At 43.7% G+C, this 143,658-nt stretch overlaps 3 protein-coding genes across 5 annotated transcripts in view; 2 read left to right on the plus strand and 1 right to left on the minus strand.

Moving 5' to 3' along the window:
• The first annotated feature begins 4,530 nt into the window (after positions 1–4,530).
• On the plus strand, positions 4,531–68,184 carry RBM20 (RNA binding motif protein 20). The gene is made up of 14 exons (XM_027113084.1): positions 4,531–4,604; positions 7,091–8,177; positions 9,575–9,636; positions 11,503–11,594; positions 12,402–12,499; positions 24,172–24,306; positions 29,055–29,186; positions 37,906–37,985; positions 40,195–40,843; positions 47,457–47,561; positions 48,949–49,609; positions 51,155–51,289; positions 63,670–63,791; positions 67,747–68,184. The coding sequence occupies exons 1-14, from the start codon at positions 4,531–4,533 to the stop codon at positions 67,855–67,857; spliced, it is 3,543 nt and encodes a 1,180-aa protein (XP_026968885.1). The 3' UTR covers positions 67,858–68,184.
• Positions 68,185–100,738: 32,554 nt separating this feature from the next.
• Positions 100,739–129,342, plus strand: PDCD4 (programmed cell death 4). Of its 2 annotated transcripts, none has more exons than XM_027112563.1 (12): positions 100,739–100,899; positions 106,154–106,261; positions 110,878–111,138; positions 112,727–112,821; positions 113,900–114,013; positions 116,105–116,326; positions 117,878–117,975; positions 118,912–119,026; positions 121,556–121,663; positions 123,047–123,157; positions 123,842–123,981; positions 128,612–129,342. In XM_027112563.1, exons 2-12 carry the CDS (start codon positions 106,219–106,221, stop codon positions 128,670–128,672), a joined length of 1,368 nt encoding a protein of 455 aa, XP_026968364.1. In that variant the 5' UTR covers positions 100,739–100,899; positions 106,154–106,218; the 3' UTR covers positions 128,673–129,342. The 2 variants fall into 2 exon arrangements, with proteins under 2 accessions (XP_026968364.1, XP_026968363.1); XM_027112562.1 differs by having other exon boundaries at positions 100,740–100,899; positions 110,836–111,138.
• A 1,218-nt stretch (positions 129,343–130,560) lies between these two features.
• Positions 130,561–143,658, minus strand: part of BBIP1 (BBSome interacting protein 1) — a 16,822-nt gene continuing 3,724 nt past the window's right edge. Inside the window, exons 2-3 of one of the 2 annotated variants that reach the window (XM_027112572.1) lie at positions 135,465–135,535; positions 130,561–131,004 (exon numbers count right to left, since the gene is read on the minus strand). In XM_027112572.1, coding sequence (XP_026968373.1) covers positions 130,838–131,004; positions 135,465–135,510 — 213 coding nt within the window. In that variant the 5' untranslated portion in view covers positions 135,511–135,535 and the 3' untranslated portion in view covers positions 130,561–130,837. The remainder of the gene's footprint in view (positions 131,005–135,464; positions 135,536–143,658) is intronic. The other variant, XM_027112570.1, reaches the window with a different exon arrangement.

The raw sequence follows: 143,658 nt of genomic DNA on the forward strand, positions 1-143,658 counted from the left end.
GTTGTCCACTGTGACTCAGTTGACAAGCGCTGAGTTACGACTGGAACCCAGGATGCCTGATTTCCCACCCTGGTTTGTACAGGGCAGCCCACAGCCCAATATGTACACTTACCTCTCCTCCAAGTGAAAGAAGACCAGAGAACCATCATATCTGTAATAAGGAACTTTTCCTCCTGGGGGATAAATGAATGCCTTGCATAATAAAGCCAGTTCTTAGTACAACAAAAAGTGGCTTGTTAGGTGCTGAGGAATGAAAGGCGTGGCTTAGAAACTGCTCCCAGGTGAGGGCCGAGGCATTATGTCCCCTCGCACGGGAGCACCTGTGTGGCCAGAGCCGGCTCTCCAAACCTGTAGAAAGTCCTGCAGCCCACACCCTTGCGGGGCCTCTCCCCTGGCACCCTATTCATACGTGGCCTCGTGACCACGGTGCGGGGCCCTTAGTCCACGGAGGATGGAGGAGCGTTCTGTTTCCCGAACCTCCAGGAAGCACGTCTCTCTGGTCAGCAGATACACCAAAGTACCTGCCCGAGCGTCCCCTGAGTAACCCCTCGCCTCCAGCCGCTGGGTCCGTATGGTCATTCTGCTCTGCAGAAGGAGCTGGGGCGTGACAGGGAGCTCTTGAGTCAACGTGAGGCCATGGAGGGAACCGTCTGAATTCCATGCAGGTGGTTCAAGGAGGTTGGCTTTCTTTTTACATTGTTATTTTTATTAAGCACATAAAGGAAATGCATTGGCTCATGGAAAGAAAAGTCCAAGCAGATCCAGGGGAAGCCGGCATGAGGTATCCCTATGCAGACATTTAGGAGTGGCCTGTGCCCCTGTCTCCAGGCCAGTGTCTTTGGGTGGGCTTTATTCTCAGGCATCCTTAAGTGGTGGCTTAACTTCTGCCAGTTGAGCAACCTGGCCGTGGCCTGACAAGAAGACAAGTGTCCCTCTCTTGACAGCTCCAGCAGTATCCAGGAGTGTCCATTCCTGAGCCAGTCACTGTGGCCAGGGGCTCTGACTGTCCAGGACTGGGTCACATTGGGTGGGCATTACTATTCTTCTTGCATAGATGAGAAAATTCTGAGGGTTGGAAAAATTAAGCGACTTTCCCTCATCATACAACCAGTAACGGGCAGACGGAAGCCGGGTCTCTGACCACAACTCACCCTATTGCTGCCTTTCACCAACAGCTGATGCATCTTTGCATCTGTACGTTGATTAATAAACCCAGAATGTTTGCAAGTTTTTGTTCAGAGTTCAGGGAAGGCCCTTGAGTTGGCCTTTTCTTTCACTTGTTACATTTCTGTGAAATGTCTGAGGCTTGAACCACTTCCTGGTGTACCTTACTGTTTTGTGCTTACCTCGGAACATTCATCCTCTCTGTGTTGACCTGTCTCCCCTGTGGTTTCGGGAAGATTTCTCTTTTTTCCATCTCTAGCACCTTTGCCTGGCACAGAATAGATGCTCAGTCCCTGTGGGCTGAATCAAACTCGTGAAGCCCCGTTGGCCCCTTTGCTGGAGTCTGTTTCAGAGCAGAGGCCCTGCGGCCCGTCTGTGTCATGGGTACCCTCCCTTCCTTTCAGAACAGGATGGATTATGTCACAAAACTCTTGCTGAATTTCCAGCACCCCGACTCAAACTGAAGAAGGACAGTGCCTCACTTCTTGTGCCCAAATACTAATCCATCATGACATCCTGCTGGGGACTCAGAATAAAATGTGAAAGAGCTTTGGGACAAAGAGTGAGGGTTAGAGACAGATGTTGGCTGTCCCAGGGGGTGCAATATGTCACACATCCATCTGACACTATGGGATTAAACCATTAGAAACAGTGTTCATCTGGAGTTCCTAAATCTCCCAGTATTATAAAGGCAACTCGTTCTCCTTTATGTTGTATTTTATTTCTAAAACTCTTGAGAGAAATTCTGCTTTAACTGAAAAACAAAACCAAAAAACAAACAAAAAACCCAACTTTCTAAGTGAGCAGGAAACCAAAGTTTTTAATGTAATTACTCGCTGTGAATTCCTTTTTTTTTTTTGCACTGTGAATTCTTTGTTACAATTAACGGCTCAGGAAAGGAAAAGAAACCTCAGCCCTGGGGGAAGTGAGCCTCATGGAGGCCTGGATGGATCAGAGCGGCTGTGCTGTTTCTTTTGCAAATGTGGACCAGCCCTCTGTGGGGTTGTGTGGTAGGTATTCTAGCTCTGTGCCGGATGCCCAGGTCATGTGCTTGACTGGGCTGCACTCCCTCCTGCCGAGAGATGAGGTTTGACCATATGACTGCAAACAGAGCTGCTGCACAAGACCTAGAAGAAGAGAGGATGTGGCAGGTGCATAGAACCCTGCCCCCCACCTGTTCCCCAGACAAGGGGGCATCCCTGCTCTCACTTCTGGAGCTGACAGGGGTTCCAGAAAGGGCCTGTATCTCTGCACCTCCCCAGGGCTCAGCAAGTGCCTTGCATATGGAAGGTAGTCAGCATCTCACTGAACAGAGGGGAGGACCACAGGGAAATATGGGTGGAGATGATAATTTGGTGATGAAATAGATAGTTCTGGAACTTAAGGCTTTTGGAGGCAAGGCTATTCTGTCAGGCGCTAGAAGCTGGTTTGAAAGCTCTGGGTTTTCATTGAGGTTTTACTGCCACCCAACTGTGTGCCTTTGGGCAAGTCACTTTCTTTGTTAATGAGAGGGGTGGATGACTTGATCGCTAAGGGTCTGTAATTCTCCCAGGGTGCCATTGCTCCAGCTGCTTAGAGAAATGTGACTCGGAAAAGGAAGAGACTTCTGGGTTTTTCTGGCTCTTGGCTAAGTTCCCAGAGGGTGTTCAGATCCTGGGTCAGATGGTCTGTGCTCCCCAGGATCTCTGGGGGCAAGAGTTCATACCAGAAAGATCCAGCCAATGTCCCCACACCCACTGCTGCCTCTCTGAGTGGAAGCCTCTTTTGCATCTAATTTTCTTGGTGGATTTTATAAATTTCCTATTGCTTCTGTAACATGTTACCACAAATTTAGTAATTTACAGTTAAATTTAAATTTCTTACAGTTCTGGGGATCAGAAGTCCGAAATCAGTCTCACGGGGCCAAAGTCAGGGTGTCAGCAAGGCTGGTTCCTTCTGGAGGCTCGAGGGGAAATTTTGTTTCCTTGTCTTTTCCAGTTTCTAGAGACCACTTGCATTTCCGTGGCTCACGGCCCCTCCCCCTATCTTCCAAGCCAGCAGCATAGCATCTTTTCTCCTCTCTGACTCTGCTTCCATCCTTACATCTTCTCTCTCTGACTCTGATCCCCCTGCCTCTATTTTATAAGGACTCTTGTGATTACATTGGGTCAACTCAGATAATCCAGGATAATCTCTCCATCTCAAGATCCTTAATTTAATCACATCTGTACAGTCCCCTTTACCATTTTAGGTAAGATTCACAGGTTCTGGGGATTAGGATGTAGAGATATTTTTTTTGTGGGGGGGTGTTCATTATTCAGCCTACCACAGGGATTATCCATTTGATTTCAAAACCTAGATTTGGACAGGGAGTGAAAGTATTGGAACTCTTGCTTTGGAATGGGGAATTGTAGACAGCTCCCTAGGCCGGTGGCTCTGTACCTGAGTGAAGTGTAAGCTGTATACAACAGCAAAATCCATTTGTTTTCTGCATATATTTAGATTCTCCTTCCTATAATGCATCCATTATCTTCCTTCTTCATTCTGTTCGTGGCGGTTACCAAGTACCCACCAAGTGCGAGGCAGTGTGCCCGGAAAATGCGAGAATCTCCGAGACGTGCTCCCTGCCCTGGTGGAGCTTACGTTTAGTGGAGGGAGAGAGGCACATAAGCAGTTATTTTCAATATAAGGCAGTGATGTGACAGTGAAAAACCAAGGAAGACAGGAGGGTGACCTCTGTTCTACCCTTTAGGGTAGACATGCCCCAATTTTTGGCTCAGAAGTATGATTGTTATATGCACCTGAATTTTAAGTTATTAATGCTGATAGGCTAAGAATTTTAAGGCTTTTTATAAGTAGGATAAAGTGCCTTTTCTTTTTTATCGAAGGGTCTTTGGTTCATAAAGTTATCTAGCTCTGATGATTCCTGTGAAATCACTTCCATTCAAGGTTGATTCAAGTTAAGGACAATAGGAATTTGCTAGGCAAAGCAGAAGTTGGAAAGACGGCTCTTCCTTGCGTGTCCTTTCAGAGGCAAAGGGGAAACTCCAGCAAGAGCTCCCTCCAGCCCAGAACACAGTTTTAGAAAACACAGTTGACTTCTCTGGGAAAAACGGAACCAACCTTGTCCTACTCTCTCATGGAAACCAAGTTGGCACCTCATCATTGCCTTGTTAGCAAGGACAGGCTGCGTTGCAGGACAGCCCTGGTAGGAAGGGTTGGCACTGTGTGGGCAGGGTTTTGAGTTAAGCTTAATTGCTCCTCCAAAGCTCAGCTACTTAATACTACACAAGTAGAAACCTATCACCAGACTCTAGAGCATCCTCCCTTTCCTTTCATATTCTTGCCTACGTGGACAGTTAGCACTTCCGCAACTCTGCTGCTGCCATGGTTTGTGCCCGGGCCACACTGGGGCCACCAAGGCTTGGCTGCAACCAGCACAACTACCCAGAGGAGAAAAGGTCTGTCACGACCTTTAACCAGCCCCCCAGTATCTTAAAACGCAGCCAGCCTGTGTTGTCCTTGGAGCACAGCAGGGCTGCCGGCTGGGTGAAGGTCCTGTCTCTTTAATGACTTACAGCAAATTCTTGATCTCTCATAGAATGAGAAAGAGTAAGACAAAGTCGTTTTTGTCTGGCTGCGAAGTGTGTTTTGTACTTGAATTTGAATGTGGGTGTGCCTAATGTTCTGAGAACTCACTTCAGGCAAAACAGTGAAGCAGGCCATGAAGAAGTCCTCGGGGAGGGCTGAGGAGCTGTGTACTTAACCACTTGTGCCCCTTCTCTTCTTTGCAAAGCCTGGCTGGGGTTTGACTCCCTGGTCTGTACTCACCAACAATGGGTATTCGTTAAGTAGATCACCTAATCTCTCTGAGCTTTAGGTTCTTGCCCTGCAAAACTGGGGTGAGGTTACCCATAGCCCATAGGACTAATGGCGAGATCCCATGAGATAACATAGGCAAAGCACTGGCCACACAGTGTCGCAGTAAATGTGAGAATCTCTCACACTCACCTGCCTCCCCCACCTGCCTCCCCTCATTCTCTCGGACCAATGTAACGCGCCAACCCAAAGTGGGAGAGGAGTGACATGCCACATACCTCCCTTTTTTCCCTCGCCTGTCCCTACCTCTGGCCCTTCTCCTTTGTTTCATTGTCATCAGACTTGTATGGGACAGAGCATGTGACAGTGGACACCTTGTCTAAAGTGTCCCAGCTTTGCAGTTTCTATCCCACACTGCCGTAGACATGCTGAACGTGCAGCCTGGGCTGTCCATGGCAATCCCAATCTCAATTGCACGGTCCCATTCTTCCCATTAAAATGTCCTGAGAATTCCAGTTTATCAACATCCCGAACACATTTCCTGATTGCACCCACTCCTCGGAAGGGGACTTTAAGACCAGGAAATATAGGGTCTTACAAAAGAGCCATGACAATGGTAACCACGTGTCCCAGATTTTCTGGGAAAGTCTGTTCCCTTTCCAGTCCACGGGTCCTGATTTTTGGTCTAGAAAACACCGTAACCAACCAACAGGGGTCACGTGAAAGGCACGTGTCAGACAGAACACCCCCGAAATAAGATTCTGTGAGAGCCCACCACTGCCTGTGATCTCAAATTCAGATTCTTCACTTGTAATTTTTTGATTTTTTCCTGTGCTAGTTGGGTTTGAGAGTGAACTGAAGGGCACATGATTCTTGTTGCTTTTGGATGTGAAATGAGGACAAGGATGAAAATGTGTTAGGCAGAAATATACACACACGATTCACTCTGTGTGCAATTTTGAAGACTACTTTTTTCATTTAACATTAGAGTCTATGGATTTTTCTCGTGTCACTAATTTTTTTTTCCTTTGTAAACGATGACCTTACCAAATTCAAAATGGAGCCTATGACCGGCAAGGATGAGTGTGGGATGAGGATGGGAGAGCAGATACCCAAGGAGGACTTAGTGTGGTGGCATGTTTTCTGTCTTAAGCTCGGTGATGGGAACACTTTTTTGTTTGTTTTGGGCTTTTTTGCGTTACGCGGGCCTCTCACTGCCGTGGCCCCTCCCGTCGCGGAGCACAGGCTCTGGACGCTCAGGCCCAGCGGCCATGGCTCACGGGCCCAGCCGCTCCGCGGCATGTGGGATCTTCCCGGACCAGGGCATGAACCCGTGTCCCCCGCATCAGCAGGCGGACTCCCAACCACTGTGCCACCAGGGAAGCCCGGGAACACTTTTTTGAATGTCTTAAATATTACATAATACAATAGAAATGTACGCACCGGTAGTGAATGGTTACTGAACATTGCATGCTATAAATATGTTATAATTTACTCACTTTAAAACTCCCCTCCCTACTATTATCAGTTATTTGTAACTTTCAACGTTGGACTCTTAAATAATGTAGTATCATTAAACATCTTTGGGTATCAAGTTTTGTCTGCATTTTAGCTCATTTTCTTAGGCTAGATTTATAGAATTGAATTATTGGGTCAAAGAGTATGGCTGTAATGAATGCATTACAGCCAGACTACCTTTGGACAAAGTCGCACGAGTTTAGACTATCATTGATATCGTATCCATTCTGCTTTATCTCACCAGCACTGAGTACTGTGAGATATATATATGGCTATATAGTTATATATACGTGTGTGTGTATATATATATATATATATATATATTTGTACTTCGCTAGGCAAATATTTGTTTCTAATGGTTTAACTTGTATCTCTTTGATTACCAGTGAGATTGAACATTATACCATATAAGAATTTTTCTGTTGGAGTTTTAAAATAATTGTTTAATTGATGTGTATGAGTATAGGTTTTTGCAGACTCGATTACATGTGGGGCCTGTGTGGGAGGGTCTTGTTTGTATGGGAGGGGCGACCACGGATGAGCAAACAAACAGCCTGTTGTCCCCCTGGGTGGAAAACAGCTGTGCATCTAGGCCTTTGTCTCCCTGCAGTGCCGCCAAGCTCCTGGACAAGACCCCGTTCTCGGTCAGTAACGCAAACCCGCTGCTTCCTTCGCCCGCGAGCCTCCAGCTGGCTCAGCTGCAAGCTCAGCTCACCCTCCACCGGCTAAAGCTGGCACAGACGGCCGTCACCAACAACACCGCGGCCGCCACCGTCCTGAACCAAGTCCTCTCCAAAGTGGCCATGTCCCAGCCTCTCTTCAACCAGTTGAGGCATCCGTCCATGATCAGCTCCCCCCATGGCCACACCGGGGTGCCCCAACACGCAGCAACCATGCCCAGTTCCCGGTTTCCCTCTAATGCAATTGCCTTCTCGCCCCAGGGCCAGACACGAGGCCCAGGGCCCTCTGTGAGTCTCCCCAGCCAGCCCCCCAATGCCATTGTGATGCACCCTTTCAGCGGGGTCATGCCTCAGACCCCTGCCCAGCCAGCAGTCATCTTGGACATCGGCAAGACTGGGCCCGCCCCTGCTGCAGCGGGATTCTACGAGTATGGTAAAGCCAACTCGGGCCAGGCATATGGCTCTGAAACTGATGGTCAGCCCAGTTTCCTGCCAGCCTCGGCCTCTACCTCGGGCGGCGTGACCTATGAAGGGCACTACAGCCACTCAGGGCAAGATGGCCAAGCCGCCTTTCCCACGGACTTCTACGGACCCAACGCCCAAGGGTCACAGGTGGCAGGTGGATTTGCGGCTGAGCCGGCCGGGGGCTTGAAAGGCGAGGTAGGTCCGCTGCTGCAGGGTCCGAACAGCCAGTGGGAGAGCCCCCATGGATTCTCTGGCCAAAGCAAGCCCGACCTTAGAGCAGTCCCCAACCTGTGGCCTCCAGCCCCCAGCCAGCCCTATGAGCTGTATGACCCCGAGGAGCCCACCCCAGACAGGACCCCTCCTTCCTTTGGGGGTCGGCTCAACAACAGCAAACAGGGTTTCAGCGGAGCCTGGCGGCAGGCCACGGAGGAGCAGGCGATGCTGTCTGTGCAGCCCTTGCAGGCGCACGAGCTGAATGACTTTCACGGTGTGACCCCCCTCCACCTGCCCCACGTCTGTAGCATCTGCGACAAGAAGGTGTTTGATTTGAAGGTGAGTCATCCAGGACCGGCTGGGAGCCACAGCGGAGCCTTGTGGGCTCTCCACCACAGCCCAACTCCTGCTGCTCACGGGCAAGGAACTGTGACATTTGGGGACTGGGTAACAGAATTTTGCCATCAGTACCCTTGACGAAAAGCCTAGGTATTAGAACCAGAAGGAATTTCAGAAATGTATCAGGGCCAGTCCCTTGCTTTAAGGCAAATAAGAGATTCTTACCCATGGTTATAGGTGAGAGATGAGGGTGAGTGGAGCACCAAGTGACCCCACTTGGGTTATGGAAAAGAGACTCAGGAATTAGCCTCTGCTTCCTTGCCTACATTCCTTGAGAACGTATACTGTACTGAGTACAAAAGGGGGAAAGTGTTAGCAGAATTTTGAGTTGGGCAAGGGAGTAATTCTCAGGTGGGACCTAGACAAATTGTTATAGAGGCCTCAGCTTCTGCATCTGCAAAATGGAGGTAGAGCCTTATTACACCTTTTCAGTGGTTGTAAAGTGCTTTGGGCCCCTGCAAACAAAAGTCCATGGTAGTATAAATTTTCCCCCAAGATGTATTGATGATGCAGTAAAATATTCCAAAGCAAGAATAATTGCAGTTAGCAGATATTAAACCCTTCCTCTGTGTCAGCGGTAACTCTCCAAGGTAGATACTATTATTATACTCATTTTACAGATGCAGAAACTGAGGCCCAGAGAGATGAAATGACTTGTCCAGGGCCCCATAGCCAGAAAGTGGTGGAGTGGAGATTCAAACGTGGGTCTGACCCTCCCAGAGCCTGTGCCTCTTATCACTGAGCTGTACGGCCTCTTGTCTCTCATCTTGTCTGCAGAGCACAGTAATCCTTGTTTAGCGGGCAACACACCACAGTGTGTCATTCACCCCTGCTTGGGTTATGTCATGCAAACGCATCCCTGTCACTTGGGTGGACCATACCCTCTCATCTCCTGTCTCAGGAGGGGGCCGGCTAACGTGGGAGTTGATAGAGGATTTTGTCTCTCATAAGTCTTTTCTAAGGCTTTGCAACTCCCTGGGAGTCCACCTGCCAGATTCTCATATGTACATCGGAGGTGTGGTGGGACCAGGGGCCCCCTGAGAGGGGAAGAGGAAATCAGACTTGTGAATCTGGGCTCCTGTCCAAGATAGGCATGGGATGTGCAGGTGGAGGCCGATGATGATGATGATGATGATGACAGTGACGGCTGGTTAGGGAGGCAGGAACGGGGGAGGAGCCTGGATGGGAGGGGAGCAGGGGAGGGAGAGGCATCAGCAGGGCTGGTCCAGCATCTGGGCACTCTGCCCTCCCTGCCCTTAGGAGGAAATCTGTACTCATCCACTGCCTTCCTGGGGGCTCAGTTCTCCTTCGGTCATTTTTCTCTCCTTCTGGCCTAGGACTGGGAGCTGCATGTAAAAGGGAAACTCCATGCTCAGAAATGCCTGCTCTTCTCTGAAAAGTAAGTGCTGTCCAGGAGGACAGGTTCATGCATGCACTCAGCGCACGTTCACTGAGCACTTACTGTGCGCCTTGCTTTGTTCTTGCTGGGGAAAGAGCAGAGGACAAAACAAGCAAATCCCTGTTCTCAAGGAGCTTTACACTTAATGGCAGGGGGGTGGGGCAGTGTCAGATGATAAACTAGTGAACTCTATAGCATCTCTGGTGGTAAACGCTAAGCAGAAAATGGCATCAGGGCAGAGGCAGGAAGTGTGTGTGTGTGTGTGTGTGTGTGTGTGCACACTCAGAGGGGCTGGTGGTGGGAAGGCCTCACTGAGGACATCCCAGGAGGGCATGGAATGAACCGTGGCCGTCTGGGGGACATGCACTCCCAGCAGAAGGAACGGCGAGTTTGAGAGCCCTGGCGTGGTCCAAGGATGCTCCGGCAGCATCAGTGTGAGCAGTGCGGAGTACCTGGGGGGAGGAGCCAGGGAAGTAGTGGGGCTGCATCCTGAGCACTGGGGCTTGTGGAGAGGACTTTCACTTTTGATTTGAATGGGACTGGAGCCCTGGAGGGCTGAGCAGAGAAGGGATGTGCTCTGGCTTCACTGACTGGGACCCTGGCTGCCATGCTGAGAATAGGTGGTGGGGGCAAAGGCAGACTCGGGGAGACCAGTGAGGAAGGGGTTCCAGATACCCACACAGAAGAGAGGAGCCTGGGCCCAGGGATGTAGAACAGAGGATGGGGTTAAGTGTTTTGAAATGAGCTCATCCAAAAGGCCTCCCTTCCTTATTTACAGTAACCAACAGGTAGAAGCAACCCAAATGTCCAGGCCAGGTGAATAGATAAACACATGTGGTCTGTGTTTACAGTGCGATATTATTCAGCCTTCAAAAGGAAGGAATTTCTGACACAGGCAACAACATGGGTGAACCTTGAGGACGTTACTCTAAGTGAGATAAGCCAGTCACAAAAGGACAAATGCTGTGTGATTCCACTTCCAGGAAGTACTGAGAGTCGTCAGATTCATAGAGACAGAAAGTAGAAGGGTGGCTGCCAGGGGCGGGGAGAAGGGGCTGGGGAGGTAGTACAGAGCTTCCGTTTTACAAGATGGGAAAGAGTTCTTCGGAAGATGGAGGGTAGCGATGGTTGCCGAACAGTGTGAATGTACTCAATGCCACCGAACCGTACACTTAAAAATGGTTAAGATGGTAAGTTTTATGTTATGTGTATTTTACCACAATTTAAAAAAGTGATTTTAAAAAGGCATTTCTTTTCTGGCTCCCCATTTTTTTATTGTGATAAGACTCACCATGTTAACCACTTTAAGGTGTACAGTTCAATGGTATTTAGCACATTCACAAGGTTTTGCAAATACTACCAGTCTCTAGTTCCAGAACATTTTCATCACCCCCAGAGGAAACTTATATCCATTAGGCAGTCACTCCCCATTCCCCCTCCCTACCCCCCGCCCCTGGCAACCACTACTCTGCTTTCTGTCTTCATGGATTTGCTTCTTCTGAGCATTGAATATGAATAGAATCATATAACATGTGACCTTTTGTGACTGGCTTTTTCACTTAGCATATTTTCAAGGTTCACCCACATTGTAGCGTATGTAGCCATTTTATGGCTGAATAATATTTTTATATATATATATATATATATATATATATAAACATTGTGTTTATCCATTCATCTTTTGATCTGTATTTGGGGTGTTTCTACCTTTTGGTTATTATGAATAGGGCTGCTGTGAACATCTCTGTTTGAACATTTATTTTCTGCTATTTGGGGTCTAAGCCTTGGAGTGGAATTTCTGGGTCACATGGCAATTCTTTGTTTAACTTATTGAGTAACTGGTTCCCCTTTTTCACCCCTCTCCAGCGCCGCTGTCCGGTGTGTACTCGGTTCTGCAGAGGGAACACTGTGTGCCTCTCCCAACAGCACAGCCGTTTATAACCCTGCTGGGAACGAAGGTGAGAAAGGGCCCCACAGATCAGCAGCTTGAAGCAGAAATCAGTTTTCCAAAGGCTTCTTACTCCCCACCTTTATTTATTTATTTTTTTAACATCTTTATTGGAGTGTAATTGCTTTACAATGTTGTGTTAGTTTCTGCTTTATAACAAAGTGAATCAGCTCTACATATACATATATCCCCATATCTCCTGCCTCTTGCGTCTCCCTCCCACCCTCCCTATCCCACCCCTCTAGGTGGACACACAGCACCGAGCTGATCTCCCTGTGCTATGCGGCTGCTTCCCACTAGCTATCTGTTTGACATTTACTCCCCATCTTTAATAACCAAATGTCCCCGATGTGCCTTTGTGGACACATCTATAAAGCAAACAGATCCCAAGATGCTAAAATGCATTGGGTCTGCTCTCTGGCCTCCTCAGTGTTTTCTACGTGTTTTAGACGTAAAGCTTTGCTGGTTATCAACATGCCCAGAAGTATAATCATGCCAATCACTAATCACTGTGTTAAAATGGAATTTTCACTTTTCTCTTCCCACTTCTCTCCTAATAATGACTTTATTTTGGGGGGCTTAAACCAGTTATTTTATTATGTTTGCCTTACGACTTTTAAACATTTATGAGAAAGAATGATTTATTTCAAGAAAGAAAAGCTAAATTTAATATTTTTTTAAAAGAACATTTAGTAAAATGTCATTTTTAGTTTTAAATAGGAGGAACATTACTCTTGCACATATCCATAAATAATGACTTCTGAAGGTCAAGGAAATGACTAGGTTTTCACCCAGTTTTGTGTAATTTACCGTCTAGATTACTCCTCAAATCTTGGAACATCATATGCGGCCATTCCTGCGAGGTCATTTACTCAGTCAAATCCCGCATTCCCTTCAGCTTCCCCAGGGACAAATGTGAGTACAGAAGCATTTTCTCCGCTGTCATTTGTCATCATCAACGCATTTGTATCACCTGCTCTGCCTGGGTGTAGAGGTACAGAAGGGGCTAGGGTGAAGCTGGCACAGATGGGGCTTAGTGCAGAGCAGGAAAGCAGAGGTCAAGAGTTGTTTACTTCAGGGTTTTCCCTGGTGGTCCACAGGCTGGGGCTCCACGCTCCCAGTGCAGGGGGCCTGGGTTCAGTCCCTGGTCAGGGAACTGGATCCTGTGTGCCACAGCTGGGAGTTTGCATGCCGCAACTGGAGATCCCACATGCCACAACTGGGACCCGGCACAGCCAAATAAATAAATAAATGGATGAATATTTTTTTTAAAAAAGAGTTGTTTAATTCAGTCCAGCTGGTGTTGAAACACATAGATTAAAAAGCTGACATAATTTCTTAAAATTGAAAGCACTCAAAGATTTTCTAGCATTCAGCACTGGTTTAGAAAAAAATAAGTATGAGGGTTTTGTGTGTGTGTGTGTATATATGTGTGTGTGTGTGTGTGTGTGTGTGTGTGCTGTGTGTTTTCTAAGACTTGGACATTTTATTGAAGTGGACCATTTCCTGTGAGTGGGTAATTCTGAAACTTGAACAGAAAGAGAAAATGTGTTTGAAAAGTACGGACCGTGCACTAGTGGTATTTTTGACCCCTTGGGGAAATGGTGACGTCTGCATAATATCAATACTTCGTTTTTAGTTGTGTTTGTGTTCCTTCCTCTCTACAACGGGCACTTTCGTCCCCCAAAGCTCTAAAGATTCATTCCTCCTTTTTCCAGCAATTGTGACAACTCGCTCTCCCCACCTCAGTTTTCCCCCTGCGTGTAGCCTGGTCCCCCAGGAGCTGCCCAGCTTCTCTTCCTCCCTGGCAAATGTGGGGAAGGGGGTGGGAGCCGCAGAGCCACCTGTAAAGCAAACTGTGTTTGACTGAACCCTGCTCGAGGGCGCGTGTCTGTGTGGTTTTGCCTGTGCCTGTATTTTTCCAATTCGTGATGTGAGCAGCTGCAGGCTCTTTCTTCTTGCGCTCAGCAGAGCGGGCCTCCACGTGCCGTCCCTTCCACGTGTCTGTCGGGGCATTTGAGCAAAACTCAGGAAGAGCAAGCAGAGAAGTGTAGGTTTTAGACCCTGGGGGCTGAGTGAGTGGGGAGGCGAAGAGGTTCATGATGAGAAGTGAGGCCTGTCTGGGCCGAGATTTCCATTTGTTTGTGTCTGTTTATTTGTGTTTCGGGGAGACGTGCTTCAAGAGGGAGCCCCTGTCTGCAAGCCCGTGTGTGAAGGAATGTTGTGGTTTCCCTCTTCAGTCTTCAGGCTGAGAGCCACGGCCCGTCAGTGACAGCTTGGGGTCAGTCCTAGGAGAGCAGAATGGCTGGGTTCAGTGAACCTGGCATTTGTCTTGGAGTCAGACGCCCGATGACTTGACCTTGTGTCCCATGGGGGCGCTGTCCGCTCCAGCACCACCTACCCCAGGGCCTGTTTCCCACACTGTGGACCACGGAGCCAGTTCTGAGACCCCAGCACTGAGCGGAAAGGGGCTGTGACCCAGACAGGGGAGGCAGGGCTGGGTGCCAGATGGGCCAGGGGTCTGGGCACGGGAAAGAGAGCCCGTGTCAACTGAGTCCCTTTATGAAGGGGCAGGGGCTGAGGGAGCGAGGAGAGGCAAGGGCAGGGTGACTCTGTGTCTGTCTGTGCCTCAACTGCGTCCTCCGGCACTGACCAGTGAACCAGAGGCCCTTTGCTGTGGATAGGGAGGCAAGAGGCCCTAAGTTCATGTCCCAGTTCCGGATCCTGCAGCTGAGAGGCCTTGGGCAAATGGCTTTACTTCTCTGAGGCTCTATTTCCTTAAATGGGGAAAATACTCTCCTAATAATGACTTTTGAAGTTAGGTTTTCACTTGGCTTTGATCCTTCTGATCATGCCTCTAATCTCGGAACATCTTATGTGGCCATTTGAGCACAGTCTCCTGATTCGATGGTCTGAGGGTAGACCAGCATTGTCCTGCCCTCGTGAGGGTCAAATGAGACCATGTAGGTGACAATGCTTTGTGAACCGTGCAGTGTGTAAGAAGTAATAACGGCTATTTTTGTGTAACGAGTCCGTTTAGCCTGCTGTGGGGAACCTATGCTAAGGCCAGCTCTGTCCGCTGGTCATGTGATTTGGGGCCAGTCTCAGTGTCAGCGTTCCTCCTGTGCGAATCTGTCTGGGAATCCCTGTAGTCATGTCTGCCCTCCCCAGCCCGAGAGATGCTGAGAGGCTCCCACGGAAGGGCTTTACTTAGGTGAGGGGCAGGCACGAGCGATCTGCTGACACGTGACCATTCACGAGTACAGTTTCCCCCAGACGCCTAGAGATGGGCATTCACCTGGCTTGAGCCTGAGAAGCAACACAAGGAACATTTTGCTTTCAGCACTGGCAGCAGCAGGAAGATGATGGAGAGCCCAGAAATTGTCGGATATGATCATAATAGCACATTTACATAGTGCCCAACACATGCTTAGCACTTTTTTGTATGTATTAGCTCATTTAATCCTCCAGACAACTCTGTGAGGGGAGGAAACTGAGGCACAGAGACACTAAGTAACCTGCCTAAGGTCACACAGCTGGTAAATGGCAGCACTGGGATTTGAACCCAGGGAACCCGGCTCTATCTAGAAGCCTCATTTTTAACCGCTAAGTGCTGCTACCCAGCTCTGAGGGTCTCTGACTTCTCTCCCTCGTGATGATTCTCTCATTAGTAAGTTCCCTCCTCCCCTACTCCCACTCCACAAGCTGCTTAGCAGGCTCTGAGGCTGCCTGGGGCGATGAGGACTTCTCAGGCTTTGGCCAGCAGCCGTGGAGCAAAAGGTGAAAAGGCCATCAGACCCAGCAGCCGAATTCTCCTGTACCGTGACAGTGTCTCCCAAGATGAACCCGACATTTGGAGGCATTTCTATATACCCATTGGAGGTGAAGAGCTCTCATCTGACTGGTTTTATCGTTACAAGTGCTGCGAAGCCTTGCTGGTCACGTGAGCTTCCCAAGGATAATCTGGGGGATGAGGACACAGTTTGCCCCAGCCACTCCCTGCATCATCAGTGCCTAGATGTTCACATCCTTCTGTCGGCTTCTGGTCCTCTTGTTGCCATTTCTGGCAAATGCTATCGAACGTGGGTATGTCACTTTGGAAAAACCTGAAATCCAAAAATATTGACCTCTGGAGAAGAGCCGAGAAATGAAGAGCTGATGAATCTGCTACGATGCTCTGCGAGGCTCCTTTAAGTAGCAGGAGAGTTCCTCAGAAAAATTATTGGGTTTTTTTCTGCCTACAAATGCTGACCTACCAAGATAAGTAGATACATCAAGGGGTGGTTACTGTGTTACCAGAGGATGCTTTTCTGGGCTCCACGAGTGGCCAGCGAGCTCCTTTTGCATTCTGTTGGTTTTTTCTGTTTACATATTTATGCTTTTTGTGAAAATTCAAACAGAAAAGAAATATTTAAGGAGGACAGTGAAATTCCTCCCACTTCCCCCCTTCCAGCTACTATAGAGAACCCATAAAGGCTTTGATGCCTTTTCCTCCAGGAGTGTGTTCCAGTCCAGTGCCAGGGCTTTTTCTGCCTGATTCCGTTTACATGAGTCTTTTCAGAAACACATTTCGTTGAGTAAAAGCTGGAACAGCCAGGACTCAGCCATTGTCATATCACTATTGTTTATGGAGCAAAGAGCAGTTTTTCCTTCTAAAGCCCTCTGTTTTTAAGCAGGGGAACACAGTGACAGGGTGCTCCGTGTCATGACTGAGGCTTCAGAGGGTATCTGAACTGCCACGACATCTATAATGACCACATGACGCATCTACGGCCTCCCCCAAGCCCAGGCTTGGCTGAATTTACATTTGTCTCAGCTCGGTGGGAACGCAAGCCCTTTGTTTCCATGTTTATTTCTGACAGAGATGGGGGCACTGAAGTGACAGTCGTGTGCTGCATTTGCCGAGGGTGGGTGCTTTGTGTCTGTCCCCTCCAACCCCAGGGTCCTCCAGCCCCAGGGTCCTGGGAGAGGAGCATTCACTTTCACTTAAGCTTCTGCCATTTGACAGAGCAGACGCACTTTATCCTTTGCTGCCTGAGTTGTCATAAACAGAGTAATCAGGTTTCTAGAAGGGGCCATAGGGGCCTTCTCAGGCTGTAAATCGTTTTCTTGCGCCTGCCTGAGATGCACTTTGCCTGCTGGCTGTCCCCGGAAAACCGCCTTGTAGTTTTCACAGCCACCTTGGAGTTTATTTAGTGCTGGTGCCTCAGATGGGGCCTCCCTGGCCTGGGACAATACACATTGTTTTCATGGTTTCTTTCTCTCCAGGACCCTGCACACCAGAAAACGTGTATAAATAAGGAAACTGAGGCACAGGAAAATAGAAATGTTTTTGAAAGACCAGAGGTTTAAGTCATACGTTGTCCCTCAGATTGCTGGCTGTTTCTTGAACATCTGTCTGTCCAGCTTGGCCTTCTGGGTCCGTGGCTCAGAGCACTCTGGTCTCCTGACCGCCAAAGAGCATGGAGAGTTCTTAACTGATGTGGCACCCTCCCTCACCATTCCAGCTCTGTCCTCGCTCTTGTCCCCTGGGCAGGGGTCACCTTGTACATTTTCGAAAAGAGCAACGAGTGGGGAAACAGGAGACCTGGGTAGGTTTTGTTTTCTGGGTTTTTTCCTTTTCTTTTTACAAATCTGAATTATTTTTTCTTGTTGCAAAGCCAGTAAAATGATGTAAAAAATTTTAAACGGTAACAGAGATATAAAAAATAGAAACTCTAACCCTGCAGAGAAAGCCAAAGGTAAATGTCTTTGCCTATAGCTATCTATCTCTAGCTAGTGTACATGTGCATGTTCATTTACTAAAAGTATATATTTTGGGGAAAGTCAGATTACCCCATATCATCTGTTGTGCAACTTGGTTTTTTTTCACTAAACATAAACTCTCAAGACATATTTTAATTGATTTATAGACATCTTTTCACATCTGAACATAAAACACTCTCAGATGTTGTAACACCGTCTATTGTGTACGTTTACCGTAATTTATCAAGTCTGTGATTGATTGGTTTTTCAGTGAGAGTTGTTATCACACATCTACCCCTACTTCATTGCCCACAGATTAAGTTCCTTACCTTCTCCCAGGCATCAGTGTCTGCATACACATTGATGAGTGTGGACCAGATGACCTCCTGGTTTTAAGGTTCCATGACTCTAAAGTTTACAGTAACGTTGAAGTTGCTCATCACATGAGCCACCCAAGACCCGTAGGCAATCCGGCACCAATAAAAGTAGATTTTCTCTAAGTCAAAGGTAATATACTTTATAAAATATTTGAAAGTATCAATAAAGACATCTTTCTATCCTCCAAGTTACACCAAGGTCCATAGCTTTGGAACTCATGCCCATTCAATCTCTGCATAGTATGTTCGAAATCAACATCATGAGAAATAAACATTTGCCCTGTGTCTGTCCTCAGGTTTGTTTAGCACAAACCCAGCAGAGGCCCACAGACTGTGTGCCAGAGGAAATTAGGTCACATCTAAAGGAGATCAGGCTGGAGCAGAGAAAATTGTTTATTGTTTACTGAAGATCGAATCTACATTTCGTAGAAGCACTTAGAAGCTCTAAGAAGCACTTTGAGAGACTTCTCTCACCCCGCAGGCCTCTTGCCCTGAGCCACATTTTTATTGCAGCTCTGTGAGTTATTTGAACTGGTGCTGTTCTTTGAACTCATCTGCGAAGCCCGTTCCCACCTGCGTCGGAGGGCATTGAAAGGTCTCAGAATCTTCCTACACAAGTCTGCTCTTTTCACATTTCCACCCATCTATAAAAGATTTGTGGGTGACTTGAGAGGTCTTGGACTCGGCTGCATGAACCATTGGAAGCAGCATCTGGTTTTAAATGAGTGACCCCAGCCTGTGAAAATGTACAGCCCAGGCGCCTGATTGCACGTAGGCGCATTTGGGTCGTGCTGGTCTACGAGCTGACTGAAGTGTCCTCCGGGCTGGTGAAGGACAATTGTCCCCTTAGGTTAGTAATGAGGGCTTCAGTTACAGCCCAGACGCCTTAGCTCTCTTAGAGATTTGACCTTGGACTGGGAAGTTCCAAATGCACTGTTGCATGTGTGCCTCCTGGGAGCTCAGCAGGCAGACCGTCAGGTGGGATGTTAGCGGAGCTCATCAACACCAGGTCTCACAATTCTCTCTAAACCCAGCTGCTCTTCTGCCCCAGAGCACATCTTTTAAAATTTATTTTAGTAACTTTTAATTTTAATATAATTCAGACTTACAGAAAAGTTGCAAGAAAGGTATAAGGAACACTCCCCCCACATATACCTTTTGCCTAGATTTACTACTGTTTTTACATTTTGGCCCATTTACTTCATCATTCTCTCTCTGTGTCTCTTCTGTCTCTGTCTCTTTATCATCTGTCTCTCCAACCATCTCTATCTTTATCTGTTCATCCATCCATCCATTCATCCATCCATCCATCCATCTAATGATCTATGCGTATTTCTCCTGAACCATTGGAGACATGGTACCTCTTCACTCCTAACTACCTCAGCATGAATTTCCTAAGAACACAGACTTTCTCTTACATAATCACAGTACAGTTACTTTTTTTTCCCCAGTCCAGGAGCATCATAGCACATCCTTTAACCATTGGAGGAAAGAAGGAGACAAATATTTATTTATGGAAGCCTGCTGATGCCAGGCCTTGCACAAAGGCACTTTACATACATTGTGGCATTTTTGTCTTCTAAACGGTCCTGTGGAATCAATGTTTATTTTCCCTGGTTTATAGACAAACAAACTCAGGCTTGGAGAAATTCAGTAACTTGCCCACGGTAGTCACTGGGGAGCAGGGACACAGACCCAGGTCTGTCTGATATTCCCACTGGCCTGGCACTGGTGCCTGAAGACCGTGAGGCGGCACACACCTGATGTGTGTCTGTCCTCAGAGAGGCAGCGTTCCCACGTGTCTTTAGTTTATCTCGGTATATGATCTCAACTCCCCTCGTTCATTCAGGGAGCAGAGTCTTTCTCAGGGCAGAGCACATTGGCAAGGTGCTCACTGCTTGGAGCTTATCTTCAGCCCTGTAAAGATGAAACCAGCACCAGCACATACAGGCCTGTCTGAACAGTGGCCGTGCTTGTGCACATATGCATGCATGCTGAAACGGCTGAGCACACAGAGTGGGAGGACAAACATTACATTCATTGGGACAGGGAGTGGGAAAAACACAGACTTCCTGTTTTTGCCCAACACAGTTGGGGAAACTTATCATTAACCTGGATCTTAGGGTTTAGCTTGGCAAGGCTTCTGAGAGGAGTGGAATTTTAGAACTTTGAGCCACATAAGCATGGATATTTTACATCTGGAGAGGACTTAAGACGTATAGACTAACTTCCTCATTCCAGACACTGGGGAACTAAGGCCCAGAAAGGAAAACTGGTTTGTCCTTGTCGTGTACCTAATCGGTCGCTGAGCTGGGACTGAAACCCAGCCCTCTGTCTTCCAAGATCAGGTTCTTTCACTACATCAGGAAGTCTTGTGCTTTTTACAGCCCAAACCGTTTTCGGTTATTACTCCTACCTCGAGCAGCACCTGTCCTGCATTTCATGTTTGGCAAAAGTACTGTTATCTGCCAAAGTACTTACATTAGTGAGTAATTAACTAGCTCCCCATTTTTATGAATCGAAAAACACAGACACACCGAACAAACTTTCTCATCAGGGTAAGGATCTAACCAAGATTAGCATCTCAGTAAAGAAACTCAAAGTATGATCTCGACTCAGGTTCTTTTGTTTGTTTGTTTTTAAAGTTTTTAAAGTCTTTATTGAATTTGTTACAATATTGCTTCTGTTTTGTGTTTTGGCCGCCGGGCATGTGGGATCTTAGCTCCCTGACCAGGGATGAAACCCACACCCCCTGCATTGGAAGGCAAAGTCTGAACCACTGGACCGCCAGGGAAGTCCCTCAACTCCGGTTTTTTAAATGTCAAAAATAACAATTCTTCCTTGATATATTACCTTCAAAGACCCTTCAGGACTTGGACTTCTTAGAGAACCCAGGTTGGGAATTAGCATAAGGCATCATGCTGTCTGCTCCAAGGCACTCAGGATCGTCTGTGACCCCAGTGGACAGATTTTACTCTAGAAGAGTACCACCTAGACCGTATTCTGCGTCCTCTCACCCCTTCTCCCCCATCGTCCAGAGTTCCCATAGGATGTAAGGCAAATAATAGCCATGTTTATATGAACTGTTCAAGGATAGAGTGATTATACATATAACCCCACACCCTTTATGAATCAAATATGATTTTGAACCTAGTTGAGTTTAACAAAAAGATACTTTAGTTCAGTGACAGAAAGGAAAGTAGACTGAACTACCCTAACTCAAATATTTGCAAAAGAATACCACACATAAAAAATGTTTCTAACTGGTTAAGATTTCTCACATGCCCTGACACCAGACACAGCACAGATTTTTGATGGGCAAGATTTTCATTTCATGGGTCCCTTAGAAAATGATACACTGAAGGGAACTGGTTAAAGTGAAGAAGCTGCTTGTGGCCACTGGAGGTGCTTTGCCCCAAGGGGCCAGTATCTTGGCATACCTGTAACCCATCTGCAGTTCACCAGTGGAGAAACTCCAGATTAATATGATTAATTGGAAGATTACTAAAAATCTCATGAGTATTTTAAGTGACGACAAGGGTGTCAATAAAATCCAATTTCTATTGCTGATTAAAATCTTGGGAGGAAAAAGAGCCAATGAAATGTACTTTTTTTTCTATGTAAATAGATACTTTTTTTTTTAGTTTTTCAAAACAAACAACTTTCTATTGAAGTAGAGTTGATTTACATGCTGTATTAGTTTCAGGTGTACAGCAAAATGATTCAGTTATACATATATATGTCTATTCTTTTTCAGATTCTTTTCCATTATAGTTTATTACAAGATATTGAATATAGTTCCCTCTGCCATATAGTAGGTCCTTGTTGTTTATTTGTTTTATATATAGTAGTGTGTATCTGCTAATCCCAAACTCCTAATTTATCCCCACCCCCTTTCCCCTTTGGTCACCGTAAGTTTGTTTTCTATGTCTGAGTCTGTTTCTGTTTTGTAAATAAGTTCATTTGTATCATTTTTTTTAGATTGCACATAGAAGTGATATCATATGATATTTGTCTTTCTCTGACTTACTTCACTTAGTGTCACAATCCTCTAGGTCCATCCATGTTGCTGCAATGTACTTTTAAAATTTAAATGAAAATCTTAATTTAGACTCACTCATTTTAGCACCTTTCTAACTTGTCTGCAGTGTGACTTCATATCATTCTTTGGTGACCAGCAGCGGTGAGGGTGTTTATTCCTCGGGAGGCATGCTCTGCTCTCAGCAGTACTTGCTACACTTACACTTGGATAAAAGCCTCTTGAGTTGCTCTTTCAGTCTGGAGGACACAATGAGAGAGGCGCTGGCCCTCGTGCCCAGTCACTAGGCAACGGGACAGGCAAGGAGCAGGGTCGGTCCAGAACTACCCTGCGTGTCTGCTCTGTTGTCCAAGCACGCGTGAGCCCGGGCCGGCCACAGCAGAGTCACATGGGCAGAAACGTGCCTGGCTCAGAGGAGCCAGCAGAGCACCCAGCCTCAGCCCTCCTGTTGATGAACTCAGAGGACTGGCCACTTTGCCCAGCCCGAGAGCTCAGTGGGGTCTGCGTTTTTGTGTGACCCCTCACCCTAATGAGAGGCAAAGATCCTGCCTCTTAGCCCTCCTCCTGTCTTCCCTGGAGAAGGGCTCGGTCCTCCTTAGCCAGGTTCGTACTCAAAGTCTCCCAGCTGATGGAGAGCACCATTTGCACTTTAGGGAGGTGTGGGCATGCTCTGGGAGCGGCCTGGGCCACACACTGGAGACTGTTTCCCTTTGGGAAAGTGCTTGACGTCTGGACACAGTAGAGAGGGAGGTCTGCAAGGGGCACTTGGGTTTCTCCAATTCAGGGCTGAACCATCCAAGGAAATTCTTATTGACTCTTACTGTCCTCAGCCCAGATGAGACAAACGAGGGCTTTTCATGGTAGAATTACCCAATTATTAGCCCTTGTAAGGGATGAGACCTCAGACTTTCCCACTGTATTACTATAGCAGAGTAGGACCCACATCAAATGTAATTAGATGTTGAAGTTCACTTTATCATAGAAAGAAGATAGTGATTATGCAAATGTGGGCTATGCTATTAGTATGGGTTTAGAAAATTGCATCCTTCTCTTCCACATTGGGTTGGCTTATGGCTACTAACTCTTGAACCTCCTGGAGACTCCAGTCTGATTAAGGTTTGCACAGACCAAACAGACACACTTCCTCCCTCCAGGAGCTTTGATTAGGCCCGGGTCTTCATTTCTAAACTGTGTTCCTTAGAGATGCCTTTGGGACTGCTGGATGGGGGGTGGTGGCAGGGTGTTGGATCGCAAGGTTTGTCTAGAGCAGCACCTCTTTATTTGTTGAATATGTTGGGCTGGTGGGCAAGCTTTTGTTTGAAGAAAGGATTTCAAGGCTAACAAAAGTTTTGGAAACCACTGCCCTAGACCAAAGGTTGTCGCTGTGAATGTCTATGTATATGTATTAAGTTCACAAATCCTTTCTATGTTCATTTTCTTTATTGGGTTTTTAAAAAATTATAAGTCAAACAATATGAGACATACAAGAAATAGGTTAAACATCTCCCCTTACTCCCTTCCAGTTCTACCCTTTGAAGATAACCAGTACTGATAGGTTGATATGTATTGTCCCATACCTTTCTGTGTCTGTGCTGATATCCCTTAAAATGTTTCCATTGTGAAAAATTTCAAACATACAGAACAGTAGAGACAAGTGTAATTAACCCCTGTGTACTCATCCCCCAATTCCAATAATTATCAAAATTTTACATTTGCTTCATCTTTTTCTTATATTTTTTTGGATTTTTGCTTTGTTTTACAAGAATAGCATCATATTACACCTGTACTTGGCAACCTGCTTTTTACTTTATCTTAAAAATGTTTTCCTGATCAGCTCATTTACCACCTTCTTTCAATGGCTACATCGTTTTCCTTTGTAGGTGTGAACCATCAATTACTCAATCATTATCCTATGCTTGGACATTCAGGCTGTTTCCAAAACTTTTTGCAGTAAATTATAAATTTATTATAATAAATTAACTGCAATAAATGTCCTTGTACATAAGTATTTACATATTGGTGTATTTATTTCTGTAGGCTAGATTTCCAAAAATGGCTTGGCAGGATCCTGTGCTATATATATTTTAAGTTTTATTCAATATGCTAAAGTATCTTCTCAGAAGATTGTAGATACACAACCTCCCACCAGCAACATATGTTATGCCCATTTCCTTATCTCTTCGACAGCCCTGGATGTGATTTCTCGTTAAAATTGTTACGAATCTTTTGTGTAAGGAGATGGCATAAAATCAATGTTTTGTATATCTCTGCAAATGGATTATTTTTCTGCATTCATTTTGTAAATTATAGTTTTTTGATCATTATTTGGGGGAAGATAGCCAATAGGAGCATCTAGAATAGATAGAGGGCAAGGAGGAGATGTCTTTTGAAGACCAAACCACTGCTCTTTGTTCCCGTTTGCGCAGCGGAAAACGGGTGCTGGCCGCGTGGTACACATCTGCAATCTGCCGGAGGGAAGCTGCACGGAGAATGACGTCATTAACCTGGGGCTGCCCTTTGGAAAGGTCACTAATTACATCCTCATGAAGTCTACTAATCAGGTAGGTCTGGGCACTTTCACACTGGTATGTACCAGATAGACCACACATTGGTGGAGGGAAACTACATAATTTTTTTAAAAAGCAGCTGTTCATAACATAAAGGGGTAATACACAGCTGGCCTCCTGCTGGTACAGCACAGAGGTTTTCATTGATGATGGTGTTTTGTTTCCTCTTGTTTCACCTGACCCTTCTTGTGATGGATCCAGGCCTTTGTGAGTTACCTAGAAGTGAGGATGTGCTTTGGAATGAGGTGCTCATTATCACAGAAAAGCTAGCAGGTCCCTAAAACAGAAATCCATGCACTTGAGTCTTTTCACTGTGTTACCCACCCCCTGAGCTAATGCCACTGTCTTTCTTACCTTCTGAGTTTCTCATCTCTGAGGGTATGGATTTTTGAGCCAGCCAACAACTGACGGGGAACAGGTTATTTTCACTGATCCTTGGTGTTAGCAACTGAGGTTCTTGGTTCTCAGAGCAGAAGAGTAGGTGGGAATTAATGGATGCCTGGTGAATCTACAGAACTAAGAACCCTTAACCTATGAGGATTGACTGAACCTTTGGGGGTTAATATGTTTGTCTTCATTTCTAAAGTCAAAGGGGGTAGTTTATACAGTGACTGGTCAGAAGTAACAATATTTAGTCTTTATTTTTAATAAATATTTTAACTTCAGGAATCAGGAACAGGCATAGGAGAAATTCTTTTCTTAATTAAGGCCTGAACTTTGGAGACTCAAAGCCACCTTGGATCATCAGTGGTCTTCCTCTGTCAACCTGGGCTTAGACTACCCATTTAGTCTCTTCATTCCTCCTTCTCAGAATTCTATTTTGGGCAAATTTCCAAAATTCAGCTTGCAACATGAATGCAGTGAGATTCACTGAATTTGTTTCATTCCCATGTGACCAGTGAGAGCTTGAGGTGCTAAAATGTTTGCATGAAGAAACAGGCACTTAGAGTCAGACAGAGAAAGATAAATACTGTATGATATCACTTATACTGTGGAATCTAAAATATACAAGAAACTAATGAATATAACATAAAAGAAGCAGACTCACAGATATAGAGAAAAAACTAGTGGTTACAAGTGGGGCAGGGGAAGGGGCAATATAGGGGTGGGCAAGTGGGAGGTACAAACTATTGGGTGTACAATAGGCTCAAGGATGTATTGTACAACACGGGAAATACAGCCAATATTTTGTAATAACTAAATGGAAAGTAACCTTTAAAAATTGTATAAAAATAAAAAATTTAAGGATTTTTAAAAAAGAAAGAGGCACCTAGAAAGCTGAGTGGCGGAATTTGAAAGAACCCTGACTTTTTATTTTTTAAACATCTTTATTGGAGTATAATTGCTTTACAATGTTGTGTTAGTTTCTGCTGTATAACAAAGTGAATCAGCCATACATATACATATATCCCCATATCCCCTCCTTCTTGAGTCTCCCTCCCACCCTCCCTATCCCACCTCTCTAGGTGGTCACAAAGCACCAAGCTGATCTCCCTGTGCGATGCGGCTGCTTCCCACTAGCTATCTTTTTTACATTTGGTATATATGTCAATACTACTCTCTCACTTCGTCCCAGCTTACCCTTCCCCCTCCCCATGTCCTCAAGTCCATTCTCTACCTCTGCGTCTTTATTCCTGTCCGGCCCCTAGGTTCATCAGAACCATTTTTTTTTTTCTAGATTCCATATATATGTGTTAGCATATGGTATTTGTTTTTCTCTTTTTGACTTACTTCTCTCTGTATGACAGACTCTAGGTCCATCCAGCTCACTACAAATAACTCAATTTCGTTTCTTTTTATGGCTGAGTAAAATTCCATTGTATATATGTGCCACATCTTTATCCATTCATCTGTCGATGGACACTTAGGTTGCTTTCATGTCCTGGCTAGTGTAAATAGTGCTGCAGTGAACACTGTGGTACATGACTCTTTTTGAATTATGGTTTTCTCAGGGTATATGCCCAGCAGTGGGATTGCTGGGTCCTATGGTAGTTCTATTTTTAGTTTTTTAAGGAACCTCAATACTGTTCTCCATAGTGGCTATACCAATTTACATTCCCACCAACAGTGCAGGAGGGTTCCCTTTTCTCCACACCCTCTCCAGCATTTATTGTTTGTAAACTTTTTGACGATGGCCATTCTGACAGGTGTGAGGTGATACCTCATTGTAGTTTTGATTTGCATTTCTCTAATGACTAGTGGTGTTGAGCATCCTTTCATGTGTTTGTTGGCAATCTGTATATCTTCTTTGGAGAAATGTCCATTTAGGTCTTCTGCCTATTTTTGGATTGGGTTGTTTGTTTTTTTGATATTGAGCTGCCTGAGCTGCTTGTATACTTGGGAGATTAATCCTTTGTCAGTTGCTTCATTTGCAAATATTTTCTCCCATTCTGAGGGTTATCTTTTCGTCTTGTTTATGGTTTCCTTTGCTGTGCAAAAGCTTTTAAGTTTCATTAGGTCCCATTTGTTTATTTTTGTTTTTATTTCCATTTCTCTAGGAGGTGAGTCAAAAAGGATCTTGCTGTGATTTATGTCTTAGAGTGTTCTGCCTATGTTTGCCTCTAAGAGTTTGATAGTGTCTGGCCTTACATTTTGGTCTTTAATCCATTTTGAGTTTATTTTTGTGGATGGTGTTAGGGAGTGTTCTAATTTCATTCTTTTACATGTAGCTGTCCAGTTTTCCTAGCACCACTCATTGAAGAGACTGTCTTTTCTCCATTGTATATTCTTGCCTCCTTTATCAAAGATAAGGTGACCATATGCGTGTGGGTTTATCTCTGGGCTTTCTGTCCTGTTCCATTGATCTATATTTCTATTTTTGTGCCAGTACCATACTATCTTGATTACTGTAGCTTTGTAGTATAGTTGAAGTCCAGGAGCCTGATTTCTCCCACTCCGTTTTTCTTTCTCTTTCTCTCTCTTTCTCTTTTCTTTTTCTTTGGCTATTCAGGGTCTTTTGTGTTTCCATATAAATTGTGAAATTTTTTGTTCTAGTTCTGTGAAAAATGCCATTGGTAGTTTGATGGAGATTGCATTGAGTCTGTAGATTGCTTTGGGTAGTATAGTCATTTTCACAGTGTTGATTCTTTCAATCCAAGAACATGGTATATCTCTCCATCTGTTTGTATGGTCTTTAATTGCTTTCATTTGTGTCTTATAGTTTTCTGCATACAGGTCTTTTTTCTCCTTAGGTAGGTTTATTCCTAGGTATTTTATTCTTTTTGTTGCAATGGTAAATGGGAGTATTTCCTTAATTTGTCTTTCAGATTTTTCATCATTAGTGTATAGGAATGCAAGAGACTTCTGTGCATTAATTTTGTATCCTGCTACTTTACCAAATTCATTGATTAGCTCTAGTAGTTTTCTGGTAGCATCTTTAGGATTCTCTATGTATAGTATCATGTTATCTGCAAACAATGACAGTTTTACTTCTTCTTTTCTGATTTGGATTCCTTTTATTTCTTTTTCTTCTCTGATTGCTGTGGCTAAAACTTCCAAAACTATGTTGAATAATAGTGGTGATAGTGGGCAACCTTGTCTTGTTCCTGATCTTAGAGTAAAAGAACCCTCACTTTTTGTTTTCCCGGGCTTCTGGCATAGACTGTGACAGCACGGAGAAAGGCATGTCTGAAATTCAAAAGCACATGTGAGGGAAGGAGGGAGGATGAGCTTGTTAAGCCCATGCAGTTCAAGGAAATGGGAGATGAGGGCCCACAGCAAGGGCTCCCTTACCACAAACCATGTTTCCTTTTCAACACTGAGGGACCAGATCATTGCAGCATCAGTATAGTACAAATCCAACAAATCTAAGACAATAACAGTGACGAATCTGCCACAGCGGCTCCTGGGGTCAACTGACAGGTCAGTCAAAACAGGCTATTTAGAAACTCCCTGTAGGCACTGACTGAGTGGAAAACCCGTTTCTTTGTAAGGGTTTTTATCAGAAAAGTTAAAGAGGAGAGATGCTGTGGAAACGTAACTGAGGGTCTCCTCTCTCTCCATCTTACAAAGACATGGCCTTCTTTCAAGCCTAGGGAGCCCCCTAGTTTTTTAGCGTATTTCTTTCTTTGCAAAGAAATTGAGAGCTCAGGTACCCAGGGCTTGTGTCTGTCTCCTGTCATCACCACCACCGAATAGCAAGTTTTTCAGGGATGAGCCCAAGGTCACTTGTGCAGCAGACTCACTCCCCCACACCCCCTTCCCTCGGGGGAACTGTGGGTTAATGGACCCTCCCATCCAGAGGGACTCCTGTGGCATGATGTAGCCCAGGATGGACATATGTAATTAAGAATAATGTTTGGTAACCAGGGGGATCAGGAGAGGGGCCATCTTATAATGAGCTCTTTTGCTGAAGTTAATAAATAAGTCTCTTTGAACAGATGGGATCAAAGAAAGTTCTTCCTTGTACTGAATTTTTTCCTTTTTATGGAGGTATAAAACACATACTCTAAAATGCACTCGTCTTAAATGTACTCCATTAATTTTTTACATGTGTACACCTATGTATTTGCTATGCAGGTCAAGATATAGAACATTTCCAGAACCCCAGAAGGTTTCCTCTTTTCCCTTCCCAGTCAGTATCTCACCCCCAAGCCCGAGGGAAGCTCAGCTCTAACTTTTACCACCATCAGTTTGTTTTGCCTAATTCTTGAACTTCATATACATGGAGTCATACCTTGAACAGAATTTTCTTTAAGACCATTCAAGTCAAGTCCAATGTCTGTCCTTCCTTTCTTTCCTAGGCCTTTTTAGAGATGGCTTACACAGAGGCTGCCCAGGCCATGGTCCAGTATTACCAAGAAAAATCTGCCATGATCAATGGTGAGAAGTTGCTCATTCGGATGTCCAAGAGATACAAGGAATTGCAGCTGAAGGTAAAGCATTCTCTCCTTCATTCAGTCATTCAACAAGCAACAGCTAAGTGTCTCCTCCTTGTCAGCCACTTGCCTAAGTGCTGGTGGGAAGGAGAGCACAGGAAAAGATCCAAAAATTACCCACTGCCTTTGAGGATATCACATGGAAAGGCAAACCCATTATAACATGGCAAGAAAAGTGCTCATTGAGGTAAGTACAAGATGCAAAGGGGTGCTTGGGGCAAGGTGACTACCTACCTGGGACCCAAGGAGGATTTTAAGAGAAGTCTTGAAAGATGAAGAAAGAAGGGAAAGGTGGTTGCTTTTCAGAGGTGAGAGTTCCAAGCATAAACCCCTGAATGAAACCCAGACAGGTCTTCAGTAACTTTTTCTTCATCTGTCGCCCCCTTGATCTTTTATTCTCTCCTCCATCCTCTCTATGTTTATTGTCTTAAGCCCCATAGAAAGCCTTCTATGCAGCACATGACTGAGTTGGCCATTGTCCGAAATAAGGATTGAATTGAGGTAATTCCAAACAGGGCTTTTGTTTTCGTTTTAGCTTGCTCTACCATTCTCTTCTTTTTTGTTTTATCGTGAAGTATAACATACAGACAGAAAAGTGACTAATTTTGTATTGCACAGTTGAAAAAGTAATAATGGGTGAACTCCCATAAGTCCCACAAAACCACCACCAAAGTCAAGAAATAGGACACGGACAGCACCAAGAAGATTTGTAAGTCCCTTCTTGTGCTCAACCCCTCCCTCTCCACTCTCCTGACCCTGAGATAACCATTTCCTTGCTTTTCCTTATTATTCTACCCCCTCTCTATGCCTTTTTTAACATTATAGTTTAGTTTTACCTATTTTTGAACTTTATGTGAATGGAATCATACTGTGTTCTTTCATTCAACGTTATGCCATCTATGTTGGGTGCATCTTTATTTTCATTGTTATATAAATTTCCATTGTGTGACTATAAATTTGTTTAGCCATTCCACTGTTGATGGACATTTGGGTTGTTCCAGTTTTAGGGTATTAGAGACACGGCTACTATGAACATTTTCAAACATGTTATCCCAGTACCCATGTACATGTGCGTATAACCAGGGAATGTACATAACTAGAAGTAGAATTGCTGGATCACAAGGCATGCTTACCCTCAACTGTACTAGATGATAGCATTCCTACTAGTAGTGTCTGAGAGTTTTCAATAGCTCACCTTCTTGCTAGCACTTTGTCTTGTCCAACTTTAAAATTTTTGCCTCTCTGGAGAGAGTGTAATGGTTTATCATGATTTTATTTTTTATTTTCTATATTAATTGAGGTTGAGCAGTTTTTCATGTGTTTGTTGGTTATTCCATCTAGGTCTTCTCCAGTGGGAAATTTCTTTTTAAGCCATTTGCCCATGCTTTTCTTTTGGATTGTATCTTCCTATTGGTTTGCAGGAGTTCTCTTGGCTGGAGCCATGAGTCCGTTTGGATTTATTGTATTTAGTGCCACATTTGTGGTTAAATCTAACTTCTTATTTTGTGCTTTCTACTGTCCTAGTTAATGGGATTTTCCAGTTGACTTCAGCTCATTCCATATTTAGTTAGGGTCCATTTTGTTCAAGGCTCACAGCTCTTAATCTGCCTTCAAGGTTCAAGTCAGAAGACAAAGCCTCAGTGGTTGTTTCTAGCTAGGACTAGCATTCTGACAAGTCTACAGATGTAGATAGGTAATATGTCAACCAGTTGTCAAAGTCCTGATTCTGCTTTGCTTGCATTATTGCTTCTGAAGTTCGTTTGTCAACAGTTCTGCTTCAGGCAGAACCTGGCACTTTTTTTTTTCCAGCTCATGAAAGCCTGTTGCTTTTCTCAGAGGAGTCAACGATCCCACCCCATTCTGTACCCAAAGTTCTTGTTCTCCTGGATTCTGCCCTGGGGCTTAGAATTGAATTACTGTACTGAATTCCCAGGGGAGCTTTGGTCTCCAAATGAGATGTTGTCATAAGGTTCTAATTAGGATTAACTGCAGTACTCTCCTTCTTAAAGTACCAAGGTGTTTGTAGTCCCTTATCAAGAGAGGTCCTTTGGGGTGGTGCCAAAACTGTGGGTTAAAGAGGTCAGATGGTCAAAGTTTGCATTCAGCAAATGTTCAGTGAGTGCTCACTGTGGGTGGGAACTGGGCCAGGCCCCACGGATTTGGAGGTAGCAAGTCTGGGGAGGTAGAACACATAACATAGAACCATCAACAGCTATGTGACCTACGCTAGATTGTAGAGTGCTAGCGCCAGCCTAGCCTCTATGCCTTCCCTCTTTGATGACCTTGGGCAAATTGCTTGACCTCTGTGAACCTCAGTTTCCAGATCAGTAAAGGACTATAACTTGTGTTCTTTGATTTTAAGCATTTTTTTTCATACATGGTCTCTCTGAGGCTCACAATCACTCTCCCCTATGAGGTGTGTAGGGTGGATAATAACAGTAATTAAAATAGTACAACAATAATAACAAGAATATATACCTTTCATTGAGTCCTGGGTCAAGTAATGTGCCAAGCACTTCAATACATTATCTACTGCGATCCTGGCGTCAGTACTGTCAGACACGTATTATTATCTCAGTTTTACAGATGAGGAAACTGAGCCTCATAGAAGTTCAGTAACTTGCCCAAGATCATAGTTACTGGAAGAGCCATGATTAAAACCTAGGACTGCTTTGGTTTTGCACTGTATTTGCATCTCTATATTGTGTTTTTATAATCTCTATTGTCCATGTGAAAAACAGAGAAATCAGGTAATTTGCTTACAGTCATCCAGTCAGTAAGCAGCAGAGATGGTATTCTAATAGAGCTTATCAGACTTCAGTGTGCGTACAAATCACTTATGGATCTCATTAAAATTTCTGAATCAGTAGGTCTGAGGCAGGGTGGTGATTCTGCGTTTCTCACAAGCTCCCAGGAGATGCTGTTGTTTCTGGTCCTCAGAGCACACTTTGAGTGGCTAGAAAACATTTTTCCTGACCTTTAGTAAGGATTTTCTGCTTCCCAAGCAGTCACACTGCCTCTATGTGCAGGCATCTCAAGGCATGTTTCCACTGCATAGAAATATGTGCCTTGTGGTCCCTATGTTGACCTGAGTCAGCTAGAACTTTAGCATAATGGCTAAAGTAAAAAAAGAAATGTTTTCACTCACGTAACTAAAAAGACCAGGAGTAGCCCTGGCTGCAGGCAGGGCTGCTTTCAGGGCCCAAATGCTCTCATGAGGACTTGGTTTCTCTCCACTCTGCTTTCGGTTCGCTTGGCTTTGTCATTGGGGTCTCCCCGCGGTGGCCCCTGACAGCCCCCGGCTCTCTCCTCTAGGCGGCGCGATGGCTTCAGTGATTCCAGCAGCTCTGGCGCCTCAGCCTCCCATTTCCTTCACCAAGAGAAAGCTGGAGTTTTTCCTAGTAGCTCCCACAGAAGTCCCGAAAGTCATTCCAATCAGGCTAGCTTTGGACACATGCTCTTCCCGGAGCCAGTCTCTGTGGCCATGCTGTGACTGGCCAGGCCTGTGTCACCTGCTATGTCCTGGGAGCAGGCTGCAGAAGAGAGGATGGTTCCTGGGGAGGCAGACAGCGAAGCGCTGTATCCACATGTGTCACTGTATCCTCATGTGTCTCTGGGCCAAAGGGCTACCACATGGGGTCCCGCCAGGGCTTGCAGAGGTGGGGGACATTTTGGTGGGTCTGTGTCCTGGAACTTTACCTTTTGCTCACCAGGCAAAGTGGAGGGAGAAGAAGGAGAGATTTTAAGGCATTTTCTCCTCTCCTCTCTTGAATATTTCCTCATGCCAGTAATCTTGTCTCACTCTTTGTGGCAGAGATTTTATTCCTCAGGGCGTTTGGGGCAGAAACTTTCACGTAATAGGTGTCCAACAAATGTGTGAAATGAATGAGAAAGAGAAAATCTGAAGGAACAGTAAAAAAGTGAGTGTTTTCCTGCCTGCAGACCTGCGTGACAAGATTGGTTATTCTATAGAGACTTCCCCAGAGTCACAGTGTCTTACCGGCAGAAGGGAACTTGGAATAGTTTAAATCTGTGTGTTCCAGTCACTCCATCAGAAAACTGTCAGGGGAGTTTTCAAGTCCTCTTGCCCAGATGTTCTCATTTAGTGGATTGGGGTGGGACTGAAGCTCCCAGGTGGTCTGGGGACAGCGGGCCTGGTTTCAGTGTCACTGGTAAGTTGCCAGCCCTCCTGGCCACAGAGATGGTCCCTGGCCCTGGGAAGCAGTCTTGTGAGTGGTCCATGATGCTCTTGGTTAGGAAGAATAAATCAGCAAATGATGATTGAGGGTCTTTTCCATATAACATGTGGTGCCGAGAGCTACAATGAATATGAGAATAGTCCTCACTTGGGGAAAGTTTGCTGTCTCACTTGTGATTATTTTCCCAATCACAGAACAGCCTCCTGGGGCCCCTGTCAGCCCAGCGCCCCCCGAAGTTCCTTTTGTTCAGGTCGCACGGCCCCGGTGAGTCAAGGAATGGGGTTATTGATCGCAGCCGTTAGTGGCACAGGGCCCCGCATGGAATGAGCACTCCACGATGACTGGCTGGAGAGATGGAGGGATGGGCTGACGAGAAAGATCATGACAGTCTACAAATACTATATGCTGGGGTTGGCGGAGATAAACTGGGGAGATAAACAATTCTCGTGATTTCAACCTGAGTGCGTACGTGTGGAGCTCCTAGAAGTTCAGTGGCAAAAGGCAGTGTGACTTGCTTGTGTAAAGAAGGGAGAGATTCCTGAGTAGGGCCTTGAAGGGTGAGGCAACTTAATGAAACAGAGAGGGGGTTTCTGGGCAGCAGTCGGGTGAGAAGAGATGTAGAGCCTGGAAAGCACACTCATGTCAGAAACAGTCAGGGCTGCTGGGACAGGATCTGGCTCTGACAAGTTCAGGGCTCATCTGGAAGGTTTCAGCATCTTCCTGGGACTCTGGAGACATGTAGAACAGCCGCGGAGGGGTCCGGAGGCACAAAACTCTCTGGCAGCTTCCTTTATGCTGGCCCAGCATCTGCCTCCCTCTGAGGGCACACTTTCCTGGGACTGTATGGGGCTTGGAAGCTCACCCTTGTCCTAAAGTAGCAAGATGTGTTGACCAAGAGCACTGTGGATGGTCCCCTGGGGGCTTGTTGACAGTGGAAATGGATTCACCGTGGGTGGCGGGGGGGGGGGGTTCAATATACAATTCTGTCTACTTTTGTGTGTGTTTGAAATGTTCTGCAATAAAAAGGTACCCCCAAACATCATCGCAGACCTACTCCGTTCTCTTCCGTTTCTACTCCCCTGCAGCGAGTACAGCTTTATTGTACCTGCCTCCTTTATACCTTTAACCACAGGATAACGAGGCCAGGCCTGAAGAGGAAGATGGGGAGGATTTTCTTAGAGTGAAAAGTTGATTCTGTTATTTGAAAATCTTTGGCCACTTCTGACTCCTTCTCAGATGGCAGCTGGCAGGGTGTTTGGGCCAGAGAGTGCCAACAATTTGGAATTATCACTTAAAAGAGAGAAACTGACCTCTGGTCCTCAGAGGGGGGTCACAGTGCCTGTGACCGCCAGCCCCAGCGTATAGCATTTGCAGATCGTCATGTCCTTTCTCGTCAGCCCATCCCTCCATCTCTCCAGCCAGTCATCGTGGAGTGCTCATTCCATGCGGGGCCCTGTGCCATTAACGGCTGCGATCCATAACCCCATTCCCTGCCTCACTGGGGCCGTGTGACCTGAACAGAAGGAACTTCAGGGGGTGCTGGGCTGACAATGGCCCCAGGAGGCTGTTCTGTGATTGGGAAAATAAGGGGCAAGGAAATAGTTAAGCCCAGAAGAGGCTCTTCTAGCCCCCAAAGAACTCTGGATGCATCTCTTTGACCCCCAGGGGACCACATTGGGCCACTAGAGGGTGTTTCCATCTGTGGTGCTTGACTGGCTGCTCTGCCCTCATCAGGCGGCACCCGGAGGGGAAGGGTCCGAGGGGCTGCTGTCTGTGGTGGTGGAGATGCAGAAGGCACCATGAGCTCCTAGAACACCTCTGGCTCTGACCCTGGCCTGACCTGCCCGTCCCTGCAGGTCTTAACCCCACCACCCATGCTACCCCTGGGTAACCGGCAGAACCTCAGCTGCTCCCTGACCAGGCCCCCTCCTCTCACCCCAGGCTCTCCTGGATCTGGACTGGAAGGAACAGTCACGAGGATATGAGATTCCAGAGAGCAGAAGAAAAGTGTTGGGGACTCTGGGGACTCTTTTTTGCCACAGAAAGTCCCTGATCCAACCCCCTCAGGGAATTTGTGTGCTCTGAAAAGTCGCCATGGTACATTGTACCCAGCTTGGAGGCACATTCTTTAGCCTTCGCCTGTTCCAGCTTGGCAGGATGAGGACAGATTTGGGACTTGGGATGTGGCCTCCCCGGTGCCAGGAGATCTTATCACACGTCCCTGCACTGGATCCTGATGGCTCCCTCCGGCTTTCCCAAGCTGGCCCGCATGGAGGCAGTGCTGCAGTGGGTCTCCTGCGGACCAGCCATCCCAGGCGGGCCTCTCCCATGATGGTGCAGTAGGCAACTTCCACCTTGTGGCCCAAGGTGGGGAGGCAGAAGGAAGACCCACTCAGTGGAATCACCTCCACGTGAACCTTCTTGTTCTACCCACAGGTGGTGACCAACAACGCTGGTGGGAGGACAGATGGTCTCGGGTGGGGTGGAAGGAAGCATCCTGGGCAGTAGCCTTCTTCTCCGCCCAGGCCCACAGCCCCAGCTCTTTTGTTGCTTGGCCTTCGGTCTCTGCTTCTGGTCCAGTTTAAGCAGCTCAGGTGCTAGTTGACAGTGCAGGGCTTGGGTGATCTTGTTACTTGTAGGTGACACTTCCATGTGCTTACAGAGGGTCAACCTTTATAGCTACAGTCAGATGAAAGGGACCATTTGCCAAAAGTGTGAGGCTCCTTTCGGGTGGGTATCCTGACCAGTGCTCAGTTCCTGGGCCTTTTCTTGAACGGGGATTGACTACCTTCTTGACCTCCTCCTTCTTCACAACCACAGGGCTAGCAGTCACTTCCTTCTCTTTGACGTTCTCTCCTCTTGCATTTCGAGTTGACAAGAGATCCCTCCCTGGCTTGAACATTTTACATCCTTTCCCTAAGTCCGAGCTCTGACTTCTCCCCTGAACCCACAGGCAGCTCCTCCTTTATTCTCTCCTGAACTGTTTTCCCAGCCCGAGCTTCAATCTTAACAATAACACAGATAAGCAGCTGTGCACTAAGAGGACTACAGAATTCTAGTCCCAGCTAATCACAGAGCTCAATTCATATCTCTGGTCCTGGGTTTCACACCTATAAAATGAGATATTTGATGGTACCTAACATTTGTGTAGCTCTAAGATTTCATGATCCTTTGTTAAGTACGTAGGAAAAAAAATTGAGGATAAAAAGAGCAGTTGATTAAGTTTCTTAATAAAATTCTTTGTCAAAAGTTGACATCACCAGGCTTCCCTGGTGGCGCAGTGGTCGAGGGTCCGCCTGCCGATGCAGGGGACGCGGGTTCGTGCCCCGGTCCGGGAGGATCCCACATGCCGCAGAGCGGCTGGGCCCGTGAGCCATGGCCGCTGAGCCTGCGCGTCCGGAGCCTGTGCTCCACAACGGGAGAGGCCGCAACAGTGAGGGGCCCGCATACCGCAAAAAAAAAAAAAAAAAGTTGACATCATAGACTGAGGGTTTTTAGGTCTTTTTTTAACCTCAGTATTACTGAGATATAATTCACATACCATAAATTCAGCCTGTTCCATACACTTTAATTGGATGAATTTTGTGTAGTCTTTTGGAAAATGCTTCCATCCTTCTGTGCTCATGAATTTCTTTTTTTAATCATTTATTTTTTATTGTTTTGTTAATGTTTGGCCAGTGTGGGTTTAGGAAAGGGCTTGGGTTGGGATTTGGGAGCTGGCGTGGTCCTGTCCTGGCACAGTCATCCCATAGTAACTTCTGGGAAGGGCAGAGCCTTTGGGTGCCTGGCCTCCTCAGCTGGGAAGCCTGGCTCACAGCCTGCGCTGCCCACCTTGCAGGTTTACGTTGAGCACCAAATGACCCCTGTGGATCCCCGCACTGAAGTCAGGAGTTGCAGGAAGCATGGGGCATAGAAAGGACCTTGGAGTTAAAATGCCTGTTGTCAGGTCCTGATTTTCTAATGATCTCTGTGACCTTGAATGTGTTCCTTAACACAGCACAACCCCAGGAGTCACCGTAGAACACAATGTGGCTGGCGGCTGGAACTGTGCCAGGCAGAACTCTGCCTCAATGACCTCTCTGGGTCTCAGTTTCCTCAGGTGTAAAATGTGGAGGCTGCATGTTAGTGATCTTCAAGTCTCTTTCCAAGTTATAATGCCTTCCTCCCTCCCGCCCTCTTTCCCTTCCTTCCTTTCACATTTTAGATATTTGCTTTTATTTGGAAGGAGGTGGGAGGTGGGTATTAACAAATGCTGCTTTTTCCCAGCATGTGGGTGGTGAGCCTCAGGCTCCTTCCTTCCCAGCTCAAGGGATGCCACGTGCCCTGGACCACGCAGCCCCACCACCATTCAGCATTATGGTCATACTCTTCATCCTCTGGATTAAACTTTTTCTTCCCCTAAAAAGGCACTTTTCCCCCTTTGGTGGACAGGGCAATGAACCCAAGTCCTAGCTGCTTCCTTCTGGTGTTTGCAAGACCATCTCTGGTCTGATGGTGACCCCTCTGACTTTGCCTAGAAACCTGGGAAAGCCGTGGCTGCCATCATCCAGGACATCCATTCCCAGAGGGAGAGGGACATGTTCCGGGAAGCAGACAGGTGAGGCCCGGTCTCAGGTCTCAGGGCAGATTCTGCGTCATTGGAACATTCTCCCCTTTCTCTTTCTCAGGGGTATTTGAGTCACTCTGTGCTCTGCCCTTGCCTCTGCCCTGTCCATCAGCCTCTCTGGGCCCTATATTTCCATGTGCCTGATGGAACGCATCAGTCCAGTCCAGTGCTCAGGTTAAACCTCAGAAAAGTTCAAGATGCTAAGCTTCCCCTCAGCTGCGCCTCCTTTGTTGTCAAGGAGTATAGGAGGGGATCTGCTGATATACAGCTCTCAAGGGCAAATGTACACTCTGCTAAAACAGCCTGAAAGTGTGTCTGTGTGTTGTGTGTGTTGTGCATGTGTGTTTGGTGTGTGTTGTGGTTGTACTGTGTTTGTGGTGTGTTGTGTGTGTGTGTGGTGTGTGGTTGTACTGTGTGTGTGTTGTGTTTGGTGTGTGTGTGTGTTTGTATTGTGTGTTGTGTGGTTGTATTGTGTATGTGGTGTGTTTGTGTGTGGTGTGTTCTGTGTGTGTTTAGTGTGTGTAGTGTGGCTGTATTGTGTGTGTGTTGTGTTTGGGGTGTGTGTGTTTGGTGTGTGTTGTGTGGTTGTATTGTGCGTGTGGTGTGTGTAGTGTGTTGTGTTTGGTGTGTGTGGTGTGTGGTTGTATTGTGTGGTGTGTGTGTTTGGTGTGTGTTGTGTTGTAGTGTGTGTGGTGTGTGTATGTGGTACATATGTGGGTGTATGTGTGGTGTGTATGTGTGGTGTGTATGTGTGGTGTGGGTGTATGTGTGGTGTGTATGTGTGGTGTGTATGTGTGGTGTGGGTGTATGTGTGTGGTGTGTATGTGTGGTGTGTATGTGTGGTGTGGGTGTATGTGTGTGGTGTGTATGTGTGGTGTGTATGTGTGGTGTAGGTGTATGTGTGGTGTATGTGTGTGGTGTGTATGTGTGGTGTGTGTGTCTTCTGTTTAGAGCCAGCCCTTGATTTTTCTTGAGCTGAATGTAGGTGTAGAAACATCCATGACCTGACCAGTCATTTACTCTGAACATCGAGTGCAGTCACATTTCCAACTCATTTCTCCCAGCTGAAGTTGTGACCCTGCCAAGCCCGGGCTACAAGTTCACCACTGTCACTGCCCTATGGAGACAGTCCCTGCAGAGGCCACTGTGGAAAAAGCAGGAGCGGCACCTGGCCGGCACATTCTGTGGCTCTTACCCAGGGCTGCCGCAGATGGCACCCTAACCTCGCTGCAGAGGGCCCGGCCCAGGCTGCTTCCCCAGTGGAGGTCAAGGCTGGTCCCAGTGAGCCACGTCTCTTGTCCCCTGGTCAGTGAGGACTGCATGGTTTTCCTGTATTTGGGAACCAAATGAAAGTTGCCTGTCCTTTTAGAATGTCAGGTGGATGACTCAGTTGACCTGCTTAATAACAACCTGTGTGTGTGTGTGTGTGTGTATGTGTATCTTTGTATATAGCTGTTTCAAGTTTGGGATTTTTGTTCGTCTGTTTGTTTTTAATATTATAGTTGTTTGGGTTTTTAAAAGACTGTGAAGCCACACCGTGACCCTGCAGTTCTGTGGTAGAGTCGGGGTGCAGGTGACCAAGAGGTCTTGCTCTGAACCCTATACAGGCTGGGGTCTTTTTCTGTGTTTCTGTTTCTTCATCTGATACATGAGCAGGTCAGGGCTCTAAGGATTCTTCCAACCCCAAAATGCCTTCCTAGAAAAATGGAACCCAATAGGTGGCCTTTATTTCGGTAGAGGCCAGGTGGAGGGGCGGCTTCAGTCTCATAGTCAAGAGGTCGGCTGATTGAACCCCGGGGTTAGGCAGTCTTGCCTACCAGGCTGGACCAGGGCAACTCGGCGCACCCCGCCCCCGCCCACCAGGAGAGTCTCCTCCTCCCTGAGCGTAGCTCATTTCCAAGAGGAAGAGAACTGGGGTGAGCCAGAACAGGCCAATTTTTCATCCCAGTTCCCAGGAGCAGAATGAGTAAAGGGGCAGAAAGCCCCCAGGACTGTGCTCAGGGAAAATCCCTCCCAGAAGCCTGGAGGGAGGAAAAGCTTGTTCCTGGACCTTTCTGTGCGCTCTGCGCAGTTGTGGTGAAGCGTGTTATGGCCAGGTGGGGTCACGCGCACAGTATGTCTGTTGCAGAGACGGGGTGTATCTGGGGATGGAGGCTGAGGAAGGTGCAGATTCTAAAACGGCTCCTTTGCTCCCTCACAGATACGGCCCAGAAAGGCCGAGATCTCGAAGTCCGGTGAGCCGGTCATTGTCCCCGAGGTCCCACACTCCGAGCTTCACCTCTTGCAGCTCTTCTCACAGCCCCCCAGGCCCCTCTCGGGCTGACTGGGGCAGCGGCCGAGACTCGTGGGAGCACTCACCCTACACCAGGAGGGAGGAAGAGCGAGGCCCGGTCCCCTGGAGGGAGAACGGGGAGGACAAGAGGGACAGGATGGACACGTGGGCGCATGACCGCAAACAGTACCCCCGGCAACTGGACAAGGCCGAGTTAGATGAACGGCTGGAAGGAGGGAGGGGCTACCGAGAAAGGCACCCGAGGTCTGGGTCCCCCAACCTGCTCCACTCCGCGTCGGGATACAAAAGCCGAGAAGACGGCTACTACCGCAAAGAGTCCAAGGGCAAATCGGACAAGTATCTGAAGCAGCAGCAGGATGTCCCTGGGAGGTCCAGGAGGAAAGATGAGGCCAGGCTGCGGGAAGGCAGACACGCCCCCCCTGACGGCTCGGGCAGGGAAGACGGGCTGGAACCGAAGGGCACCAAGTCGAAGCAGAGTGAGAAAACCAGAACCAAGAGACCTGATAGAGACCAAGACGGAGCTGATAGTAAAGAAAGCAAAATGGCAGAGAATGAGGTAATAATGTAATCCCTTCCGCCAGGTAAGGAGAGGCAGGTCCCACGGGAGAATACTATTAATAGAATGGTATGAACGTTTATTGAGTGAATGAAAGATTTACTGAATGTTTACTCTGTACCAGGCACTGTGCTAAACACTTTATCTCAATTTAATCCTCACGGCAAGCCTATGAGGTAATACTAGTAATGATACTATCATTGCTATAGATGAGGAAACCGAGGCACAGAGAGTTTAAGTTAGTTGCCCAAGGACACACAGTCAGGAAATGGTGGAGCTGGAATGGTGATCTGGCTCCACAGCACCCTGCTGCCTTTACTAGAAATTAGGCAGCGACGTGATGCAAAGTCCTTCTATTTTGTCTGTTTGTCTAGAGTGGAACGGCCCTGAGGTGTTTGTACCCACAGACCGTGCCGGGGGAGATTAGACCTTTGGTTCGCTCCATCCTCTCTCCTGCCGAAAACGTCTACCAGTGTTGGAGCTTTGATGAGAGGTGGTAAAGGAGAAGCAGCCACCACCCATTCAGTGATACTGGGCACCCAGGGCTTGATGTGTTTCTCTAGACCCAGTCCACAGTGTTTTCCTTCCACTGGAATAAAAATGCTCAGTTGCTGGCTGGCACCTTTCATCCAAGTGCTTCAGCCAGGGCTCACAACGTGCTGCACGACTTCAGTTCACACAGGGGGTCACAAGGAGGACTCTGGGTACCAGGTTTATACTCTAGTTTGGCTTGCGCTTCTTTCTTGCCAGAGCCGCCTGCATTTAAGTAGGAGTGGGATGGTGGAGGTTGGCGAGGAGGTGGGGGTGGCCTGCATAAAGAATCCACTTAAAAAATCCTACATGCGGGCTTCCCTGGTGGCGCAGTGGTTGAGAGTCTGCCTGCCGATGCAGGGGACACGGGTTCGTGCCCCGGTCCGGGAAGATCCCACATGCCGTGGAGCAGCTGGGCCCGTGAGCTGTGCGTCTGGAGCCTGTGCTCCGTAACGGGAGAGGCCACAACAGTGAGAGGCCCGCGTACCGCAAAAAGAAAAAAAAAATCCTACGTGCATATCTTCTAGTCTGACCCAGGAGCTGTTGACAATGACTAAGTCCGAATAAGAATCCCAGGCCTCAACTCCATGAACACTGAAGGGCCGTGCTTTGGCCACGACTTTATTCCTACATGCGTTGCCGGGGGGGTGTGCTAGGCACAGGGGTTCAAAGATGAGTAGGAAGTAGTCATGTTATGGCAGAGATTAAGTTCTAGTGGTGGAAGCTAACCTACAAAAATAATTTACGTACAGTGGGGCCCCTGCTGGAGTCAAGTGGACAGTCAGCTCTGCACAGGAGAGAAGGAGAGCTGCACAGAGGAGGTGGCATTTGAGCTGGACATTGAAAGTGGGGAAAAAGGCAGTATGGGAAGCAGCAAGGGCAAAAGTGAGAAAGGAAGACTTTTTTTATTGCTGATTTATAATATATTAGTTTCAGGTTTACAACGTAGTGATTTGCTATTTTATAGATTACACTTCATTTAAAGTTATTATAAAATATTGGCTGTATTCCCTGTGCTTTACAATATATCCTTGTTGCTTACTTATTTTATACATAGCAGTTTATACCCCTTAATCCCCTACCCCTATCTTGACCCTCCCACCTTCCCAGTCCCTACTGGTAACTACTCTTTTGTTCTCTGTATCTGTGAGTTCTTTTCTGTTTTGTTATATTCATTCATTTTATTTTTTAGATTCCACATATAAGTGATAACATACACTACTTGTCTTTCTCTGTCTGACTTATTTCACTAAACATAATTCTCCCCGGGTCTATCTATGTTGTTGCAAATGGCGTTATTTCATTCTTTTTTACGGCCGAGTAATACTCCAGGTTCTTCATAACAGGGAAGACTGTTTTGAAGAACCTGGAGATACTCAACGTGGCTGTACCTTTAGGGCATATTAAAGGGTAATGTTTTTAAGAAGTAAAATCATGGCTCTCATACAAACATAAAATGAATACATGTCAAAGGTATTGTTTAACTCATTAATTAATGAGGGAACCAGTAAGATGTGAAAGGCTGTTCAGAGGAGAATCCAAAGAGCAGGCATATAGAGGCACTCAGTAATGCTGAGGTGAATTTGCTAATAGATGTGAAACTGGCCTGTTCTGTGGGAATCAGTGGCATCTCCAGCAGATAAAGTTCCTTCGCGTCTCTATGAACAAGAATCATTTGTACTATTATCACATTTCTGCAGTTTACAAAGTTGTGAAATAGCTCAGTTCAAGCTAATGAAAGGTGCAGACTCCGATAGAATCAAGTACCCTGGAAGGGTGCCGGACAAATGCCCAGCCTTCCATTGGAAGGACTCCCAGCAACCTTTTTTGCCCATCTCAACGTCTGCCACAACTTCCCCTGGCAGAGCAGGGGAAGCACAGCAGATGAGATTAGGGAAGTGGGTGGGGTGGGCCCATGAAGGACCTCTTGTTTGTACTTGAACTGGATCCAGAGAAGCTGTGAACTAGTGGATGTTTTTAAGAAGAGTGTCTATGCTCAGAGGTGTCCAAGGGGCTGGTGATGGGTCAGTACCTTGAGAAAAGAAGGAAAGAGAGTGAGAGTTAGCAGGGCCTCAAGGCCTCATACACATACCACCAGTCTGGAACCCTCTGTCCCCCATGGCAAAGGGGCGGAGCTGCCCCTTTGCCCTCCTACCCACACTTCTGAGACTCTTTGGTAACTTCTCCTATTGTACCCACCCTACTTTCACTGGTTTGCACAACATTGCTCATTCATGGTGACGCATGCTGTGGACCATCCCAAGAGCCCCTGATGCAAAAAAAGCTTCCCAGAAAGGCCCCGTGGGTTTCCCCACAATTCTGTCCTTCTAGTAGGTTCCGCCTCTAATAGCCCTAGAGTGGGATCAGTAGGGACTTGTTGGGGTCCCCAGCAGATTGTTTCTGTGGGTTTGGAGCCAGGCAGCCAATACCATTTGATGGAATAACAGCAGAACAAAGAGTTTTCCTCACTGATCTCAAACTTCTCATCACAATCTTGAAAACAACCTAGAACCCACAGGGTTGCTCCAGGAGTCCGAGAACAGGCAGTGACTAAACTTGGGGAATGAAGGCAGCAGGGCTGCGGACAGGGTCCCTGCCTTTCTTATGATATACCAGGCACCTCCCACCACAGGGCCTTTGCACATGTTCCCCTGCCTGGGAGCTCCTCCCCCACCAAAGTCCATGTGGCTCCCTCCTCACTGTCGCAGTCTCCAACGTTTATTCTTGGCCACCACATAAAATCACAACATCCCAACCCACTTCTTTTCCTTCCCTGCTTTCTTTTTCTCGGTGGCATCTGTCTCCTTCTGACCTATCCCCTAATGTCTTTATTTATTTTATTTAGAGTCTGCTCTCCCTCCCAACCCTCCCCTACCCCCATCCCCCATGTAACCTCCATGAGGGCAGGAATTTTTGTCTGCTGTGCTCACTGCCCTGCCCCCAGCTCCTAGATTAGAGTTTGGCCCAGAGTGGGCATTCAATAAGTATTTGTTGAAGGAATGAATGACTGAACCCAGACTCTGGAGGTAGAGGCCTGGCATCTGAGAACCAAGTCACACCCTGTTCTTCTCAGCCTCAGTTTTCTTGTTTGTGAAATGGGTGTGATCACAAGGCTACTGTAGGACTTTAACAAGCTTGTGCTCACGGGAAACCCTGGGAGATTCTGGAGAGAGTGCCCAGTGCTGGGGAAGCCAGTGTGTGCACTGCTCAGTGTTTCTGGGTGGCCACAGCCAGACATGAGGCCCAGCCCTGACCATGAGACCAGAGGTAAAAGAAAGAAGTCAAGTCACTGAATAGGGAGACTTGGAAAGAAGCGCTCCCCCACTTTCCTGGAAGGGGCATCAGGGTTTACAGAACCAGGTGCCTAGAGAAGGGAAGCCAGGCAGCATGATTGAAGCCAAGGTGGAGAGCTGGGACCGTGGTGGACCAAGCAGGAGGTACCTGTCTGCTGGGGCAGCCACTGATCAGCTCCATTCTGTGGCTGCCATTCAGGCACAGCTGCCCTGTGTTGTCAGATTTCCCATTTCTTAGAGCAAGACCAAAGTCCAGATGCAGGTATCTGTATGAAATTTCCCACGTTTTAGAAACTGTATAGAACAAAACATGTCTGTGGGCCAGATGGAGCCCCAGGTGTCCCCAGAATGCAGCCCCCAGTATAAACAATCCCTAGGAGACAGAAATAGCAAACCCACTTATGTTCAGTTCAAAGCCCAGACAGAGACCCAAGCATGCTGGGAGGCAGGTGTGTACTTGTTATTCACTCCACCCTCTCCTACCTGTCTCCATTCTTGTACTGACCAGTGTTCGTGGAGCACCTAGCACTGGGGCTGCAGTTGTGAGCCAAAGCTAAAATGACTCTTGATCTCATGGAGCTCATGGTCTAATGAAAAGCATGCTAATCAAATAATTCCTTAAATGAGTACACGAGTGTGAGTGTGAAGTGCTAAGGAGATGGAGGATACAGTGCTCTTAGTGCCGGTAAGCAGGGGTCCCCTAACCTCTGGTTAGGAACCCGGCTGCACAGCAGGAGGTGAGTGGCGGGCAGGCGAGCAAAGCTTCACCTGCGGCTCCCGTCACTGGTGTTACTGCCTGAGCCATCCCCCGCCCCCCCCATCCCTCCCCGTCCATGGAAAAACTGTCTTCCACGAAACCAGTCCCTGGTGCCAAAAAGGTTGGGGACCACTGCCTGTAACGAATCAGAGGCTCTCCTTGGTTAGGATGTGCGGCTGCTGGGATTGAAAGGAAAGGCGGGTCTTTACTGGGTGAAGCAAAGGGGAAGAGAACGAAATGTTCAAGCAAGAAGGTGCCGTGAGGATAGGATAGATTTTGCACTTTGGAGTCGTCATTCCTCATCGCCTCGGGGAGAATACACTTGGGAGGGGGCTACAGAGCAGAAGTGGAAGACCACCTAGGAGGTGGTTTAGCAGTAACCCCGGCCCTGTGGTGGCAGCCCTGCTTGCAGCAGTTGGGACCTAACACATTGCTCCCTGAGCTGCTTGGTGGCGGGATGGGATGAGTGCCTTGGTTGCATTTGTCTGTTCCCTGTAAGCTGCTGTCACCTGGAAATGCTCCCAGGGCCAGGGGTGCGCTGAAAGGCACTGCTCTATCTCCTTTGCCTGCAGGGAGGGAGAGCAGGTCCGCCTGGCGGGGGGCTTTTGGCGACCAGGCTGTCCCTGCCTCTCCCAGCTTGAACTGGAGGGAGTCTCTTTACTGTGTTGACCTGGGCATGTGCTGCCGGAAGTGCCTGGGAAGGGTAAGGGCTATTTATTTTGACAAGGGAGGGCCATGGATAATTTATTCAGGAAGACAAAAATAAAGAAAAGGGGTCCCCTGTTGGTAGAAGCTCTGGATTCTGAGGGCTAAAAAGGCATTTGGAGCTGCTTTGAGCTCAGGTCGGCTCAGAAGGCTGGAGCAGAGCTTCCGCTCTGAACACCGGAAAGAGCAAAGACTCGAGGATTTAAACCGTCTTCTCCTGTCCCATAACAACTGGTTAAACCCGTCAGCCCTGAGCTCCTGCCCCGGCTGCCTCCTTGTCGGCAAAGACGGGTGTGTCTTCTCTTAAGAAATCAGAGCGAGAGTGGTTTACTTTGAGCCAACCTCGGCCAAAATTGTCGAGTAAATGCAACTTCCTCCCAAGAATGCCCAGGAACAGTGACTGATTTGGTGGCCAGAGTTTGTCGTGGGAGAACGTCCTCCTCAACCTTCTGAAATGGGAATTGGCAAACTTTTTCTACAAAACACCAGAGAGTAACTATTTTAGGCATATGGGCCACGAGGCAAAATTGAGGATATTATGTAGCTAATATAATATAAGCATTTAACATACAGCCATTTAGAGACATGAGAAGCATTGTTAATTCGCAGACTGTACAAAAAAGAGGAACTGAATCAGATTTGGCTTGAGGACTATAGTTGGCTGACCCCTGTTTTCAAGGCTGGTCAGAGACCCTAATTCTCAAAGCAAACATCTGCTTTCAGTTGTTCAATTTCCCAGACATGAGTACTAGTGTGAGGGACTTAATCTGAGGGAGGGAATAGGAGGAAGGAAGACGGGGCGGGATTGCTAGTTGGGGCTATAGCTCTACGACAGAGATAAGGCAAAAGAGAGGTGAGAGGGGCCCTGATTGGGTGACAACACCCTTCCTACCCATAAGTGGCCTGGAGGTGATTTTTTTTATGGCTAAGACTGATCTGTTGGTGAGGTGTCACCATGATGGTTGTGAACCCCAGGGTCGGTTCCCCCTTGGCCCCTTTACTCACCCTCACTGTCTACAGATTATACAGCTGCAAAAAGTACCCAGTTTGCCAGGGACGTTTGCCTCCCTAAAGCTGTGAAGACATTTCTGTGCCTCCGTTTGTGTGACCTTGAACAAGTTACTTAACCTCTCTGAGCCTCAGTTTCCCCATCTGTATAATGAAGATGATAATAGCACCTGCCTCTGAGGGGTTCTGTGAGGATAAAGGAAGTGATGTGTGTGAAACACACCCGACAGCATTAGCTGTGCTCAGTAGTGTTGTTTTCCTCGTGGCGTGCCCTCTGCCACTTCTCACTGTTGATTTGTTCTGCTCTTCCTTTGGTAAGGCTGAAAAAGAGGAACAGGACAGCATGGAAGAGAGCCCCCTGCATCTGGGCAGGCAGGAGAAAGAAACAGAGTCCTCTGATGCAGCGAACACAAAGGCAAGGAAGGTAAAGTTTGTCCCAGATGCTGGCAGTGTAGCCGCATCAACACAGCTGCCACCGGGCTCCAAGTCACAGGCATCCCCATCCTGCCGGGTGATGACCTGCTTGCTGCATGGGATGTGCATGAGACCCCACCAGCGGGTCTGTGAATGAAGCCAGCACTTCTTGGAGGAATGGCTTTGCCTGGGATCTTTGCACAGTCTTTATTGAGGAAATCTTTACCACATGCCTGGGCTCTGCCTCAGTCTTCAGTAACTTGGCCGCGCTTATAAGAGAAAACATGTGCCCAAAAAAGACTCAGGCTTCAGAGCCAGGCTCCCAAAATAGGCAGCTGCCTTGGGAGGGGCTGGAGGAGGAAGGGGGCTTTGGGTACTCAAGCTGGGGTCCTGAACCTCAGCAGGCCCTGACCCTGGGATTAACAAAACATCTACCGTGCTTGTAAAGATTATTTTACTTAATTAAAATGAAAAACCCAGTTACAGGGCTGGGGCTGCCACAGCAAAAAGAAGTGTCCTTGGAACGTGGCCAGCTTCGTGCCTTTCCGGCCAGGAGAGGCAGAGAGATGAGCATCGCTGGCAGGGAAACTGATCTCCTAAAGCTGGCTGCTGGGTCCATGGGCTGCTGGGGAAGCAAGGGGAAAGTTTCAGGAGGGGCCAAGTTTGAGCCATGGCTACGGAGGGTTGCACCCTTGCTGGGAGAGGTTGTTTGGGAGAATTTTGTAGGGACTTTGCTGCACTTAACATTTAGTGGTGCCCTACTTGCAAGGAAATAGCTCCAGAAAGTTGATGCGTGTAGCGCTTACAACTCAATCATTCATTTGTTCAAAAACTATTTATTTTTCAGAATTAAAAAAAATAAAATTTCCAGAAATTGATCAGAAAAAGATGAGCAGAGATTGAGATCTATTATTAGGAAGCAGGCTAAGTAACTTTCATTGGAATCCTACATGGGCATTAACAGTTAAGGTGTAGATGTAGGTCCGATGATATAGAAACACCTCTAAGCCACATTCCTGAATAAAAATGGGTTGCCCACAACTAAAAAAACAACTAAACAAAACAAAAGAAAAAAACTATTTATTGAGCACCTACTATATACCAGGAGTTGAAATTCTTTGTCCACTTGGTGGGTTAAACATTAAGGGCTTATTCCAACTCCTGTGCTGTTCGGAGCCTCATCCTAGGGATAAATCAATGATGAGAGACTTCTCATCACTCATCACAGTGATTTACAGCTCCTAATTACCCAGTAAATTTTCCCAGGTAGGAGTAAGATTGCTCAGCATCTTTCTGGTTTGAGGGGTCCTGTGGTCAAGGTTTGCACCCTCTTCTGGTTAAATACCAAGACCCATTCCTCAGCCACCCTCTGACCTCCATTCCTCATTTGTATTCAGGAGCAAGATTCGGAAAGTGGAAGTGAGGCAGAGGGGGAGAGCTGGTGCCCCACGAACATGGAGGAGCTGGTTACAGTGGACGAGGTGGGGGAGGAAGAAGATTTTATCATGGAACCGGACATCCCAGAACTGGAGGAAACTGTGCCCATCGAACAGAAGGACACAATCTGTCCAGAGATATGTCCCTGTGTGACAACCACCTTAGACCTGGACTTAACCAAAGAGTTCACCAAGGAGGGAGTCAAGACCGTAGGTAAGGAGGCTGTGGAAATCAGCCTCGAGTCGCCCAAAGAACTGCCGTCTGCTTCCGTGAGCTGCCCGAGTGACGTGGACGTGGAAACGCCTGGCCTAAATCTGGATGTTGAGCGGAAGCCAGCTGAACGCGAGACGGGCCTCGCACTGGAGGGCTCAGATTGCTACGAGATGCAGGCAAAGGGAGCAGAGAGCTCAGATGTTCGTCTGGCCCCTACACTCCAGCAAATGTCTTCCCCCAGGCCAGCAGAGGAGAGGGCCTGGCAGCCTGGCCCCTTTCTTGATGACTGTAAGGCCAGGGGGACCCTGGAAGATGGGGCTGGTGAAGGCAGCCCCTTGGAGGAGAAAGCCAGCCCCCTCACCGAAACAGACCTCCAAAGCCAGGCTTGCCACGGAGTGTCGACCCAGGGTAACTACCTCCTTTTTCTCCTGTGCGGTTGGGTTGATCGGATCACTGCTTCCCTAGAGCAGCGTAGGGGTGTGTGCAGGCTGGAACGAACAGAAGTAAGGTTTCAGCCAGCCTGAAAGCTGGTGCAGAAGGCAAGCTTAACAGCCTGGCTAAATTGTTAGAACTTTTAGGCAATTGGTGTAAAGGAAGTCGGATGGGTGGCCACACGTTTCTGAGAAGCAAGCTCAGATAGGACGGACTTCTCTGAATTTACGGGATCCCAGATGGACTGTGCCAACTAAATTAGCAAATGTTTGGAGTTATCAAAGGAGCTTTGGTTCCTAAGGATCGGCAAGCAGCCTCTCTTGCCTGCACCACCGAGGACCACCCAGGCCGTTGTTTCTGTGAGGCCTGAGTGAGGGGGCGGCGAGCGTGGGAGGCTGAGAAAGGAACGGGCAGAGGGAAGAATGAGGGGCTCACGAAGGGGCATGGCCGGTTCCCATTCTCACCACCTCAGACCCACTTTTCTCCAGCGTCTGACAGTGAAGCAAGACTTGTCCCGGGAGCTCCTCCACCTCCAGTGGAGGTGATGTGTGTCTGTGCCTGGCACTGTGACATCATGAAAGACAGAGTTTAAAATAGGCTAAGCCCTGTCTTCTGTGCCAAGTGGAAACTAAACATCCATCAAGGACTGTGGGGGAGGGGAGAGTAGTCCCTAATTTTCTCTCAATGAAAATAGCTAGAAATGCATTTTGCAGAAAGCCTGCAGCATTCCAGAGTTTGAAGTCAGGGGGATAAGAGTCGAGGGCAGAAAATATAGAGGAAAGGCTTAAAAATAAACATGTCAACCCAGTGCTCTGTGGCTGGCACGAGCTGGTAGGCGGGCTTGGACTTCCCTCCATGTCAAGCTGACCTGAGCTATTTTTCACCTGTGTGGATCGGAGTCTCCATGGAAACGCTGCTGTGAGCCGCCTTGTTGCTAGAGAAACACTGAGGCCTGGGCTGTGTCTACAGAAGGCAAGAATAAAGGAGCGAAGTGTTGTTCACCTTGCTCTGATCGAACCCCTTGTATTTTGCGGTATAGGTCTCGACGTGCACTGGTGTTAATGGCTTATTAGCTTAGCCAGCGTTTGGAGTTCATATTTAATAACACTGCTCGACAGGCTTGGGGTGAGAATGGCATTGCCTTTTCTGCCCGCCTCAGTGCTTCTGTGGACATCAGCACAATTTTTGCACTTCAATAATTCTTCTGCCTGCAGAGATGGAGTTGTTACTGAACCGGGGACACGGGGATAGATCATCCCAACCGAAGGCAGCAGCAGCCCATCCCCCCACAGACCTGATGCTGCTGCTTGCCAAGTTTTCTTGCGTGTGGCATTCTTTTGGCAGCGGAAGAAGCTCTTTGTTATAGCACTTTGGTTCTAATTAGCAGCCCTGGCCTAGTCTCACGTTATTAAGCAGCACAAGGGACTGTTTCCCATCACACAGTGCAAGGAGTACAATTGCAGGGATTGTTTGAGGCATGTTGTGTTTCATTACCGCTTTGCCCTGGCTCATGTTTTGCAGATAACTCCAGGTACATGGAAGTGAAATCTCTGGACGTAAGGTCACTGGAATACGCTGAAGTGGAGCTGAAACAGCCCCTTTCTTTGCCTTCCTGGGAACCTGAGGATGTGTTCAGTGAACTTAGCATTCCTCTAGGTGGGTGAAATACACAGTCCTTCCTGAGAATTTGGCTCCAGGAAAGGATAGTCCTGTAGTAACATCTAAGAGCTTGAGAGGGCTTTTTGTCATTTTGTTGTCTTTCGTGTCTGATGCAATTACCTAGATGTGCGTGCTGCCTTAAAGTTTCTTGAAATTTCAGTCTCCCACGGTAGACCAGATACCTCATGGGGCCAGACGGCACTGCCCTGGGAGCCAGAGCAGAGCCTTGTTTTCCCTGTGAGGAAATGCTTTATTCCTGACCATACAGCCCTTATTCAGCCAGGGAAGCAGGGGCCAGCAGCTGCCATAAAGCCAATAGCTGACTCACTTTGTTATACAGCAGAAACCAACACAACATTGTAAAGCAATTATACTCCAATAAAGATGTTAAAAAAAAAAGAAACGCACCTCTTCTCCTAAGGTCTTCCCTGCCCTCCTGGTCCCAGCCCTTCTCAAAACAACGCTGCATTGTTTTCTCTTTGAGAGACCGGCTTCTCTGAGCCATAGATGCTGAATAGACTGCGTCTTGGGCAGACCCTATATAGTTGATAGAAGAGCACTGAACAGAGATGTGGGCCCCTGTCCTTGCCATGCTGGGTAACTGCATGTCCTCAAACAAGTAATACCCAGGAATGTTTTGGGGTTTTTTTTTTTCCAGTCACTGCAAGTCCTTTATTAACAAGTCAATTAGCCTCCGATGGGCTAGTCAACATGGAGGCTCACCCTTTCCATCAAGTTTCCTTTTCATCTGCTTTTAAAAATTTCGTTCTGTTTCCAATCCTCCAAGTGCGCCATTTAGTCAGATTCGAAGAGCAAACTTTCTTTTTTTTTAAAGGATGAGTTTGCTGCATAGCGTCCAGTATGCTCCAGGACAAAAACTAAAAAAAGCAAATACACACTGACCTTAGAATGAACTAAGATGATTGCCAGAAGGCCCTGGGTTTTTTTGATGTTGGAAAATAGTTGCAAAGGCTGCCTTTCAGGAAAAAGGTGCCAGACAGTTCATTTATGCACTCACTTAGTCAGCAGCCCCTCCTGGATAACGTGGCACTCCGTGAGACACTCAGGGGGAACTGAAAAATGGAACACAAGTCTCTTGGCATCTAGGAACTTAGAAATCTGTATGACACACACAGGCAAAAATTAAGAATAAATTCTCCTACCTTATAATTCATGTTTTATTTTATTTTTTATTATAAAAAGTGTGAAAGATTATTATAACCAATTTTAAAAACCATATGAAGTAAATATTAAATGTTGTATCTCTTCCCTCCAGTCTCTCCCCCTCGCCAGAGGTAGCCACTGTCATACCCACAGATAGTTCTTCTCCCACAAAAATAGGATCAAACTATACACGTGATGTTGTGCAATTTGCTTTTATAACGTGACAGTGGGTCTTAGAGATCTCTTCACGTCAGTACATAGAGAATGCATTCTTCTTAACCACTGCAAATATTCCATCTTAAAAGCTGTACCATACATTCTCGATCCATTCGTCTACCAATGAACATTATGTTTTCTTTCTTTTTTCCATTATTAAAATGCTATAATAGTTAGGCTTTTACCATTTACCATGTAGGCGCCACTTCTAGTATTCTTCTCATTGAACTCTCAAAACACCTGTGAGGTAAGTAATATTTTTATCCCTAGATCACAGATAAGAAATGAGATGCAGGGTTGCAAAGCTAACGAACAGCCCAGACTGGAGTCAGGATTCAAACCCCAGCACGTAGAGTCCCTGTGCCAGCTGCCTCTGAGCTTGGTTGCCTTCCAAACGCATTGTCACCTTTGTGTGTGAACCAGGATTTCTGGAGGATAACGTCCTGGCCCGGGGGAGGGGGGATGTCCATATATATTTGTATTTCATATTTTCATAATTGCCACTAAATTGTTCCCCAAAAAGATTATACCAGTTTTCAGTGCTACCTCAAGTGAGAGTACTCATTCCCCACATCCTCGCCAACTTTGGATCTTATCAGTTTTTAATCTTTACCAACATGTTAGGAGGAAAATGGTAGCTCATTTTAGTTTTTAAAACACAGCTCTATTGAGGTATAATTGATGTTAATGAAGTGCACATAAGGTGCACAATTTGATGAATTTTGACACATGTATACACCTGTGAGACCATCACCACAACCAACGTAGTGAACATATTCCTCACCCCCCATATTTCCTGATACTCCTTTGTAATCCCTCGCTCCCACCCGCAGTCCCCAAGTAACCACTGCCCTCCTTCCTGTCACTAAATATTAGTTTGCATTCTAGAATTTTATGTAAAGGGAATTATACTGTATGTACTCTTGTTGCCTGGCTTTTTTCACTCAATAATTATTCTGAGATTCATCCAAATTGTTGGGTGTGTGGATAGTTGGCTTCTATTTATTGTTGAGGAGTATTGCATTGTGGTTATGGGTTGATCACATTTTGTTTATTCATTCAGCTGTTGATGGGCATTTGGGTTGTTTCTGGCTTGGGGGCTATTACATATTGTACTTTTATTCTTGATTATAGTCTCCGATTAGATTTTTTTTTAACAACTTTATCGGAGTGTAATTGCTTTACAATGTCATGTTAGTTTCTGCTGTATAACAAAGTGAATCAGCTATATGTATACATATCCCCATAACCCCTCCCTTTTACGTCTCCCTCCCACTCTCCTTATCCCACCTCTCTAGGTGGTCACAGAGCACCAAGCTGATCTCCCTGAGCTATGCAGCTGCTTCCCACTAGCTAGCTATTTTACATTTGGGAGTGTATATATGTCAATGCTACTGTTACTTCATCCCAGCTTCCCCTTCCCCTTCCCCAAGTCCTCTAGTCCATTCTCTACATCTGCGTCTTTATTCCTGTCCTACCCCTAGGTTCATCAGAACCATTTTTTTTTAGATTCCATATATATGTGTTAGCATACGGTATTTGTTTTTCTCTTTCTGACTTACTTCTCTCTGTATGACAGACTCTAGGTCCATCCAGCTCACTACAAATAACTCAATTTCGCTTCTTTTTATGGCTAATATTCCACTGTATATATGTGCCACATCTTCTTTATCCATTCATCTGTCGATGGACACTTAGATTGCTTCCATGTCCTGGCTAGTGTAAATAGTGCTTCAGTGAACACTGTGGTACATGACTCTTTTTGAATTATGGTTTTCTCAGGCTATATGCCCAGTAGTGGGATTGCTGGGTCCTATGGTAGTTCTATTTTTAGTTTTTTAAGGAACCTCCGTACTGTTCTCCATAGTGGCTGTATCAATTTACATTCCCACCAACAGTGCAAGAGGGTTCCCTTTTCCCCACACCCTCTCCAGCATTTATTGTTTGTAGACTTTTTGATGATGGCCATTCTAACTGGTGTGAGGTGATACCTCATTGTAGTTTTGATTTGCATTTCTCTAATGATGGGTGATGTTGAGCATCTTTTCATGTGTTTGTTGGCCATCTGTATGTCTCCTTTGGAGAAATGTCTGTTTAGGTCTTCTGCCCATTTTTGGATTGGGTTGTTTGTTTTTTTGATGTTGAGCTGTATGAGCTGCTTGTATATTTGGGAGATTAATCCTTTGTCAGTTGCTTCGTTTGCAAATATTTTCGCCCATTCTGAGGGTTGTCTTTTTGTCTCGTTTATGGTTTCCTTTGCTGTGCAAAAGCTTTTAAGTTTCATTAGGTCCTATTCATTAATTTTGCTTTTATTTCCATTTCTCTAGGAGGTGGATCGAAAGGGTCTTGCTGTGATTTATGTCATAGAGTGTTCTGCCTATGTTATCCTCTAAGAGTTTTATAGTGTCTGGCCTTACATTTAGGTCTCTAATCCATTTTGAGTTTATTTTTGTGGATGGTGTTAGGGAGTGTTCTAATTTCATTCTTTTACATGTAGTTGTCCAGTTTCCCAGCACCACTTATTGAAGAGGCTGTCTTTTCTCCATTGTATATTCTTGCTTCCTTTATCAAAGATAAGGTGACCGTATGTGCATGGGTTTATCTCTGGGCTTTCTATCCTGTTCCATTATCTATATTTCTGTTTTTGTGCCAGTACCATACTGTCTTGATTACTGTAGCTTTGTAGTATAGTCTGAAGTCAGGGAGTCTGATTCCTCCAGCTCCGTTTTTCTTTCTCAGGATTGCTTTGGCTATTCAGGGTCTTTTGTGTTTCCATACAAATTGTAAAGTGTTTTGTTCTAGTTCTGTGAAAAATGCCATTGGTAGTTTGATAGGGATTGCATTGAGTCTGTAGATTGCTTTGGGTAGTATAGTCATTTTCTCAATGTGGATTCTTCCAATCCAAGAACATGGTATATCTCTCCGTCTGTTTGTATCGTCTTTAATTTCTTTCATCAGTGTCTTATAGTTTTCTGCATACAGGACTTTTGTCTCCTTGGGTAGGTTTATTCCTAGGTATTTTATTCCTTTTGTTGCAGTGGTAAATGGGAGTGTTCCCTTAATTTCTCTTTCAGATATTTCATCCATTAGTGTATACGAATGTAAGAGATTTCTGTGCATTAATTTTGTATCTTGTTACTTTACCAAATTCACTGATTAGCTCTAGTAATTTTCTGGTAGCAGCTTTAGAATCCTCTATGTATAGTATCATGTCATCTGCAAACAGTGACAGTTTTACTTCTTCTTTTCCGATTTGTATTCCTTTTATTTCTTTTTCTTCTCTGATTGCCATGGCTAAAGCTTCCAAAACTATGTTGAATAATAGCAATGAGAGTGGGCAATGTTGTCTTGTGCCTGATCTTAGTGGAAATGGTTTCAATTTTTCACCATTGAGAATGATGTTGGCTGTGGGTTTATTATATATGGCCTTTATTATGTTGAGGTAGGTTCCCTCTATGCTTACTTTCTGTAGATTTTTTATCATAAATGTGTGTTGAATTTTTTCCAAAGCTTTTTCTGCATCTATTGATTTATCATATGGTTTTTATCCTTCAATTTGTTAATATGGTGTATCACATTGACTGAATTGCGTATATTGAAGAATCCTTGCATTCCTGGGATAAACCCCACTTGATCATGGTATATGATCCTTTTAATGTGCTGTTGGATTCTGTTTGCTAGTATTTTGTTGAGGATTTTTGCATCTATGTTCATCAGTGATATTGGCCTGTAGTTTTCTTTTTTTGTGACATATTTGTCTGGTTTTGGTATCAGGGTGATGGTGACCCCGTAGAATGAGTTTCAGAATGTTCCTCCCTCTGCTATATTTTGGAAGAGTTTGAGAAGGATAGGTGTTAGCTTTTCTCTAAATGTTTGATAAAATTCACCTGTGAAGCCATCTCTTCCTGGGCTTTTGTTTGTTGGAAGATTTTTAATCACAGTTTCAATTTCAGTGCTTATGATTGGTCTGTTCATATTTTCTATTTCTTCATGGTTCAGCCTTGGAAGGTTGTACTTTTCTAAGAATTTGTCCATTTCTTCCAGGTTGTCCATTTTATTGGCATATAGTTGCTTGTAGTAATCTCTCATGATCCTTTGTATTTTTGCAGTGTCAGTTATTTCTTTTTCATTTCTAATTCTGTTGATTTGAGTCTTCTCCCTTTTTTTCTTGATGAGTCTGGCTAGTGGTTTATCAATTTTGTTTTTCTTCTCAAAGAACCAGCTTTTAGTTTTATTGATCTTTGCTATCATTTCCTTCATTTCTTTTTCATTTATTTCAGATCTTATCTTTATGATTTCTTTCCTTCTGCTAACTGTGGCGTGTTTTTTGTTCTTCTTTCTCTAATTGCTTTAGGTGTGAGTTTAGGTTGTTTATTTGAGATTTTTCTTGTTTCTTGAGGTTGGGTTTTATTGCTATAAACTTCCCTCTTAGAACTGCTTTTGCTGTATCCCATAGATTTTGGGTCGTTGTTTTTTCATTGTCATTTGTTTCTAGGTATTTTTGATTTCCTCTTTGATTTCTTCAGTGATCTCTTGGTTATTTGGTAGCGTATTGTTCAGCCTCCATATGTTTGTATTTTTTACAGTTTTTTTCCTGTAATTGATATCTAGTGTCATAGTGTAGTAGTCAGAAAAGATACTTGATACAATTTCAGTTTTCTTAAGTTTACCAAGGCTTGATTTGTAACCCAAGATATGATCTATCCTGGAGAATGTTCCATGTGCACTTGAGAGGAAAGTGTATTCTGTTGTTTTTGGATGGAGTGTCCTATAAATATCAATTAAGTCCATCTGGTCTAATGTGCCATTTAAAGCTGTGTTTCCTTATTTATTTTCATTCTGTATCATCTGTCCATCGGTGAAAGTGAAGTGTTAAAGTCCCCTACTCTTACTGTGTTACTGTCGATTTCTCTTTTTATGGCTGTTAGCATTTGCCTTATGTATTGAGGTGCTTCTATGTTGGGTGCATAAATATTTGCAATTGTTATATCTTCTTCTTGGATTGATCTCTTGATCATTATGTAGTGTCCTTCTTTGTCTCTTGTAATAGTCTTTATTTTAAAGTCTGTTTTGTCTGATATGAGTATTGCTACTCCAGCTTTCTTTTGATTTCCATTTGCATGGAATGTCTTTTTCCATCCCCTCACTTTCAGTCTGTACATGTCCCTAGGTCTGAAGTGGGTCTCTTGTAGACAGCATATATATGGGTCTTGTTTTTGTATCCATTCAGCCAGTCTATGTCTTTTGGTTGGAGAATTTAATCCATTTACATTTAAGGTAATTATCGATATGTATGTTCTTATTAACATTTTCTTAATTGTTTTGGGTTTGTTTTTGTAGGTCTTTTCTTTCTCTTGTGTTTCCTGCCTGCAGACGTTCCTTTAGCATTTGTTGTAAATCAGGTTTGGCGGTGCTGAATTCTCTTAACTTTTGCTTGTCTGTAAAGGTTTTAATTTCTCTGTTGAATCTGAATGAGATGCTTGCTGGGTGGAGTAATCTTGGTTGTAGGTTTTTCCCTTTCATCACTGTAAATGTGTCCTGCCACTCCCTTTTGGCTTGCAGAGTTTCTGCTGAAAGATCAGCTGTTAATCTTATGGGGATTCCCTTGTATGTTATTTGTTGCTTTTCCCTTGCTGCTTTTAATATTTTTCTTTGTATGTAATTTTTGATAGATTGATTAATATGTGTCTTGGCGTGTTTCTCCTTGGATTTATCCTGCATAGGACTCTGTGCTTCCTGGACCTGACTATTTCCTTTCCCACGTTAGGGAAGCTTTCAACTATAATCTCTTTCAATATTTTCTCAGACGCTTTCTCTTCTCTTCTTCTTCTGGGACTCCTATTATTCGAATGTTGGTACATTTAGTGTTGTCCCAGAGTCTCTAAGACTGTCCTCAATTCTTTTCATTCTTTTTTCTTTTTTTTGCTCTGTGGCAGTTATTTCCACTATTTTATCTTCCTGGTCACTTATCCATTCTTCTGCCTCAGTTATTCTGCTATTGATTCCTTCTAGAGAATTTTTAATTTCATTTATTGTGTTGTTTATCATTGTTTGTTTGCTCTTTAGTTCTTCTAGGTTCTTGTTAAACGTTTCTTGTTTTTTCTCCATTCTATTCCCAAGATTTTGGATCATCTTTACTATCATTACTCTGAATTCTTTTTCAGGTAGACTGCCTATTTCCTCCTCATTTGTTTGGTCTGGTGGGTTTTTACATTGCTCCTTGACGTGCTGCATATTTCTCTGTCTTCTGTTTTTGTTTAACTTACTGTGTTTGAGGTCTTCTTTTTGCAGGCTGCAGGTTCATAGTTCCCATTGTTTTTGGTGTCTGCCCCCAGTGGGTAAGGTTGGTTCAGTGGCTTGTGTAGGCTTCCTGCTGGAGGGGACGGGTGCCTGTTTTCTGGTGGGTGGGGCTGGATCTTGTCCTTCTGGTGGGCAGGGCCACGTCCAGTGGCGTGTTTTGGGGTGTCTGTAAACTTAGTATGACTTCAGGCAGCCTCTCTGCTAATGGATGGGGTTGTGTTCCTGTCTTGCTAGTTGTTTGGCATGGGGCATCCAGCACTGGAGCGTGCTGGCCATTGGGTGGAGCTGGGTCTTAGTGTTGAGACAGAGATCTCTGGGAGAGCTCTCGCTGATTGATATTACATGGGGCTGGGAGGTCTCTGGTGGTCCAGTCTTCTGGGCTCGGCTCTCCCACCTCTGAGGCTCAGGCCTGACACCCAGCTGGAGCACCAAGACCCTGCCAGCCACACAGCTTGGAATAAAAGGAAGAAAAAAATAGGAGAAAAAAAAATGAACAGATAGAACCCCCAAAAAAATGGTAAAAGCAAAACTAAACAGACAAAATCACACAAAGAATCATATACACACACACTCATAAAAAGAAAACAAACAAACAACAACAAAAAAAAACCCCAAACAGTTAGAACCCTAGGACAAATGGTAAGAGCAAATCTAAACAGATAAAACAACACAAAGAAACATATACATACACACTCACAAAAAGAGAAAAAATGGAAAAAATAATAGTAATTTTTAAAAAAAGAAGAAGAGAGCAACCAAACCAATAAACAAATCCACCAATGATGACAAGCACTAAAAACTAAACTAAGAGGAACATAAAAACCAGAAACAAATCAGACACAGAAAGCAAACCCCAAGTCTACAGTTGCTCCCAAAGTCCACCGCCTCAATTCTGGGAACATTTGTTGTCCATTCAGGTATTCCGCAGATGCGGGTTTCATCAAGTTGATTGTGGAGATTTAATCTGCTGCTCCTGAGGCTGCACCAGAAAATTTCCCTTTCTCTTCTTTGTTCGCACAGCACCTGGGGTTCAGCTTTGGTTTGGCCCCGCCTCTGCATGTAGGCCGCCCTCAGGTGTCTGTTCGCTTTTGGGAAGTCTGAGGTCTTCTGCCAGCGTTCAGTAGGTGTTCTATAGGAGTTGTTCCACATGTAGATGTATTTGTGGGGAGGAAGGTGATCTCCAGGTCTTACTCCTCCCGCATCTTGAAGGTCTCCCCTCTGATTAGCTTTGAGACCTATTGTCTCATCCCTCTCAGTAGCGGGCATACGGTACTATTTTCTGCATTTGACAGGTGAGGAAACTGAAGCCCAGAGACTTTCTTACCTAAGATCACACAGCAAGCTCATGTCAGAACTGAGGATTCCTAATTGGAGACCCTCTTGTTCCTCCAGTTCAGGCAGCACAGTGGAGGAAAGGCAATTGGGTGCAGTGGTTAAGAGCACAGACTGTGGAATCTGACTCCCTGGGTTCAAATCCCAGCTGGCTGCGGGACAAAAACCTGCTTATTTAACCTCTCTCCTTGGCTTTCTTCATCTCTAAATAAGGGCTGGTAATAGATGCCTACCATGTAGGGTTATTTTGAGGATTAGCTGAATGAGTACTGGTAAGGTCTCAGTGTCTTCCAGTAGAAGGTACTTAATACACATTGTCTATTGTTACTCATTTATGAAATAGTTATTGAGACCTACTATGCTTCCTCTCACTGGGGCTACATAACTCTTCACCCTCCATGGTCTGTTCCTAGCAGAGAGACTTCTGGGCGTGGGGGAACAACTCAGGCTTGGTCCCTGTGGAGAGCAGAGGGGAAGAATGAGGAGGAGAGGGGGGCAGAGTCCTGCTGCTTAGGGGCTGGCCTGGGCATGGGGGTGGGGAAGGGCACCCTATGTGTTTCAGGCCAGCTCTGGGTGACCCCAGCCAGTGTGAGCCTGCCAAGGCCTGCTCTTCCCAGAACCAAAGGGCATTGCCTGCAAAATGCAAGCTCCCCCGCCACCCATCCCAGGCTTTGCTGGGATGACAGAGTTGTAATTACCAGTGCCAGGAGCTATTACTAGAAGGCAGACGTAGCTTTAGTTATTGTACTTAGTAGAAGCTGAAAAATGGGAGGACCAGGTCGCTCCAGAACTCACTGGGACCGTGGCAGTTTTTTCTTGACGCTGCTGCTTCCCCTGGCCCTCACATTCCAGAGGCATCCCAAGGCAGTGTTGGTATCCTAGTGCCCGTGCAACTGCCGGTTACTCAAGGGTGAGTTCCCAGGTGTTTGGGGATCCTGTCCCAGCTTCTCCTTCCTCAGAGCTGTCTCTGACCACCTGCCCAACGAGCCCCAGAGGCCAGTGGAGGCAGGGAGGAGAGTTGCTGGCAGCCGTGGAGTCTGGGTTCTCCAGGCGGCTCTGGTGAAAGGCTGGAGGGCCTTTTGGCCCCTGTGCAGAAAGGTTTAACATGTGTCTGGAAACTAATATTCTTTTAATGCTTTTTTAAAAACTTTATTTAAAAAAAAAAAAAACTTTATTTTTATTTATTTATTTTTGGCCGCATTGGGTCTTCATTACTGCACGTGGGCTTTCTCTAGTGGCGACGAGCGGGGGCTACCCTTTGTTGCGGCACACGGACTTCTCACTACAGTGGCTTCTCTTGTTGCAGAGCATGGGCTCTAGGCACGCGGACTTTAGCAGTTGCAGCACGTGGGCTCAGTAGTTGTGGCTTACAGGCTCTAGAGCGCAGGCTCAGTAGTTGTGGCTCACGGGCCTAGTTGCTCCACGGCATGTGGGATCTTCCCAGACCAGGGCTCGAACCCATATCCCCTGCATTGGCAAGCAGATTCTCAACCACTACACCACCAGGGAAGGCCCTGATAAATGGCTCTTTTGCAATGGAAAAAAAAAGTTATTACAAGTCTAAGCTGCTCCTCTATGACAGGGTCTCCTGTGCACTTAGCTCTGTCTGTCAGGAGGCAGGAGAAGGAAAGTGAAGCAAGGCCCAGGCTTGTGGTCACACGTAGTGCCTTGGCTTGTTCCCCTCTCTGCAAGAAGCCGCTCTGGCCCTGGTGTGCCGCTCACAGCCCCGCTCTCCTTGCCACCCCTTGAGGCCAGATCTCCAACCTTCCCCTACCCCCAGCAGAACCAACCAGATGGGCAGCAGCAAAGCCCAGCTGAAGTGTGTCAGCACGCAGGGAGCGGCCCCAGTCTGAAGGCGGGATCTGGGTGTCCTGAGTGGCCACAGCCCCTTTCCTTTAGTGCCGCAGTGGGTCCTGCTCATCATGGCCCTCACACCCTGTTCTTTAGCTGGTGCTTCACGATCAGGTGCCTGAGGAAACTGAGACCCAGGAGGGGTTCAGCCAGCTCTCCCCAGGCTACACAGATTCTTAGCCTCTGGTCTGTGCCTTCTCAGACCTGGGCTCTTTCCAGTCTGCTGTCTGTGTCTTCAAGAGGAGAACTGTGACGCTCAAACACCTTGGTGGAGGCTGGAGTGGCCACCGTCCCACTTCAAAGACGAATCCTCTGGGCTGTGACACTGTCACTTGTCTGGCTGTTGGGCCACCATTTCCCTTCCTCAGAATCAAAACGCCTCCCAGAATCCTGGGACTTTTATTTAACGCATCATAAATAAAATGCTACCAATTAATGGTTCAGATGTAAAGACTGGAGAAAGATGGAAAAATGTTTATGATAGATCATCACATGAAAAAAGGAGGAGATAGGATTACACTTAGGGTGTGATTAAAAATGTCCCCCTCCCCCCAAAAAAGGCTCTCTATGTAGATAGTGTGGAAGAAAGTATTTTGATTGGAATGACTCTGGGTGATTTTTCCTCAATTTTATCTTTAAAATTTTTCTTTAATGAACATAATTCTAAAATAAGCAAACAAAAATGAGAGCATTTTTGGACTTCCCTGGTGGCACCGTGGTTAAGAATCCGCCTGCCAATGCAGGGGACATGGGTTCAAGCCCTGGTCCGGAAAGATCCCACATGCCACAGAGCAGCTAAGCTCGTGCGCCACAACTACTGAGCCCGCGCTCTAGAGCCCACGAGCCACAGCTACTGAGCCCACGTGCCACAACTACTGAAGCCCACGCGCCTAGAGCCCGTGCTCCGCAACAAGAGAAGCCACCGCAATGAGAAGCCTGTGCACCACAACGAAGAGTAGCCACCGCTCGCTGCAACCAGAGAAAGCCCGGGTGCAGCAACGAAGACACAACACAACCAAAAATAAATTAATTAAATAAATTAAAAAAAAACACCATTCACTTTATTAAAAAAAAAGAGAGAGAGCATTCTTCCAGAGTCCTGGCCACAACAGCTGCAGAGAGGGGTACAGTGTGGAGAAACAAAATCCACCCAGGGAAATGTAAGAAACCTCCTTCCTTCTCCTTTCCCTGGAAATAGGCTGATTGTAGTAGAGCCTGGACCTACTTCCCAAAGGCAGGTGCAGAGCATATAATTGCTAAGCCCTCCATCACACTTCAGGGAATACATCCCTCACATTCACAGCAGCCTGTGAATGAAGTTGATGCTATTTTCTTCCTGCCTGTTTTGCAAATGAGGCAACTGAGGCCTGAAGAAACTGGGTAACCAGCCAAAGTCCACAGTAATCAAGGGCTGGAGTGCACTGCTCCTGTTACCACCTGACTGCTGTCTGGACACCGGGGGCCTCCCTCCACCTTCCTAATTGCCTACCTGTCCACCTCCAATCCTTCTGCAGGGGTGGAGTTCGTGGTGCCCAGGACCGGCTTTTATTGCAAACTGTGTGGGCTGTTCTACACGAGCGAGGAGATGGCAAAGATGAGCCACTGTCGCAGTGCTGTCCACTACCGGAACTTACAGGTAACCGTCGGCCTTCCTTGCCTAGCGCCCGGGGAGGGTGTGGGGAGTACTCCCTGGTCTCAGTTTCTGTGCGTTGCTGTCTCCTTCCGTTTCATGGAAAACTCCTCCTGTTGTCTCTGTCCTGACTCCACCAGGTGGCTCCGTATGGTAGCTGCTTCCCACGTGCTCTCAGAGCATCTGTCTCCACCTTGGTACAAAGCATTCTGTTTGGCTTGGGTTTTTTTTGTAACTGCCTCTCCCTCTAGACCGAATGACGTGTTAGTGTTCACCTGACCCCTGGTTGGGTCTGGTCCCTTTTCACCTGGATGTTCCAGATGCAGATGTTTCTCTATGTTTCTCTTCCCCTGTGCACTATCCTTGTTTGCTAGAATAAAACCCACTATTATGTTCTATTGAAATGTCCGTCCATACTGCAGCTATTATCACAGGCATACCATGGACCAGGCACTATTCTAGGCACTGGATAGACAACAACAAAAAAAGCAGACAGTAATCCCTGCCCTCATGGACCTTCCATCTAGCGTAGGAGATAAGCAAAAAATAAAATAAGTACGTTTCATAGTATATTAACTGTGGCATGTAAAAAATACCCTATATACCATATTTTATCTAATCTAACGTGCCATCAGTGGTAAGACACATCACTATTTTTTGATATCAACAAGCAAAAACATGTTACAAATTAAACGGTGAGACTCCATCAACTGTAAAACGCATCTCAATTTCAGAACTGTTAATGTGTGGAAAAAACACTTCTTAAAATCACAAGATATAGCAATATATCCTATAATATTTACCTATACAATATATAGCATATTAGAATGTGATTTTCATATAACTTCTGGTATAAGCTGGGGATTAGTAATGTAATACAAACCATGGAAGATCAGACACTCAGGGGTAAGTATATCAAGGCACCTCCTGTTTTTACTACAAGGAATCAAACTACATTTTTGAGGCACAAGGCCTTGACATTAGAACACCCTTGTGGTAGCAGCATGCCGTAATTCCAGAGCAGGCATTATTATCAGTTTAATTGTTAAAGAATGGCTGCTCTGGTGGTTCTTGGGATATGAACCAAAATCCCTAGACAGTGTTTCAAAAGTATTTATACTACTTAGGCCAGGTGTTCAGTAGAATTTGAGAACTTTCTCAAATATGTAATTTGAGAAATTTCTCCAAATGATTTGAATGTGTACCCCAGTTAAGAAAACTCGGATATGGGCCAGTTCTCTTGTTTTATAATTGAGGAAACTGGGGCCCAGAGAAGCCAAGGATTCGTCCAAGCTTTGGATTTGTCCAAGGCCATGTAGATGGTGAGTTACTAGGCCTGGGGCCAGATTGCCTAATTCTTAATCCCTTTCCTCTTCTCACTCTACTAAGCTGGTCTTGCAAACTGAGACCCATGTCATGGCCTGGGTCACCATCTGCAAGGGACTGTCCTTGGCTATGCCCAAACTCAGGTCATTTAAGCCTCTTGATTTCCCCCTGGAAAGCAGCTCTTCTATGACCAAGGAAGCCACGAGGTCTGGGGCCCAGGTCCCAGCCTCTCCTGGGGGCAGGCAGTGACTTGGCCAGGCCAAGGGTTCAGAATGGGCTACCCGGCACCAGCCGAGGGCAGCTGTCTACCCTGAAGACATCATCATCCCTCACCCCCAAGAAGATTAAACCTCTAGAACGGCACGGCTGGATGGGGTCTTGAAGATCATCAGGTCCTGATTTTCCCAAACCTTGGTCTTCACACCAGCTGGAATCTTTTTAAAATGTAGCTTCTTGGACCTACCCTATACTTGCTTATTCATTCTCTCTCTAGCGTGGGGCCTGAGAATCTGCATTTTAAAAAGTCTTTCCAGCAGATTATGATACTTCAACATGAGAACCTGTGATCTCATCCGGCATTCTCGGCTGGATTGTGTAGCCCCCAGGGAGACACACAGCTCAAGGTCAACCAGGAAGGTAGGAAGAGTGAGTGCAGACTTGCCAGGGCCTTGAATTCTAAACCCTGTGCTTTTTGCAGGGCAGCCAACTGCACTATGTTCAGGGCCTCCGGGCCAAACCCCCAGGCAGACTCGCCTCCCCACAGCAGACCATTCCTGTGGTCCCAGGCATGTCAGATCCAGATGCTGGCTAAGCCCCTTACGCCCGCCAACTGCAGTTCAGGTTGCCCTGGCGCACCTGTCCTGAAGATGGGAGCCTCCATTGCAGGCTACCCAGATAGGGTTTCTTCCTATCTGGGAAGTGGCCTTGACAGAATGTCTCTGTCCACACAGTCACACCTACTGCACCGCACTCCGTGTTACACGTGTGAAAAGGGAGGAATTCAGCCCCAAGTAGCAGGTGCTGGCTGACACCTAAGTCAGGCAACTTGTAAACCTAGCATCCCCAGGAGGCCTTGAAGTAGGAGTTGGGTTGTTCTTTGAGGCAAGGTAGAAGTATCCTTCGTTTTCTCTCTGCAATCCCGGCTGTGCCCACTGCTGGGCAATGCTCTGAGAGAACCCACCAGAGTGATCGGAATAGCAGGTGGAGTCAGTGCTAGATGGGAAAACTAGACGCCTGCTCGGTCCATTGGTGGTACGCCCACCCGCATGCCTTTCCTGAGACGAGGTGGAGGAGAAACCCGGCCCTCCATCAGCAGCCTGGCCCAGAGAGATCCACGGTCTGCCCTTCTCCCCGTCAGTCTCACCCACCACTCAAAGCCAACCACAGTCTCTCCTAAAGAAAGCAGGTCAACCCCGTCACCTCAAGCACATCATCTTGTCTGACCCTCAAAATCAACCCTGGAGGAGGAAGGAGGAAGATATCATTTCTCCCATTCAACGGTTTCGGGTCTGAAGCTGGGAAAAGATGAGTGACTTTCCCCAAATCAGACAGCTGGTGCCACTCACGATAAAGGGCAACATTGCTGAGTGTTTATTCCATGCCAGGCAGTGTGCCCAATCCTTTATGGTACCTCTCTTGGACTTCACAGCAACCTTATGCAGTAGTTACTATATTACTCACACTTTACAGTCGAAGATATTGGAGAACTTGCCTGCTGAGAGGTAGCATTTGAACCGGGGTCATCTGATGGCAAAGCCCACACACCTGACCACTGCAGGGGACTTAACCCTGCTGACTCTTAATCCAGTGCTCTTTGCACCGCCCTTGGCTGTCCCAGCCATCAGAGGATATGCAGCTGGGGCGCCAGGCATTTTCCGGTTCCACCTCACTGCGTTGAATCCAGACTCCCAGGAGCAGCCCGACAGGCTCGCCGAGTTGGGCTGGGGGCCGGCGGGAGCAGTGAGTGCTGTGGGGCGGGGCGGAGGTAGGCCCCCACCATGGAACCTCCGAGACACTGAGCCTGCCAGCCTGTCTGCTGGAGTCTCCAACATCAGGCTGCGGTTTTGTCTTTCACAGTCGCTATAGGACAGAGCTACTGCCGTCCCCACACTTCCAGCCTCCCTCTCGTCACTCTGCCTTTTACACGTGATGTGCTGCCTGGAACCCAAACCTTGGTCTTCACACCAGCTGGAATCTTTTAAAAATGTAGCTTCTTGGGCCTACCCTATACTTGCTTATTCATTCTCTCTCTAGCATGGGGCCTGAGAATCTGGAACTAGAACTAGAAATCTTTCTGGAAAACAAGTAGAGTTGTTGTGGGCATTAAATGAGTTTATAGAAGAAAAGCAGTTAGAACAGCACTTGGTCTGGGGTAAGGCCTGTGGATGTGTTTGCTATGGTTAGGATCTATACTTTCTACCTTCTCTATGGGTCATTTAGTAGTAATGTTAGTAAACTAACATAAAGGGGGCGGAGCTCACCACTCAGCATGGGTCCTGGAGCCCTGGAAGGATCTGGGGAGGAAGAAGAGGGGTCCCACCCGCTGGGCAAGGTGATAGGAGAGGGGGCCGAGGCACACCTCCCTTCCTCTCCCGCCAGCTCACCACTCTCTCTGCCCCCCGTCTTTGTCCCACAGAAGTACTTGTCCCAGCTGGCCCAGGAGGGCCTGATGGAGACCGAGGGGGCAGGCAGCCCTCGGCCCGAGGACAGCGGAATCGTGCCGCACTTTGAAAGGAAAAAGCTCTGACATCCCTGCCACTGCTGCAAGCGGGGAGAGGAGGGTCTGAGAGGTGGGGCCTTCCCACCCTCCGGGACAGGAACTAAGGCCAGAGAGGAAGGAAGACCAGGCAGGCCACGTGGCCTGGGTCCGTCCTCAGAGACTCACGAGATGCCCCTGCAGTGCCTGCCGGAGGCCTCACCGCGGTGTGTCCAGTCTGCTGAGGGGCACCCACTCGCTCCCTGTCGACTCCTGTTTCCTTCAGTCTTTCAGTTTGCTTCTCTCTTCCTCCCCATCCCACCCCCTCCTTCTGTGCCCAGTGTCATTTCCTTTTCATAAAATCCAACTTCTCAGGGATTTTTACAGTGTTCCGATTCTTGATGGGATAGGACAGGTCAAGCCAGGCTGAGTCTTCCAAAAAAAAAAAAAAGATTTCACGGAGACTCCTGGGTTGAGAACCACGCCAGTGAACCTGGAGCCGTTTCTCTGCCTGGCATCCTGTGTGTGCGGGGAGCTGAGTCGGGTCCTGCAGTCCTGGAGGGGGGGACCCTAGACAGTCAGTGGGGCAGAAGCTGGGAGTTCCTCCAGCTGGACCACCTTTCTGAAAAGCCCTGATTTTCATAACTCTTTCATCCTCTCTGTCGTTCTAGAAGCCCACCAGATTCATGCCTTAGAATAAAATTTGAGGAGGAAAAGAGCCCTTCATTTTGGAAGCTCTGATAAGTTCCCCCCAAATGTATTTCCTTCCTCTTGATTTCAGGAGATGCCAGGGTTTGTTCTACTCTGGACATTGAATTTGGTCTAGACTCACTTTAAGTAAAAATGAAAACAGAAGCGTCTTCCCCCTCCGGTTAAAACAGCAGAAGGTCAGGGCTTCCGTTGAAGGTTGGCCTCCCAGCCGTAAATGGTTGGCTTGGGAGACACCAAAACGAGGAAGTGGCATCTGCCCTTGACTCGCCCTTTGGAGCCTACACTCTGGGCCCCAGCAGCCTCATAGTGGGATGGTTTTTAAATGGTCTCTTGGAGGCAGGGGACACAAATGAGAGAGAAGACTGCAGGACTGCGGAGCATTTGAGGGTTGCCAGGTGTTTGTAGGTGGACCCTTTCCAACTGGGCAGAAGGTTAAGGGCATCTGAGAGTTGACCCCGTGTGCAGACTTTGATATTAAATGTTAACGCAGCACAGGGCTCCTTCCCACCAGGCTCTGCGATACTGAAAGGTCAGTGGCTTCAGGCCCCAGACAGAAAAAGCTGCAGGGTCTGCCATCCATTGGAAGGGTCTGGGGAAAGGTGCTGGGGGAAAATGAGGCTCAGCTGCAGCCCTGGAGAAACCCTTGAGAAGGTCAGAGGGGAGCCTGGTGCTATTGCCTCAAGCTGAGACACTTGCCCGGAGGCGGCCGCCCCAGCTCTGCCCCTGGAAGACCGTTCCTGTTCTATTCCTGACCACAGGCAGGTAGACTGGGTCGAGATTGTGTGTTTTATTTTAATTTTTTGCTTTTTTCTTTCAATGGTAGATAAGACTATACTGCGCATTCTGTCCTCCGCACTAAAGGCAGAAGGGTAGAGAGATTATCTGAGTTGGACACTAATGTTTTATCAGTGAGGGAACTGAGGCGCAGAAAGTAAGGAAAAACAGAACATAAGAGGATCACGTGTAAAGCTTGGGGCAAGTGGTCGCTGGCAAGGAGACAACTGTTGGGGACCTGTGAGAGGGAAGAGTTCAGGCGAGCACCAGAGGCAAACAGACCAGCTTGGACAGGTATAGGGAGAGGCTGGAGGCAGCAGGGAACCTGAACTTGGCATCAAGCAGCTGGGGGCCTCAGCAAGGTGAGTGTCTCAAAGAGAGTAGAGTTTGAAAGCGGTGACTCAGCCCAGACCTGGTCCCCGGGCTGACTCCTGTTTTTTTTTACCTGGTGCTCTGGAAACCCACCTCCTCCAGTTTTCGGAAACCTCTGACCCTGTGTGTCTTCCTTCCCACTGGTGGGAAGTCAGGAGACAGCTCTCTGGCCTCCTTTACTGAACCTTGCTGGGAAAAACCTAAAGGCTAAAACTGCATTTTCAGAGATGCTGGCAGTCTTTTCTCCCAGCAAAGTGGAAGCTGACCCTGCCAGCTCATCCCCCCAAGCAGCGTTTCCATGGAAATCTGGATGGCTGTTCCAACAGCTGAATTCCCTAGTAATGTAACTTCTCCCTTGCTGATAGGCTGACCTTCCCCATATTTTACAGCTGGAGAATGGCCCTGTGAAGGAGAGAGAAGAGGCTCTTTGCGGTCAATCAGAACCTTTAGTTTAAAAAATCATCTAAGATCCTTTTTTTGTGTGTATATATATATATTTATTTTTATTTATTTTTATACAATTCCATTGGCATAGTTTCACCCACTCTATAATTTGCACTTTTTATTCCGTGTGTCATACACAGCGCAGTATTGAAAGCAACCAGGAAAATACTGATTTTTTTTTTTTAAAGCTTTTCTTCAGTGTTTGTTAACCATTTCAAAATGTCTCCCTGAAAAGGTCGTTCAAGAGCAACTGCTGCAACAAATGTATTCGTACCCGGGGGTTAACATAACAAAAGGCCTATATACTGTCTCTTACCGTAAACACCTGAAATAAAGTGTATCCACAGAGTATTCCCAAAGAATTTGGTAAATTTGATGTTGTTGTGAGCAGCAGCTGTTAGTATCAGGGTTTCCTTTGACACTGAGGCTGTGATCTGTTAGATTATACTTGAACTGGACCAGAGTTTGACTTTTGAGCTTATGAAAAAAAGAAAAACATTAGTTCACTTAAGTTTGAATTTGTAAAGTATTGGAATTTGCTGAGTGTCCCATAAATCGTCACCACTTTTCCCAATCTATATAACTGACAGCAAGTGTTCGTTTTTACAAAAGGAAAAAAAAAGATTTTTAATAAAGGGAATTTGAAAGCTCTTGAGTGAGTAGCCCTCTGTCACACAGGGATCCCTCAACCTTTGGCTGGGGGATGCTCAGCGAGCACGGAAGTTGGGATTTGGTCCCTCTCTGAATCTAGAATGTTTCTGAAGAGTGGAAAAAAGAGGACACAAGAGGTTCCACTCAGGCCTCGGGGGATCAGAGCTTCTCAGGGGTGAACCTCCAGGAGGGTTGAGTGCGGGAAAGTGGGGAGCTGCTGTTCCCCACCCCAGAAGGGTCAGATAGAAAAACCTCTTGGCCTCTTATACCCCCCGGCCCTTCTACCCAGCACTCTCGGATCTTCTAGTGGCCAAACTTCGTTGTCCTACACCAGGGTCAGGCTGTTTCTGGAGGTTCCATCATTGTGAAGTGGTCAGCGCCTAGCTTGGGCACTTGTTAGCTCTGTGGCTTCCGAATTCCCGCTTGCTTGGGTGTAAGGGCAGGTAATGGTATTAATCACCTCTCTGGTTGTTTCAGGGTTAAGATGATTGCTGGTGAAAGCACTTGCTCTGCTGCACAGCCCTGAATCTTTTTTGTTTCGGGAGTCTGTGCTCAGGACAACAACTCTCCAATTTTCAGTGGTTCTTAAGTTCTTTCTCAACCATTTCTTCTAGCAAAACAATGCCAATCTCCTGGGACCAGTTAGCAAGTCCTTTGAATGGCCTGGAACCTTCTCTGGGCCTTCCCCTCCAGTTGGCAGTGCTCCTGAGTCAATGGGGAGGGGCTGGGCAGTCTGGCCCCAGAGGGCAGAGTGACTGGGGCTGCCTGTAATTAGTGGGAGCAGATTGGTCCATCTGAGGTAAGTTCCCGTCAAGCCTGCTGCTGCCACCCCTCCCCCGCCCCACCCACCTATTGTGGCCATGGGAGGGCTGAGCTCAGGCCTCCAGTTCCCAACCAGGAGGGGTGGAGAAACATCCTTCCCCGCAAGTGCTGGCTGCGCCCTAGCAGGCCAAGGCAGTGGGTGGGCCTGGAGCTCGTCCTGCTGCCCTAAGTTCAGGATCCAGAATGGCTGGCGGTACCCTGGTGCCTGGTCCCAGCGCGTCCCTCCACGTGGCCCAACTCTTGGGGGCACGACGCACGTTGTATTCTGAGATGACCCGCCCCCCGGAGCTGTGCAATGGAGCATCCTGCCAGGGGCCTCCCTGAATTGCAGTTCCTTGCCATGCCTGGGGGTTCCCGTTTGCTGTCTCGGGTTCCTAAGGGCCTGAGAGCCAGGTTCTGATCCAGTCTACCAGGCCGGAGCCCTGACATTCAGACCCATTCTCCAGGCTCCCTCCTTCCCCCAAGGATCGGCACCAGACCGCCCCAGCCTGACTCTGCCACGGCCCTCGCAGGCCAGGCCGCTTAGGGACTGACCTTGGCCCTCATCTGGCCTGAGATCTCTGTGCCCCTCTGAACATCAACAGCAACTGTTGACTATCCCCCAAGGCAGTCATGGGACATCTGGGCTCACCCTCAACAGCTCCCCATTCTCCTTTCCCACCACACTGACCCTACAAAGCAGCCTAACCCAAGTGGATTTCCAAACATGTTAGAGCAGGATGGCCCCAGAGACCCCCAAGTCCTGGCCCTTCCTTTTACAGATGAGAAAACAGGCCCAGAGAGGGGAAGTGACTTGTTTAAGGTAACACCACTTATTGGTATAAGGTAAGAATGGAATCCAGATGTCCTGGGAGGTCCTACTGGGAACACATGGGGAGCTTGGATTTTTTCAGCCAAATGATTTCATCAATTTTCTAGGTCTAGCCCTAGCTGGACTCCAGCAATCAGCAAGGACTCAAAACAAACCCTTGATTTTTGTGCTTTGCGTGGATCTGAATCACCTGGGGAACCTCGTTAGAACTAGAGATTCCCTGCCTCCTGCGCGGAGATTCCGCCTCACGCTAGGTCATGGGGGCTGGGGCGAGGCATTTGCATCTCAGCAAGCCTCCTGGGTGATTCAGTGCAGGTGGAGTCCACTGCTGGCGCTTTTAAAAAACGCTGCCCTAGATGTCAACCGGGGACTTCCCCAGCAGCTCCTGGAATAGAAGGGACATTTATTTTGCTGGGGGGAAGGGCAGAACAGAAGTGAATGGAAAGCATTCAAGGTAGGGAAGACTCCAGTGTGGAAAAGGCTTCAAGATGGGAGACAGAGCGGGGAGGAGGTACGGTCTCGCCATGGCAGATGGAGATGGTGGAAGCTGGTGGTGGGAGGGGGCTGGGTTTGGAGCATGTGTCAGGATTTTTTTCAGTTGAATTCATACTTACTGTGGTTAGGCAAAAGTCTTCCAAAGGTCTCTTTACCCTCGTTAATGGCTGAACGCACTGTGATTATTAAGAAGACTCCTGGTGATAGGCTGGCCCCCTCAGGGCAGAGCGTTGTGCAGTCAGCAGGCCTTTTGAGGAGACTGGAGTCACAGGCAGCAGGGGAGTTCCCCAGGGCCTTGTCACTGCCGGCGGGGAACCCTGGGGTCACACACTGTCCCACGCTCCATGAGCCACCACGAATACCAGTATTAGCCCTGCAGATTATTAAGCCTGTCTGCACGCCACACGCAGTGTGCACTCTGTAGGGACACTGTCTCTCAGCTTCTTTACAACGTTGAGAGACAGGCACCGTTATTCTCCCATCTCACAGATGGGGAAAATGAGGCTCAGAGACACAAGGTGGTTTGCCCAGGGACCGGCAGCCAGTAAGTGGCAGAGTTGGGATTCAAACCCAGGTCCACGTGACTCTCAAACAATGCTTTTAATCAGTATTCTCTACCGCCCTTCTCAGGGCTGGGGTCTTCTCTTGTTCCTGCTTCTTGGCTGAAACCTCTAGACCCTGGGTGGGCCAGGAATAGCTGGCTTGGGAGGATTACAGAGCCAAATTTAGCTAGACTCAGGTGCTTATGACTGACCTCCTGATGGTTAAATTCCTGAAACTGATCTCCTCAATACCTCCTCTCCTTAGAATGTAGCTAAAGAAAGACCTCCACCCACGCACTGCAGGAAAACAGGCAGGAAGGCTGAAGGTGCCAGAGAAACACTGCTGCTTCCTTCTCCCTACTCAGGAGCTTCCACCCGGGGAGCTGGATCCACGGCGTGAGGGATGGGGGAGGGCCGGGTGCTGGGGGTGCTGCTTCTGCTTCAGGCAGGGGAGGAAAGTGCCTTGTTTTGTGTTCCTGGGGAATTTCGGGGTATAAGGTCTGTGATCAGAAGGGGATTTCCCACTGCCCCAAAATGCGGGCAGGCTTTGCACTTTTAACCCTTCTTTCCTGAGGGGAACCTCTTAACAGCAAGGAGCTGAGATAATATACAACACAGGCCATGTGTGACCACATTAAGCGGAGAGAAGATATTTTAAGTGAGGATTGAGGAAACCTGGAGGCAGCAAGTGTGTGAGCAGTAAGGGCTGATGCGGTGGTGGTGAAGAAGCATGAAATGTGACTGGGAGCCTCCTGGGAGCCAAGGCAAAAAGAGCAAGCATGCTCCCTTACTTGGCTCTCCTTCTTAGAATAGAGAGAGCATGCCAGTTAATCTGGGGAAATTGTTCTACTCAATTCCATACTCCAGAAGAATTCTCCTTTGAGACTGTACATGGTATGGGCAGAGGCACTAAGAGGCTTGGAGATTATCCTTAGGTAGCTGGCAGCCTGAAGTTGGAAAAGAACACAGTGGCGGCCCCTCTGGAGGGGACATTAGGATGGTCCCTGGTCTGTGTGAAGTGGTTCCTGATGTGACAGTTAGGCCTCCCAAGTGTCCAAATGCCTGACCTTTGCTCATGCCTGCCTAGCCCACGTAAGCCAGTGTGCTGGTTTGAGTTGATGTGTTTCAGCTTTTTTTCCAAACTTTTTCACATTTCTCTTGTTACTTGGCTGAGCTCCACAGGACAAGGAGGCCACTGTCATCGCTACCATCTGACTGCTCAGCACACCCACCTGAGAACAGAACACTCTGGGTGGGGACCCTGCCAGTCTGGGTTCTGGGAAAATCTCGAGGGCATTTACTCTTTGCGGCTCCCCCAGGGGCTGACCTCAGCCAGGAGGGAACCCAGCCATACTGGGAAGCACTGATGCCCTCAGTGCTGAGCCTGGAAGCCACCTCAAACCTGCCTGACAAGGACCAGCCCTGGGGAGGAGGGGCGCAGAGGACCCGCCTGTGAGAGCTCTCATGCTGCCGTCTGCAAGGCCGGGAGGGAGGGAGGGAACTTTCTGGTTCAGGAGCCGCTCCCTGTGCCAGGCCTCAGGGCCTTGAGCCCCTGTGTCAGATCCACAGTGAACTCACTCAAGCTTGGGCGAATGCGGACGTCCCGCCACCTCAGTCTTCCCGTCTGCGCTTGATGGCTGTCTTGAGCTTGCCCGAGGTTGTTGAAGGGAAAGTGGGACTTGAGCGGGACTCGAGGCCAGTCACAAGGGGCGGTGGTCGCCTCTGTCCCTGCACTTCCCCCAGCCCCAGTGCTGCGTGCCACAGGGCTGCCGGGAGATCTGGTCCTGTTACCGTCTTCCCATCCCTGCTGGGGTGGTCCACCGTCTGCGGGGGACAGGTCCCTCTCAGGAGCAAACATGGGTGCGTCTGCGGGGCAGGCTGACTCCTGTGCCATCCTGGCCTCTGGGCTCTGGATCCTCATGTGCCTCCGCTGGCATCGCTGAAGCTACTCACTGCCTGCCTCGTCTCCACCCGCTTTCTCACCGCCACAGCCTGTACTTGTGGTCTGGCCATGCTCAGTGCTGCATCGGTCCCCAAATAGGCCCCTTCTCAGCTCCTCGGTTTTGCGCCTGGTCCACTGCGTGGATGCCCTTCTCCCTTCTATTTGGAAACTATGACCTTCTTTAGCATTCATTCTAAGTAAGCGTTACCTTCTTTATGAAGCCGCCTTTGACCCTCTTTTTTCTCCCCACAGGTGTTACTTCTCCTGCACTGTGTCCCAGGACACAGTCCCGCATCACACACACACACACACACACACACACACACACACACACGCCTCGCTTTTATAGCCCTTATCAGGTTGCCCTGTGATCTGTTTATAGGTTTGTCTCTGCATGAGCCATTGAGTCTGCAAGGGCAGGGAGTGTGTCCTGCTGCCCTGTGCCTGCCACAGAACAGGCACCAGTGACTGTTAGTTGAAGGGCTAAGCAGCCCCCTTGCCCATCCCTGGGACTGGCTGCAGCAACAGATGCCTGAGCCCCGGATCTCTGCCCAGCCACCAGCTGCGCTGTAGGAACACAGTATGTCCTTGGAGTGGTGCCAGGGAGCACCCACCTCCCACTTCCCCGCCCTGGCCCTGTCCATCCTTTCCTTCCGGGTTCCCACTTACCGAGGACTTGGGGCTCTGACAGTTGGTGACACAAACCCTGCTTGTGTTGCCCAAAGCTTGTCCTTTTAACAGATTCTTCTGCAGCCACAGGGCTGGGCTTCCTGTGCCAGCTTCATTTCTCTGTGCCCCCAGGGGCATCCCCTCTCCAAACCCATCTGTCCTCACTCTGCATCCGCACCTAGTCAGGCCCACCCAGTTCTCAGGGACCTTCCCGGGTAGAGCTGGGAACAAAGCACGGTTTATGACAGTTGTGTCAACACTGCGTAGATGGCCTCAGTTCATCCTGCATCTTGGAAACCACGCCTGCCAGCTGCTTGGTGCCCACACCTAATCAATGCCTCCTAACGACCCAGGGGCTGCAGGGAGGCGCCTCACACCCTCCTCTCCTAGCATCTGGAAAGCTAGGAGAGCTGGGGAGTGGGGATGTCACAGCTCAGGAAGAGAGAGACCTTGGTCTAGGCTGAATAGGCTGGTCAGATGATTAATAACAGGTCATCTGACCTGTTCCCAGCTAACACATCCGAGCCAGGAATCAGCAGAGATGAGGGGTAGAGAAGGAGGCCTGGAAGCTCAGCATGGGCCCAGCTCCAACCACCCGGGGGTTTGGGAGAGTCTTAGGGCTTCTCCTCACCTACCTAAGGTCCTACAAGTCCACCTCCCAAATAAATATTTCCTGACTTTTCCCACAGGCTCTGAGCTCTGGGCAGGCCTTGGGCAATTCCTAGACTGCAGCCAGCCTGGGTGGCCCTCTCCGGAGGGAGGGGTGGTGGTGGTGGAATTTGCAGATCAGATTGGACTTGCGCTCCACCTTTGTTGACACTTGATTTCCTCAACTCCATCTTGACTTCTGCAGCCTCTCCCCTCTCTTATTTATACTCCCGCTGCCCAGAGCTCTACAAAGGGCAGGGTACACTGGGCACCTTGTCTGATCCTGGCACGGGAAAAGCATTCAGCTCAGGGAGGTGGGAGCCAGTCAGCCGGGTTGCATTCTGCCCTCGTCACTGGGGGCCTCCTAAGTTCTCCCAACAGTCCTTCTCTGGCCACGAGAACCCCGAGACTCTGGGTGCCTGCTGGGCAACTTGGAAGCTGAGGACCCACATACCAGGGCTCAGCTAGGTGGCCAAAGCGGGGCCCACTCATTCCCTCCCCTGTTGCAGATCATCCTTATAGTTTGTCCCCTATTTTTTCCAAGGTCCTAAGGAAGCATGATCTCCCCAGAGGCCACCTTCCCCCCGCCATCCTTCCTCCTTCCTGCTCTGCATCTCCCCAGAGCTAAGAGGCCTTTCCCGCCCAGTGGAGGCCACTCTTTTAGTACATTGTCCAGCCTTTTGTGGTTAGTTTCTATTTGGACTAGGTGGGGAGAAGTGGGCTTTCCAGCTGCCGTGGTGCTCTGGCCTTAAGCCAGACAGCCTAACCTCTGTCCCTGGGCCTCCTCAACCCCGGGAGGGCAGGCAGTCATCCTCACCCCACCTTCCTCCCTCCTGGTGCTTTGTGAGGTGGGACAGAAAGGCCTCAGTCTGTTATTTAAGCACACGTGCGCATGTGTCTGTGCTTCCCTGCACGCATGTGTGATACATGTACGTGAAGCTTCTGAAGAACAGTGCTCACAGTTGGAGGTCTTAAAATCTGAGCCTTCCCAGGTTGCCCCATCTTAGGGATCACTCCAAGCCTGCCCCTTGCTGCGGCCCAGGGCACCCACCTCTGTTTTAACCAACACTGAGATCTGCCTGTTCTCTCACTCCTGAATTATTTCTGTGGGATTAGTCAAAGCCTCTTTGCCTTTCCCCTTCCTTGCTAAAGAAAATTTTAACTGCCAAGCATCTGCCCCTCCCTCTCTTTCTTAGTAGCTAAAACAGGTCAATCTGCCAGGCTGGGGAGGAAACAGAGGAGTGAGCCTGGGGTGATGTCCTTTGAAGACAGCTGAGGCTGACTCTCAGAAGAGGGGAGGGAGGGAGGGAGAGAGAGCAGGAGGGAGAGGAAGAAAGAGGATGCACTCTCTGGGGAAGATGTCAAGGAGGTTTCATCGTGTTTTGGTGGAGAGCAAGGAGTTTGGGATGGAAAGAGACGCTTCTGGGCAGCTGTAGGTATTTGAGAGTTGGAAACCAAAAGAAAGCAGGGATTTCAGGACACGTTGCCGTGGATTACAAATTTGATCTTAAAGTTCTTTGAGAGACCCAAATAATATTTTTCGTCTTATCTAAGACAGCATCAATTATCAATTTTATCTTTATTTTTTGTACAACTAGGAAAGAAAAAACACTGCCAATTAAATTCTAACACATGTATTCTTATCAAATCGTTTGTTAGATGCAACCTGACTTTAAGGAATGTTAAAATGTGAAAAATTGTGTGTATTAAAATACATGAATACAGTACTTTTACTTTAGATTCTTTAAAATGCAACAACATGCAGGGGCTAGGCAGTGCCAGGCTCTTAAATTTATTCTGATACAGTCCTGCATTTGTTAGTCTCCCCAGTGCTAACCCATCCCTTGGAGGGACACTGACTCTTTCACCCTGTAACCTTCACAACATTTACTGCGTGAGCCTGGCACATCGTAGGAACCCATTTACTCAATTAAATTTTATGGAGCAATCATACATTCCCAGGGGGCTGCAGTTCCTCTCCTATATGTATTTTTCACTTAAGTGACAGTCTGAGAGATGGATAGACAGACACATACACACATACACCACAGTCTGAACATCTGGATGATCCGGTGACCTGATTTCAGTCCTCCTTTGTATGTGTGGGTTTATGATGGCCTTGGTGCCAGCAGCGTACCAATTGCTCTGATTATCCCAGGCCCTTGAGGAAAGTATAGATAGGGGCTTCGCACACAAAGAACGTGTGTGTGCCTGCTGAAGGGATGAGGGGGTGGTTTTAAGAAAGAAATTGGCGGTAATTGAGAGCACAGGGACAGATCACGTTGCCTACAGAGAAGAAAGGAGGTTTTCTGGCAGAGCCCCCAAAGACTACCATCATTGAAGGGATGTGCAAAGGAGTCTGAGAAAAAGCAGCCATAGAATTAGGAGGAAACCTGGGAGAATATGACATCAAGGAGACCCAAGTAAGAAAGTCTTTCAAAAGGGACGTACTGGTCACCAGAGCTGAATGGTTGAATTGATAGTGTATAACCCTGGTAGATTATATTAGATGAGTGCCTCTGAGCATAAACAAGTAGAAGAGGCAGAGTATGAAATGGTAAATGTGAAACAGCCTAGACAGGTAGCATTGCATTTGAGCAAATGCCATTTTAGAACTGCGATGTCTGACATGATATGACTTCCATTGACTTAAAACTTTCTTCTTTTCTTCAGCCTAGTCGAGTTGGGGTTCTGTCACTTGCAAACAAGCGTTCTGACAATAGCCCCATCTGCCTGATGAGCTGGCCCAGGGTTCTCTGTCCTTGGCTCATGCCTAAACTGGACGCCCTCTGGACATTGTACTTTTTGTTGATTTTAATTGATAAAGGTTTAATTTTTAAATGCCTACAAAATGTGACATATGTCAACCAGTCTCATATAATTCAACCCATCTTGTATGTAGATATATACATTTTGTTTCAATGTGGAATTGTTAGAATGTGGATTAGGACCTCTAAAGCCAGGGAACCCTTAAAACATCCACCAAAATGATCCTCTTGATCTGTCACCATTGACTTTCTCATGGGCCTGTATACTTGCCCTCCACTCCATTTGCCCTGACACCATCCTCATCCCAGTACAAACTTTAATGTGCATGTGAATCACTTAGGGATCTTTTAAAATGCGATAGGTCTGGGATGGTACCTGAGATTGTTCATTTTTAACAAGTTCCTAGGTGATACCCATACTTCTGGTCCGTGGGTAGCACTTGAAGTACTGAGGCAATAAACGCTTATTATTCTCAGGTTTGACATCCAGAGTGTGTACTCTTCCCTGGAAGTCCCAAAGGTCCAGAATGTGCAGTGATTTGTCATTTTATTAATCCATGAACTTTAATTAGGCAAGCTTTGAAACTGACAAATAGTATAAGCTGCTTAGCCAGTGACAACCTGGTTAACAGCCTACCAACTGCATTTTAAAAAACCGAAGTAATGTATACACTTAACACAAAAAAATCAAATTGCACTAAAAGGCTTATTAAAGAAATGACAGTTCCCTGTGTTGCCTGCTTAGCCATCCACAACCTACAACCAGCTTCTAACCACTCCCCACTGTTTCAGCTATTTCTTCTATTTTCCTCCTTCTTTCTCTCTCTCTCTTTCTTTCTTTCCTTCCTTCCTTCTTTCTTGCTGCATTGGGTCTCTGTTGCTGCACACGGGCTTTCTCTAGTTGTGGCGAGTGGGGGCTACTCTTCATTATGGTGCACAGGCATCTCCTTGTGGTGGCTTCTCTTGTTGCGGAGCATGGGCTCTAGGTGTGCGGGCTTCAGTAGTTTTCTGCATGGGGGCTCAGTAGTTGTGGCTCGTGGGCTGTAGAGCACAGGCTCAGTAGTTGTGGTACACGGGCTTAGTTGCTCCACGGAATGTGGGATCTTCCCAGACCAGGACTTGAACCTGTGTCCCCTGCATTGGCAGTCAGATTCTTAACTGCTGCACCACTAGGGAAGTCCTCCATGTTTCTAAATAATATGCATACAATGCATTCGCTCTTGCTGAATGAGTTTTAGACATTCTCTACTGACTTCTTGGTATGGTAGAGGAAAATTTTAGCTTGCTTACACTACCCCTTCCCAACCTCCCTCCCTCCCATTCTAAATTGATATTTGTGTTTTTATTATTATAGCTAAATAGATATGAATCACTCCCGAGCCAAGTAGAAAGCTGTGATCACACTGTCTTTCTTACACTTTTTTTTTTCTTGGTTAATAATTACCTCTTTTTGTTGTTGTTGTCGTCGTTAGTGTCCTTTGAACCCAGTTCTGTAAATAGAATTATCCACAGGGTCAGTAATCTTTTGGTTCCTTTCTTTTCTTTTCTTTTTCTCTCTTTTTTTTTTTTTTGCCTGGATCTTCTCTGTAGGACTCTTTCCCCACTTCTGTCTGTCACCCAGTTTCAGTAGGAGCCAGTTATCCTCCAGACTTACCATGAAGTTGTTGTCCTTAGACGGTCACTGCCATCATCCTAGATGCCCTTTGCATCTCTCCTGTGTTGTATCTCTTACTTCCTGGAGCCCATACCTTTCTCTTTCTTTATTTACTTTTGTTTTCAGTAGAGCATATATTCAAATAATTCCTGAAAAGCATGGGAAGTAATAGTTTTGAGGTTTTTCAGCTCTTGAAATGTCTTTATTCTACTCTCAAAATTGATTTGGAGCCTGGCCAGGTAGAGATTTCTGGGTGGAAAATCATTTTCATTTGGAATACTAAAAACATTGCTGCATTGTCTTCTAGTTTCCAGTGTTGCTTTTGAGAACTCCCATACCATTCTTATAATTGTTTCTTTGTGACCTGATTTTTCTTTCCCCTCTGGAAGTTTTTGGGGTCGTCTTTATATCCTCAGAGTTTTACACATCACCGTATTGTACCTTGGTGTGGTCCTTTTTTAAAACAATTCATTCTGCTGGTTGCTTTCTACCCAGAGACTCACATGAATGTTGTGCTTCGACCTTCCCTAAGGCTATCTCTGCAGCTAGGTCAGTTTTCCCAGCTCCTGAGTACTGTGCTTGGCCTGTTTTGTGAGAAAGAGCCAAGTGGCAGGTAGCTGAGTGATAGCCATATGAACCCTCTGTTACCCATGCTTTGCCCTGTGGTTACAGAGATCAGGTCCACTGTCATAAAACTCCAGGGCACCATGGACTGGTAGTCTATGTGAGTGGTCCCACTGAAGCTGTTCAGTGCACACCCTACATGGTCATACCCAGCGGTCCTAAGAGCCATAGCTTTTCAAACTATGTTCCATTTGACTCTGATGCCACAATATGCAACTCACAAAAAGGATGCCATAGTTGAATAAGATTGGGAAGGCTGCATTTTATATACCCCTCTCTTGGAGATTCTCAGTGGAAATCTGCATACTAAAGGTTCTGAGGTCTTACAGTAAGGTCACCTGGTTGACTTGACTTAATCCCTTCTTTCCCCAACTATTTTACCATGCAATCACTCTAATTCAGAGGATACTTAGTAATATGCCATGCAATACTGGACTTTAGCAAATGCCATTGAACAATACTGTAAATTCCATGAGAGCAGAAACTATGGGAAGTCTTATTTTCTGCAGTATGCCAGGACCTAATACAGTGCCGGGCACATAGTAGACCCTAGAAAATTATTTGTTGAATAAATCAATGAGTCAGTGAATGATTGATGCTTTCACAAGTCCCTGATCTCCTTGGTACTCTCTATATGGACAAAAAGTGAGGTCCTTTTAGTGCATTATTTATTTTGTTTTGCTCGCATTTAATTCTGTTCTGCGGTCAGTCGTCTTTTCCAAATGATACGTTTTTCAGGATGCAGTGAGATTTTAGGCATTTAGATTTGTTCCCTCTGTGCACGGGGCTGGGCAAGCACAACTGTTTCCCATTAATCCAGCCACTCTGAGGCCTCCCTTCTCTCTGTGGTTTGGGCTGGAGAAGAAGCACAAGCAGGCCCTTCCCAGTGGTTTTTTGTGTGGTTGGCAACAAGCTAACGCCAGCCTTGGAGAAGGAAGGGCATGCAGCCTCTCTGACTTCACTCTGTGCTTCTGGGGCCCTTGGGCAATAACGAAACTCCCAGAACCCCTTCTGGGGAGTTGCCAGGCTCAGCCTGTGTGTTCCTTGAGAAGGAAAGGCGTGAAAGTGTCTCAGAAACCCCAAGGTCTAGGAAATGTAGGATTTGGGGGCTGAGGTAAGAGCGAGAATGAAAATATTCTCCTCGGTTTTACCCTCAAGTGCGAGAGTTAATAAACTACAGCCTGAAGCCGAACCCACCCCACTGCCTCTTTTTGTACTGCTGTGAGCTGAGCTTCATTGAAAACAAAGCGAAAAGAGTAATATTTTATGACACGTGAAAATTATATGAAATTCAACTTTCAGAGATGAAATACATAAAATCTCATTACACATCAGCATTAACAGATGAATATTTGCAATAGCTTTTGAAGACAGAGGCACTGACTTTGAACTCCAGTTAAGTGAAATGTTACTCCTCCAAAAAGAATGTTATTCTTCTCATCGGGAGACCTGTATTATTAAAAAAAATACTGTACTCTATTATCATTATTATATTTTGAACTCATCATTAAAAATATCATAGACATTTGTTTTCTCTTTTGCTTTTTAAGAGATACATAATAGTCCTGATTTTGCCTCTTGCCTACAAAGTCTAAACTATTTACTCTCCGACCCTTGGCAGAAAATGTTTTCTGACCCCTGCTTAAGCGGATTATCTGCTGTGTTGGGCTGACTTAAACTGCCACACGTGGCGGGGAGAAGGGAGTTTAAGTTGATTCATCCAGTTTTCATTCAATCAACAAGTTCTCACGGGGACCTTGTAGCTACTAGGTCCTGAGTGTATAGAATTGGTGTTCAAAGTCGTCTTGGTTCCTGCCATCAGGGAACTGACAATCCAGGGTCAGGTCATTGGAAATTCACCAGCCTGTGTGTGCCGGTCTATAGGATAAGTCAAAATGACAACGAACAACTCTGGAGTTTTAAATGTGTCAGCTTGACAGTGGGTCACCTTGGCCAGGGCATGGCTGCCCAGAAGCGCTCTGAGAAGTTCCAGAAGGGTGTGTGAGGAAGGTAGGATCAGGTGAGTACCATGAGGCCAGCAGGAGAGAAGCCAAGTCCAGGAACGTCAACCAGGATAGGGTTGCTCTGTCCTATTGGTTCAGGCAAGAGGCCAGAGAGTTTAGCCAAAAGCAGCACCAGAGGATGAAAAGGAGGTGAGCCGCGTCTGGAGCACGGCTGCCTGCGCTGAGGGCTCTTTTATGTTCTCCGCAGAGCGTGGCTAGGAGGGTGGCAAGCCTTAGACTCCGTGGGCTCAGGGCTCCTGAGCACAGCGAGGACACAGGGGTTGTCCTCCTGGGAGGCTGAGCAATTCACAGACTCACTCCTTCCTTTAGGTCCAGAATTTCTCTTTTCTTCCGGCTGCGGGGTCCTTGCTGGGTCCACAAGTACGCACGTTGAAAGTGCTCGCCTTAGATGCCGCCGAATCACCTTCCTCCCGAAGTTGTGCCGATTTACACTTGCACTCGCGGTGGACGAGAGTACTCACTTCTACATACCCTTGCAAGCACTGGGTTCTAATAATTGGAAAAATTTCGCATTTTTTCCACAGCAGTGAGGTTGAACCTCTTTTAATGTTTATTGGCCACCTGCCTTTCTTCTGTGAATTCTTTGTTTATATTCCTTGCCCATTTTTCTGTTTGAATGTTTGAGTTGTTCTTAGCTGTAGGCACTCTTTGTACATTAACCATGGACATCTGTTGGTAGGAAGAAAAAACACTATATTTTGTGTTTTAAAATGTTTTAAAAATTTTTATTTTTTATACAGCAGGTTCTTATTAGTTATCCATTTTATACATATTAGTGTCTACATGTCAATCCCAATCTCCCGATTCATCACACCACCACTCCCCCACCACACTTTCCCCCCTTGGTGTCCATACGTTCGTTCTCTACATCTAAAACAACTATACTTTGAAGCACCTATGGGTGGCGGTGGGCCACCTGGAGCAGGTACTGAGGTGCCAGAAGTCTTTGTTTGACATTAGGGATATTAATCCTCTGTCTGTTAAACGCTGCAAATATTTTACCCAAGTCTGCTACTTGCTTTTAAACTTTATCTATGCTGCCTCCTATGTAAGAGTTTTAAATGTTTAAATGTTTCAGTATTCAAACCTGTCTTTTTTTTCTTTCTGGCTTCTGGGTTTCCTGTCTTGCTTAAGAAGTCTTCTCCATCCTCATATTACATAATTGGTCTACTCTCTTTTCTTGTAATGCTTTTCTGGCTTCACTTATTTATATTCTTTTTTTTTTTTTTTTGTGGTACGCGGGCCTCTCACTGTTGTGGCCTCTCCCGTTGCGGAGCACAGGCTCCGGACGCGCAGGCTCAGCGGCCACGGCTCACGGGCCCAGCCGCTCTGCGGCATGTGGGATCTTCCTGGACCGGGGCACGAACCCGTGTCCCCTGCATCGGCAGGCAGACTCTCAACCACTGCGCCACCAGGGAAACCCCTACATTCATATCTTTAATATTACAGGAATTTCTATCTGGAGTAGATGAGGAATTTATGTTCCCAGCATAGATGCTATGTTTCTGAGATTTTCTTCTCTCAACTCTCTGAATGCATGAAGGGACCCATAATTTTTTAAGTAAAAAAGACCCGTGTGCAGTGTGATCCTATTCATGCACTCATTCATATGAACAATTCTATAGCTTGTTAATGCTGGTTATTAATACAAACGTTAATATTGGTTATTTCTGTGTGATGGGATTGAAGATGCTTTTAATTTTTCTCTCTTCTCATCTGTATTTTCTTGTTTTGCTACATAAACAACTATTATCTGTGCACTGAAGTGTATTTAAAGAAAGAAGTATCAGGAAGAGTGCAGTTAACCTAATATCTCCCATTGACCTAGGCCCCATCCTTGAAAAGCAACAAGTCTATAAGCTTCTTGAGGGCAGCCCCATGTTTCTTGGGTGCCCCTCCCACGCACCTAGCACGGGGCCTGACCAGCAGCAGAAGGTGCAGCTCCATCGGTTAAATTTCTGTACAAGCCCACAGTGTCCACACAGATGTGAAGACCATGGCTTGGCTCGTTGAAAAAGATGTTTCTTCTGGACAGAAACTGTATTTCCTGGTTCCTCCCTCCCTCCCTCCTCCCACAGTGGGCTTGCCACATACCCTGGGAAGAGTCCACACTCTAAACAGTAGCCAAGGCAAAACAAATGAACATTCCAGGCCAACTCTTCAACCAGCATGCCTGTTAGGATCATTCCTAGACAGTCTTCAAGAACAATTCAAAACCAAGGGACTGCCCCTCACTATCCCAGTGGTCACTCTGGATAGTGTCTGATACCTTTTCAATAGTTTCTCCATTCCCATTATTTGATTTTTGATCCTTGGGCCAAACACTAGTGTGCAGAGAACATGTATGACTGTGCCCTCCAGAGCACTCGTGGAATATGTATGTCTTTCCCGATGTCTGATGGTTCAGGATATTGGAGAATTTCCACTTTAAGCACCCAAACATTATTTATTTGAAACACTTGCAAGGAAATCCTTCTAAAATAATATTCTGTAAAGCCCTGCCTTGCTAAACAGTAGAAATAGAGTGCGGTCATTTGAAATGTCCTTGGAAAGTCCTTGAAGGGTCAATTATCACACTAGGCTTCTAGGTGTGATGGCCTTTGGAGCTATTGACATGTGTAACCGTATTCACTCGAGTACTACATGGCTTGTGTTGCTTTCAAAGATCTTGTTTCTGCCCAACAATTTGTTTTTTCTCTTTCCTTTTGGTTGCCTTTCTCTTGCTCTTTTGGTTGCCTTTTGTGTCTGTCAGTCACCCGTATGCCTATCTCTAGCAGACCAGCTCCCTGCTAATCAATTGTTTGTCAACTGTGGTCAGCCAGGAAGCAAGAAAACCAAGCATATTCTCATCATATGTGAACTAAAAAAACATAGGCTCCGAGAGAGGGGCAAAGGCAAGTTTTCTCTGAGCAAAGAACGAGATAGACGGACAGGTGGATTCATTTCTTAATTTGTTTTGATTACTCAGGAGCCTTTGGGATGTTCTTCCTGGTTTTCACATTGATGAAAGCATTAGTCCCACTTTACAGATGAGGAAACAAAATGCCACTGAGACAAGGTGACTTGGTCAAGGTCACAGTGGTAGCTGAGAGGCAGAACAAGCACTAAAGCCTGGGGGTCTTCCTCAGCCCCATGGGTGTCGGGCCCAGCCCTGGACGTGCTTTCTTTGATGAAGCAAGTGGCAGGATTCATCACTGCAGAATTCAGCATCGCCTCTTCTGTGTTTCCCACCAGAAGAGTGGGCCAGCTGTAGACCCTTGCCTCCCTGGGAGGCTTCACCAAACCTAGGTTCCATCTGGATCCCTTTTGCTAACGAAGCAGGCCCCTTCATCATTAGAAATGAGAGCCTGGCGAACAGCTGTGTTTACATCTTAAGGGCTTGTTGATCACTGCTCGGTCCTAGAGGGTATAGTTCCAGCTTATCGTCTCTAGATAGCAATGTGCTGAGGGCTGCACAGTTCTGACCCAGATTGATATCAACTGCAAAACACGTAGTTCTGAACACACGCACACACACTTCTCAGGCAACGTAAGCCAGTTGCAGCTCAGTGACACATCCTTTCTTCAACAGGCTAACTCCTTCCCAGAAGGCTGTAAGCTGAGCCCAGGCAAGCGGGCAGGGCGGCAGAGGTCCCAGGACACTTTGTCTGTTGAGCCAGGACCGTTTCCCTGAGCTGGGTGCCGGCCTCCTGCCCCATATGCCTCATTCTCACGTCTTTCATGCAGGGAGGTGGCTGGGTAAGAGGGCACAGAGGAGAGAGTGGGCATCGGGCTGTGGAACATTCAAGACCAGGGACAAAGGGCAGCTTTTAACCCCTGCACATTTTATGCAAATCCTGAACTACTGTATTCAGGAAATAAAGCCCTTGTAAAAATGGTGGAAGCTGAGCCTTTCTCTTTTAGGAATTCCACAGTCTGGTTTTTCCAGGTGGTAGAGGACTAATAAAACTCTCCGGTCGCCATGGCTCTGATCTGCCCCCTGCCCTAGTCAACAGCCTCTAACAGCTTCCAACAGTCTGGCCCCCTAAAGTCCAAACTACCATTCAAGACCCTTCTTGGACTAGCCACAGCTTTATTTCCCTCCCAGCCTAGAATCACCTTCTTTCTGCCCTCAGCCTTCATAGTCTTTTATCTGTACCCCTCCTAGTACACTTATCACTTTGCACTGCATATTATACTTGTTTTTATGGGTCTTATCACTCCTACTGGTCTAGTCTATGAGCTCCTGAAGGGTAGGGCCTACGCTTATCTTTGTACCCTGAGTCCTTAAAACGGTACAGATTGCTGTGGGGTGCTCAGTAAGAACTGTTGAATTTAACTGAAAACTCTCCCCCAGGGCTGAGTTCACCTTGAGAGACACAGCAAGACATCAAATTCTCCACTGTCCCATGAGCAGAAAGGACACGTTCAACCCAGCCTGATGGAGCGCATTTTACACAGAAACCTCAAGGTCGTGAGGCCCAACCCTTCCCTTGCATTTTAGAGACGGGGAGACTGAGACCCAAGCATAGGGCTAGGGGCAGTGGATATTATTTGTTTCCTTTATAGCTGAGAGAGCTGAGGTTCAGCCAGCAGAAGCCACTTTCCCAAAGTCAGACAGGTAGAAGTTGGTAGAGCTGGGATTGACACCTGGGTCTGCCTGAGCCCAAAACCTATTTTCTGTTGTGAAAGGGCCCCCTGCCTCAGCCCCTGTACATCCAGCTGTCCTGCTGGTTTCCCAGAAGGGGGCTCTGGCTGACCAAGGCCAGGGAGGGTTTAGGCACTGAGGCAGGCAGCACCTGGCTCCAGTCTAGTCTGAGCTTTGTGGCTGGAGAAGCTGTTTATGAACTCTGCCTGTCCCAGACCTGGCAGCCCAGCCACCCCAGATGAGTCTTTTCACAGAAAACCCATCAGGCAGGTATTAGAACATCACACAGAACCTTTGGCCGGAGGGCACAGTGTTTTCCAATGAGAAGTTTGCCTTGGCCATGATGAAGGGGGCAAGGGAAGTAGAGGCCTCCAGCCTTCTGCCTTCAGGGCACTGCGCCAAGAAGGCAAAGCCTGCTGCTCCTAGAGGGAGGAGGGCAGAGAGGAGAAGAGAGAGCTTGGGCCAAGAGGGACCCAAGTTAGAAACTTGGGAGGGAAACAGCCTGGGTGGTATCAGGGCCGTGGAGTAGGAACTCCTCAAGGGCTCCAACTGGGTTTTGTGTTGCCAGGCTGCAGTGGGCAGTGGAAACAGCTCAGGCTTATAGGTCCTCAGGTTCAAATCCTGCCCCTTACTGCTTGGAAGGACTTGGGCAATTTAAAAAATCTTTCTGAGCCTCAGTTTTCTTATCTGGTGTGTAAGGGGATAACAGAAGTGTTTCGCTGGCTGTGTTGAGGATCAGACGCCATGAATACACCCACGCACACAGTAGTCACTCAATAAATGGTGGGATCTAGGAATTTTTGGAAGCATTCCCTCAGTTCCCAGGTTTATAAACTAATAAAAAGACAGAGCTATGGAGAACACCTGGGTTAGTGGTGTCGCATGACTGTTGACCGAGAAAAGGAAACAAAATCACCATGAGTAGACCCACATTTAGAGGAACTCTGCCCCAGAAACAGCTGGGCAGAAAGACGACCTGTTTCCATTTAGGGAGCAGCCAATGGAAGAGCTGTGAAATTTGGAGTTGTTGATTCATGAATGTTTTAAACTTAGCAGGAGTATGTGTGTGGTGTATGATGTATATGTTTGTTGTATGTGTACACGGTTTGTATAGGTGTGTGTGGTGTGTGTGTATGGTGTGTATGTGTATAGTATATGTACACGGTGTGTATATGTGTGTGTGGTGTGTATGTGTATAGTATATGTACACGGTGTGTATAGGTGTGTGTGGTGTGTATGTGTATAGTATATGTACATGGTGTGTATAGGTGTGTGTGGTGTATGTGTGCGTGTGGTGTGTATGTGTATAGTATATGTACATTGTGTGTATAGGTGTGTGTGGTGTATATGTGTGTGTGTGTGGTGTGTATGTATGTGGTGTATGTGTATGTTGTGCGTAGTGTGTGTGTTATCTCTAGAATAAGATTTCATCTTCTTACTGGAAACCTTGTCTTTCACCTTCAATAGTGCTCTATAGTGAAGGAAGGAAACATATTTATTATGTAAATGCTTAATCCTTTAGTATATGTTTTTGGCTTAAGTCTCCCAAAGGCTCTGGAAAATAAGGCTCAGAGAGGCCACTTGTCTAAGCTCAGCCATCTGGTAGGTGGCAGAGGCCAGCCCTAGACCCTGATCTGCCTGACAACAGTAGGTGTTGTTGACTTGACTCTTGAAAAGAAGAAACACCCAGATGCACATCAAGTGAAGGTGTTGTACGCTCTGACCTCCAGGCAGCTTTCTTGTGGTGTGTCACCCGAGTACCTGTGCTCTGCTCTGGCTCCCAGACCTGCAACTTCCTGAGCAGCACTTCAGCACTCTGGTTTTATTTTTGTCAGCTGTTCCTCTGAATTGTGCTCTCCCCAGTGAAGCAGGCTCAGTGAGAGCAGGAATAGCTCAGGGGCTGGGCCCGGCCCCTGCGCTGAGACAGAAACATCAACCCTGCCCCAGCCCATCAGGTCAGCGTGTTCCTGGGACAGCTGGAGTGTTCTTCTGCACGTTCTGCCCAGATCCAGCGTGCCTGGCCTCCCAGGAGAGCTCTGGCTTCCTGCCGTTCCTGGAGGCCCCTACACGTTGCCACAGTTCCCCTCCTTGGAATGTTCTCAGCAAAGCCAGGCTTTAGCTACGAGCATTGAAGGCGGCTTCTTGCAGTTTATTCTCCTGGCAACTCCCTGCAGACCCAGCGAGTGACAGGCAGGCATCTGCTGGGCCAAACCAGGAAGTGAAACTCCCACTGACAGCCTCAGACGGGCTCTTGTACAGAAAATCAAGATTGTATTAGTTCCTTTATTCTTTCGCCAGACATTTATTGACGATCCCCTACGCTGTGCCTGATGGAGGAGCAGGGTTTTAGCCCCTCAGGAGCCCATAGTCTATTGGGGAGCCAGTGTGAAAACAAAAAGCTGAGCCTGAGAGAACAGCATAAGACCCGACAGGCCTATCGTGGGCGGGATGGAGAAAGAAACGCTTCACTCGGCCTGGCCCGGGCAAAACTTCTCACATTTTACCCGAGTCTGAAGGATCAGTCAGAATTCAATAAGTAAAAATAATATCAACATCAATCAAAGTATTATTAATTAGGTACTTACAATATTTCAGGCATCCTGCTGAGTACTTTACAAACATTATTTTTGAACAACAGCCCTAACGCAATAGGTAACGTATGATCCAGGTGATTTTACAGATGAGGAAACTGAGGGTCAGGGAAGATGAGATAACTTGCTCAAAACTAGGAAACACAAGAGCCAGAATCGAACCCAGTTCTGCTGATTCCAGAACCTAGGCTGTTATACTTTTTTTTTTTGTGGTACGTGGGCCTCCCACTGTTGTGGTCTCTCCAGTTGCGGAGCACAGGCTCCGGACGCGCAGGCTCAGCGGCCATGGCTCACGGGCCTAGCTGCTCTGCGGCATGTGGGATCTTCCCGGACCGGGGCACGAACCCGCGTCCCCTGCATCAGCAGGTGGACTCTCAACCACTGCGCCACCAGGGAAGCCCTGTTATACTTTTTAATACGTCCAGAAATGATAGGAATATAAGCAGGTATATGCTGAGAAATCTTGCCTCCATCCTGGACCCTGTATACCTCATCTCCCCTTAGCCCTTATAGATGTAAACAGTTATATTCTTTTCTTGTATATCCTTTCTTTATGTAAATATAAAGAAGTCAAATATTCATATTTCTCCCTCTTTCTTGTAACAGAAATTGTCATATATTAACACTAATATTTACCTAATGCAGTCTTAGAGAATCTTCCATTGAAGTGTATAGAGATCTTCCCTGTTCTTTTTTTTTTTTAATTTATTTTATTTCTTTGGCTGTGTTGGGTCATCGTTGCTGCGCGGGCTTTTCTCTAGTTGTGGCGAGCGGGGGCTACTCTTCATTGTGGTGCACGGGCTTCTCATTGCGGTGGCTTCTCTTGTCGCGGAGCACGGGCTCTAGGCACGGGGTCTTCAGTAGTTGTGGTGAGTGGGCTCAGTAGTTGTGACTTGCGGGCTCCTGAGAAAGATTTATTTTTGAAAGAGTCCCTATACGTGGCAAGAAGCTGCCACACAGCATAGCCTGCGTGGACATGTGGCCCCTCCTGGATACAAGGACACATACACTGCCACAGTGGTGGCTGGGGAAAGCCCTTCTGTGGAACACGTCCCAGCTTATCTCTGGCCCTGTTCCCTGCAGCCCAGGGCCCCTGCTTTTTATGACATCTTCCCTATGTTATGCCTGCAAAATTTTTATAGAGCTTCCTTTGCCTCGGATGCAGAAAGCGTATGTAGTCTTAGTGCGTCACCCTGGGCTAATTCACTGATTGTGCAAGAGCCCAGGACCTTCACAGGTGGTACTTAGTGTTCCCAGGCCTCTAGTAGTCCCTGGGAAAGCTTGCCGTCAGGCTGTTACAGACTCAAACACGTTTGAAAGTGAGCTAGAGTCGGCACTCCTTTTCTCTGAGATAGGGGATTCTCCCAGAGGATAATAACGCCAGTGGGAATACATTTAGTCCTTTGAAAAGAGGCATTCGCTTTTAAGGTCATGCTTGGTAAAACCTTGCTGGCTTCAAAGAGGTTGTACAGTTTCAAAAAAACCAGCCCCATCAAATGTACACGGCCTCCTGTCAGCAGCCTTTTTGTTTACTAAGGTCTATGGCTTTGAGCTTCTCACATGCACTCATCACAGTGATAAAGCCTCCCCCACTCTGCAGTGTGGTTTCATCCTGTCTAGTGCTTAGATATTTACTTTCTCTCTTTGAAGGATTCTTAAGAGACAGTGGCTTATCAGGATAGCAGGTACTACTGTACAGTCTCCTGGGTGGAAATATGCATAATCATAGAAAATGGCTATAAGCAGAATCCAAGACGTCATACTGTATAGATCACAGCCCCAGAAAGAATCTGGGAGACGTTTTAAGTTCTGCACCTTTAGGGCAGTCAAATGGCCTAAAGTCACACATCCAATGAGTAGCAGAACTAGGACTGTAATCCAGGCCTCTTGCCTTCTAGCTCAGGTCCCATTCTACTGTATCATTGCTTTCCAGTGTGTATTTCATAAGATTTGAATAGACATTATGTAAAAAAGAGTGCCATGGTCAAGCAAGGTCAGCAAACATTGGGTTAAAGAAAATTGAATGAGTTTACTTATGCTAGGATTTCTCAGAAACTTTAAAACACCATTGTTTATTGTGATCCCACAACAGGGGAGACACTCAGGAGTTTTCTCCAAGTTACTTCATCCTAGCTTTTGTGCTGGAACATCTGTGGAGCATATTTTGAGAGACAACATATACTGTCTTCTCTCTTAAGTAAGTTCAAGAGTTTTTAAAAGATAAATTTGTGGATATCGGAGCTATATCCTTTGTTTAAGATACATGGTAGGTTCAGTTTATATAACTGACCCATGGAAGTCAACAAAATAGAAGGTAGCTGTCATACCTGACTGGAGTGAGTATTAGGCTGTCCCAAAATGTCATTCCAGCTCTTTTTAGGACCACTGCCATCTCAACAACCAATTTGATTTTGATTTGTTTCCTTGTTGTGGTTATTTTGAAGGTATTTTGATTCTGCACCTGGTTTGATGTACCAAGGAGAAGCCAGTGGCATTTCTTGGTGGAAAATTCACTCTGAAGATGAGCCTCAACATAATAGCATGCTGTATTCCAGAAGTTCTTGATCTTTTCTGGGATATGACTCTTTTGGGGGTCTAATTAATAGAAGTTACAGACTCCTTGGACCAGAAAATACATATTCCTAATAAAATTTGCATAAAATTTTAGAAGGTTCTTGTACCCTTTGAAGCTCATCAATAAATCACTGACCTAGATTCACTGACCTCAAAGAGAGCTTTCTAAAAACAAAACACGCACACACGTGCACATACACATACACAACACAAGAAATGGTGGTAAGATTTTAAGTGGCCCCCTCAGGAGTTATTCTTTTTTCTTTCTTTTGAATTCTTGGTTCTTGTACTTTGTCGCCTGCTAGTTCCTATTGAGATGCTGGCTTTGTCAGTTGTGCTGGAGGGCTGCCAATCACACTGTGTTAAATGTAGAGTTCGGGGATTTCCTGAGGCTGCTTTAAAATGTCAGTCCTGGTTTTTCTTTGTGGAAGCTGCCCTTTATGGAGAGGAAAGGAGAGGAGAGGAGAGGAAAGGAAAGGAAAGGAAGGAAAGAAAGAAAGAAAGAAGAAAGAAAGAAAAAGAGGGAGGAAGGGAGGAAGGAAGGGGGAAAGAAAGACGGAGGGAAGGAGGAAGAAAGAAAGGAAGAAGGAAAGAGAAGAGAAAAGAAGGAATGGAGAAAGGAAAGAAGGAAGGGAGGAAAGAAGGAGGGAGGAAGGGAGGAAGAGAAGAAAGGAGGAAGAGTGAGGGCTGAAGGCCAAGACGTTGCAGAGAACCATACTGAGAGAGGAAAGCTGAACATAGCAAGGAGGGGTGCTGTGGCTGTCTGTACCTCGCCTGGAGCCAGACCTCTTCCGCTTTCTGGGCCTCAGTGTTTTCATCTGTATTCTGAGCAAGTAGGTCTCACTAGGCCATCTCCCAGGATCTTCTTCTGTCTCTGACCTTACATGGGGCTAACTTCATTTTATTATAAACATTTCATAATAAAAAGAAATATATGTCTTGGCTTAGCCCTTTTCTTTTCTTACTTTCCACTACTTTCTTTCTTTTTTTTCCCAAAATAAATAGAGGTTTGATTCGTTCCCTTCATTAACTTCCTTTTCTTTGTGTGTCTCCCTCTGTCCAGCAGTGACCTCTTAAGCCCACTCTCCACCCCCCTCCAGCCTTCCCTGGTTGTGTTTCTTTGTAGATCAGCCTCTCTTAATCACCACCCATGACCACTCACTCTTATTTCCCAGGGCAAAAAGTCCACATCAGGGTTTCCCTGGTGGCGCAGTGGTTGAGAGTCTGCCTGCCGATGCAGGGGACACGGGTTCGTGCCCCGGTCCGGGAAGATCCCACATGCTGTGGAGCGGCTGGGCCCGTGAGCCATGGCCGCTGAGCCTGTGCGTCCGGAGCCTGTGCTCCGCAACGGGAGAGGCCACAGCAGTGAGAGGCCCGTGTACCGCAAAAAAAAAAAAAGGTCCACATCGTTTCACACTAGGCTCCTTGGGCTCTGCTGCCTCGTTTGGGAGGCAAGCGGGCACTGTTCGGATGCAGACTGGACGAGGGCGTAATGGCAGTTTACGTGCACTCAGGGCTCACTGGAGAAGAGGGAATGAACTCTGAGAAGTGTGAAGCCTAGCTGAGGACCCAGGGTTCCAGAAGAATACAAAAGAGAAAAAGAAAAAGCCCCAGAGACACAACTGGAGGAGTTCTTCTCTACTCAGACCCAACACAATGAATTCAATGCAGGATGTGGCAGTTTTAGCAAGCGCTGGAAGCACTGGGCTGAATGGTCCCCTGATTGCACAGTTCTGAGGAGCTGGATTTTTCACAGGCTTACAACTCAGGCCAGGTGCAGGAGATGTGTCATAATTTATGGACTCTTTGGGAAAAGATGATCTGGTGGAGCTTCTCAACCCTCATTTTGCTTGTTTCTAAACCCTCAGGTAGCAGGAGTGATTTGGTGGGGGGAAGAACACAAAGACGAATGCACGAAGAAAAGCCCTCAAAACTCGAATTGGGGAAGTAAAACCTCATTCGCCTTTCTTGGTACACACTATTTTTAAACATTGCATCTACTTCTTTGTGCTGTGCTTCACATTACTCTATGCTCTTTACTCAGGAAAGAGACTCTTGAAAATGCCCCCATCAACAGCTTCTGAACATACAAAGCCTCCCAGGCCCTACGGCCCCTCCTTCCTCACTTCCAGTAAGCCCGCTTCCTTAAAATGTGCTCATCTGATAGCAGAAGGCTCTGGGGACCCATGTTCATATATTTAACTTTTATCCAAGAGACTCAAAGTTGAGTGGCAGAGATAGTCCAGGCCAGGCCTGAGTGCCAGAAGGTCTGGACTCTTCCTGTCAACATGCTCCCTAGCCTGTGCAAGGCTGAGACACTGGGAACTCATTTGCACTCTGGCTCTGCTACTAACTAGCTGTATCGCTTTGGGCAACTCACTTAACTTCTCCGGGTCTCTCTTTCTCCATTTGTAAAATGAAGGGTTTGGACGAGAGATCCCCAAATTTCCTTTTAGTATAAAAGTCCCATGGTTACCAGTGATCTACTCAAGTCTCATTTTCCTCACCTGTAAAGCAGAGAGAGTGCTATCTGCTTGTCCACTTCACAGGGAGGGCGTGAAAGTATATGTGAAAGTGCTCAGTAAGTGTTAAAACAACACAAATGTCAGCTACTGTCATCATTATTAGAATTCTTTATGCAGCTCTCTCTTTCTTCAGAGTATGCTTCATGTCTTTTACCATTTGTGCTAAAGAAGAATTCAGTGCCTTAAAGGAATTCCTAAAATTCAGTCCTTGGTTTGACTGAATAGGAGGCGAGATATCAGTTCAAGCAATAAAGTTGTTGTAAGTGACGGTAGCATCTGAAAGTTCTTCGGAAGCAAGTGGGCTAAGGCATCCCTCAGTCCCCAGAGAGAGGTGGCCTCTTTTTTTTTTTTTTTTTTGCCTCTTCTTGATCTCATTCACGGGCATAAACAGTGGTTGCTAAGAAACTCATGTTCTCAAATGGGGTTTTGCCCAACAAATGAAAAGGGCTTAGAGAGTTCCACAGGCAATAGCAGTAATTTGAGGTGCTTATCTTTTGCCTAGCATCTGTGCATTTCTAAGTAACTTACCCACATTAACTCATTAGTACTCCCAACCCTACACCGGGCTATGGGATGGAGGGAGGTGATATTATCTGAGTTTTGCATTCAGAGAAAGCCCCTGGGTTGAGAGTGACAGTCCCTCTGTTCACACCTGGTAGAATTCTCCCCTGCCACCAGCAGCAAACCCTCTCATCTCTTGTCCCCCACTACCAGGACCCCAGAGGTGCCATCTCAGTGCCTTGCCCAGCATCATGGGGTGTCAGAAGTGAAATGGCTCTTTAAGGACTCCCTGCAGGGCCAACTCCACAGTGCAAGAAATCAGAGACATCTGATCAACCCAGAGGGGAAGTGAAACACCCAAAGCAACACAGCTAGCTAGGGACATAGTCAATAACTTGTCTCAAGAAGCAAAGACTAGAAACCACCCTCTACCCTCACCTTGCCTCCATACACCCTAACAAATTAAACACTCTTTGTGCACCTCTAGGTATCAACAGTGCTTAAACCTGAGGGGTCTGGGGAAGACGAGGTACATAATGTCTATCTGAACACACAGCACAGAGCTTCTGTTGCCACCTCTGAACAGTTATCTCATCCTGGGCCACAGCGGTGGCCCTTCATGGCCTAAGCTCCTGGAATAGGTCATTCTTAAGGGAAATGGAAGTAGTAATTCCATCATTCTGGAGAGGGGGAAGGGCTCTCTCCTTTTCTCTCATCCGACAGCTAAATTAACATAACCCATAGGCACAGGGTTTTAGGAAATGGAAAAGTCAGTTTGTGAGCAATTATAATGTGAAATGAAAAGGTACGTTGTGGCCCAGAAGCCTGGGCAGCTCTGTGCTTCAGGCATCACCTACCCTAAGGTAGAACACAATGCCTTTTGCCAAGAACACACGTGGATCAGCTCCGTGCTTTTCACAGAATTGGCACACAACAAATATTTGTGGATTGATTTGGTGGGCAAAAATTCTTGGCGCTTGGATACTTTTCCATTTTTCAGCTTATTCTTTTGATTTTTTTTATTCTTTTAAAATGTTTAGAACAGGTGGCCAGTGTTCAAAACAGCTGGCAGGAATGTTGGTGATAGAGGCTGTCATCTGTATTTTCCAAAGTGGTTTCTGAGTAACACTGATTCTGTTACTTAGGTTCTGTGTTTAAGTCAGTTGGGGAAACACTACTGAGCTTCCTACTCTGGTCCCTCAAGATTCTCAAGGCACATCAGCTTATTAAAGATACTGAGAAGATTTGGGGCAACAAAACAAAACAAAAAACTGAAAACCAGTTTTAACTTTGTTTAAACAATTTATTTTCAAGTCAATTTAATTATGGAACAATCTCTCCCCCGTTTAAAAAAATGATATCCATTAAAATTCCACAAAATTCAGGTTCTTTGGAAAACATCCTGGGAACTACTAACAGAGGCCAATTTCTGAATTTTACTAGTGAAAAAACAGAGGTCCTGAGAGGGGCTGAAGTTCTTTCCGGGAGCTAGTGAGGGGAGCTAGGACTAGAACCTCATTTCCTGACTGCCTGGTCCAAACTGGTCAACCACATCCAACTAGAGGGGCATTCCCTAAGGTGGGTCCTGGGATGCCAGGCATCATGGGTGGTCTTTGAGATAATAGGTAAAAAGAATGTGAACATTTTACTTTATAATAGGTCCTTTTGGGGGTAATTTGCTTAAAGATAGCGGTTGTTTTAGATGCTTTTAAAAATGGGTAATTTTATCGCACTCTTGTTATCTCATCGTTCTTGGGGTGCCTGCCCATTGCAGCCTGTGTGTGCCATAGGTTATGTGTTAAATGAGTAAATGAAAGAATCTAGCAGGAGTCAGAAAGGGAAAATGGGGAGAAAGAACGGGGTGGATAAAAAAGGAGCCAGAAGTCAGTGATCAGTGGAGGATAGTGGCGCTCTGACAGAGAAGGGAAAGGAGACAGTTGTAGGTGATGGAAAAAAACAACAAAACAAAATTGAATTTGACCAGGAAGCTTTGCTTTTAAAAAGTGACTCATGAAGCTAATTCAGAGCCTGGCCATGCCAGGAGGCACCTGGCCAGGAGATGAGGATTAGCATCAACTGCTGAGAACCTTTGTGAACCTGGATCAAGTTGTATTTATTGCACTGGTACAATAAATGTGCAAGACATTTTCTTAAGCACTACAACAATAACAGATGAGTAAGACACAGGTCTTGCTGTCAACAAGGTGACAGTCTAATGGAGGAGAAGAGACAGGGACTCAGATAAAACGTCAGGTAGAACGTGATCAGCGCCTCTAGAGGTGCAACAAGCCAATACTGTGAGGAATCAGGAGACTGGCAGATCATATCAAGTAAGAGGCTTAAGGAGGACTGTGTGGGAGACCCATGAGGCATGAATAGGACTGCATCAAGCAGAGCTAAGAGGAGAGGCATTTCAAAGTGGTGGGGAAGCATATGGAACAGTGAGTGGGCCAAGTGGGTTGCAGTCACCGGGTGTGTGTGGACTGGGAGGGGTGTGGAGAGATATGGCTAGAAAGTCTTCAAGTCACACCACGGGGCTTTTTTTTCTTTTTGTGGTATGCGGGCCTCTCACTGTTGTGGCCTCTCCCGTTGCGGAGCACAGGCTCCGGACGCACAGCCTCAGCGGCCACGGCTCACAGGCCCAGCCGCTCCGCAGCACGTGGGATCTTCCCGGACCGGGTCACGAACCCGTGTCCCCTGCGTCGGCAAGCGGACTCTCAACCACTGCACCACCAGGGAAGCCCATCCATGGGGCTTTGAATGCCTGGCTGAGGTGATGCTCCAAGCAGGCAATGGGAAGCTAGCAACAGATTTTTGTTGTGTGTGTGTGTATGTGTGTTGCGTGTATGTAGGGAAATAATAGCATTAGAGATGATTCCCAGGCAGGATGACTGGCAGAAAGGGGTAAGCCAGGGGAAGGAGCTCACTTCGGTTCCAGAAAGACTAATTGACCATTCAGGTGTTGCACATCAGACAATCAGAAAATCTGGCCAGAGATACTGGCTAAGTCCTCTCCTGAGAAGACAGAGATAGCAGAAGGTTCTGGTTGTTATCTCAGGGAATAGGGAAACTAGGGAGAATGTGAGGAAAAGACTAGCCAAAGAGAAGGCAGCCAGGAGGAAAAGATGCAGAGAACAGCCACGGGAGGCCAAAGGTTCAATGAAGAAATTATAGCCATGGTTGAAAACCTCAACCTTGGAGCCGGGAATGTGTGAGATTTTTTTTTTTAACACCTTTATTGGAGTATAATTGCTTAACAACGTTGTGCTAGTTTCACCTGCGCAACAAAATGAATCAGCCATATGCATACATATATCACCATATCTCCTTCCTCTTGCGTCTCCCTCCCACCCTCCCTATCCCACCCCCCTAGGTGGTCACAAAGCACCGAGCTGATCTCCCTGTGCTATGCGGCTGCTTCCCACTAGCCATCTATTTTACATTTGGTAGTGTATATATGCCCACGCCACTTTCTCACTTCGTCCCAGCTTACCCTTCCCTCTCCCCGTGTCCTCAAGTCCATTCTCTACATCTGCGTCTTTATTCCTGTCCTGCCCCTAGGTTCTTCAGAACCATTTTTTTTTTTTTTTTAGATTCTATATACGTGTGTGAGTTTGAACCCCAGGGACCCGATTAGGCATACTTAGCAACGGGACTTAAAAGAGTTTTTTAGTCTGTTTCCTCATCTATGAAATGGGAGTGATTTCAACCTCAAAGGACCGAGCACATTCGCAAATCTTCTTAGCATGGTGTTTGCACACAGTAAGAGCTAAGGAGAGAGCAGGGGCCAGTGGGAGAAGGAAATGTAGAGGTTAAGGGTATCCCCTTGAGGAGTGTCGGGAAATTGAGGCAGGGCCCCTCAGGAATCCCAAAGCCTTTGCTTCCGCGGAGTTTCTGACCGGCCTGTGAGGAGAATGGGTGAGCGGCTTCAGCCTAGTCCGCAGCCCGATTCTCCCACACTTCCATCCCGCCGCACCTCCCAGCCTCCCCCCACTCCAGCCTCCCTCCCCGCTCTTGCTCCCGCTCCAGCCAGGCCCCGGAGCCCGACGCGCATGCGCCCTCCCGCGCCCTTGCCCAGCTTTCCACGTTTCACTTCCCTCCTATTCCCTCCGCAACTCCCGCTCTACCGCCACGATTGGCCAGAAGAGCTCTTCGCCTCGGCCAATAAACGCTGACCTGTCGCCTCCGTGTTACTGGGTAGAACAAAACAAAAACAGAGCGAAACTGGCCCGAGACGCTTCGAGGCGGCTGCAGGGGCTGAGGTGCTGTGTCGGGGCCGGCGGACCAGGGACGTGGACGAACGGCGGCGGCGGCGGCCTGAGGGGTCAGTAGCGGCGGCGCGGCTCACGCGCTTGGGACGACTGTGACCTCTCCCGCAGCCCCTGCCTCTTCTCGGAGGCAGCCGCTCGTTGGGAGGGGGAGGGGGCGTGGAGGCCGCGGCCAGGTCAGGTCCGAGCCGGCGGGGAGGGGTCCGCTGCCTCTTTGGAGCTCGGCAGGCCCAGCCGCGCCCGCCCCAACGCCCCGGGCTGGGGAGGCCTGGGCCCAGAGCGTGGCGGCGCGGGCCCACCGCCTCCCGGACCCCCTCCGGGCTTAGAGGGGCGCGCGGGGCGCTCGCCGGCGAGGGGCTCCTCGTCCCCCAGAAGGCCGAGTTTATATTTTCCTTTGGGGGTGGGCGTCTGGAGGCGACTTTCTGGCCTGACTGAAATCCTGTGAGGAAGGTTTGCGCCTTCCCCGCCCCCTGGCCTCCTTGGGGCCCCCGGCCCGTCTTCCCAGACCCGGCCCTCCGGCCGCCCCGGTCCAGCATCCCCCGGGGGTCGGCCTTGAATGGGTGCTGCGAGAGTCCCGGCCTGCGCGGCGGGGAAGCGGGCCGGGCCGCGGCGGGAGTGGCTTCTGGGAGGCGGACACGTGCCCGCCGCCCGGGCTCTGCACGTACTTCGCAGACCGCCCCCCCACCCCCCGGTCGGGTAAAGGGTCGCTGTTTAGTTTAAATGAAATTTCCAGGAGAAAACAAAGGCAGGAAGGGAGCCCCCTTCTGTGAAACGCTTGCTGTATAGGCTGTATTTGTCAATTTGGTGCTGCAGTGTTCAAGGGGAGGGTGTTTGTTTTTCCAAGAGCTTCAAAACTGCAGACGTCAAAATCGCCTGTCTCCCTACACCCTAGTGAGAACTGACCGCATAGCTAGCAACTGTGTGATATCTACAGATGATTAAAATGATTAAAAATGCACCTTCCTCTGGGGGAATATAAAGTCACCGCCTGTGTTTTTGTTGCATTTTCACTGTTAAATTTTAGAATTTTGGCATTCTTACTAATGTAAGGCTTTTTAGGAACCACCATTCACTTTTTTTTAAAAAAGGACCACTGCAGATGTGTTGTAAATTATTGGTATTTATGCCCTTAACTTTCCTTTATTCCAGGTTTATTAAACTCCTTAATATCTCAGCAAGCGTCTTTGAGTTATATTTTGATTGGTTTTTCTGTTGTAGTAATGAGAAAGGAAACATGGTTGCTAGGAGTGCAAAAATAAATGATATTTTTCTTTCCTGCTTATTTTTGCATCATTGTGGTCGAATGCTTTTAGCTGATTTTGTTTTAAAAGGCTAGTTAGCTATGATTGTAGCCCTGGAATGAATACAAGTAGTAGTTAATGTATGGCCTAAACTTGACTCCAAAAAAATGTTGAAGTGGTTTATGAGGTATATTTCAGGAAATAGATTTTTGGGGGGAGGTGGGGTGGGAAAGCCAGACTCTTTTAGTAAATGTCTTGGCAATTGAATACTTCTGATTGTATGTTTCTGTGAAACACACTGGAGAAATGAAAACAATGTTTAATTTCAGCCTTTTGTCTAACTTACAGTTTTGTTTTCTTACTGAAAATTAATTTTATGGTTTAGTATGAAGGATGTGGAGTTTAGAGTTTTTGCTTTACATTTAAGTTTGGGGCAAAAATTTTAAGGATTGTTAAGTAACTGGAAACCCTCATTACTTTGAAGAGAGTAAAAACAGGGAGCACATCTTTATCTTTCTGTAAACTCTTTTAAAACACCTGTGTTTCTATCAAGTGTGCCTGAGTTCTTGAATGTGTTATCATTGCCAAAAGACCCAGACAGGACTTTTTCTTGTTGTTGTGATAATTATTTAATAAAAACAAACCTGGTAAGTTATTTGTAGTCAATTACCTGATAATTTTCTTTGCCTGCCGTTTGTGTAATAGTTTAGGTATTATTTTTAGTGTTTGAAAAGCAGTATTTAAAAATTTGTTGTAACAGTAGGGGTCTGTGTTTTTGTAAGCTTCTCTCTGTTAACCCTAGAAAAGAGTCTTCCTGTGGGATATTAAAGTCTTGCGTTGAACTTGTGCAAACAGTAGTGGATTTAGAAGGTCTGGGTTCTAATCCTGGTTCTTCCAGTGAGCAGCTATCTCTCTTTGGAGAGATTAGTGATCTACCTTCTCTGAATCTGTTTAGTTGTATGCAAAGTGAAGTTCCTACCTCAAGATCGTTCTGAGAGGTACATGAAATAATGCGTGTAAAATTCTTTTTGAATTATAAAGGGCTTTTAAAACATTAGTTATAATCATTTCCTTTATTAGTTAGGTTCTTCAGAAAGTATTCTCTTGAAGATCATATTTGTAGCAAGAATGAAAATGATTTTTTAAATGTAACTCCAGTTTAAAAATCTCACACACGTATCATGTGACATTTTCACTCTCCTATAACATGTAATTCATATACTGAAATGAAACAAATAAGGCATTTTCAGTCCTGGAGGATACTAAATGTTTATGTTTACAAACTATTTTTGTATATATATCTTTTTTTATTTTTAACATCTTTATTGGGGTATAATTGCTTTACAATGGTGTGTCAGTTTCTGCTTTATAACAAAGTGAATCAGTTATACATATACATATAATTTAAAAGTCAGTTTTCCCTTTGAGTTTCAGGAGGCATCATATCGTCTTTCTAAAATGACAACTAACAGTAGGTTATGTTATATAAAAACTAAATGCTTTTTTGTAATTAGTTTATTAGTCATTCTTATTAATTTGTGCACTTTATATCTTAAAAAAAGGTCACACTGTTGCGGAAATGATTATAAGTGGCCGGAAGGACTTACATCTAACCTATGTTACCTAAACAGATAAATTCTTAAACAGATAAATACTTAAGTACTCTAAACCACTATTTAAAAAATATTTCCAGAGAGATTCTGAAATCGCATTTGGTTAAATCTTCTGGTGATAGTTTTTATGAAAATATATTTTGATAGTGTTTTTTTTTTTTACAAGTAACAGTTGATTTTTATCACTAATTGTCTAAATAAAAGGTAACTGATTTCATCAACCAGAACCTTCCAGCATTAATAATTTTTAAGCCATTTTGAAACCAAGGTCTAAAATATAGAGATGCTAATGTCATTGTACTTATTCCTTTCTTAAATAGGTAAGATTTAAAAAAAAAAAAAAGAATGGGTTTTTCAGATTATAAAAGTAATTCTCTCATTATAGAAAATGCTGATTTAAAAAATTTCTCCCAAAGGGAGCCCTCTTGCACTGTTGGTGGGAATGTAAATTGATACAGCCATTTTGGAGAACAGTATGGAGGTTCCTTAAAAAACTAAAAATAGAGTTACCATATGACCCAGCAATCCCACTACTGAGCATATACCCTGAGAAAACCATAATTCAACAAGAGTCGTGTACCACAATGTTCATTGCAGGTCTATTTACAATAACCAGGACACGGAAGCAACCTAAGTGTCCATCGACAGATGAATGGATAAAGAAGATGTGGCATATATATATATATATATATATATGGTGGAATATTACTCAGCCATAAAAAGAAACAAAATTGCGTTATTTGTAGTGAGGTGGATGCACCTAGAATCTGTCAGAGTGAAGTAAGTCAGAAAGAGAAAAACAAATACCGTATGCTGATACATACATATGGAATCTAAAAAAAAAAAAAAGGTTCTGAAGAACCTAGGGGCAGGACAGGAATAAAGACGCAGACGTAGAGAATGGACTTGAGGACACGGGGAGGGGGAAGGGTAAGTTGGGACAAAGTGAGAGAGTGGCATGGACATATATACACTACTAAATGTAAAACAGATAGCTAGTGGGAAGCAGCCACATAGCACAGGGAGATCAGCTCGGTGCTTTGTGACCACCTAGAGGGGTGGGATAGGGAGGGTGGGAGGGAGATGCAAGAGGGAGGACATATGGGGATATATGTATATGTATAGTTGATTCACTTTGTTATAAAGCAGAAACTGACACACCATTGTAAAGCAATTATACTCCAATAAAGATGTTAAAAAATTTCTCCTGATCTCAGAGTCTTAGAACAGTAATTACAGATGCCTACGTGATGAAATGGCAGATTTATCTGCCTTCAGATATGTTTTAGTGTGAAAAATAAGTCAATCATGTCTTTTTTTTTTAACCAAAACCACGTTGTTTGCATTTTAGAGTACTAGTTCTTAGAGTTCATTGGTAACAAACTAATCAATATCTATGTATAGCAGATTAATTATGAGGCCTGGTATTCCTAAAAAATTTGGAATGTGTATATATTCCTTTAACTTGAAATAAGCATGTAGAGCAAACATATCTTTTTCTTTTTAACATCTTTATTGGAGTATAATTGCTTTACAATGGTGTGTTAGTTTCTGCTTTATAACAAAGTGAATCAGCTATACATATACATATATCCCCATATCTCCTTCCTCTTGCGTCTCCCTCCCTCCCACCCTCCCTATCCCACCCCTCTAGGTGGTCACAAAGCACAGAGCTGATCTCCCTGTGCTATGCGGCTGCTTCCCACTAGCTATCTGTTTTACATTTGGTAGTGTATATATGTCCATGCCACTCTCTCACTTCGTTCCAGCTTACCCTTCCGCCTCCCCGTGTCCTCAAGTCCATTCTCTATATCTTTGCCTTTATTCCTGTCCAGCCCCAAGTTCGTCAGAACCTTTTTTTTTTTTTTTTTAGATTCCATATATATGTGTTAACATATGGTATTTGTCTTTCTCTTTCTGACTTCTCTGTGTGTGACAGACTCTAGGTCCATCCACCTCAGTACGAATAACTCAGTTTTGTTTCTTTCTATGGCTGAGTAATATTCCATTGTATATATGTGCCACATCTTCTTTATCCATTCATCTGTCGATGGACACTTAGGTTGCTTCCATGTCCTGGCTATTGTAAATAGAGCTGCAATGAACACTGTGGTATATGACTTTTTGAATTATGGTTTTCTCAGGATATATGCCCAGTAGTGGGATTGCTGGGTCGTATGGTAGCAAACACATCTTTTAATTCCAAGTTAAAGGGGTGCTTTGGCACATTCAGAAATACAGGCTTTTTTTTTTTTTTTGACACAGATAAACTTATCAAGAAGATTGAAACCAAATGTTAATTAGGGGAAGCTCTTTGAAAGTAAAGTGAATGCTTTAAAAAAAATGGAATTATGTGGTGATTTTTTTTTTTAACAGTCTGAGTAAGTAAATTGAATTTACGTTAATTATATTGGTTTGGAAGATGTTGAAGCTTTTTTTTTTTTTTTTTTTTAAAGAAATAACATCCCAGAGGAAGAGTTCCATTTGGTAATTTAATCAGTGCAAGTGAAATTAAGGAACGATGGATGTAGAAAACGAGCAGATACTGAATGTAAACCCTACAGGTAAATAATATCTTGAAGGAACCTTGACTGTATTGTGAGCAAGTTTCAGGCCATACCAAATTTTATGAAAACTTCTTTACTTTAAAAACCATCTTACTCATGCTATAAGAAAACAGGTCATATTTTAAAAATCAAGTTTGTGATTCTTATTTTTATGAAATTCATCACATGTTGTATTTTTCTGCCTGTCCTTTCACATTTCATATGTTTATTCTCCACTATTCATAATAAACTATATGGTGTAGAAGAGAAGAAGAATAGTGAACCTGCTCATTACTGTTCTCACATGAGCTAGTTAGTGGTCTTTATAATATAAACTATTGGTATCATTGATATCTTTCCTAACTAATAATCTGTATATTATAAATTAACTGTGTATTTCCCCTGATTTTCCATAATGCTTCAGTAGTACATTATTATCATAAAAACGGTTTTGTGGAATATGTCCAAAAGCTAAATAACTTCAGATCACTGAAAATGTATATATAGTTTTCAGAATAATCTTTGTAGAGAGTTAATTAGGATTTTGAAATAGTCTCAAGAGTGAGAACTTTTCATGTTGGTACACTTTAGATAATTCTTTGCTTGATGGTTAATATTGAAAAAATCTCTGTAAATATGTTTAACGTATTTCATTTTTTAATACTACAGCTTCATTTTTTCAGTGACTTTAATTCACTATTGTGTCCAGTTACATAGTTTTCTTTGATCTGAATGCATACTTTGAAGTTGAAACTTCTTTGCTATTTTGTATTTACGAACCTGATTTAAAGTGTACTAGAAAATTATAGTTGAAAAAATTACAATAATTAATGATTATTTTGGTGCTGCTTTATATACAATAGCTGTATGAGTACTTGTTTTTTAGGATTACAAATTGGTATCATGTCCCTGCTTCATTGAGGTGAGAATGGTAATAATAAAATTTAAGAATATATTTCACAGATAGGTAATTGTTTCTTCTCTGCACTGTCTGGTATAGCCAGTAGTCACATATGGCTGTTGAGCACTTGAAATGTGACTTACCTGAATTGGGATGTATCGTAGGTACAAAATTACATACCAGATTTCAAGAGACTTGGTATGAAAGAAAGAGATGAAATCCTCAGTAATTTTTTCTATTGGCTACATGTTGAATTGATATAATGGATCTATTAGATTAAATAAAATATATTAAAATAAATTTTACTTGTTTCTTTTTAGTTTTTAATATGAATACTGAGAAATTTAAAATTACGTATTTGGCTTGCATTATATTTCTATTAGATGGCACAGCTCTAAGTTTTATACTTTTTGTTTTCTAACTATAACAAGTCCTTGTTTTAATCTTGTTCTTGATGCCTCTGCTGAGTACTTCCTTAAATACTTCAGTACTTCGATGAGCCTAAGGGAGACCTTCTTTGCAATAAATGCTTCCTGTAACAAATAGTCCAAGCCAGACAGACTAGTGTACTAATTCCAACTTCTACTTTTACCATCTCTGTTACTTGGGGAAAGTGGGTTATTTGCTTTGACCTTCAGTTCTTCATGTATAAAGCTGGGATTATAAATACCCTCTTTATAGGTTTATTGTTAGGATTAAGTGAGATACCGTGCATGTGTGTCATACCCATAGCACATATTATGTATGTCACAAATGAAAATGAGCTAATATTGTTAATTATATAACTCAGTGGACCAGTAATTGAAAATGTGATCATCTGGTACTGTGGTGTAATATAAGTTGGGCTGGTTATTGAGATGTCAGAGAATTCAGAAAGAGGGAATTAGTACATAGTAGAAAAGAAGTCACCAGATTCTGTACTCAGGGTTTTTATCTTTTTAATTTTGGTCTTCTTAAAGTCAGATCAGTGGTGGTTATGGAACCCCAAAACTTAGGTGAGTATGAATAGCAGAATATAAAAGAGCAGTTGATACAAACATGGGTTAAAAATTATAAGATCTAATATATAAAATATACCTAGATGTGTCTACTGTTGTAGATACATAAATGTGTATTTGAAAGGATATTAAAATAGTTGAAGAGAAGAAACTGAAGTGTAGGACATATGATTGCTTGAATACTTTAGTACTCTGAGGGACATTTTAAAGCATTCTAAGAGAGGCCTTTATCTTCTGGATCAGTTGTGGCAGCTTACCTTAATTGTAGAATAATGAAAGCAATATGTTAGAGGTAGATGTTTAATGTTTTCTTCAGTCATCCACTCTTACATGAAATGCCATCTGATTTGTCTGGTCTCTGGTCTTTCCTTCCCTTTCCTCCTCTTCTTTTCTCTCTTTGTATTCATTCCCTTGTTGCCTATTTCTTTAGCTGTCACCACTCTGCTGTACTCTAGCTTTGTATTTTCTATAGTTATAGTCGTCTAAGATTCAAATGTGGGTTTGAATCCTGGCCACAGTCCTTTTTAGATATATAACTTTTCTATGAAACATTTTCTCTCTGAAAAATGAGGATAAACAGCTTCATTATAGAGCTTTGTGAGGATTATAGACCATGTATGTAAAGTGCTTGGAACCTGATACAGTAGGTAACAGTACTGATGGTAATGATAGAAGAAGTAATACGACTATTATGACTGACTACTGCTACTGCTGTTACTACTAGTCATAGTAGTTTAGTTATGATGATGTCTCAAACTGACCCTCCTAACACTGGCTTCCTTTCCTAGTCTAAAAATTTTTAAAACACTGTTTTATTCTTTATTCTCTTTGAAAGCCCTTTAGTTTTTCTTTGAAAGTGTCACTTTCTTATTTACCCCAAAGTTATTAACCTTGCCCTTTCCAGTTAGTTTGTGACTGAATACTGCAACATTTTCTTAGCTGGTCTCTCATTTTATAATTTCTCTTTTTTTTTAATATATCCTGTATTCCTCTGACAAACTAATTCCCCCATCATCTACCTATGGTATCAGATCTCAGCTCTGACCATTTGAATGTGGGAGTGGTCAGCAGCTATTCTAGTGATACGGGCAAGATCATGAAGGACCTAACATTGCAATGTAATGAGTTTACACTTCATTTCGACCCAATAGGAATACCTAGGGTTTTCAGTGGGAGAAATCAGTCTCCATGCAGTTTGGAGAATGGTTTGAAGACTGAAGGCAGCAGACTACTTATGAGACTGCCGAAGTAATTTGGCTCTACTTAATGTTTTGTTTGTTTTTTGATTACCACAGGGTTTGTTACTAACTTTCATACTTTTTGTCAAGAATTGTAAAGATTTTAACACATCTGTGCTTCTTTTTATAGGTTGATTTAAAAAATTTTTAGTTTCTACATATTATTACTTAAAAAAAAAACATGTTAAAGCCCATGCATATAGACTTGACACATCCTAATTATTAGGAATATTTAAAAACATTTGAGGGATTCAGCTCTGAGTTGAGTGAGTCATAATGAACAAAACTTGGGCCCAGGGATAACTAATTCAGTAGCTTTCTGACTTAAAAAGTTTTTGGAGTAATGCCCAGTGTCTCCATGTCATTTGATCTCCATTGACATTGGAGTTGATGGTATAAAGGATACTCTGCTAGGTGCTGAGGATACAAAAACTACAGTATAGGCATGGTTCCTCTTTTGAGGCTTATGACTTATTTGGAAAAGCAATGACATATAAAAAGAATAAAGTGATTTCCATGATGTGGTAAATGAGCAGTGTATGAGTGTTATTGTGGCTAGAATTGTTAGGAAAGTTTTCATGGAGGAAGTAAGACTCCAGCTGTATATCCTAAAGGATTTTGGTAACTGAAAAGAGCAGTGAGGATGACATTCTAAATGGAGGACCTTTGGGAACTCCTAATGTTGCTGTCTTTCAGGGGATAATGTACAAATCTTACACAGTCTGGAAGATTTTCAGAGAATGGTAAGTAGTGTGAGTCAGGTTTGGAGAGATGAATTAGAACTTTGAGATGATGGCTTTCTTTGAAAGCAGTGAAGCATCAGCAGTTTGGCACAGTAATCGTATATGATCACGTATTTGCTAAATGCCTTTCATGCTCTTTGGATTAGTACTATTTTCTAAGTGTCCACAATTAATTATGAGGTATTTGGCAAGTTATTTAAACAGTCTTAGCCTTAGTTTCCTTGTCTGTATAAATAATGTAGTAAATAGCTCTCAAACTTGTGGATAAATGACAAAGTGCCCAGCCTAGTGCCTGGTAAATAGGCATTCTGTAAATATTAGTTTATCTACCTTCCCTAAAGATCCTTAGTCTTTTCTTACTATCTCCAATTGCTTGACTGTCTTAGCTCATAAAAGTCTCAAAGGTTTTGTACTGTATTTGGTTGTTTATATTAACGAAGGTTTTATGATACAAACACATGAAATAACATGCTTTCAGTAAAATTTTTCATTAACATTCAGTGCCTTAGTTCATTTGGCATGGTAATGTGAAAAGTACTACTAGTTTGTTGTCATGTATAGGACTGAGCCATATGAAATTGCCAATATGTGACTGTAACCTACAAAAATGATAATTTCATGTGATTCAACTCGGTATAACTTATGACTATAACTGGTATAGCAGTAGATGGTTAAAATACTTAGAATTCTTTTCCTTCATTTTCTTTTTAAGAGCCTGATAATTTAAGTGACTCTCTCTTTTCTGGTGATGAAGAAAATGCTGGGACTGAGGAAATAAAGAATGAGATAAATGGAAATTGGATTTCGGCATCCTCCATTAATGAAGCTAAAATTAATGCCAAGGTGAAAAGGCGGCTACGGAAAAACTCGTCCCGGGACTCCGGCAGAGGCGATTCCGTCAGTGATAACGGAAGTGAAGGCCTTAGAAGTGGAGTAACTGTACCAACCAGTCCAAAGGGAAGGTTGCTAGATAGGCGATCCAGATCTGGGAAAGGAAGGGGACTACCAAAGAAAGGTTAGTATATACCACGTCCAAAGACACAAATGGAAAAAATATTATCTGATTATTATACTACAGTTTCCTTGTTCTAAGAATGAGAGAAATTTAAACAGTGATAATGTTAAGGTTTTACGGCTTGTATATGTTTTTACATAGTAATAATCTGAGGACCATACCACTTTTTCTTTTAAGTTGAACCTTTTTTTCTTGTTTGAGTAGATTAGTTTTCTTGAGCAGTACTTTATCTCATATTTCCAGCAAAATACACACCAGTGTTCTTCACAGTTAAGAATTGTGCATGTATTCTCTAATTCTGCTTGAAAGAAGTAGGGCCAGAAATTCATCATGTCTATTATCTAATGAATCTAATTAGTTATGTCCATTGTTAAGAATACATGATAAATATAATTTGACTGGTAATATCTGGGTCAGAATTTTAATAATTTTGTAGATCTGGTTCTGAGTTCTTTTCAGGTCTGTTTGTTTTAGGTACTGGAGTGGAATGGTCTTGTTTCACTGCTGTATCTCCAGTGCCTGGAGTAGTGACTAGCAATCTGGGTACTTAAATATTTGTTGAATGAGGGGTCTGTCAGCCTCTGTCTGTCATAGAATTTTGATGCAATTTGGAGATTTCACCAACTTCTAAATGGTGGGAGCTTCAAATTATGGCCTAGGATACTTGTAAAATGTTTTTGTGCCCTGTCAGAAATTGTTATTTTTGTTGAATGGCTCTGCAACCATTGGCTGGGTCAAAATGAAACCCAGTTATCAGATTCTGTTTTGCTCTGGTGGCAAGAATTATACTCTATGTGTAAAATAAAAACCTCCCCCCCCCAAAACTGGTGATACTGTACAAGTTCTTTAAAAATAATGCAATATACTGAGCTTATAAAAACATTTCAATACGTTTATTTAGTAAAGCAACCTTGAAAGTTGGAATTGTTAAACTTCTGCTGGTGAATTTGTATGTAGAGAAGTAGAAATGATGATTAGTTCTGTTAATGCTTCAATAGCAATTAGTTATTTGTAACATATTTCTAGTTGTGAAGTATTTGTTTCTTTTTATATCTAAAGAGTATTTGACTTTAAAACATTTGATGGTGGTCAGTGTACTTCGTTTTTGAATAATTTCTCCCTTGTGGCGTTTTCCATGCCACATCTTTCTGGCTCAGCATATTTCTTTTTTGTTGTTGCTGTTCCCAAGATATGTCAGATAGAATTTAGAGCTCCACTGCAGTATCACTTGCCTTGAGGTCGCCACTACAGCTATTTTTCTGATTTTTTTTGTTTGTTTGTTTTTGCTTTTATTTTAAAGCACCTGCCTTTTTAGTTTTAACTTTGTAGGCTATTTCAACTTGTTTTTCTGGAAATAGGTTATAAACTATGTAATATTTAATCATTACTGAAAAATCAGTGATCTGAATAAAAAGAGGCTTAACATATAATTCTCAACTGGCAAAATCACTAGCATAGAAATTAAAATACAGTTTTTAAACTGCTATTGAATTAACACCTGAACATCTAGAATTATTTCAGATTTCAATTAAAATTTATGAACTATGGACATTATGCACTCTCCTTTCTCAGTTCTAAACTTTTTCAGGTGGTGCTGGAGGCAAAGGTGTCTGGGGTACACCTGGACAGGTATATGATGTGGAAGAGGTGGATGTGAAAGATCCTAACTATGATGATGACCAGGTAGAAGTGTTTTACTTTCTGTAATATATACTTAAAATACTTATAAACTTTTTGACCTCATGTTTGTAGTATACTCATACATTTGTCAAATCATGTATTCTATATGTATAGTCTATACCATTCAAATCATATATATATATAATTTTATAATGTGTGATTATAATTTGTGTGATTATCTGATATGTATATGAGTGTGTATATATGTGTGTACACATATTACACACATTAGTATGTATATCTAAATCATATATATTCAGTCCTTTCAGACTGTCAGGTTAATTTTGGATTAGAAAACCAAGTTAACTGATAGTAGTGTATGAATAATTTGCACTTGGTTTCTGAATTTAATAATTAGACATGGAAATATTTCTAAGGGAACATGAAAAATATATTTTAAAACCAGTAAGATTCAAGTGCTATAAAATCTTTGCTAAATGTTCTAATTTTAATATATAGTCTTGAAAGACTTGAAAGTATGTTGTTAGACTGAAGCCAGTCACGAGTTGCATATAAACATTTCAGGGCTTTTTTTTGCAGAGAAGGGGGATAGAAGATTATTGGACATCTTATTCTTTTTGAAATTTCAGTTGAATAATGCTTTTTCCTTAAGAGATATTTTGGTCACTACAACATTGATTTTTGTTATAAGGGCTTTTTTATTATCATAATACTAATCATGAAGGCTTTGGCTCCTGCTGTTTTTTTTTTTTTAAGTGAAGTTTTAATGGAACTACTAGGTGTGATAGGAAGCTTAAAGCTTTTTGGTCACTGAAGTATTGGTTTTGTGGGAGAGAGAAAAAAAATTAACAGAAGATATGGGGGATCAGAAGCAAGTCATATATTTGCTGTAGTTAGTGGTTTTAATCTGTATGTTGGTTTATTGTATTCAGATTTTATAAAAGAACAGTGACATAGATTCTGTTTTTATATTATACAAGTGATCAAAGTATGTAGCATCTCTTTTTCTTGCCCTGAATGGGTATTACTAACCAGTTGGAGTATAAAATTGTGAAACAATTTCAGTTCATCTGAATATTTTGTTCTTTAATTTATAACTTTCTGCCCCTTCCCTTTCCAGGAAAACTGTGTTTATGAAACTGTAGTTTTGCCTTTGGATGAAATGGCATTTGAGAAGACTTTAACACCAATCATACAGGAATATTTTGAGCACGGAGATACTAATGAAGTTGCGGTAGGTTTAAAGTTGAAAGTATAATTTATTTAATATAGGAGAGCAGACACTGTTAAAAGCAAAACAGCGTATTCAGAATGATCTTGGATCACTGAAAAAGTTTAAGCATTTTCTTATGCATAAGTGAATTTCTAACTAAGAAATGGACTAAAATTTTATTTAGACCACTTCTTACCTATTTGGGATCAGATGAGGGCTCTGTGCCATTTTCTTCTCTGAAAAATGGCACAACACAATAATTTTTATAATTATAGCATTTTTATAATTGATAGTTTATAAAATATAATTAATTTCAAGGCATTTATGGACCTTCTAAAATGTCCTTAGGGATCTCATTAAAAATGCCTCAGTTCCATTTTTTTGACATTCATTTCAATGCTTAGGACTAGAATAAAATTTATCTTTGTACTCTGTCCAGAAAAGAACACAGATACAAAAGTTTGGAAAAGAATGCATACAGAAATCAAGAGAACAAATGTGTGGTGGTTTTTTGCTTTAAATTTATATATTTAATTAATTTATTTAATTTATTTAATTTTGGGCTGCTTTAGGTCTTGGTTGCTGTGTGCGGGCTTTCTCTAGTTGTGGTGAGCGGGGTCTACTCTTTGTTGTGGTGTGCGAGCTTCTCATTGTGGTGGCTTCTCGTTGTGGAGCACAGGCTCAAGGCACGTGGGCTTCAGTAGTTGTGGCACACGGGCTTCAGTAGTTGTAGTTCGCAGGCTCTAGAGCACAGGCTCAGTAGTTGTGGCACATGGGCTTAGTTGCTCCGTGGCATGTGGGATCTTCCCGGACCGGGGCTCGAACCCATGTCCCCTGCATTGGCAGGTGGATTCTTAACCACTGCACCACCAGGGAAGCCCCACAAATGTGTTTTTGAAGCATAATTTGTATGGGAACATTTACTGTGTTACAAATTGTTTGTAAAGTAAATCTAAAAGGGTAAAATTTAATTATTGGTCTAGTTCAGTAGTTTAGTATTACTGACTTAAAGTAATAAAATTGCATCTCCATAGAAGATTTTTATAATTTAGATTCTTTTAATTCAGACTGGTTTTCTTTTTTTTTTTTGTGGTACGTGGGCCTCTCACTGTTGTGGCCTCTCCCGTTGCGGAGCACAAGCTCCAGACGCGCAGGCTCAGCGGCCATGGCTCACGGGCCCAGCCGCTCCATGGCATGTGGGATCTTCCCGGACCGGGGCACGAACCCGTCAGCAGGCGGACTCTCAACCACTGTGCCACCAGGGCAGCCCCTAGACTGGGTTTTCTTGGTTTGTCTGATAATATGAGGTTTGATAGCTTTGAGGTTTTGTAGGAATAAAACCAAGTATTTGTTCAGCTTACCTAACCGGTGTCCTTGTTAGTAGTCGTTACTCTAAGTAACTGAGTTACAAGTTAGTCTCTGTGGTCATACTGCCTATATTCCACTTCCAACCTGGGCACTCCTCTGGGTGCCCTCAGCAAATACTTAATTTTTCTGTGCTTTGGGTGTGGTGAGTATGATGATAATACCTCCCTCAAAGAGTATAAACTAAGGTGGCTGTTACAATTCCTGATACACTGTAAGTGGTCAGTAAGTATTAGCTGCTGCTATTATATTTTTTAAGAGAAAATTTTACTTTATCCCAGCATTTAAAACAATAATCCCACTTAAAAACAGTGGTTTAAGATCTCATTTTAAACTTTATATGAAAGTATAAATATTTGGGTGAAGGGAGTATAAACAGCTTATGATAATGTAAAATGAATTTCCCTACAAATGCTCATAAAACACTATTTCTAGAAGTAATAGAGTATAAGGCAGAGGGTTAGTTAACTCCTAACACCAAACTTAGCAATACTATGTAGTTTAATAAACTATTTTAGGTGTAGTTCACATTCTTGATTTTAGTGATGTTCAGACAGTTGAAGCTTAAAGTGGATCAGTATTTATATGTAGAAAAAGATGTATTTATCTTATCCCCAAATTTTGAGTGTTTCTCTGATTTTTTCCAGTGAAGGAGAGAGAAGGATATATGGGTAATATCTTGATTTTTTTCAAAAATAAAATTAAATTGAACTGTAGGCAGTGACATACTTTTTTTTTTTTGAATAGGAAATGCTAAGAGATTTAAATCTTGGCGAAATGAAAAGTGGAGTACCAGTGTTGGCAGTGTCATTGGCATTGGAGGGAAAAGCTAGTCATAGAGAAATGACATCTAAGCTTCTTTCTGACCTTTGTGGGACAGTAATGAGCACAAATGATGTAGAAAAATCATTTGATAAATTGTTGAAAGATCTACCTGAATTAGCATTGGATACTCCTAGAGCACCACAGGTTTGTATGATTCTTCCTCTTGTTCATTCTCTCCGTCTACTTCACTTGCAAGTATAGAACTAATACATACTCCTAGGAAATTTTATTAGATGAAAGAAGAAAAACTGGCCCATACTCCCTGTCACACAAAGATAGCCCTCTAATGTTTTAGTGTATTTTTCCCTAGCTGTTTTCACCCCCGCAACATAGTTTTCATCACACTGTAATTTTATATCTTACTTTTCCCCCCCATGCTCTGTATAGTTTCTAGGTCATGTTTTTTTTCTGTCTGTATATTCTCTATTACATGTAGTTAAGCTGTTTCATGAGCTAGGATTTTTAAAAAACGTAGATTGTTATAATTGAGGATTGAGTTTGCTTCACTAATGTTTATTATAAAAATAATGATAAATAAGATTGTTCCCTTTTGTAGCTTTGTGGGGAAATAATTAGAAAATTCATGACTTATGTATGCTTTTGTTGTTTAGATTCTGTTCAAAGCCTTTTACTTTTATTAGATTTCATACATGCTGACACTATAATATGACTTTCTGGTTTGAAATTGAAAATGTGTGAAATCGTTGCTATTTACCTGAGCAGAGTTTTAAAGCAAGGTAGGAGCACTTAAACATTAATTTAGGAATAGACTATAGGTAGGTTAACATAAATGCTGTTTCTGTTTTACTTTCCTGTGACAGACAGTAAGTAGTCTGTGTCAGTATTGAGCTGTGATTCAAACATGAATTTTTTTTCTTTTTATACAATACCCATACTTTAAAAAAAAACTGTACATAAGTTAATAGTCATTATAGAAGTTTTGAAAAATAAAAGGCAAAAGGAAGAAAGGACAGCAAAAATAACCACTGTTAACATTTTGGTGTTTAAATCTTCTGTTCTACTTTTTGTGGGTATATATCAGTGTATGGTTTTTACATATCCTTACGTTTTTTGTTTTAATAAAAAGTGGAATCATACTGTATATGTTACTTGGTAAACTTGATTTTTCTTACACCATAAAATGTGGTAAACATATTTGGCCACACGGTGTACCGTCTTACATATATACCATTCAACCACACGATTACTGTTAGACACTAAGTTGTTTCCAGTTTTTTTAAGAAATAATGCTATGAAAATACTTTCAGATAAATATTTGTGCACAGCTTTTCCCCCTCAGATAAATTCCTTTAATCAAACAGTTTTGAGAGACCATAGTCCAATTTTTTTCTTTCCAGAAGAGATGTTTCTCTTGACTATTAAGTCATTGACTTACTAGCAAGTATTTTTGATTATATGCTATGTTTCAAGCAGTGTGCAACGTGTTGGGGATTCAGTAGTGAGCAAAACAGATATTTTATGCCCCCATGGCTTTTAACTTGAAGGTTAAGATGTGGGAGTGTATGCCAGGCATAAACAGTAGGTGCTAAATAGGTGTTTTTTGAATACTCCAACATGTCTTAGGTATTGACTGTGTAGTTCAACCAGTCTTTATCATTTATGTTTTTAGAAATTGTGTCCTATAAAGCTTTATTTTAGATTTTTTTATATAGCTCTTTTTTTTTCTTATTATAGCTGGTGGGCCAGTTTATTGCTAGAGCTGTTGGAGATGGAATTTTATGTAATACCTATATTGATAGTTACAAAGGAACTGTAGATTGTGTACAGGCTAGGTAAGTAAATTAATTTTTCTACTTAGACTTTCAAAATAGGGGAAAGTTCTACAGGATTCTGTTGAAATGACACTTGAATTAATCAGACTTTGTGGATGCCTATTTGTCATTTTTGTGTACTCTTTACCATTAAAACAAAATTGAGAGATTCTTGACATGATATAACAGAAAGAAGACAGTACTATAATGCAGAAGTTCTGGGTTTTAGCTAAACTGTTAGCTACCTTTATGTCAAGCCACTTTTCTCTCGGCCTCAGTTTCCTTATTTATAAAATGAAAGGATGGGACTTGGAATGTTTTTTAAGGTCCCTTTAGGTTTTAATATTCTGTAATTATTTAATATTCTAATAAGATGGACAGTATTAACAAAGGAGCCCTGTTTTCAATTCTGTATTTATTTGCTATAGAAATCTTAGGAAATAATGTTTTTCACTTTTTTCTTTGGTATAATTTTAAGCTAAATGTGATATTTGGGAGTTATGCTCAGTGATTTTTCATAACTTCCTGGAAACTTAGACTTGTACTTAGCCATGTCTTAGGTTTTCACAGGTATAGATATTAATTTTCTAGGACTACTTCAGGTCAGAGTGGCATGGTTGCCCTGGTGGAAAGGCATGGATCTATGTAAAAGTTAGTTTTAGGTGAAACATTCCTTCTCAGGCTAGATCAGTAATTTTGAAATAACGTTATTAGACTTTTGTTGACCAAGAAATGGAAATGAGTGAGAGAATATTAATATGAGAAGCAACTTTTTTTGTTCCCAACTTTTTATCTTGAAAAATAGTTTTTTAAGAGACTTCTGAACTTTAGGTTGCTTTTATGTTATATGAAAGCTTTTAGTGTATATGGGTTTTTTTCCCCCAACTTCATCCATAATTTGGTCAATCTCAAGCATGTCCATATGTCAAAATTAACTTTTTTTTTTTTTTTTTTTAGAGCTGCTCTGGACAAGGCTACCGTGCTTCTGAGTATGTCTAAAGGTGGAAAGCGCAAGGACAGTGTTTGGGGCTCTGGAGGTGGGCAGCAGTCTCTTAACCACCTTGTTAAAGAGGTAACTACTGGGCATTGTCTTTAGCTTAAATTTATATGTATTCTTCAGGGAAACAAACTCTACCCTCTAGCTGGTATTGTTGTGGACAAAAATTAATTTCAGTCTTATAGCTGCAAGTGGAAAATGGAATAATCCTTATATATTTGGATTTATGCCCTTTTGCTATAAATTATACAATAATTATATAGTCATTATTAAATTTTTATGGTTTCTCTGACTTAAACTAAGACTGTGTTAAGTTAAAGGGGTTTTCATGAAGAAGGCTGTGTAGGAACCTCAGAGGAATACCTAAAGTCTTTTTCTTGGAATGTAAAATTTTTCAGACTGTTGAGTTTCTGTTTTGTAGTTATTCAGTAAATGTCCATATTTATAAGAGCAGTTTGAAACTGGGTGGTCTCAGATTGTAAGTTATGCATTATGAACACTAGAGTAGATCAGAGTGGTAGATTTTTGTAGGGAAGTTCACTACCTGTATGCATTCTTTAAAAGAAAAAGTAATTGGTTTTTGCATTAATACCAGATTTATTCTCTCTGGATTTTTTTTTCTGGCAGCAAAGTGATATTCTATAATAAGAAACCAGAAAAAGTAGTTAATCCTATTTGAAGATTTTTAAGAAAATTAGAAGATTTATATAGTACATGTGCTTCTGATTTTTGAGTATAATCTTTCATGTGACTATAGTTTTGATATTTAATAAATATTTTAATGATATGTATACCAAGTTTGAGTGTTAAGGAGCTCTAAATATTGTTAGAGCTTTGACCAGTTTTGTTATATGTTATATGTTAAGGTAGATGAGTTGGTGTTTGTAATGTCATGATTGCAATATCTGTTTTAAAAAATTTTTAAAGTTATTACAAAAATTGAGGTATAAAAACAGTGGAAGTACCGGAGCAGTTCAGCAAGAAAATAAAGGCATCTAAGTTGGAAAAGAAGAAGTAAAACTATCTCTGTTCCCAGATGACATGATCTGTATACAGAAAATCCAAGTGAATTCTCAAAAAAAACAAAAACACCAAACTATTATAAACGAATTCAGCACAGTTGCAGGATACAAGATCAGTGTACAGAATTTAATTCTAGGTCTTTTGTACACTAGCAATGCAATGAATGGTCTGAAATGAAATTAAGAAAACAGTTGCATTTGTAATAGCATAAAAAAGATTAAAATACAAAGGAATAAATTTAACAAAGGAAGTGCAAATCTTGTGCACCAAAAACTGCAAAACACTGTTGAAAGCAATTAAATAAGGCCTAAATAAGTAGAAAGATATCCCATGTTTATGGACTGAAAGATTTAATATTGTTAGGATGATAATGCTTCTCAAAATTAATATTTTGAGAAACTGCCGAACTGTTTTATGGTATGTGAATTATCACAACAACAAAAAATGGTCACGATGAAATTGAAGTAAAACTACCAATATATAAGGTTGACATTATTTGGATATTCATTTATTTTACATGGAAGGATGAGTTGGACAGAGAGGACTTTCAGAAATATATACATGTATTTATAATTTATCGTTCTCAACAATGCATGGAACCCAATGGGAAACACTTAAATACTTTAATAACAAAGTTAAAAAACTAAGTGATGTAATTTAAATAATAAATATATTAGCTTATAATTATAAAGTGAAAATACTTTATTCAAGTAACATGCTTCAAATATTTATTTTCCTAAAGCATAATAGCAATTATTCATCAAGATATATTCTGTTGATCAAATTTTACTATACTTTTAATGGAAATACATTGTAGAAGTTGAAAGTAGAACATACTTAAATGAGATTTCAGTCAGCCAATATTCATTGAGTGTCTACTAGGTGCAAAGATTATTTTAACAGGCGATGTATAGGGGAGGACATTCCTCGTTGAAGTTCTTGTGTTGAAAAACTTCTTTTCTCTGGAGCCATAGATGTTCTTGTGCAACTTTCAACAGGAGAGTCAAGACTTGCCTCCTTAGCTATAACTGGAAGCTGAATTACTGACGAACGTTTTAAATAATGGTCCTCAAATCTTCAGTTGTAGAGAAAAGAGAAAACTGCTTTGGAAATCTTTGCCCTGTCTAGTAAAGCCCTATTATCTCTCATTTTTTGGCTCCCACTTAATGTCATGCCGATGGAAATGGGTTTGCACCACTTTAAAAATTCATTTTGAGACTTTCAGTTAGTGCCCTCTAGTGGTATTTAAGGTCCCTTGTTTTACAGGGAGCATTGAAGCATTATGGTCACAACTCAGGCCAAACACATCTTAAGTCTACTCATCGATCGCAGTGGATTATTGAAACACACCGAAACACTGCATTACCTTCATGACTATGAACCATTTAAAATTTGGGAATTTGCTTTTTAATTATTAAAAAATTCTGTTATGATAGTGTCATGTCAAGACTATTCTTAGACAACTGTCTGTGACCTATTTATCATGTACTATATTGAGATGAGGGTAAATAAATCCTTAGGCAAAACAGAATTTTTTAAAAATCAAGAATTCTAACACATCTCAATCTTTAAATCTAATAGATTGTTATGCTGCTGAAAGAGTATTTACTCTCTGGAGACATATCTGAAGCTGAACATTGCCTTAAGGAACTGGAAGTACCTCATTTTCACCATGAGCTTGTATATGAAGTAAGATTACTTTGACATTCCAAAAAGAATTATTAAGTGTTCGTTTTTGCACCACAGTGACATAATGCTTCTTTAATAACATACATTTTTGTTTTCTTTAAAAAATTTTAATATTAAGGGGGAGAGGGTTTTACAATTTTTTCTTTTTTTATCAAGGTATAATTTAGAGTAAAATATACTCTTTAGCTGTGCAGTTCAATGAAGTTTTGACAAATGTATCAAGTCACATAATCACTATCTCAGAATATGGAACATTTCCATCACTTCCAAAAGTTTGGGGCTAACCTGCTCCCCTACCACTATCATCTCCTGGTAACCACTAATCTAATGTTTGTCCCTATAGTTGTGCCTTTCCCAGACTATCAGTCATATAAATGGAATCATACTGTGTGTCTGACCTTCTTCAGGTAGCATAATGCTTTTAAGATATGTCCATGTCATTTTATGTAACAGTAAATTCACTTTTTAGTGCTGGGTGATATTCCATTGAATAGACCTACCATATTGTTTCCAGTTTGAGTGATTATTAAAAAAAAGCAGTCATGAATATTCACTCACAGGTTTTGTGTGGACATATCTTTTCATTTTTCTCAGGTAAATACCTAGGTGTTGAATTTCTGGATCATACAGTAAGAGTATTTTTAACTTTATAAAAACATTCATATTCATGATACGTACTTTCCAGATTTTTCCTTTATTTTATAATATCTTTATTAAAAGAATGTTTTCATTCCAGAATATGCCCCCTTAACATATTGTATTAGATGTTTGGCAATATGTTAACACAGTGCATTGGCTTTAATTTCTATATAGCATCTGTCATTTTATCTCAGATAATGATAATGCCAGGAGGTTTGAGTTAAATGAAAAGTACTTAGATAATGTTTAGCAGTTCTAGATTTAAATCTTAGCCTTGCACTTCTCATCTGTGTGCTTTTGAGTGATTCATTTTAACTTTTAAAGTATTAGTTTCCTCATCTTTTATTATTTATTTATTTATTTCCCCCCCCGACACACACACTGTATTTTATTTTTACAAGAGATAAATAAACTGATACCAAGCAATGTAAATGGATGATCTCAACAAAAGCAACAATGATTACAACTACTGAATATGAAACACACTCATATTATGTCATATGACATTCAGTCCAGTAATCCTCCACTGCAACAGCTCCTTTACTTTGCAGTGATAATTAATTTGTATATTTTTTGCCTCTGAGTCCTTGTTGGATTTTTTTTTATTCAAACAAAGTCACAAAAATTATAATCATCCTCATCTATACACATATATACACATATTAGAGATGAGAGCTGATAGATTTTAGGAGTAGTTTCTTATATGAAAATGAGCAATAATTCAATCATTTATTCCATTTTTAGGCCATTGTAATGGTTTTAGAGTCAACTGGAGAAAGTACATTTAAAATGATTTTGGACTTATTAAAATCTCTTTGGAAATCTTCTACCATTACTCTAGACCAAATGAAAAGAGTAAGTATAACATTATTTTGAACAATTTTTAGACTTACATCTTAAATATATATGATTGAATACAGATTACGAATTGTCAATGAATTTTCTTTTAGGCTTGTGTAGTAATATTATGCCTATATATATATATATATATATATATATATATATTAATGGTACTGTTTATGTTTGAACCTCTTATAACTATTTCCTGGAAAGTAATAAATACTCCAGTATTTTTGAACCTGTATTTTGAAAAATGTGATGTGTATGTGTTCTTCAAGAGTTCTAAGATACGATAATTTCTTTTTTATATCTAGAGAGAAACATGAATTTCTAACAAATTTATAAAGTACTTAATTTATTCCTATTTAAAATTGTATGCATTGTTATTAAATATTGGTGAGGTTCTTACTTGCCTTTTATTTTTTAAAAATGTAGTAAATGTATTATAGAGAAGTAGATGGGGAAGAAATGTGTCCAACGTCTAATGTCTGCCTGAAGCTCTTTTGAGAGAACAGTTTTAAAGAAAATATTCTGTAAAAAAATAGACTTACTCTTTGTACTTTTCGAGGTTAGGATCTGACTGCAGTCTAATTATATGAACATTTGGCCTTAAATATAGATTGATAATAGTGATGGATTGTATGGCATTATGTATTTTATATGGGCTAACAACTCTGTATGTAATTCCATTGTTTTTAGGGTTATGAGAGAATTTACAGTGAAATTCCAGACATTAATCTGGATGTCCCACATTCATACTCTGTGCTTGAGCGATTTGTAGAAGAATGTTTTCAGGCTGGAATAATTTCCAGACAACTCAGAGATCTTTGTCCCTCAAGGTACTTTGTTTATTACTTTCTCAACGTGAAATACTGGCTGAGGTGCTTGGGAGGGCTAAGCTAATTTTCTGTTATTCCAGCTGTGTCTGAAAAATAATAGTATCTTCCCTGAAGTCACTCATCAGTGAAAATCATCTGAATTTATGGAGAAACAAGGGTGAAGCTTATTTTGTTCTCTTGTAAATCTGTATAGGACTACCTCATGAAGCCACAGTTCATTGGAAGGAAAATAATTTTGTGGAGTAGTTCTGTGTACCAGGCTCTGTTCTAAGTGGTTTAAATATTATTTCAGAGTAGATATCACCAGTGAGATGAAAAAATTGAGGCTTATGGCAGTGTAATGTACCTTTTCTAAGGTCACGGTAGAAGCCAAGGATGGATCCAGACTTTTTCTGGCTTTTAAGATCTAGGTTCGTTCCTGTATTTCATGTGGGTTCCTTTTGCTCCCTCATAGAATGGAGAATTGGGACTGATTGGATTTTACCGCTCTAGAAAGTGTGTGTGTGATTCTTTCGGAGGTATTATATATGTGCTGCTAGGTTCAAACTCCTTAGGAGTTGATGAATTTTTTTTGTTATTGTTAAAGCTTATAATGAAGTTTGTATTGTAATAGATATAAAAGTTTAGCAACAGCTAACCCTCTGGTCTGGGTCTGTTTTATATTTTAAGTTTTTGTAATTTTTATATGAAGAAGTTTCAGTCTTTATGTATTTTTATGTAAGTGCACTGTGAGAATTAAATCTCAAAAAATACTTCCCGATAGTGTCCTTTGCTCTACAAAGTTTAGAAGCCATTAAGAGAGAAGAAAAAGATAATGGTGGAATATACATTTTAATGGCTTTGATAAAAATGTTTGAAAATGTAGATCTCTACTTTGGTGATGGCATCATTGATGTACTGATGTGCCAAGTGGTATACATCAGTAACAACTGCCAGCTTTGACAAGGCTTTCTGCTACTTGCTGCTTCATTTCCAGCCTTGATCTCCTAATATTATAGTGTGAAGCCTTTACGTTCAGGAAAATATAGCTGGTTTACATTTAGACTTAGTATGAAAAGGAGTTAACTTTGGCACTGGCTCTTTTAAAAAGTTTTTCAGCCTCTATTCAAAGGTCTAACTAGTTACTTCTATTGTGGCTTTACTTTCAAGGATCATTTGAAGAGATGTCTAAACCTTCTATGTATTCCATAGAACTTTCACTTTTTATCTCTATCCTTTTGCTTATTTGGACGGAGTGCACATTTATGTGTGACCTTGAATGCCTGTGTGTATTGGTCTAGGGTCAGAGAATAATAAGGGCTAATCCTGCTCAAGTTCTGTTTAGCACTTACTGCTTTAGGCTGCTGTTCAACTGTTCCTCTTGGGCTGCTGTCACTACATGTAGCTAGTGTGTGGTTACATTATAGAGGAAGGTCTCTTGAGTTTGAAATAGCAGAAATCTCAAAATGGGGCATATGGGACTTCCATATGGGACGTCCAGTGGTAAAGAATCCGCCTTACAATGCAGGGGACATGGGTTCGTTCACTGGTCGGGGAACTAAGATCCCACATGCTGCGGGGCAACTAAGCCCGCACACCACAACTACTGAACTCGTGTGCCTCAACAAGAGCCTGCGTGCTGCAAGCTACAGAGCCCACGTGCTGTGGAGCCCGCACGCCGTCACTACAGAGCCCATGCACCCTGGAGCCCGCGCACCACAGCTACAGAGCTGATGCGTCCTGGAGCCCACGAGTCACAACTAGCGAGAGTAAACCCGCATGCCACGATTAGAGGGAAGCCTGCGTGCTGCAATGAGACAAGTCCACATGCCGCAATGAAGACCCAACACAGCCAAAAAAAAAGAACATAAATAAATAAGTAAATATTTTTTAAAAAGGGGCATATACTGGAATTAACTGGACTCTGTTTTTCCACATTCAGGTTATGGCTTTTCTATATCTGAGAAAAAAATTAAACATTTTTAAACATAGATATTTTGATAGCTTCTGTAGCTCTAGTTTGCATAATTCCCAATCATGTTGGTGTTTCCTAGTTGGTTCAGTGTTTAGCTTTCAAATAATATTAATGACATACTAGAAATAAATACAGGCATACCTCATTTCATTGTGCTTTGCAGATGCTGTGTTTTTTACAAATTGAAGGTTTGTGGCAACCCAGCGTTGACAAGTCTATTGGTGCCATTTTCCCAACCAGCATTTGCTCACTTTGTGTCTGTGTTGCATTTTGGTAGTTCTCAGTATTTCTAACCCTCCACCAGCAAAAAGATTAATGACCTGTTAAAGGCTCGGATAATAATTAGCATTTTTCAGCAATAAAGTAGTTTTAAATTTTGATATGTACATTGGGTTTTTAGACATAATGCTTATTGCACACTTAATAGGCCACAGTATTGTGTAAACATAGTTTTATATTCAGGAAACCAAAAAATTCATGTGATTGTAATGTGATAGCACTTTATTGTGGTGATCTGGAACTGAACCCACAATAATTTTGAGGCATGTTTGTATTAAATTTCCAGACAGCATAATAATGTTTGCCTTATTTATATTTTAATTTTTTTTTTTTACATGACTTCATTTGGACAGTGAACTTATTTCAATCATCAAGCTTTTATTTAACTAAAAACTGCTCAGATTAAGCAGTTCATTTGATATGTTCTAGGATACGTATCAGGGGAAGTCTTTTCAAAAGACTTAGAGGAATGCTGACTTTTAAAAATATAAATGACAATACACCCCTTCAAAAATTAATGAATAACCAAAAAAGATGAAGTTTTAAATTCTTTTAGTTGACTGTAGTCAGAATTTGTTTTCTTTTTTTTTTTAACATCTTTATTGGAGTATAATTGCTTTACAATGGTGTGTTTCTGCTTTATAACAAAGTGAATCAGTGATACATATTATTATATCCCCATATCTCTTCCCTCTTGCGTCTCCCTCCCCCCCCCCATCCCACCCCTCTAGGTGGTCACAAAGCACTGAGCTGTTCTCCCTGTGCTATTTGGCTGCTTCCCACTAGCTGTTAAGTTTTACATTTGGTAGTGTATATATGTCCATGCCACTCTCACACTTTGTCCCAGCTTACCCTTACCCTTCTCCGTGTCCTCAAGTCCATTCTCTAGTAGGTCTGTGTCTTTATTCCCATCTTGCCCCTAGGTTCTTCATGACCTTTTTTTTAGCTTCCATATGTATGTGTCAGCATATGGTATTTGTTTATCTCTTACTGACTTACTTGACTCTGTATGACAGACTCTAGGTCCATCCACCTCACTACAGATAACTCAATTTCGTTTCTTTTTATGGCTGAGTAATACTCCATTGTATATATGTGCCACATCTTTATCCATTCATCTGTTGATGGACCCTTGGGTTGCTTCCATGTCCTGGCTATTGTGAATAGAGCTGCAGTGAACATTGTGGTACATGACTCTTTCTGAATTATGGTCTTCTCAGGGTATATGCCCAGTAGTGGGATTGCTGGGTCATATGGTAGTTCTATTTGTAGTTTTTTAAGGAACCTCCATACTGCTCTCCATAGTGGCTGTATCAATTTACATTCCCACCAGTAGTGCAAGAGGGTTCCCTTTTCTCCACACCCTCTCCAGCATTTATTGTTTCTAGATTTTTTTGATGGCCATTCTGACTGGTGTGAGATGGTATCTCATTGTAGTTTTGATTTGCATTTCTCTAACGATTAATGATGTTGAGCATTCTTTCATGTGTTTGTTGGCAATCTGTATATCTTTTTTGGAGAAATGTCTATTTAGGTCTTCTGCCCATTTTTGGATTGGGTTGTTTGTTTTTTTGATATTGAGCTGCATGAGCTGCTTGTAAATTTTGGAGATTAATCCTTTGTTAGTTGCTTCATTTGCAAATATTTTCTCCCATTCTGAGGGTTGTCTTTTGGTCTTGTTTATGGTTTCCTTTGCTATGCAAAATCTTTAAGTTTAATTAGGTCCCATTTGTTTATTTTTGTTTTTATTTCCATTTCTCTAGGAGGTGGGTCAAAAAGGATCTTGCTGTGATTTATGTCATAGAGCGTTCTGCCTATGTTTTCCTCTAAGAGTTTGATAGTGTCTCTGGCCTTACATTTAGGTCTTTAATCCATTTTGAGTTTATTTTTGTGGATGGTGTTAGGGAGTGTTCTAATTTCATTCTTTCACATGTAGCTGTACAGTTTTCCCAGCACCCCTTACTGAAGAGGCTGTCTTTTCTCCATTGTATATTCTTGTCTCCTTTATCAAAGATAAGGTGACCATATGTGCGTGGGTTTATCTCAGGGCTTTCTATCCTGTTCCATTGATTTATATTTGTTTTTGTGCCAGTACCATACTGTCTTGATTACTGTAGCTTTGTAGTATAGTTTGAAGTCCGGGAGCCTGATTCCTCCAGCTCTGTTTCTAAAGATTGCTTTGGCTATTCAGGGTCTTTTGTGTTTCCATACAAATTGTGCAATTTTTTGTTCTAGTTCTGTGAAAAATGCCATTGCTAATTTGATAGGGATTGCATTGAATCTGTAGATTGCTTTGGAAATTAATGAATAACCAAAAAAGATGAAGTTTTAAATTCTTTTAGTTGACTGTAGTCAGAATTTGTATCTGTTTTCATGTTTGTGTTCTTTTCATTGCAGGGGCAGAAAACGTTTTGTAAGTGAAGGAGATGGAGGTCGTCTTAAACCAGAGAGCTACTGAATATAAGAACTCTTGCAGTCTTAGATGTTATAAAAAATATATATATCTGAATTGTAAGAGTTGTTAGCACAGTTTTTTGGTTTTTTTTTTTTTAGCACTTGTTTTGGGTACAAGGCATTTTTGAAATTTTGTAAACTTACATTTAAGGGAAATTTTTAAAGTAAGTGTTTTTTCTTTTTCTTTTTTGAGCGTGTAAAGGAGGGACAGAAAAGTAACCACTTCTTAAGTGGGATATTCTCATAAGCTACCTTTTTTAAGTGCCATGTTTATGACATAATCATTCCAAGTTTTGCATTGATGTCTGACTGCCACTCCTTTCTTTCAAGGACAGTGTTTTTGTAGTAAAATCACTGGTTTATACAAAGCTTTATTTAGGGGGTAAAGTTAAGCTGCTAAAACCCCATGTTGGCTGCTGCTGTTGAAATACTGTGCTTTGGGAGTAAAAAAAAAAAAAAAAAAAAAGTTATTTCTTTGTCTTAAAGAATTTTAAAAAAATGACTTAGTTATGAGACTTATTCATCTTTCCAGGGAACATTGCTCGGTCTTAAAGACTAGACAGTTAAGTAAATGGTGGCTGGAACATCTATTTTTCTACAAAACTGGACGAATGAACCCAGTTCTAGAAGAATGTATGACAAAATAAAACATGTGAAGCAGTGTTGATTCTTTATTGGGAGTACCTTTATTTTAGGGCTTTCAAAAAACATATTTCACACAACAAATTTTAAATCATATAAAAGAGCATGTTTGAACCTAGTGAATTTTAAACTTTGCTCCTAGAAAACTTTTAAAAACAAGAGTACAGTAGTAAATGAATTATTTTAATATTATACTTGGTGGGAAATACTTGCACACTTACCTGTTTTTGATCTTATCTAGAGCTTAATGAAATTTCTAAAACATATATACCTTTCATAATTCTTAAGTTCTATTACCAAGTAATGCTTGTGTTACAAAAAATTATTCTTCAAAGACTCATAGTTTTATATTTACCCAGTGTCTGAGAAAATAGTTACCAATAAATAAGTTATCTAAAGAATGATCACATTTCTGACCTCTTTGCCAAGCCTAAATACTCAGCAAGGCCTCAAGGTCCATACTAATTTAAATTGTCTGATACTGACTGCAGCAAACCAACCAAGAATTATATTGAGAATTCACAGAGGTATTCTTAGAACATACCCATTACAGGTTTAGCTACAGTCTTTTAGAACGAAAACTTCCAATTTTATGTTCATATTTACTTCATGGGCTCTTTCAAGTCCATATTAATTTCCATTTTTAGGGTTTTAAAATTGTGTTTGATACCTGGAAGACAAAGGTGGCCAGGTAAGTCCGTAAAATCAGTATAATTAAAAGCTTTGGTAACTACTGGATAGGTGAGGGTTTCTTAAAAATTAAATTTGTTTAAGAAATACAGTTTTGTCATTACTAGTAGTATCAGTTGGTCAGGCAAGATAGCCTTAAATGTGTCATGACACAAAATTCTTCAAATTCAGTTTTTAATAAACATTTACAGGATTCTCTGACTATAAAAGGTGCATTTACTCACTTGTGCCTAAGAATGTTATCTAGAAAATTGATGGGAATGGTGAACAATAATTGGCAGTTCTAAAAACTTGGGTTAAAAAAAAACCAAAATCTGGGTTCAAAGTTTTAAAATTGCTTCTGTTTAGTACAAACTGGAGTGTTTTTTGTTTTAATTATTTTATATTTGTTTTTGGCTGTGTTGGGTCTTCGTTTCTGTGCGAGGGCTTTCTCCAGTTGCGGCGAGCGGGGCCCACTCTTCATCGTGGTGCGCAGACCTCTCACTGTCGCGGCCTCTCCCGTTGTGGAGCACAAGCTCCAGACGCGCAGGCTCAGTAGTTGTGGCTCACGGGCCTAGCCGCTCCGTGGCATGTGGGATCTTCTCAGACCGGGACACGAACCCGTGTCCCTTGCACTGGCAGGCAGATTCCTAATCACTGCGCCACCAGGGAAGCCCCAAATCGGAGTGTTTAAATTCACAATCCAAGTTTTATTAATCTTGGTTATTTTTATATTATGGGAATAAAATCTGTTTTATTAATACATACTGCTTTCAGCATACAGATGCAGGTTATTTTCTAGCTATTGTTAATAATATGGAAGGTGTAGGGTGTTCTGCAGAAGTGCTAAGTTATCATTCAGTGACTTATTTGCGGTTGTTCCTTTTCTGCCATTTCCTGTTGGCGAATTGTATCCTGTGCTGCTTGCTGCATTTTCTCCAGTTTTTCCAGAGTCAGAGATTTTAGGGGTAAAAGTTTGGGTTTACACAGCACCATTGTGGTTATATCTTCTACAGACAACTGCCCTAAAGTTTAAAAAGAAAGAAGAATTGGAGTGAGATAACACAGCTGTTTGGTGGTTTGGATTTGCAGCTAGAATTAAGGTGTAAAAACTTAATCCATTGACGTTGAAAAATCTCTTGTTCTCATAGTTCCTCCCCCAGTGTATCTTCAGTATAAAAATATAAAAGCAACGTTTACCCTACAGCATATCTTCAATATAAAAGCAACATTTAATACTAGGAAGTTCATAAGGTATTGAATTTTTTAAGATCCTAAGCTACAATGAGACAACTTTTTGTGTCAAACGTTTAATCTCAAAAAAAAACTTGGGGGAAATACAATGTACATAAAAATAAGAGGAGGAACAAGATGGCACAGTAAAAGGACCTTGAGCTCACCCCCTCTCGTGAGCACACCAAAATCACAATGCTGAACAACCGTGGATAAAAAAGACTGAAACCTATCAAAAAAGATACATCCAAACACATAAGGCAGAAACCCAGTGAGATGGCAGGAGGGGCACACTCGCAATAGAATGATATCGCATACCCCCCAGGGTGGGTAACCCACAAACCAGAGAACAGTTACATTGCAGAAGTTCTCCCACAGGATTGAGAGTTCTGAGCCCCATGTCAGGCTCCCTAGCCCCGGGGTCTGGCATCAGGAGGGGAGCCCTCAGGGCATTTGGCTTAGAAGGTCAGTAGCGCCTGAATGCAGGAGCTCCATAGGACTGGGGGAAACAGACTTTCCACTCTTGGAACACACATACCAGGTATTGTGTGCCCTGGGACCCAGGGCAAAAGTGCAGTGACTTGATAGGAGCCTGGGCAAGATGGACCTGCTGGTCTTGGAGGGTCTGCTGGGGAGATGTGAGGTGACTGTGGTTCTCAGGACATAAAGGCTGGTGGCAAACATATACAAGAGTACTCATCTGAAGGCTAACATCTTGCTTGGGACGTTAACAAAAACAATAGAAAAGATTAATGAGACTAAAAGCTGGTTCTCTGAAAAGATACATGAAATTGATAAACCTTTAGCCAGACTCATCAAGAAAAAGGAAGAGGGCCCAAATCAGTAAAACTAGAAAAAGGAGAAGTTATAAGCAGCTATATGCCAATTAAATGGACAACCTAGAGGAAATGGACATTTTTAGGAAAGTACAATCTCCCAAGACTGAACCAGGAAGCAATAGAAAATATGAACAGACCAATTATAAGCACTGAAATTGAATCTGTGATTAAAATACCCCTGAAAAAAGTCCAGGACCAGATGACTTCACAGGTGAATTCTACCAAACATTCAGAGAAGAATTAGCACCTGTCTTTCTGAAACTATTCCAAAAAATTGCAGAGGAAGGAACACTTCCAAACTCCTTCTATGAGGCCACCATCACCCTGATACCAAAACCACAGGTATCACAAAGATACCACAAAGAAGGACAATTACAGGCCAGTATCACTGATGAGCATAGATGCAAAAATCCTCAGCAAAATACTAACAAACTGAATCCAACAATATATTAAAAGGATCATACACCATGATCAAGTGGGATTTATCCTAGGGAAGCAAGGAGTTTTCAATATCTGCAAATCAGTGCCATATACCACATCAACAAATTGAAGAATAAAAGCCACACGATCATCTCAATAGATGCAGAAAAAGCTTCTGATAAAGTTCAACATCCATTTATGATAAAAAAAAAACTCTCCAGGAATTGGGCATAGAGGGAACATACCTCAACATAATAAAGGCCATATATGACAAGCCCACAGCTAACATACTCAACGGTGAAAAGCTGAAAGCATTCCTCTAAGGTCAGGTACAAGACAAGGATGCCCAATCTTGCCACTTTTATTCAACGTAGTTTTGGAAGTCCTAGTCACAGCCATCAGGGAAGAAAAAGAAATAAAAGGAATCCAAATTGGAAAGGCAGAAGCAAAGCTGTCACAGTTTGCAGATGACATGATACTATACATAGGAAATCCTAAAGACACTACCAGAAAAATACTAGAGCTCATCAATGAATTCAGTAAAGTCACAGGATACAAAATTAATACACAGAAATTTGTTGCATTTCTATATACTAACAATGAAAGATCAGAAAGAGGAAATAAGGAAATAATCCAATTTACCATCACATCAAAAAGAATAAAATACCTAGGAAAATAAACCCATCTAGGGAGGCAAAAGACCTAACTCTGAAAACTATAATACAGGGATGAAAGAAATCAAAGATGACACAAACAGATGGAAAGATATACCATGTTCTTGGATTAGGAGAGTCATTATTGTCAAAATCACTATACTATGCAAGCCAATCTACAGAGTCAATGCAATCCCTATCAAATTAGCAATGGCATTTTTCACAGAACTAGAACAAAAAAATTTAAAATTTGTATGTAAACACAAAAGACCCTGAATAGCCAAAGCAATCTTGAGAAAGAAAAACGGAGCTGGAGGAATCAGGTTCCCTGACATCGGACTATATGACAAAGCTACAGTAATCAAAACAGTATGGTATGGCACAAAACCAGACATACAGATCAATGGAACAGGATAGAAAGCCCAGAAATAAACCCACTCACCTATGGTCAATTAATCTATGACAAAGGAGTCAAGAATATACAACGGAGAAAAGACACTCTCTTCAGTAAGTGGTGCTGGGAAAACTAGACAGCTACATGTAAAAGAATGAAATTAGAACATTCTCTAACACCACACAGAAAAATAAAATGGATTAAAGACCTAAATGTAAGACCTGATTCTATAAAACTCCTAGAGGAAAATATAGGCAGAACAGTCTTTGACATAAATTGCAGCAATATCTTTTTGGACCTGTCTCCTAGAGTAATGTAAATAAAAACAAAAAGAAACAAATGGGACCTAATTAAAGGCTTTTGCACAGCAAAGGGAACGATAAACTAAACAAAAAGACAACCTACAGAATGGGAGAAAATGTTTGCAAATGATGAGACTGACAAGGGATTAATCATCAAAATATACAAATACCTAATACAACTCAATATCAAAAAAACAACCCAATCAAAAAATGGGCAAAAGATCTGAATAGACATTTCTCCAAAGACATACGGATGGCCAATAGACACATGAAAAAATGATCAACTTCACTAATTATTGGAGAAATGCAAATCAAAACTATAATGAGGTATCACCTCACACTGTTCAGAATGGCCATCATCAAAAAGTCTACAAATAATAAATGCTGGAGAGGGTGTCAAAAAAAAGGAACCCTCCTACACTGTTGGTGGGAATGTAAATTGGTACAGCCACTATGGAGAGCAGCATGGAGTTTCCTTAAAAAACTAAAAATAGAGCTACCATATGATCCTGCAATCCCACTCCTGGACATATATCTGAAGAAAACCATAATTTGAAAAGATACATGCACCCCAATGTTCACTGCAGCACTATTTACAATAGCCAAGAACATGGAAGCAAACTAAATGTACGCTGACAGATGAATGGATAAAGATGTGGTATATATATGTGTGTGTGTGTATATATATACACACACATACATGCACACACACACACACACAATGGAATATTAGTCAACCATAAAAACGAATGAAATAATGCCATTTGCAGCAATATGGATGGACCTAGATCTTTCATACTAAGTGAAGTAAGTCAGACAGAGAAAGACAAATATCATATGATATTGCTTATATGTGGAATCTAAAAAACATGATACAAATAAACTTACATACAAAACGGAAATAGACCCACAGACACAGAAAACAAACTTATGGTTACCAAAGGGGAAAGGTGTGGGAGGGATAACTTAGAAGTTTGGAATAAACATATACACACTACTATATATAAAATAAACACCAAGGACCTACTGTATAACACAAGGAACTATACTAAATATTTTGTAATAACCTATAAGGGAAAAGAATCTGAAAAAAAGTAGATATATATGTATGTATAAGTGAATCACTTTGCGATACACCTGTAACACAACACTGTAAATCAACTATACTTCAATAAAAAAAAGAAATGGAAATACAACAACAACAAATATGTAGTAAAGTATGGTATTAACATGAATACTCAAATTACTGAATGTAATTGTAATTCGGCTTTTGCTACATTGTTTGATTTAGGTTTCTTTTCCATTTTCAGACCTTATTTAGTATTATGGTAAATTATGGTGCTATTTTTTTCCACTGGAAATTCCTTATTGTAATCTGCAATCTTGAGTGTAACAGAATTTCTACATTTAAGAAACAATCCAACTGTCATTTTACATCCTTTTACTAGTGGGGGCGGGGAGGCAATGGATTACTCCTTTACAACCTACTCATGACAAAAGCATAGTAAAGGTGGAGAGTATGTGTGGTGTATAGAACACAAAATAGTTTCAGATATTTAGCTATTGAGCCTGCTACATGACACTGCCTATTAGTTTTTAGGTTCCTACAATATTCTATGACCTAAGTATTTGTAACTTAGATACCTTGTTTTGGAAGAACTTCCCGGAACATTGACTTCATTTCTGCCATATCTGAATTGTTGGATAGTTTCTTCCTTCAATGAGAAAACAATTATTAGTACTATTCAAGAATGAATTACCAAAGCATATTGCTTGAGATAGATATTTCCATTGTAGTTTAAGAAAATCACAATTCCTATAGAAAATGAACTGTCCTATCCTTGCATAATTTTCCCATTAATTACCTGTGAGTCTTTTCATTGAAACAAGGTTGAGATAGTTCATATAAGCATGCAGATCTTGTCAACTTTCATTCATAAGTGGTGGTGGTAATTGGAAGGCTGCATGTTCTAAATTTTTCCCCTCCTAGTGAAAATTGGGCTTAAGTTTTTCAGGCAAAGGTAAATTATCCAATAGTTATCTATCCAGCTGAGGAAAACCAAAGGGATTTATGTGCAGCTGATAGCATCTCCCCTGAATGGTGGGTGATGTAAAAGACATGACCATTTGGGAGGTGGGGTAAGGCAGAGTGTTAGGGAAAGGAGGAGGTAGTATGTAAATACTGCCTAACATCCCCACTTCCTTCAGTAACTAACAGCCAGTTTCTACTTTAATTCCTTTGCTATAATGACAAAAAGCATCTTAAGGATCAGTTACTGGCTACATAGCTGCAATTTGTAAGGAAGCAACACAAACAGGTGAAATTGGCTCTTGGATACCAGAAGCGAGGTGTGTTCTCAGTTTATTTTCCTCTAATACAGAGATACTCTATGCTGAAGCATCAGTGAATACCCTCACGTGAGTATTTTGTTATGAATATCCCAGCATATATGTCATCTCTGGCTGATTACAACCGTTCCCAGTGTTACATCCCAGTTTATGCCATGTTATATATATTCAAGGTGTTCTGGACTGTAACTTGTAGCGTGACCCCTTTCCAAACACAGATGCTACTCTAGACAGTCCCACCCATTTTGTGATATTTCGCCATACTGATGCAACTCACTGTATATCTTTCACAACATCACCACCACAGAAGAAAGATTATTTATAATGTGGTGATGCTGGCTTGGTGCCTGCCTTTACCACCCACTGCAAATTAGTTATAATCAAGTGAAGCTGCTTCTGGTCTTAGTTATTCCCATTACCTCTACTTTGACATTCCTAAAAAAAGCTTCATACTCCCCATCCACCAAGCCTCTTCCCCTTCTTGTTCAAATTCCTATTCTGGAAGATCTAAAGTTCCTGAGGAAGCTCTATCTGCTTTCCACAACTGTCACTGAAACTTACCCCTATACTGCTCTCTCTGGGAATGAAGATGAAGTAGGGAATGGACCAGGAATAAAGCAACTCATCACTACCTAGAATCTGAGATAAATGCAATATACAATTTACTCAGAATGCACAGCTTCTCCTTCTGACACATTCTTTCCTTCTTGTTACTTAGGCCTGCCAGTGGTAACTAGTGTTCATTCCTTTTTGTTGTTGTTGTTGAAGGTTAGTAATATTGCAGATCTCTGAGTAGCCTGAATACAACTATAACAAACAATACTTAGCCTCTCCATTAAGGATAACACAATGAAAATATTCATTAGGCCCTTATTTGGTACAAATCTGACATGATATGCTACTGAAAGGGAGGATAGACATTATAAATGTTGATGAATGTGAGAGAAATGCATAGCATCTAAGGGTTTTTTTTTTTGAGGTACGCAGGCCTCTCACTGTTGTGGCCTCTCCCGTTGCGGAGCACAGGCTCCGGACGCGCAGGCTCAGCGGCCATGGCTCATGGGCCCAGCCGCTCTGCGGCATGTGGGATCTTCCTGGACCGGGGCATGAACCCGTGTCCCCTGCATCGGCAGGTGGACTTTCAACCACTGTGCCACCAGGAAAGCCCTAAGGGTTTTTATATCACCAAATTTTTAATCACCAAAATGATAAAATGATGGATGAACAAATACTTAACTCTTAGCTGTTTTAGAGTAGCAACTCTAGTTACTCAGAATTTAATCACTATCTTTTGCTATCTCTTCTTTATACCTCTTTCACATCCAAAATCTGGCTTGCGGAAAACAATGAAGCTTGGTGCTCTACCAAACCTTAGTTCTCTGAGTAAGCTTCCATTGTTACTGGAAAGGGTGTGGAGCCAAAGGCCTTGTAGGGAGTGGGTTGGGCCTGGTGTGGGGAAGATCAGTGCTGTCACTTGCCTGGGTGGAGTGTCTACTTTGCTAGGGTTGATTCTTGTTCCTAGGCCCCCCTAGGCATTGGCAGGAGAGGAACAGGAAGGGAGGGCTAAAATAAGCAAGGTGGTGGTTGGATGCCCAGCACTGCCAAGGCTACACTGTCTTGATAATCAACTGCCCAGGGAGCCCAGCGTAGGAAGGAGCATTTATATCCTTCTCCAGGGTAACTGCTAATAGCCAAGCATGGGTGTTTTGCCTGGTGTGATGCACCCTAAGGAGTTGTGGCTACCCCTAAGGGTACTTTCTAATTGGTAAGGTAATATGTGTGTACCACCAGGGATAGATGGGCCAAAGAAGAAATATATCAGCTGGGGATGAAATTCATGTGTATTATTCAAGTGCCACATCATTCAATTCAATAAATATGTGAGTGTCTACCATGTGCCAGGCACCATTCATTAGTGAACAAAAGAGAAAAAAATGTTTGCTCTTTCAGAGCTTACAGTCTAGAGTATGGGGAGAGAAACAAATAATATAATGGTAGTAAGTGTTATAGAAAATAAAATAGTTTAAGGGGATTTAGGAGGGCTGGGTGTTGTGATTACAATTTGAACAGGAAAATCATTATAGCCTCATTAAGAAAGTGAAAATCATTGTGGTCTCATTTTGGTGTGTGTGTTGTATCTTTTGAGATTGCAAGAAAATCAGAAGCCTAGTATTCAGTTAGGGAATGTATAGGGTAATGGACACTCTATTGGTGGGCGGGTTTGTTGGTACAGCTTTTTTAGAGGGATAATTTATAGTATCTTTTAATATTTTGTAGTATCTACTAAAACTAAATATGCACATTTTCTTTGACCCAAACCTTCTACTACTAATGCTCACTAAAGAAACAAAGCATGAGTGTGTAAAGATATAAGAATAAGAATGTTCATTAGGGCACTGCATTCAGGCACATGTCACAGGTCAAATAAATCACGGAACCACCATACCATGGAGTACTATGCCAGATTTTAAAACGATACAGATGGGCAAGCCATATTTTAAGAGAAAACATCAAATTGCAAAAGTAAAATGGGGCTTTCCTGGTGGCGCAGTGGTTGAGGGTCCGCCTGCCAATGCAGGGAACACGGGTTCGTGCCCCGGTCCGAGAGGATCCCACGTGCCGCGGAGCGGCTGGGCCCGTAAGCCATGGCCGCTGAGCCTGCGCGTCCGGAGCCTGTGCTCCGCAACGGGAGAGGCCACAACAGTGAGTCCCGCGTAGCGCAAAAAAAAAAAAAAGTAAAAGAAAATTCCTACAGTAATAGAACCCAAACTTTTAATGCTTAGAGAATGCAGTGTCAATTAGTCACTTTTTGAAGCTTTTAGTGTGGGTAATTAGAAAATAATCTGCTGTTTCCTTTCCCCCCAGTTTCTTTAGTTTGTAATTTCTCCCAGAGATAATGGTTTTGACAGATAATGTGTTTCAAAATCATGATATAGGAACCAAACCTGTTGTAGCATTTGAGCTAGATGTCTAAAATTAACACAAAAGAACCCAGAGGGAAACCAAATCTTTGTCATGAAAAATTTTACTAAGTTGTTGGTGTGAGAGTTGAAAAGCATTTATGTCTAGGCAGGATTAGTACTTTAAGTCAATCATACACATGTTGATAACATAAATTAGTCATACAACTTGGACAAGTTAGAAATCTCTGGGGAGATTTAGTTTGATAACCAAACTAGATTTACTTTGACAACCAAACTAAATTATGGGTGTGGGACTGGACAAGAGCACTAGTGTGTCTTTCTGAACCTTAAGAATGTGTTCAGTAGTCCTCAAATTTTATCCTTGTATAACCCTTTTGAAAAAACTAGGCAGAGAAATTAGGTCACCTTTTACACATTTCTAGATAGACATATAAATTTGTTATAAGTTTAGTTACAAAGGATAAAATTTCCAGCATATTTAAAAATAACATATTAATCCTTAAAAATATATATAATATAATCAAAATATCATAGCAATCTGATAGCTACCATCATCCATTAATAAAAAATGAAGAACTTAAAAAAATTTTTTTTTTAAGATTTAATTTTATTTTTTTGGCTGTGTTGGGTCTTCGTTGCTATGCGCGAGCTTTCTCTAGTTGCGGTGAGCGGGGGCTACTCTTTATTGTGGTGCGCGGGCTTTCTCTAGTTGCGGTGGCTTCTCTTGTTGCGGACCACGGGCTCTTGGCGTGCAGGCTTCAGTAGTTGTGGCTTGCGGGCTCTAGAGCGCAGGCTCAGTAGTTGTGGCACACGGGTTTAGCTGCTTTGCGGCACGTGGGATCTTCCCAGACCACGGCTCGAACCTGTGTCCCCTGCACTGGCAGGCGGATTCTTATCCACTGCGCCACCAGGGAAGTCCGAAGAACTCTTTTTTAAGTCAGAAATTTTGTATCTTTTTTTCTCCCTACATCTCTATTTCCACTCCACTTAATTTTATTTTAATGTATGTTTTCATGCTTGAACATATTTTAGTAATTATCCTACCATACTTCTCTGCCACAAAAATGTTTATAAATTTAAATGAAAACTTAAAATATTTTGGATTGAGTTATTCCAATTATTAGTGAAAATCAATAAAAATAAATTACACATCAATAATATAATTACTGAGCATAAAGTTAATGGCTAAAAAAAATCTCTTAGTAGGAAAAAATACTTTTTGTCTGTGGGTTTTGTTTTATAGCATTAGTCTTATTTTTAAAAGATGCTGCCACTGGAACTGTCAGATCTCAAGCTTAATCAGCAATAAGCAACACTTGAAAAGCTTACAAGTTTTGCATATTTTTCATAGATTAGCTTATATGAAAACATACTGTTGAGACCAAGATCATGGGTTAAATAGCTAAACAGGACTGTTAGCTTTAAATTGTACTCTATTTTCATCTAGCCAGCTGGAAAGTGTAGACTACAGTCAGATGGGGGCAGACAGAGAAGAGGAATAGATTACTCAAATCCAAATTCCATTCCTGGTAACTCAAAACATATACATATGGATCAGAAATATCAAAATGGAAACATACTGTGGATGCCAAAGCCAAGTCTTAGCTTCTAAAAATGCTCAGGCCAGGATTTGGATATTTTAAAAACTCTCCTCCTAGGTCATACTAAAGTCTCCTTAGTCTAATATTTGATCTTTGATAGGAGCCCCAAAAGAGCCATTCTGTGGGTCAAGTGGTGTGCCTACCACTTCTAGTCCACCATTAGCTTTTCATCATTTTTTTCCCTCCATTAATTTATCTAAACTTACCAGCTTATCCTAATGGTACAAAACCCCATTTTTAAATTCTGAAATTGAATGCTTCAGAGTATTCTAGGATCCCAAGTATTTTAAACAAGCTGCAACAGTATAATCCAATGTATGATTTAAAACAAAAGCTTGTACTGGCATTTTTGTTTGTTTTCATTTTTTTCGGGTCAGTATATTCCATGTTTATACTTTAAATGGGTTGTACTCTGGCTAATTAGCTTTGTGACATTGAAAACATTTCCTAACCAATTGGAGGTTTGATTTTCTCATAAAAAACATGTTTAGTACCAGTCTTGAGTTGCAAGGTTCAAATGAAAAGTGAATGTAAAAGTGCTTAGAAATACAGTGTGACATTTATTATTCCATGTCTAATTTTCGTATCTCTATAATAAAAAACTTGTTGTACATTTCCTGTTAAGTGCCTTCCCACACTTAAAAACCCTCTGAATCCTCATCAACACCACAGTACCTACAAAAGAGCATGATCTATTTAAAGATGTTTTCCTTTAAAAATCTGTCTTAATTATTTACTTTTAAAGAGCATGGGCTACCGGATTGTTCTTTCTTTTCTTTAAATTTAATTAATTAATTTTGGGCTGCGTTGGGTCTTCGTTGCTGTACGCCGGCTTTTCTTTAGTTGCGACCAGTGGAGGCTACTCTTCGTTGCGATGCGCAGGCTTCTCACTGCAGTGGCTTCTCTTGTTGTGGAGCATGGGCTCTAGATGTGCGCAGACTTCAGTAGCTATGGCACGTGGGCTCAGTAGTTGTGGCGCACGGGCTTAGCTGCTCCACGGCATGTGGGATCTTCCTGGACCAGGGCTCGAATCCGTGTCCCCTGCATTGGCAGGCAGATTCTTAAGCACTGCACCACCCGGGAAATCCCATTTTTCTTAAATATATTAAAGATATGATAATAAAGAAAACTTATTTCCTAATATAATTCAAGGTTTAGAAAATGTGAACAAGTTTTTAATTTGGTGGAAAACAGTAAAAACCTTTTAAATTGCAATCAAGGAAATAGACACTTAGTGTACATAAGAGTCTATCTTTAATTTTTTTTTTTTTTTTTTTTTTTGCGGTACGTGGGCCTCTCACTGTTGTGGCCTCTCCCGTTGCAGAGCACAGGCTCCGGACGTGCAGGCTCAGCGGCCATGGCTCACGGGCCCAGCCACTCCGTGGCATGTGGGATCTTCCCGGACCAGGGCACGAACCTGTGTCCCCTGCATCGGCAGGCAGACTCTCAACCACTGTGCCACCAGGGAAGCCCCTCTATCTTTAATTTTTGATGGAGGCGATAAGTGACTTGTTACCTTACTTAGAGAAGTAAATGCACCTGAAATACGGCAAAAAAGGAAACATTTCTAAAGCATTCTGAGATTTTCAACCAAAGTACCAATTGCGTTTTTATGCAAGAAACACAGAGGTCATAAACTCGTAGCCCTTGGTGTTACCCAGTTAAATGTTTTGCTGGCTTGATTAATGTTTAAAAAGTATTCGAACCAATGTTTAAAAGTCAGGAGATTTCAAAACAAGAAAAAAATTTTAAAAAAATCAGGATATTTCACATTAAGTCCACATTTTAGTTCCTCTTGACAAATCTGGTAACACCAGGTCCATATCCCCAGATGGCAAAATTTGGCTGGGGCTGGGAAGTGATGCCCCATTTAGGTGAGCATGGGGAGTTCTCCAATCCCCACCACTGCCTATTGTTTCCCTTAACATTACCTGCAACTATAGGCACCTGACTTCACAACTTCAGTAAAACAGAGCCACGCCAATATATTACATGCCAAACGATCCTCTTTTATCATTAATAGGCATTAAGAAGCAAAAATACAATCTCTGGGAACCGAGGGAGGCACTGGAAGCAACCTTGTTTATGTAGAATACAGTAAAGGGTATTTTTCTTTTGTGACTATTTATTAATTCCTTTTAAGTAAGTTCAATCTCCCTGCTGCAGGTTGTCGATGGGGGTGGCAGGAATGGCAGGAACAAAAATGAAAAAATTTATCTTTTGTCTTATGCAAGACTTGTGTGGTTGACTGACAGATGAATTTTCAAATGCATATTAGATTTCTGAATGTAAACTAACATGAAAAAAGGTGAAAGAGGGAGTCCCAAAAAACGTGGTTTTCAGCAGATACAAATTAGTAATGCTCACTCTCACTCAAGTGGTTGACCACATGCTAGCAGACTGCTTAATTTGGATTGATAATGTTCAACCAGAGATGCCAAATAACATCATATGTCATGTAGTTGGAAACTAGAGTAGATTCTGTTTTGTTTTGCTATCTGGCATCTGCTGGTAGAAAAATGTTGCAACATGTTCAATTTGGCTAATTAATCCAGACTCATGTGAATAATATGTGCAGTGTCTAGCTTCTGAAACATGCCTAGGCCTAAGAACAGGAACTGCTCTTCTTGGGTGAACCTGGATGATGCCATTGGTTCTGTTACATTCCAGTAGCAGACACTACTGTTAAGTTAGTAGAAAATGACATATCCTACTCATGCAGAATACCTTTTTCTAATAATTTGTTTTTTCAAAATTCAGTACTAGAAAGTGGTTCTAAAACTGTTAGCTACTAACCCTTAAAAAAGGGTTAAACCTTTTTTAAAAAACGTATCTGAAGAACTTTTTATATTCTCAGCATCAGAGATATAAACCTACTTCAATAGTATGCAAGGAAGGGGAAATAAAGAATTGTTTGATACTTTACTATTTCTGAAAGCCAGAACCTCAGATCACCTATATCAA

This window comes from Aethalodelphis obliquidens, unplaced genomic scaffold, assembly GCF_003676395.1.
Source record: "Aethalodelphis obliquidens isolate GAN/ISIS:26980383/991018 unplaced genomic scaffold, ASM367639v1 scaffold11, whole genome shotgun sequence".
Taxonomy (NCBI): domain Eukaryota; kingdom Metazoa; phylum Chordata; class Mammalia; order Artiodactyla; family Delphinidae; genus Aethalodelphis; species Aethalodelphis obliquidens.

Excerpts from the sequence above, each read along its gene's own strand:
- RBM20 (XM_027113084.1), top strand. The coding sequence starts at position 4,531 with ATGGTTTGTGCCCGGGCCACACTGGGGCCACCAAGGCTTGGCTGCAAC. Across the intron at positions 12,500-24,171 it reads CAGCTTCCCCAGGGACAAAT|CGGAAAACGGGTGCTGGCCG; the intron begins GTGAGTACAGAA and ends CCGTTTGCGCAG. Across the intron at positions 49,610-51,154 it reads CCACGGAGTGTCGACCCAGG|ATAACTCCAGGTACATGGAA; the intron begins GTAACTACCTCC and ends CATGTTTTGCAG.
- PDCD4 (XM_027112562.1), top strand. The coding sequence starts at position 106,219 with ATGGATGTAGAAAACGAGCAGATACTGAATGTAAACCCTACAG. Across the intron at positions 111,139-112,726 it reads AAGGGGACTACCAAAGAAAG|GTGGTGCTGGAGGCAAAGGT; the intron begins GTTAGTATATAC and ends AAACTTTTTCAG. Across the intron at positions 117,976-118,911 it reads GTAGATTGTGTACAGGCTAG|AGCTGCTCTGGACAAGGCTA; the intron begins GTAAGTAAATTA and ends TTTTTTTTTTAG.